Source organism: Calypte anna, chromosome 10 (assembly GCF_003957555.1).
Source record: "Calypte anna isolate BGI_N300 chromosome 10, bCalAnn1_v1.p, whole genome shotgun sequence".
Classification (NCBI taxonomy): domain Eukaryota; kingdom Metazoa; phylum Chordata; class Aves; order Apodiformes; family Trochilidae; genus Calypte; species Calypte anna.
Genome location: NC_044256.1, coordinates 11,336,507 through 11,458,402, shown reverse-complemented (window position 1 = coordinate 11,458,402; position 121,896 = coordinate 11,336,507). Strand labels below are relative to the sequence as shown.

Sequence of the window (121,896 nt, the reverse complement as noted above, 5' to 3'; positions counted from 1 at the left end):
TTCGATGCCTCTGAGATGTGCATTTTGCTGAAGTGTAAAATGTACCAGCAACAACTATGGAATGCACTGGGAACAGACAGTGAAAAACAAGTTTGCTGATTGCCACTGTATGTTCTTCCTAACTTCTCTACTTTTTAAAATAAGTAAATTCAAAGAGCATTTTGGAGATTCTTCTCCCAATTAAGTACTCAATTACTGTGACTCAATCCTACTGGGACACCCAGTGTACAAGCAGAAGCAGCTTGAAAGACTTCAAAACATGTTAAACACAAACTCAACTATCACATGGTTCTAGGGATGTCTCAGAGATCACATATCAAGTGGATTCAGGTTCAGCAATTATTTTTTTTTCCTGCCAACATTTCCAACCCAGCCTGTGTTTCAAAACTGAAGCTTGGCTTTTTCTTGCCTTTCATATTTTAGGCTAAGTACCTTCAGCTGCATAGTGCTTCTACAGCACTGTTTCCTGGGCTGAATGCAAGCTAGCTTGTTACCATCTATAAATCTGCATGGTAAATTTCTAAGTTACTGTGTGTCAGATACAATTCCACAGAGCCTCACCACTAACAGCTGTGCAACAGGTTTTTGCTGAGTTAGAGCAGTACAGTTGACAGACTTCAGACTTCAGTTCTCACTCTGCCCCTGAAAAAAAAAAAACCAAACCTAACAAAAACCCCAGACCAGCAACATAAACAACCCACCTCCCAAAACCCAAAACACAACAAGAAAAGAAAAAACATCCAACAAAACCAGGACATAGGTATTTACAAACAGAACTGTAAGAAAAATGTAACTTTGATCAGGCAGAATGGATAATAATGGCATCTACATATTTATGGGGGTGTATTATGAGTTATTTACCTGGTATTATGAGGTGTGAAATGTTTTGCCACGAGTGTTCACAGGTAAGAAGAAATAATAAATCAAAACAAAGGAATTCCTCAACTTTTTTTTTTCCAAGTAACATTTATTAATAACATTCTCAAAGTGATAAATTAAGAGTCATAAGGAATGGGGCTGTTGTCAGTAAAAATACAATGTAAAGGTAGTAAGGTTTTAATATTGTAGTTTGACTAAAAAGGCTTTTAACATAGTGTTTAGCCCAACCAAATTTAATATCAAAACATTCAAAATTGCTAAGTCTTGCAATCAGTTCTGTTGAATTTACAAAAACCTTATTTCAGTAGTCAGTACTAATCTATTATTTATATAAAATTTTAAACTCCATTCTTAATTTTTGTAAACAAAGCACATAAGCATTTGAAAGAAAATAGTTAGTTTACATCCCATTAAACTGCAGCACATGTACATGAAACCTTAGGCATGATCAGGCATGGGGCATAATTAGGCACAAAACAAGACAATTTCTACAGCCAGCTACTGAATGCACTCATGTTGCCAAAGGTCACCTTTGTTTATACTAACTCCTGTATATTATCCTGTATAGCTGAAAAACTAATAAATCCTCCATGCAGAAGATTTCAGTGAGGAAAAGGGGTCATACTACATAAATCTGTGAAGCTTTTGAGGGCTCTGAGTAGTGCATGACTTTGAGTTAAGACCTTTATCTCTTTCAGGAATTTTCAGAACCTCCTTCATAGCTATTTCGCTTTGGCAGATACTGGACTTGTCAAAGAGCATAACAGCTCATCAGAAGACAAGTTTTTACTCTGCTATTGGAACACTGAGGTATGCTGTAATTTCTTATTAAGTGCCAGTCAAATAAAAATTGAAGATAGTGCTGTATGTATGATATGTAGATCACTGTATTCTGAGGCTGCCAGTTCAAGCTTAGGTCAAGAAAGACAAGAGGGGTAACTACTCAGATGAAAACTCTAATTTCTGGTTTTCTTAAGGAACCTGCAAACAAGGTACTTATTTTACCAGTATCAACTGGCATCTGTGTGAATAGCAACTGATATTCAAGCTACAAGTTTGCTCCTGACTCTTGTGAACAAAGTTTTAAACTTGGTGTAAGTTACATAAAGAAGCAAAGTTGCAGTAAGCCTTCGTTAACTGTCAATAGAGATGTACAACTGTCTCAATTAGCATACTTCTAAAGTAAATCTAGCTACACTAGACTTAATCTGGTTAAGTTTTCCTGAGCCAACATGCCCCAAACTATGTCTCGAGTTGACCTTCAGACATTGAGGCACTTATGTGAGGCACTGCAGAAAAGCCTGCATTGCCATTGCCCAGCATGTGCTTATTTGGTTGTTTGTGCCAGAGTTCTTGAACTTGTACTGACTATAGGAATAACATCCATTAAAAGAATAGGAAAAATGTTTTAATGACTACCTGACATTAGCACTAAGTGAACTCAGTGGTTTCCTGTTGTTGCCTTCTCAATTTTCTTTGGTGTAAAATGCTAGCGTTACAGCTATACAAGTTTTCTATGTCTAATCCCTCTCAATTTGTAGTTTCCTGAAAAAAAGAAAAAGTGTCAAAGAAACTCAAACTCTACTGAATGCAAACTAATGATTTAAACTATTCCCCTTTTTCCAAGTCTGTAAAAGCTGAACCAAATTACAATTAAACACGTTAAAACACATGCACTGGCCTCAACTAGCACAGGCACTACTAGCACTATTCAAACCTGCTGTTTTGTCTATCAATTGCAAATAATATTCACAAGTAGTTTCCCCAAACAAAGAGAGTATGGTGTAGATGCAAAAGCTAAAGAAACCCCAGCCAACAAACAATAAACCCCCAAATCCCCAAACAAAACCAAAAAGCCACATCAACAACAACAAAAAGTCTTCCCCCATCCCTCTGAGCAGAGCAGAAATACAGACCCAAACTCAATGGGTAGGAGAAGAATCTGCCCAGAACTAATATTTTACCCCAACTCCCAAATAGCATTTCTTGGACAAACTCCCCTTTGCACCATCTTGTTTGCTTACCATTCCAGGAACTGCGCTAAGTTTCCAGGACTACTGTGTAAGTACCCCCTCCCTTTTGTTTTTGGAACTGGTTGGTGATGAACACTACCCAAAAACTTGCATCAAAGCTTAACAATGTTCACAATTAAGGCATTAACCAGTGATGATATGGGGGGTGTTGAGCAAGCAGCTCACAACTTCAAGCTAAATTTGCCTCGTCATCTATTTTATGGCTTACAATGTACAAAGACTAAAAATGCACTTTTTATTCAGTTACTTGTACAAATGGAACTATAATTTCATTGTTTAGTTACCTTACTATAAATCAGTCCTTTGAAGGGTACTGTATCATTTTCTTAAATGAAACTTGACTAGCTTTAAACAAAATTTTAAGAAAACATTTAATGCATCAAACTGATATGGGCAAGCAACTTTTAAAAAAATATACTGTATAGAAACGCATTTGGAAAATTGCATAGAAAATATCCTTTTATTTAAATCGACGTAAGGCACGGTTTTACTAGCTGTGGTTTGGCTGTAAAAATGCAAGTCTATATTTTGATTACTTTTATGTTAAACAATATTTTTCATAAAAATATAGGTCTGGGAGTAAAAAACCCTTTTACACAGAGTAGGAAATACTCCGTTGTAAAACTTCACCAAGTTTACTGTAATTAATTTGTAGAAAATTTTAATACAACTTTAAATCAGGATCCTACATGTTACTGTCCTCCATGCTGTTCACTGGCTGATGCTGTGCTTTCTTCATTTCCTGTATAATCCATGTGTTCCATCATCTAAATGGAGAAAGAAAAGATAAATGTCACTTTATAAAGAAATACTGCTTTTTGCCCAGTATTCAAAGTATGTGTTAGGTAAGAAATATAATTAAACATACATTAGAGTGTATTTTAGAAGCATAGAGATAAGTCCTCTTTAGGTCAGAAGAGCATTCAAGGCAAATAATCTGAGCTCTCTTAGTTAATGCTTTCCACTACAAAAGTGTTTTCCTCCAATCAAGGATCCAAGTTCTCTACAAGCAATTAAACTTTAGAGTCAAAAGCGCCTCAGTTATTAAATACAGAAAAGAACCAAGCCAAAACAAAACAATTGGGATTAAGCTATTTTTTTCAAAGACATGGTTTGCAGAACTGGAAATAGAACCTAGCATCCTACCTAACATTTACAGGTTAAGACTAATACTTACAGAAATAATAGCTTTCTTTTGTCCTGTCCGTAAAGGCTAGCTACATTACAGTAAGTAGAAACTAAATGTATTGGTAACATGTCTTTGTAAATTTTCCTTTTATTTTAAACAAGAAAATGGAATTGTAAAGTCATAGAATCACAGAATGTTTTGGGTTGGAAGGAACCTCGAAGACCTTCTAGTTCCAACCCTCCCTGCCTGGGCAGGAACACCTCCCATTAGACCACATTCCTCAAAGCTCCATCCAACCCCAGCCAGGGATGGGGCATCCACAACTTCTCCAAGCAATCTGTGCCAGCATCTCACCACCCTCAAATAAATTCTACCTAATAACCAATCTAAATCTACCCTCTTTCAGATTGAAACAGTTCCTCCTCATCCCAGTCACTACATGCCCTTATAAAAAGCCCCTCCCCAGCTTTCTTGTAGCCCTTTCAGTTACTGGAAGGGCTGAATACTTTCCAATTATTGTGACTGATGAGGTCACATGAATAACACAAGGAAATCTGGTACTTTTCCTGACTAAGAAGCTGTTCCCCTATCCACTGCTGTAGTGCTGGAGGGCAATAAAGGACTCCTATTTCCTCCCTGGGATACGACACTGAGTAAATTACAGAGGTAATGCTTTGTTAGCATGACAAACTGAGACTCAGAGTTTGAGAGCTTCAGAATGAAGCATAACTAACAAAAGGGTGAGGATTGGACAGCTTTGATAGCTGACAACCAGAGATGGAAGATATGGAAATAGTAAAACTAACACTGAACGTGTCAAAGAGCTCATATGCTCAGAGTAGCAAGATTACTAGGACAAGGGTACAATGCATAATGGTTTCAGCATCAAAAAGGACAAAACCCAACATACAATCTTATATAATGGCACATCTTGCCTAATAGTAAAAAAAGACTCCCTGTCTTTCTGTAAAAAGGCTGCTCACTGCGTGGGTTTTAAACTGGGCACATTTCCACACAGTGAAGACAATTTCTTTCTTGTCCAGCACCCACTGGAGAACCCTTGGCAAGAGAAAGCCAGACTCCAACACTGTTGTGTCATATGCTTGAGGAGAGCCAATGTCACTCAAACCAGAAAAGGTCTTTCACATCCCTCCCTTCCTGTGTCAGAATTCAGACAACAAGAATAAAGGTAGGCCCAAAAACCCGAGTTACAGCAACAGCACACACTCAGTGCAGCAATGGATACCAAGCTCCTGTACTAATGACAACCTTTCATTTAATAGAGTAAATCTAGAACTTTCACTCTGCACTGTGACCATAAAACCACATCAAAAATCACCCAAAACAAAACACTCCCTGCAATTACAGAAGTCAAACCATCATTCTGAGTGAGGATTGAAGTAGGCTTCCAGGACAAAACAACAAAAATAAAACCCTCACATCAAGCAATGCCATGTACATTCCTTCATCCTAGGGAAGATTAGCTAACAGCTGCCATACAGAGGGCACTTTTGGTAAGCATTTTTTTAAAAAAAAGTTTCCCTATTAAGCTGACAAGATGCTTCCTGAAGGAAACCCCAAAAAATCCACATACACAGAGCCAAACTAGAAACAGCAATACAAACTCCTACCTGTAAGAGAGTACATGGTACATATGCATGCATTTGCCTGCAAGACTCACTCTGATGATGTTGCATCCACATAGTTCTTAATAAATTACAGCAGTGATTAACTTGCAAGTATCTAAAAATGTTGTGACTCAAAATTGGCAAACTGTGTAACATGCCAGTGAAGAGTCTGTTGATTTATTATTTCAAGGAGACACAAAAAAGCTTGCTAAACACTTGAAATTGACAAACTGAAAAGCTGCAAGACTATTCTAAAGACTTCAGAGTTGCACTATCCCACTCGATTTTCTTCAGCTTACTAAAATGGTTTCATAGATTGTACTGATACAAAAAACCAAAAACAACAACAACAAAAAAACCCAATCAGTATTTTTAAATTAAATCAATAACTGGGAAATAAGTAGCAAGTTAGTTTATCATGCACGGTTTAGGCATACATGGGAGTTAAAGCAATCAAAAAAACCCTAGAAAAACCTTTGTTATATACTTCACACCAGCAATAGTGTCCATTTGGTGTTAGGAAAGTAGCTGCATTACTTCCTCAAGAAAACCCTGTGCTTCTGTGAATAGTTAAAATGTTTTTCTGTGCAGCAGCTCATTACAGCTCAGGACTACTCCATAAAAAGGCTACACAGAGCATAGCTAGAATTTAAGACTGCATCATTATACAGAAACAGAAATGTTCTCAGCTAAGAATTATAGGACCTCAGAGCTATCTTAGGGAGTAAAGTATTTCCCATATGCATGAAGCAGAAAATGATTTTTAAAAACCCTGTCAAGAACTTGAGTGCAGACAGCACGACAAAAGAATTTTAAGTTACAAAAATATAGTCTGACCATCCAACTTTAATTTGCATTCAGCTCTTCCCACTTCCTAACCTCTTCCTAAGTTTGTATCTAATTTATTTATTATTAAGGCTTTTTAGTGAGACTTAAATTGTTAAATTGTTAAATTGTTTCTATTGGAAGAAAGAAGCTAATGAGGAAAGCAGTTTCTAGTTCAGAATTTAAGACACAGTCAAAGTTCACTGTCTGAAATTGTCTTCAGTGTACAGGGCAGACAAGCTACACTTCATAAATGGATGTATAACTCTAGAAAGCTGAATGTAATTCAATATTACATTTAAAGGCTTAAATTCTGGAAGAAGTTGATTCTGGAAGAATTTGAAATTTCAAAGCTTGCATTGCTCTCTCCATGCTGTACTGGAGACAGAGTAAATACCATCAGTGTTAGCAGTCATGAGCTATAGCCTAGTAAGGTTAAACTTTCTTGCTGCAAATTAGCAGCTGTGCAGCAGCAAGACTACAAAAGCTGCTCTGAATCCTTGCTCCCTATCCCACTATGAGCCCTGCAGACAGTATGGGATAAAATATACTGTATTAAGATGATAGAGGAACTGCAGACATGACTACAAAGGCAAATTTTAACATTGAACATTATAACAGAGGAAAACAAAACTGTTGCTTAGCACTAATCAGGTTTTCACATGAATGCAATGGCACAGAAAAACTAGGTGAAGGATTTCTGCATAGGTAACAGCAAAGAAACTAACACTAATTCTAAATATTTTAAGACAGTCTTGGGGATCTGGAAATTTGTCAGGAGGCAAACAAAACCTGTCTTTAGGTTTAGGAATCATGAGTCTATTGATACTTAATATTGTTTTTCTGTATTCCTTTAAAGAAAGGAAAAACTCATACAGTTAGGCATAAATAACAGATTTATAACTTCACTTCTACCCTCTGAATTACTGAAAAAATATTGAATTACTCAGAAAAACTAAATAGTAGGCAGATGCAAAAAAGAATGAAATAAGGAAACAGAGGGGAAAAAAAGAAATAAGATGATTAATCAAGTTGCATTAAAAGAAGGCCATAATCACACCTTGCAGCAAAGGCGTCCTGGAGGAGTCCGATACCTAAATAAAATTCATTCCATTATTAAAACAACAGAGCAAAAATCTGAAAATCCCAAAGCTCAAAAAAGCAAAGTAATAGACTATAAACAAACAGCAGCATTCATGTAGTTACCTGACACACTGTAAATGCTCTTCTACCCTTATTCTTAGGACACTCTGCTTTAATACATCTGCAACATTTCTGTTCCCATGAGGACAAAGCAAACCTCAAGAGGAGTTTGATCACCCTTGTCTCTGGGAACTCTGCTCCAGTTCAAATTACCACTGTTGCAGCAAAAATCCCCAGTCTTCTGTTACCTTCCTATGTCCTCCCCAGACATGTGCACTGAAAGCTGGAGATTTCAACCCTGGGGTTGTGTGGGGTTTTCGTTTAAGTGTTTTGGTTTTTTCCAAAAAAAACGTTTTTCCTTTGTAAGCTCAGCAAGGACAGTTCAAAATAGAGCTTTATGTGAGGAGGACAACATAAAAGATCAACACTGTAGCATTCTGAGTGTGCCACCTCAGTAGCAACCTCTGGAAAAAAATTAATATAAAAAAAAAAGTTCTTCAGCAAATCACAGAAAAACAGGAGTTAGGTTACAAAGAAGTGTTCAATCACAGTCAAGTTTAAGTCATGGGTGGTGGAGTGGGGGTTGGAAATGAACATTTTCAGTTGTGCCAGAAATGAAGTCATCTGACCTCAAAACAAGCTGAAGTTCAGAGCAGTTTTAATCCTTCAAGAAACGAGTTGAAAGAACATGAAATAACTACTATGGCAACATAATTCGTCCAAGTATGAGTTTTGCTATGAGAAGTGCAAGAAATTTTTGTCGCTAAGAGAGTTTCCAGATTTACTTAGGCCAATCTTACTCAAAACTCAAGTGAGGAAAAATTTCAGAGCTTCCTTCAGAACTCCCAACAGATCCAGAGTTACTGGGGTTCAGACATGCAGCACTGTTCATTTTAGGAGAGCAAACACTCCCCAATTTATATACAAATACACAGCAAACCAAATTAATTCTGACCTACAAAGAAACATTTCTGTTCACCAGACACATGGAAGAAGAGTTGTCTTTCTAGACAAAAAGACTCTAGTGAAAGCTGAAGATCTCCTGAGTAATTTCATACCTAGCCAACCTCCAGATGAAATAGGTGTAGTGTTTAGCTGATAATATTATAGGAGCTGCATGCCTGCAGTTCTACATTTACAGGGATTACCACCACCTTGACTTCTATTCATCCATTTAAGCCTTGCAACCTAGAAGTAGAAAAATCAGCAGTTGCTCCTTTCCACCACTGACTTCACATCACCCACCTGCCCCTGCAGCAGACTCCATTCTCCGAGCCAAAAGCAACACAACACAGCTTAGCTGCTGCTGCTGAATTCAAACAATATTGGGCTTCAGGTCTCAGACAAAATTTACAGTAATGTCAAAACTGGTCTGTCTTGAGAGGAATGCCAGCTCACAAGGGCTCCTGGCACACCTGGCTACTACAGCAAGTCAAATCAGGGGGAACATGCACAGGCCAAGAGGCAGCGAGCAGGTGGGAGTCTGAAGCACTGCAATTCCTGAGCATTGTGAGAAATGACCAAAGAGGAAATGAAGAGCACCCAAGGCAGTGGGCACTCAGGGAGTGCTGAGATAGGAAAGTTACAAAGCCACTATTGCTAAATGCTCCCTATAACCCTGATGATGCAGGACACCAGTGATGCATGGAAACTTTATAGAATTCCAGTTGATCACCAACTTCTTTGAACTGCCTCTTAGTCCTTACAGGACCTATTGCAGATTGGAATCTGCATGCTTAAGTCAGTGACTTGTGTTATACCACACAAAGATGACAGATGATGAATGTTAAAACATGCAAAAAAAATTTCAGACAAAAAAAAGAAATTACTTTCCCCATGAGTACTGAACCAGCCATTGAATCTCCCTTTTCTTCTGCTTTGTCAGCTATGAGACTAAGGATTTTCTACAAACTTATTCTTTGAAAAGATTATTCTCCTTATTAATTCCAGAAGAGAACATGAAGACTAGCAAAAACTAAATTACAGGGGGTATGTAACCAAGTACTGAGAGATTCACATACTCAAAGACACTGAGAAGGCATCCAGCCTACCTGGTAACTGCTTCCTTTCCAAAACTTCTTCATCTCTTTGCGCCTCCAAGCAACAAGTGAGCTTGTAATGAGTGTACATGGCACCAGATAGAGAAGGGCAGGTTGTCCCATCTTCATCAGTGCCAAAACAACAAAAGTCAGCACCATACCAATGGCATACGCTATAAAAAAAACATATTTATACATAAACAATCAAGAACAGGTAACAATTTTAAAAGTTGCTCATTTAATAAGCCAGAATTACTTTTTTTTTTTTTAAAGTAGTATCTTCCTCGTTAATATAACTGCAGAAAAGGACAGTAGGCTGCTCTGCATTTGCAAGCTTCCCAAAGCAACTGACTGCCATAAAGAATACTCACCTTAAATATGGGCAGGCACATTGAAAAAAACCAAACATTATAAAGAGATTCTTGACAACATTGAACCTTGACCTGAAGAAAGCTCTCTAGTTCTGCCATTTAACAAAAGCTTGCATGAAGATTAGCACTGCTGAAATATCACATTATTTACCTATTGTACAGGAAATGTAGTATATAGAGGGTGAACGTGTTTGAACATCAAATCTTCGACAATAGGCAACCAGAAGCCCTTAAAGGGAAAAAAAAAAAAAAAAAAAAGCTATTATTGAAATATTTAGCTATGACTTTTTTTCCTCCAATCCTTCAAATCAAAACACCATGAAAAGAATTTATAGTAAGTCTGTCTGTTACTGTGTGTCATCTTCTTACCATTTATTTCTGGAAAGCCAACAACTAGTTTAAGAAATCCTACACTAAACCTTCAAAATCAAAACTATAATAGAAATATAAGGCAAGTGACCTTTGTATTAAAAGATTGGGTTTTAAAGCAAACTAATTACACTGTGTTATTTTCAATTTTCTAATACAGAAGAGTAACAACCTAGTTTTAATACTTTTCTGCAACAGAATTTTAATGTTGATTCCTAACAATCAACAACTTTGCCTTCATGCTGTTCATAAGATGGTGCTTTGTGCCTTAAATTTGCTCAAGATGCCAACTATGGCAAAATTCAGCTCTTCTGAGAAAGATGGAGAAATCTGATAATTCATTTTTCCATGAACTCACCTTTAATTAGGCAGTCTAGGATACAAAAATAATATGAAGTCACAGAATACTTCCTTTCTGTGCAATTTCAATGAGATTTAATTAATAATGGCAACTGGATTTTTCTGTGAGACTTGTACTTACACAATGCAGTGCAACAGAAAAACAAAACCCCCTCACTATTTAAGTTTTCTGTAACATATTAAGCTTTCTTGTATTGTGGCTGTTGTCACATCCTGCACTGACACATCAAGGCAAACTGTTGCCTTCAATATACTAATTACTTCATAGAATAAGTTCTAGTATTAATCAGTTAAAAATCAAACCCAAAATTTTTAATTATAAGTTAGAACTGAAAAAAAATATTTACTCACCTGGCACAATAATGTCTCCAAAACCCAACAATGAAAATGGCAAGTCACAGAGTGTTGATGCAGAGTATTCAAGTCTAGGCACTCTAATAACCACGGGTAACTGTAAAACAGTATTTCAGAAGCCCACATAAATCTGATCTAAAGCATCACAGTGTTTTGGATTATTTTTTTCTTGTTTGCTTAAATTGATAAACATTTTAAATATAATTAATCATCAATGCAGAACTTCAAAATAGGTAGAACCTGAAGTAAAAATGAGAAACCAACACAGAGAGTTGATAAAGCTTAAGGCAATAGGTAAACTGGAATTTCAGTTTTAAATATAATATGCGCACAGAAAAAAAAGTTAAAACATTTAACCACATAATGGGAATACCAAGTCTGGATTATTAACCTAACTATAGAGTATTGATCAATGATATCCAGGGCCCTGGAGAGAAATTTGGAAAGTCAGGTTTTCCCCAAAAGAATAGTCTTTTCAGAGGGAATAATTTAAAAATCCAGTATCTGAAATACAATCCTTACTTTCTCATGGGGAGCTGAGCGTTCAGTAGGGACTTCCACCAAGTTTCCATCATTCTAGGATCAAACCCAAGTCAACAGGTATTTAATAATTAAAAGAAAATAGCAGAAGCTGGCTATATTTTGTGAGAAAGTTATGCCAAAAAGCACACTATGAATTAGCTATGCAGTGTCAGTATTTTTATGTTGCAGATACCAAAACAGCTGTTCATACCTTTTCACTGTTTCCAAAAGGACCAGCTGCAACTTCAACCATAATACTTGCCCCATTCTGAAATTAAGGTTATTTTTAAAAATAAGTCAGTGGTTTGATATAGCAAAACATTCCTACTACATTTATAAAAAATGCTTGTACCTTATCTTATAATGCAGGACTGGATAGGTCCTGAATATCAACAGGAATGCACCAATATTGTCCAGTATTATACAGTATTGTTTTGTGTTAAAGCATAAATAACTGTTAAAAAACCCACAGACAACAAATCCTCTAAATGTAGCTGGAATTTTAGATAAAAAAATGTGTTGGCTTTTCCTTCCATGAGTTTCTGCTTCAAAATAAAAGGTTGCACACAGTTCATCCTACACTGCAAATGAGCAAGGCAGAAAGCACTAGAGCGAGTTCCAATGTACAGGTATTAGAAGTTAAAAAAGGAAGAAAACTGTGGGACACTGAATCTGTCATCATCATGCTGTCACACAACTGAGGACAGCCTATTTTTAGCCACACAATTGACAAAACCAATTAAATTATGGCACCTAAACAAGCATTATGCTCTACAGTCCACACAAGATAAAAATGTAGGCCACTGCTGTCTTAAATGTGGAAAAAGAAAAGGAAGTTTGCATTCCTGCAGCAAGAATACTGGAAACACTAATCTGCTCAACAAAAACATTGCCCCAGTTACCAGATAACATCTTTGGTTTTAATATAAAAATAAATTCACAGGCATACCTTTGTGATAAATGGTGTTATGAAGACAAAGAACACATCATATAAAAGGAGAAGGCCTAGAAGTATCACACAGGACTGGCAAAAAAAAAAAAAAATTAGCACAGGTTTTCTAGAACTGCATAGCTAGGTTCTGGTACCATTACTGTACCACCATGCTAAAAAAATTTAAACAAAACCAACAAACAAACAACAAAAAACCCAAAAACATAAACCAAACCACAAAAAACCAACAAACCCAACCAAACCAGAGAAACAACCCAAAAAACCCAAAACCAAACAATACAACAAAAAAGGAAGCACAACTCCCACCCCTCCACACAACCCTGGAATAACATTTAGAAACAGGATTAATTTCATTTAATAATTACTTAAAATGGCAAGGATTTTTTTTTTTAGTTCTGAAAACCTACTCCCTGAAACTAAACTTCCTGATTAATGGCATTAGAATACTTTCTTACATTAAGCAACTTGCAGTACCTTAAAGTTGGGCATTTTCAGTGTTTTAATAAAGTTTAGGCAGAAAGCAACTCCCAAAATATCTTGCAAAATCCAAGCCCACCTAAAAAGAACAACACATTTTTACATGTTATTCAAATTACTGCTGAAATCTAAACACAATAATGGTTTTCGATTTCACAGGAAACAGCAAGATCTCAAAATGGATCAGAAAGCAAGAAATTAGTTCTTAGGAATTATTACTAGGAAACCCACAAAAATACTAGTTTCAAGATTGTCAGTTTCCACCAGCCTCTGATCATAAACAGGTCACAATTGTTTGTCAGTGTACTACAGAGAAAAGGAGCTGAACAGAGGCCATAACAGGGCCATAACAGTTCACTTGACTGAAGGCCTACTTTAACATGTGGCTTGAGATGCTGCTTACGGTTACACTACAAGACTTGTTTATTTATGGTCCTGTGCTTCCACTGGGCCATAGGAAGCATCAGTCCTCTGCTCCCTGTGCTATTTTTGCAGGTTTTTCTCTTTTATTGCAATCCTTAGTGATCAAGCCAGTTCTTCATCCTCTTCATAATTTTTGTAACTTCAAACTACCAAAGTTCATTTATAAAGCTATGTCCTCTATTATTCCCATACTTACATGACTTATTTGAAATCAGCACTGGACTTTAGAAGGATGCTGTGCTCCAGGATCTGTTTTATGATGGGTAGTTCATTAATGGCAATTTTTCATAGTATTCTTTTAAGTCAGAAAGCACCACTTACCTATCTTCATTTCGAAACACTGCCCAGGTGACAGATGCTGCTATGCAGAACGCAGCAAGAAAAATAAGCCTGACTTCAATGCTTTTGTTGCAACATGCAATCCTGAAATAAAATAACAGAATTAAAAAAGAAAGACTGCAACAGCCAAAACACATGCCTGTGCTATCACAGGTCTTTAAGATAACAAGGTGTTCTCATTGTCAGAGCTTCACCTATGCACATTTTTTCCATCTGGATCCAGGTGGCATTTTGCTTGCAACTGCAGTACCAGTCCCCCTGGGTTGCATTAAAAACATACCCACAGATAGCAAAACCAAGATGGGCTGTGATGGCCAGTGATGACTGGATCATCTAGCACCAATATGCTCTACTAAGTGGCATGTAAACAGACTATTAGGCTTCTAAGCATTTCTCCTTTAGGGAGAAAAAATTGCTGCATTAAACAATAGTGGTTTTTTGAAGTTAAGATGCAGAGGAAGAAAAGAGGGACATTCTCATACTAATAGCTGCAGGATAATTAACTCAGGAGTAATAAGAGAAGGCTATCTGTACACTGATAACATACCACCTCAGCTAGAACTGTAACCAACTAACTTCTGCCACAAAGGACACACACTGTGTTGCCTTCACAAGAAGTTAAAACTTGGTCTGTCAAACTGTTCTCCTGTTTTCCCATTACCCTCAGTAGCAAACAAAAAAAAAGAAATCTGATGCTTATAATATTGAAAACTGTACAATACCTGCACTGCCCAAATGGTATATGTCCTATTAATGCTGCAAGACAGTTGTACAGACTCGTTGCAGATGCCAAGCAGAAGACTGATATTATCACATAAACTAGATAAAAGCAATTGAAGAGAGGAATCAGTGACAAAATAAAAATAATAGCAAACAGGAACTGAACACAACAACATACATTTACTAATTACAAAAAGAGATACAGAGACCACCACCACAGAGCTTACCTTTGCAACTGGCTTTGCTGGAAACACTCCTGCACCTGTACTTCAATCACTGAATTATCTCAACTCTAAGCACTGATACAAGGATTTACTTTCACACATTACATTAGTAACAGATCAAAGTGGTGGTTTTTGGTTGGTTGTTTTTAACTAAACAGAGATTTATCCCTGGGACAGCACATTGTGCTGTGGTAACAGTTCTTTACCTCCAAATAATTTCATATCCACGTCTGCTCCAAAGTGCACAGAACTACAGCTTCTTAGGGGAAAAATGAACGTATTTGCTTTTAACTATTCATATTTCTTCCTCCCTCTAATTTGTTACTCATTTTTCTTTCTCCTTTAAGAGGCCTCTTTCTTCACTTTTCTAAATCTCACCTGAAAAAACTCAGAGTAAACAGGGGACATTTAAACCTAAATCTTTTGATCACATTAAAAGGTTTATCAGTTATTAGTGGGACTAGTTTAGTATAGGTATAGCACTGCCAGTAGTCAAAAGAACAAAAGCTAAACAAAAATCAGAAGTCATGGTAGTGAAATTTCTTAGCCAGGTTAACTGGTAACAAATTCTAGGTAAGTGATTTTAGCAGCTTTCAGAATTATTTATATTGTTCATAATAAAAAGTCCAATTTAAAACAGTGTATGTTTTTTTGTTTCATGACTTGAGGGAAAGGGAAAAAAAAAGTATCAACCAGCATTTTGGAAACAGTATTTTAATGGAATTGCATAACTCAAGAACTTAGCCTGTTGCCAGTATACTTGAATTTATTATGGCAATGACAGAATACTCAGTTCTTAAACTAGGACCCTGCAACCAGAAACTCAGTGTCAGTGCAGCAATACTTGACAACAGCTTTCACTCACTGCCATCCTACCAAGAACAGTGACACAATGTACCTCACTAGCCACCTCTCCTTCACAATACTCAGAATGAACACTGTCAAGGCAGCTTCTGTAAGAGGGCAGAAGCAAGCTTTTTTCTTTGTTAAGCAGCAACTGCTTTTCAACCCTCAACACCTACATGGAGAGAGCAATTAAAAAATTACATTAATTTTAGTTTAGAAATCTAGCTTTTCAGACAAAACCTAATAAGATCATACCGAAAAAGAATTCCAATGAAATTATCCATTGTTTCTTACCTAACCATTTGTAGAAGAAATAAAGTAAGACCAGCATGACACAACAGATGACAACGAACAAGATAACTGTCATAGGGGTGAAAGTAACATTTTCTTCCTTCTTCTGTCTTGTTTCTCTCTCCCCAGGACTTGCTACTGCTTTCAAATTCTCACTGTTTTAAGAGAACACCACACATTTACTCTGATGACAGACTATGAAAATGTTTTACTATGACAAGAACTGTTGGTTATAAAACATTTCGGTCTTATCCTTCATACCATTATTTGACCTAAAAATACATACAAATGGTATGATTATTGTTTTGAATTTCTCTCAATTTCTAAAATGGAGATGCACACTTTTAACTTGGTGTAGATCACAAGGAAAAAATTAACTGCCATCCTTTCCAATTCTGTGGCAATTGCCAAGTTTAAGGAGGACCCCCAACCAAAACCCTAATCTGTATGATAAATCAAAATCATGGATATTATACACTGTTTTTAAACCTCAACTGTAGACATTAAGTGTCTGCAAAACCCCTTCATGTTAGCAGAACGAAGCTACTAAATATTGATTCTTTTACCCTTATTCCTCATAATTACAAAGTTAGAGAGGAGGTGTAATTGGGGATGTTCACTGAGAGCAAGATTTCTGCACATACATACTCCATATTTATACCTCACCATGCAAAATAAGGAGACTTAAATTGTTGTGTTTGTGCTTTGAGCAGATAGCCTACTGCTTTTTATTACAGATGCTGGTGCAACTTGCCCATCAGATAGCATGCTCCTGATGAATCCCAGGACCTACCTACAAAATGCTGAACTCAGCACTGAAAACAGCTACCTTCAAAAGAGAAAAACCCACAGGAGTAAGGCACTTTGTTGGATGAATCACCTTCTCAGAGGACATGCTTTGAATAAGCAGCTTTTAAAAAAAAAAAAAAAAAAAAAGTTTGCCCTGGATTTATGAAAGTGTACTTCAAGAAGTTTAACATAATTACATTTAGGTATTTTTCAGTATGGGAGACAGCATCACATTTTGTTATTTTAGCATTGAGTGCTGCCACACCCTACAGCACTGCAGGGTAAAAAAGAAGCACAATATGATCCAAGCTTTAAAAAAAGAAACACAGACATTGCTCTCCTTGTAGTTCTTTAATCTCTCTAAAATCACTAGATTTGCATAACTAGTGGGAAAGAGGAAGATGTTGTTATCACATACAATTCAATCCCTGTTTTCTGGGGAGCAAAGCACTCGAACACCAACGGGAATGGGAAGGCCATTCATCCAAGAAATACTGCAGAATAATATCATGGTCTATATCCAGTTTAGCTCCAAACCTTTACTGCCCCTCATTTCCCTCCATTTGCCACATTCTACACTTCCACTGCCTCCCTTCCCTGCACAGGGACTGCTGCTGCCTCCTTGTCCCTCTCTAGTCCTAGAGCTGCCTTTGCCCCTGCCTCTGTAGCTTGCCCAGGTAGCACACAAAGCTGAAGCAGATATCCTGGTTGGACTTTAAATATCTGGAGCTACCCAAACACAACCAAACCTAATTCCCCACAGTTCCTAGTGACAGGAGCATGGTTCAGAAGCTGCTGCACAGATTCTTAATGAAGCAGCTGTCAGATCACTGCCAGTGCAGATGCTGACTACAACTAGTATATACCACTTGGATCACCACACGTCTGAAGTGTCTTTAAAATACCTGATTTCTATCATGAGTATTGGAGTATTATTATGAAGCTAGTTATAGGACATTGGGTCATCTATCAAAATGTTAACTTGTCCCTCCTCCCAAAAGCTGCATAATCCTTCAGATCTTTTACAGCCTGCTACTTAAGGTTCCTCAAAGACCTACAGTGATTTTTCAAAGGTTGCTTTGCTCTAGCATCTCACGACAAAGCAGCTAATTACACCTAGTTCTTCTCTTTCTTTTAACTACCAACCTAAAATAGTTTCTCACTAATCATAGTGACAGTTTTCACAAAATCTGTAGTCCACAAAATTTAAGCAGTTTTGTTTGATAAACTTACAGTTCTGCTACTCCACTCCAGTAGCCTCCTAGTGCCACTGTAAACACAGCAATTAGGAAGATGACAACTATACTGCAGTCAAAATCCAGCAAAGGTGGTGAATACAGAGTCACATTAACTTCATTTCCAAGTGTCTGAAAAATAACACACAAGTTGGTTCATAAGGACAATTAAGAAATTACACTGCTAATTTTCCAACAAGATGCACATCATGATTTCCTACTCTTAACCTCCACTCCCATCACAGGGAGCTCCAGAATCAAGCTCTCAGTCACATCAGATAACTCTGCAAGAGAGCCATCCACTTACCAGCTTTGTAACACTCTGATAATGCTATCAAGACTCATAAAATACCTCACTCAAATGGTGAAACTTAACAGATTAAGTCGAAGAAAAAAGGAGAAAGAATGCTTATACAACGTAGCTACCCTCAGACTGGTGCTGTCTCTCATAAACAAAAGGAGAAAGTTGGAAGCCTTGAAAAGAGTGAAAACAGAAATACACCTGCAGTAGGAAGACTACAATAGCTGCCAGATGATCAGCAGCACACATCATTCAAAACAACAGCTGCCAGTGACATGACAGAAGACTTCTTGAAAACTACATCATAACTAGGAAAGGATCACTTGTAGTCCTGGCTGTGTTCCTCACTATTTTTATGAGGGCAAGTCCATTTTAAGACAGAACTGAATTCTTTAATTCAAAAGCAGTACAAGACATCACCTGGCACACTAACAAATTAGCAAAGTAGAATCACTTCTGTATAGCTGTATGACACTACCCTAGGCAGCACCAGGCAACAGAGTGGTGCAGAGAAGATTCAGAACAAATCAGGGATCTAACCTTGTCCTATCTCCCTTTCGTGTTAGCAGGGCGTATCTGAAAACCACTCAACTATGCAAACAACCCTTGTCTCACTTGAAAGAAAAGATTTCAAGACAGTGGACAACCCAAACCAAAATGCAGTAATCAATCTGGAGAGTGAGGACAGTCATCCCAAAGCTTCAGTCATGTCAATGCTTGGGCAAGAACCAATCTTTAATGGGGACAGTAAACAGCCTAAGTCCTATACATCTAGGCACAACTGCAGTTTGCATACTTACCTAGGACAACCTCCCATGGCAGCTCTGAAGATTAAGAGCAGAAATGGTGAAGTAAGCTTGCAAATTCAATCCAAGAGGCTAAAACTACACAGATTAGCACTAACCTCTGCTGTTCACAGAAAAACATGCAGTAAGCTGTGCAGTGCAACTCCTGCCTACCAAAACTATTTAACACTAAATAAAGGCAAAACAACAAAATGCAACAGAAAAAGACACACCAATAAAAAGACAGTGCTTTCTTTAATATCCTCTGCAATATTCTGTATCCTATTATTAGATGACATGGAAAAGTACCTCCAAATACCCCCCAAACAAACTGCTCTGTTTCTGAGGTGTAGGAGGTACCACAACTGCCATATATTAATGACACACTCTTGGCATTTCATCATGAACAGCAGAGACTCAAACCATACTGCCTACCTGCTCTGTAACAGATGCTGTCATGCTATATAAAAGACAAAGCTCATCATCTGGCAAAGCCAAGAAAACCCTCACATCTTCCCCAAGATCCAACCCGATGAGGTACTGCTTGCTTGAAAGATTTCATCCCTGCAGACACAGGCTCAACCGTTTTCACTTCTGTGCTGACAGAACACTCAGGGTGTAGCTCTGGACACATGTCAGGCATCTGCAACAGTATGCATGTCTACTGGAAGGCTACTTATCTTGTTTAGCAGGAGACTTCCAAGATTAGCCTCCCTCCATTTAGATATTACATTTGCCATTCTTAGAATTCTAATTAAGCATTCTCTCAAATTAACCCTGAATTAGGAAGACGAGCACTTTCACAACTCAATAACCATCCTCATCTGTGAGACTGAAAGCAGTATCTGGGTATATTCAGATCAGGTAGACATCCATATCTGACCTCAAAGTATTTTACTTATTTGTTAAAAAAAGCAGGTTTATACAAACCAGAACATGCTGAAGTTACATTACTTACCAGCTGCATATCTACTATGTCATTATATCTTATAAGAGCAATTGGAATAGTCACATCTTCAAAATCAGTCTTGTTATCTGAAATAGGAGACTAAAAGAGAAAGTGTTAGTGGTAAGCATGTTGAGCCTAGTTGCAAAACAGCTTAGATCCCCAAAAGCAGTTTATCTTTTAAATAAAAAAGACATATAGATGTGGCACTTAAGAATGCAATTTAGAACTGGGGTCAGTAGAGTTAGGTTAATGGTTGGACTTTATGATCTTATGATCTTTTCCAACCTGAATGATTCTGTGATTCTGTAAATTTTTTAGTGGTTTTTTTCATCCTACAAAAAGACAGACCTCATCTATGACTGGGTCCCGAAGGTTAGTGAAGACAGATCTACTTAAATAAAAACAAGTGATACTGCAAACACACCTGAATTCAGAAGGTTCCTGTGTTTTACTATTACAAGGGAAAAATAAAAATGTTGATTTTATTCTCTATGTTTTTAAAACAAGATTAATTTTTTGTGATAATCCTACTAATTCCTAATTTTCAAATATTTGTACATATACGTTGCAGCTATAATAGAGAACAAAAAACCCAAGAAAAGTATTTGTACCTATTTCTCAAATTGCCTCTTTATTTCCATTTTTCTGATTACATTTTCCTCACTTATTTTTGTCACACATGTTTAAAACAATATTGCCTAAGATTAGAGAGAGTTCAGAGTACACTGTAATCAGGGAATGATAAAGACAAGCATCTGCATTCAGAAACACGATTAGAGGTACTAGGAACAGACTAAAAATACAATTCAGCTGTAAATACTTTTAGATGATAAAGCACAGCATTGCTCAGAGCTAACAGGGTCTCAGGAACAGCAGTGGTGCCAGGGCAGCACTCTGTGACTCCTGCTGGAGTCCCACACCTTGCCAGGGTCCTCCACTTCTGGGGTTTCTCTCAGCTAGGCCTGAACAACACTGCACCAGAGCAAAAAGATAAGGCACTATTACACTGTACAAGAAAACCTCATGTTGGAACTTACCAGCCTGGATTTACTGGCAACCAAGAGCATTTTAGCACCCAAACTTTGTGCTATTTTTGCTTTCTCCAAGACAGTGCAGTTTCCTCTCATCACTGCAACTGCCTTGTCCTTCATTAAGCCAGAAGGAACTTCAGAATAATTGCAGAGTACTGTAGAAGTCAGATTTTCCAGAGTGCTGAAAGTCTGCAGAGAAAAGAGGAAGAAAATGAACATAATGGAATTGTAGTACTGGAGGCTGATCTAGAGGACTACATTACTGCACTCCCTAATTTGAGGCTTGCCAGAAAGAGGCACAACAGAAAGGAATCATTAATTCAGGAACATAAAATCAGAGTGGTTTCTGCACCCTGCAATACTGAAGGACATTTAGAGTAGCTTATAGTCAAAATATCTGTCTGTTTCTAAACACAGTTTCACAGAAGTTACTGCTGCCATTTAAATATAAGAAACCAGTTATATAGGAAAATCACTGCCTGCAGTTCTGGGGAAGACAGCATATCCTCTGTGATATTTTTATGCTTCACAAGCCAAATGAGCACCAATAGATAAAACATAACCACAGTTCTGAAGTATAACACTTGTTCAAAAACAGTTATAATATATAAGTTATTACCAAAAAGATTTTTAAAAATATATCTCCCCTTATTTCAAAGTTCAATTCCATATTGACAACTATTTTTAAATTATTGGTTTTCTTCAGTCAAGTCATCCCAGTAGCCAAAGTAGCACAGCAAAGATGTTTGGGGCAGACAAGTTATTTTGGCTGGTTTACATTGAGTTAACCTGCTAACTAACAAAGGACAGGAGGGAAGGGAGAGAAGAGTGTCCTGATCACTTCTAAACACTACCAAGTATTTTCTGTTTATATAAAGAGTGCCTGAAGAAAATGTTTCTTCCTCACACCCCAGTTTGGCTCAAGGAAACATGCTCAGGAAATAGAGCATGATGATACATTCCAGGTAATCTCTTGTTCCACCACGTTCACCTTCCAGACCGAGGAACCAATACAAGAAATCTCTTTCACAAGTTTACAACATTTTTGTAAACTAAAAAACAGAAGCCTTACTACCAAATCTAATCTTGGACATACTAATAACACTTGTGTAAAAAAATTAACCATATCAGATGAATCCGCTAATGCATTTAAAACTGGTTCTAAACATAGATTATCACCTTGATAAACTTTGGAAGCTGACTTTTTCAAGTTTAGAAAAACCATAGAGATTTGGGATAGGGGAAGGCACACCACACAACAGCACAGGATGGGGACATGACCCCAAAAGGTAAATATTTGGTGTAGCATCTATTTCACTCAAAATTTTGAAGAGCAGTTAAAGCTGATTCCAATTTCATTTCACATTCTAGTTTTCTTAAGAGAGTATGACTGTACACTACTTACAGCATTGTCCAGGCTCTTTGGAAGAGATAACCAACTAGAATTGTAAATTATGCAGTAATCCTTTGTTACTGGAGGTACACCACTTCCAGAAGCATGCAGGATCCCCTCATCTGCAGTTACCTGCAACAAACCAGGGTGTTCTGAATTAAACAAGTTCAGAATATCACTATAAGAATATTCTTCTAGAAAGCTGTTAGGAAGAGAAAGAGCCATTAGGAAAAACTGAATTTATTCAATTAAATTATTTCATATGACTCATTCCATGAGAAATGTGTAGCTTAAGAGCAGGACAAATCTAGTCTGTACAATGCTACTTCTCACTTATAATACAATGGATTTGTTGCCAGTGCAGTTCATGTCACTGTATAGAAGGCTATTTGAGATTCTGTACCCTATATTAATTTAAAAAAAAAAAAATTTACATAGAAAGCAATTAAAACTGTTCATGGAAAAGTGGACTGAAGTCCCTCCTTACAGATTCTAGAATTTCATCAACCAATAAAGGTATTATTTGGCAATTTCTAGAATGTTTTTATCAACTAACTGTAAATACAAAGATTTCAACTAGTGGAAAGAAGAATTTGTGTAGTTAAGGAAACACTGGTGTTTCTTAAGATTACTCTTAGTGTCTCCCCCATGTAATATGATTTTTTACTTACAAATTTATATGAATTTTAAAACTTCTGATAATTTTAGGGATATACTTCCCATAACTATTAATATACTAATAGAAGTTAGGTATCTAAGAGGATAAATGAACAGACTAAAGACTAGATGTAGTTACAGCTGCAAAGTAGCAAAAACACATGCACATCAATTGTATGTCAAAGAAGTGTCACCTTGAGACCAGGATATGATCACATGTCAACTGCTTTTTTTGAGAGAAACTGACAATCAAGTGAACTGATCAAAACTGGGAAATTATCAATTGATTAAAAAAATGTAAATCCTTTTGTAAATGCCATGTTTGTCTGAAAGAACACTAAGATACTAAGCCAGAAGCAGGCATAGGGAAAGCTCAAATATGTCAGATGTAGAACGCTAATCTTTAGCAGTGCTAGCATTCCAGTATTATACAGCCAGTGAGACCTAGAAAGAAAAGAAAAACATGTGACATTATTGTTTTAGCTGTCTATGTCTGCCTGGTTTGAATAGCAAAAAACCTTCTTCAGAAGAATCCATTATCCTGGCTATAGCGCGTGAACATCTGCTGGGAGAGCTGTGTCAAAGGGACCCAGCACATTAACTCTTTAACATAACAGCTCTTCAGCTGTTGGCTAAAATAAGTTGCTCCATGACACATGAGCACAGAAATTATCAAGTTTACCTCTTAAGTGCAGTCACCTAAATGTATTTTGCTTCTAAGTTGCCATTAGCTTAGACTTCCAAGAGGCACAAACCTCAAGATATTTCCATCCATTAAAAGCTCTTTCTGCTTCACGAAGTGGAATAAAATGTGTTTTCTGGGTTCCCAGAAATCAAGTGTTAATGCTACACAAGTGTAAATCTACCTAGAAGGAGCAATTACTTGCTTATTTTATAATCATGTTTTGTTTGGCAAGCTTCCCTTCCCTGGGGATGAATCAGGAAACGCGATTCTTGCTCCCGAGGTGACGGGAGGACCAGAACGTACCAGTCACCCTCATGTATTCATTGATGAGTTAAAGACAACATTTAAAAGTTAAAAATTATTAACCTGCCTCCACAGGCTCACTTGCTCCCAAAGAAAAAATGCTCCCAGGTGGAGCAGAGGCACAACAGCCGTCCTTAACTAAAGGGGCACCATCATCTCCTTTCACTTCAGGTTCAGACACTTCCCAATGGCCCCTTCAAACAAATGTCTTCCTACTTTTGCCAGGTGGTTCCTTCATATTTCTTTCCATTAACACCTTTACATTTTCATTGTATAATCCCTTATTTTTGATAGAGAGGACAACATCTTATACTCTCTCTTAATCCTTATTGCTTCTAAACCAGCCCTGTCACTGCACAGATATAAGCCTGGACTGACTGTTGAGCTTTGGAATACACTGGTAACTCCACCACACAGAATACTGTAGTTATATGAACCAGTGAACACAGAGACCAAACCAAGCCTGTATTTAAAACATTCATCACTGTTAGTGTCTACATGAAATGCTCAAGACTTAAATGCACAGAACAAGGCGAAGGGAGTATGTTCAGAGCAAGTAACAACATAAACCTCACAGAAACAGGGTAGGAAAGATCTAGGCACAAAAAAGACACAAGCATCATTTCACAATCCTGCCAGTGGACACAGTCTCCTCCTTCCCTCCCTTCAGGCACTGTGACACAGAGGAATCAGTGCAGGGGCTCAGAGATCAGCAGCAATCCTTCCCCAGACATCTACTGCCTTACCAAGCACTCCCCACACTGTAGCCTCGGAAGCTGCTCTGGAGGCTGCATGGCCCAGTCTAACACTCATGGCTGCTACAGCTGCATGTGTAGAGCAAAGGAGGAGGCAGGACACAGGGCCTGGAGTCCTACAGAAGGGCAGGAGAATCCCACAGCAAACTCCTGGGGTAAGGGGCAAAGCCACTCTTCAAAAAACCCTCACACAACCAGCAACAGCTAAACAGGCCTCACAAACAGCCAGGGAGCACTTTAGGGAGAGACAGAAGCTGCTTTACCTAAAGGCCTTCTCAGAGCACTAACAAACTGCTCTGCACTCACTGTTGAGCACATCCAGTGAGGATTTCCTTCACAGGAAAGTACTCTACATCTCACCTTGCCAAAACGAAGCAAAAATTGTATTAAAAACAAGCAGACAAAAGGAACCCAACAACAAAACAACTCAGTGGAGCAGGATTTAATGCAGATACGCCCTTCATATTGCTCAAGCAGATTATCCCCATTTCACTGCTCCGCTGGGGCGGCAGAAGGCAACCTGCCGGATTCCCACAGAGCAGACCCCTGGATGCCCGGAGAAGCTGCTAAGGTGGCAGGTCAGAGGAACGAGCCAAAAGCCAGGACACGGACACACACCACGAGCTTCGCCCCCTTCCCCAACAGCCAGACGTAAACACTTCTACACACAACGTTCACCGGCGTTCACCTGCGCAGCTACTCGGGAGATTTCTTATCCAAAGCTGCCAAAGCGTGACCGCAGCCGAGGAAGGGGCTTGGGGAAGCGAACCGGGGGCCCTTGCCCGGGGCAGGCCCGGGAGGCCCGAAACCGCCTCGGGGCACAGCTGAGAGCCAAACCGCTGCCCATGGGGTGTCCGGAGGCGAGGGCACACACCAGGCCAGACAGAGCAGAGCTACGCCAGAACCGTGCCCAGACCGGCCGGGGTCCTACAGAGAACGGCCAGCGGGAGCCCCGCGGCCGGCAGAGGAAGGGAAGCGACGGGCGGCCCGTCCGGCTCCACCGCCATCCTTGGCCCGGCCGTCACCCCGCACCCGCCCGGGCTGCCACAAGCGGCGCGGCCCAGGAGCCGGGCCCCCGACGCCTCCCGCGGCCAGGGCAGCGCAGCCCCTTACCGGCGGGAGCAGCAGGGCCCACAGGGCGGCCCACAGCAGCCCGGCGGCCCTCATCTTCCTCAGCCGCCGACACCTGCTCGGGGAAGGGCCTCGGCTGCTCTCGGGCTCCCCACGGCCGCCACGGAGCCTTTCACCGCCGCCGGCTCCAGCAGCGGCGCCACTTCCTCTTCCGTCCGCCGCGGCCGAGGGGGGCGGCAGCTGCTGCCGGCGGCGGGGACACCAGGAGACGGGAACACGGGGATACGGGGGCCCCGGGCGAGTGGTGGTCGCGGAGGGGTTTAAGGGCAGGACTGCCCAGGCGTGTCCGTGCCGACAGCCCGGGCTGCCCCGTCCCCCCCGCGTTCTGTCCTTCGCTGGGGTGTTCTGGGGGGTCAGCAGCTGCCAGGTGGTGGAGTCTCCCATTTAGCAGCTCCAAAATGTGCGGGTTTTAGGTATCTGAAACCCTTAACGGCCATTACAAATAAAAGGAAACGGAGGGGTTTTTTGCGATGCCGCAGATTTTTAAGAACCAGCGAAAACTTGTGGGCAGGCAACAGACTGGAAGAGCTCCGTGATTTACCAGCTAAGGAAGTTGTGCAACCCCTTTCACTCGAGGTTTCCAAGCACTGGTGACACCGTTCCCTCCTGCCCCTTGCCAAAGGGCCGGGGGCCACTGGGGCCTGCGGTGGCAGAGGAGAAGATGAGGAAGATAACTGGAGAGAGAAGGGGCTATGGCCACGATGGCAGAGGCGGGAGGAAAAAGGGGGAAGCAAGAGGATGAGGGTTGAGCTGCAGTCCCAGTCAGTGAATCTGAGCCTTCTGTGTGTAACCCACTTGCTCGAGTTGCTCACAAACTAAAGGGTTATTAGTTATTGGTTATTACTACAGAGGAAGAGGGTTCCTGCATGCAGTTTTCCCTCTGTGTGAATTTCAAAACTTTGCCATGTGGAACCTATACAAGGAACATTTCCCTCCCACTACATGGCAATTTTTCATTAAGATGCTGTTGCTGTCAAAATCTGAATAACGTTTACACACCTATAAATAAGTGGTGTTTTGATCAATACAGATACTTTGATGATAACAGGCAAGCTTCTCCCTGACACTTCTCCAGTTCATCTTTGTATCACCAACCAGCACAACAGGCTTATGCATCTTGTAGATTTACAAGGCTGCAAAAGTGTGTCTAAAAATTTAATGTGCTTAAACAGTGAGAGATAATAGAACACCATGACACAGCTACTAATTCATAGTCTGTGCAGAACTGGTATTTTAAAAAACAGCTGGTCCATTTGTTTCTATTTTGGTGCTGTTGTCAGAGTAACCATGGCACTTCACAGCAACTATTATCTCTTCTGAATGTAACAAGATCTGGATAACAGATTAATATACATCACTTCAATAAATCTATATCCATTCTGTGATCTGTAAAGTGCTCAGAGGACACACACGACAGTGTATTTCAGTTATGGAAGAAGTGTTTAATTTGAATTGCAAGTGAATAGCTGCTCACAGAATCAGATTCCATAGGATGTCCTGCCCTACCAAACACCTCCCTCTCCTTGCATTCCCCAGGAAAGCACAGCAGTTTTTATTCTGTCTGTAGCTGAAAGAAAAAGAAAAGGAAAAGGAAAAAAAAAAAAAAAAAGCTGAGAAATACTGGAAATAACAAGGAGTACAGTTTCCTTTAAATAAAATTAAATTGCTATATTAAATTAAATATTAAAAAATATTAAATTGCTATAAATATACACGTGGTTTGATCTCCCTTGTCTTCATGTATGTTTAAATATAGTGGGATAAGCATCTCAAGATAAACACATTCACTGCAGTCTATTGGGGCATTCAGGTTAGAAAGATGTACACTGAAGAGCCCTACTGTTAGCTCAAGACATGGGTAGCTCACATTGAGGACATAAGTAAAAGCTTATTAGTTATTCCTTATTGGCAATTTAATTTTCATTTAATTTTATGTCTAATTCTGTTTATTTCGCATAAAATACCATAAACAGAAAATAGTTGCCTGGCTAGGCAGGCAGATTTGGAAGGGTTGCTATCAGCATTAGGTATTTAAGAGAAAACACTGCGTAATTTTTAAAGGGCTAAGACTGCAAAAGGGACTAGAATCTTGCAATTGAATGGCTTACTGAACAGTTATGTCATACAAAAATCAGTAAAGAGAGGATTTTGGGTTCACTAATCAATACACAAACTTGATATGAAGGAATTTTTAATGTCTTCTTTTTGAAGAAACAAGATGGAACATTGTCCCAAATACTGAATGTAAATAAGAAATTTAAGAAATCTAGTGGTTGATAGAGTAGTAGGGTAGAAGGAAATGAAAAGGAAGTGGCTTAACCAAAATAATTTTTATTGTGCCCTCTATAAACTCTCTTTCAGTGCTTTATATTTTCACAGGTTTTTAGCTGAAGCCTGGAACCAGACCGCAGGATAATACAATGAAACCTCTGGACAGAAGTCTCATGGGCAACATCGTTACTGAGACCTCCGAGAGTTCTTCAGTCTCCGAGGATCTCCACACACGGCAAAGGACATGTACAACAGCCTGATGGGACCTCTGTCTCCAGGCAAGAAAATTATCCCAAACATAGAAAGACTGGTATTTAAGATTTTTTTATTAATACAAACACATGCTTAGCAACTTTTCCCCAGGTGCTAACAACCTTATCTGAATACCAGGAAATAGCAACCTATGCAAGCAAGAGATACCCTGGTTCACTGAATATTATGCAGCAGAGAGAAGAAACAGTTCAAAGGTGATGTTTAAAGTAGTTGAAAGAACTGATATGTCAGTATGCAGCAAGGCCACATTAACATGCATTAATGAAGGACTGTAAACCTTACTTCTGAATTGTATTTTCAAGCTGTTATCACACCTTCAAAGGAACTGAGGCAGGTTTTAATATTTCCTGGTGGCAGAGACTGCAAAGGTAAACTGGGTAACTGCTTTTAAAGGTACATTGCTTTCACCTGCTTCAGCACAGTGAGGTTGGACTTTCAAACTTGCAGGTATTAGATTAAATTTTAAAATGAAGATTTCTGTCTAAAATAAGTGCCACTGTTTTGCCTGATCTATGGCTCCTTAATATGAGACAGCTGTGAAGAGATTAATTACTGGCTATCAGTACAGTCTTTATTACCATTTAGCCTCAGCTAAAGTAAGTTATGTAAAATGTCCATGTCCCTCTTAAGCACCAGCAAGATCAGATGCATGTAAATATACTATTATTAGAATAATAATAATCCTGTAACTAAACACTTTTTCTAGTTGTATAACTTTAAAAGAACTGATTATTTCCTTCCACTTAACTTACTTGAGATGAAGGTCTAAAGATATGCATATATATTAAAAATATATATTAAAACAGTAAAAGACAACTTCTTTTTCACCTCTGAATTAGGATAGGCCCTTTGTAATAAAAAACTCTCTTTTATTCTCTTTCTATTTATATGCAAATATTGGGGGAAACCTAGAATTTGTTATAAAGAGAATATTTTTCCCTTTTACATTGTTTAAATAGCAAAAAAGAAAAAAAAAAGAAGACGTTTACTTTATAAAGTAATTTCAATCCAGCTGTAGAGGTCTCAACAGACACCTCAAAATTGTTGTTCTTGTCCATCTGTTACTACTTCCTTCTAAAAGGGATTTTAACTAGGTTAAGAGAACTTCCTCCCATTTGAACTACATTTTTAGGTATCATTTTAGGATTTTGGTCACTCTGATGGATGCTCAGACACAAGATTCAAGGAACAACTGACAATCACAGTGTGTTCAGCAGCTGTGCTGCAACACTTGATAAGCCAGTCAGGGGATGTGCAGGCTAAAGCACACCAGGCCATGGGTGCCCCTGCACACCACAGTCCCCCTGAAAAGGCAATTTTTTTATTATAACAGGAGTTTGCTCATCTGTAGCTGCCCAGGTGAAGGCAGCAGTCCTAGATAAGCACAAGCACCTCACCTTGGGAGGCTTTTTGGCACAAGAACACAATAAAGTCCCTGACACTGTTTTCTTTCACTTTTCCTTTCTCTGCATAGCATGGGGATAAAAGGTCTGAATGAAAACCTGGTGTAGCCATGGTAGCCTCCTGGCATCTCAGCCTGCAGAGAGCCCAGGAGAACACCACTCAAACCTCCTCAGGCACAAGAAAGTCATTACAGCCTCTCAGCTCCAACCTGTCCATACTCCCTCAACCCCTACAAGCTGAGTATGAGGTGGAACAAGCTCGTTTCCCTAAAGTTTTGCCAGCAGGGTGAACCAAAGGCAAAATACTCTTTTACTACTGCTATTTTGTATTAACTCTTAAGTTTTATCAGTTTTCTGTTCGACCAAGGTAGCACTGGGCGCAGCAGGCCTCAGCATTTAGAACATATGCAACCTCACATGCATCAGAAAAAAAAAACAAAAAAACCCCACTTTGCTTTCAAAACATCTACATGGTATCAGACTGCAACTGTTGAAACCTCAGCTAGCTTGCTGGGTGGCTTCACGCTTTCTGAGAAGAGCTTTAAAAGCCACTGCAGGAAGAGGATACAACTATTGCCAGTTACAATGGCAATCTGTGTCTCAAAGTCCCAGTTTAGTCATGCACTTAAGTGCCCAATTTCCTCCATATACCAATTATGCACACATTACAAGTATTTTCCAATCAATATCAACAAAGCTGTGCATGGCAGATGATAAACATGAACATGCACGTACTCTGCTCCCCACTCTTTCCTCAGAAACACCACGTTGCCTCTGCACAGCCTCATGACCTGACTTGTTGTGTATCTCATTATTCTGGAGTTCCCAGTCTCCCCCTTGGCCTCTCTGACCACCTTCCCAGGAGTATGAAGCAGTAACAAGGAGACTCTATGCTTTCATGCAGCAAAGTACAGAACTGTCTCCGAGCTGCATGTGGTGCTAAGTTTTAATTAATTAGCTGCACAGCTCAAGGCTCTGTTGAAGATACAACTCTCCAACAGGCAGGCCAGCTGATAGACAGGATCTGTTCTCTGCAGGACAAGGAAACTTCTTACATCTGCCCTGCAACCACATGAATATAGGCAGGAAAACCACTGGCATAAGTAACCTGGGCCTCGTGTGCCATTACATTGTAAGAAAAAAGGGTAGTTTGTCTGCAGAATCACAAGCACCAACCACTTAAAGCACCTCTTCAGGGGCACTGGTACTTCAGCTGCAGAGGTAAGCAGCTACAATTTTGAATTTCAAGCATTAGTTGCTACTTTGGGTCTAAACTGTGTTGAATCCAGCCCCTGTATTAAGACAGAAAGGTACACAGGAAGAGTGGTACTAGAACTGCAGGGAATTAGAAGCCCCCATTTTAAAAAATAAATATGAAAGTTTTATTCCAAGCAGGTTTGCTTTTTGTTTGTTTGTTTGTTTGGTTTGGTTTTAGGGAAAAAAACCATTCTAGTCTTTGTTTTCTGTCCTGAAGCCAATCTGTAATCTAAAGAACCAAATTTTTTTTAATTTCGAGACTCCACACCTTTGACCTTAACCCTTATTGTGTGATTCACTTGTCTTACAGATTTTAGAAGTGAAAGGAGGTTATCTTTTTGACACCACTGTTTTCTTCCTGTAGTTCATCTCGTCCAACTCCACAGCAGCTATGAAAGACAGACAAGATTATTCTCACCTTCAGCTGTTTGGCTTTTATGACAGTGGCACAGAACTGTTAGCAAAATAAGTCCAGACACAATCAAGAGCAGACCTGTGATCATCTTTCACTGACAGATTTGATTTTGTTTCCAGTGTTACAGTATTCAGTAACATATAATGAATTTCATAAACATACCTCCATGGAACTTAGCATTACTACAAGGTAGTGGTAGCATTACTACTGGGTATCTCACTTTCCTAATCTCACAGTGAGATGAAGGGTATTTATTAATCTCTTAAACATTTTCCATCTCTACAGAATGGAAGCTACAGAAGCACCTGACAGTCAAAGATCATACAAATGAACAGCACTACTTGCCTGGGCTGGGAGTTATCAGATTACAGGCTAATTGGGAACATGGCACGACAGCACGTAACTGTGACAAAGCTGCTCTGCAGGAGGTAAAAAGGCATAATAGGTTGTGAAAAAGCCAAATACCTCTTCTACATACTGTCTGCAGGTTTATGCAAGACTATGGGATAGTCAGTAAAGCCTAATGGGAACATCAGGGGTAAAACAGGATTTAAAACATCAGTTACGCATTTAAAACATCAGTTACACCACCCCAACTATTTTTTTTTAGGGTAGCAGAGGGGTACTGTGTTAAGTCTGCAGACTCCTACCTATAGAAGACTTGACCCTGCTTCTCTTGCAAATTATTTTACTTCCAACTACAAGAAAAAACCATACAGTGCCATCAGCCATACAGAGCTGTAATGTTTCATCACCACATTGTGCTGATACAAGGTTTCTACAGCCTACAACTCAGATGAAAAAGGTTGATCCTTTGGTCTTATTTGCTGTATTTTTTTCTAGTTAAGCTCAAAAACAACCAAGCAATCAACCAAAAACCCCCACAACGGAGTAATAGCTTGCACAGAGCAGAGAGAAAAGCATTGGTGTAAAATTGTGCTCTCTAGTGGAGAAATATGATTTTGTGCAACAAATTTAAATTGTGCTGATCCACCCACTTAACCAACAGGTTAAACAGAGAAAATAGCAGGATTTTCATCAATATGAAGAGTACAAGTGCTTAGTTCAACAGATTTATTATTATTATGAAGAAAGGTTTATACTGAGTTACATCACAGATTACAGCTAGATAAGGCTGCTAAATATACAAGAAAAACCCTAACTCCCAAGGCATACTTTTATTTATTTAGATTTTCAAAGTAATGGCACTCTTAATGCAATAGCAATGAATTTCCTTTTAATGATGTGACACCCTAGCATGGTCCTATAGAATCTGATAAAAATAGGTTAGTTTTACACCAGATAGTGCAACTTGATTAACATGATGAAAATTAGGATTTTTTAATAAATATGGGTCTGTTGATTTATTTTTAGAGAGAACTGACACAATCACCAACTCCTTTATTTCTAGTTATGAATACAGCACAATCTGCCCTCTTACAACATTAAAACACAAGTTCCCTTCTACCTGACAGCTTCCCTATCACAATTTTTTCTGGGCAGATATGAACAATGGTTGTATGAAATCGATTTAATAGCAGATTAATTTAGAATCTATTCTTTACAACAACTTGGCCACTTCATGCTTCCTCAGCAGTTTACAGGATTTAGCTTCTTTGAACTCTGCATCTTAACTAAGCTGTTGGAATAAATCTGCCCTTAGAACATAAATATATAAAAGACTTAAAAAAGCAAAATGTACAGCCAACTCATGCTAATTTTAAAATGTATTTAAATTTGGCATGCATAGTAATGCAAGAGTAAGGATCTATCAAGAAATGGATATTAGATTTCTCCTTTGTGGATGCAGAATGTTATGATCAGCTGTTAACTGTTACAGAAAGTAACATCCTCTCTTCCTCTTTGGCCCTTGAAGATGAAATAGGGGTTGGTTTTTTTCATTCTCTTTTTTAATTGCATACAGAAACACAGAGCTGCCTTCTGTAAGCCAGTTTAACAATTCAGCAGTCCCATCTGTCTGGATTTATGAAGTATCACAATCCATAAACAGAATCATACAAGCTGAAGTATTTGCCAGCTAGATGTTCTCTTAAAATGGAAAAAAATTCAAAACTCATTTTATGCCTAAGCAAGGAGAGAGTTCCACTGACTTCCAGCATAACTGGTGCTGATATGGCAGTGACTTATACCCCTGTATTTAGCTAATCCCATGACAGCAAGATTTCCCATTTCTGCACGGGTAGTCATTCAGAATTTTGAGCCAGGGAGCAGTTGTCAGTGATTAGGTAAAAGAAAAACCTAGCTCTACTTCAGCAGCTTTCTCACATCACTTAAGAGAAAAATGAGATGAAAGAACAAAATAATAAACTAGTTTGGGTATGGTTACATATTTATGGCTATTTAAATATTTACAAAGTGCTGGAACTCTGAGTTACTGCTATGGATGGGTAAATGGAGAGAGTGATCTAAATATGTTTAGTTTAAAATTCAAGAGCAGTCATACAGAATTAACACAGTTGTGAGCACCACTTGAAGTGAACTGTTACATCTTATTAGTTCATACTGTCAGTCACAGCAGTGCAGGTATGGAAGGGAGGCAGCCCAGACACACAGGGAAATGCCTGGTTTTCAAAGCCTCATTCAAGAGCAGGTATGCTTGTAAAATCTCTATTTTTAGCTGCAAAAGTGTTATCACAGCACAGCAAAAGTTTCACTGGATTTTGCAGACTCAATTGATTATTTTACATTTAGAGTTCACTTACTATTAAAAGAAATTAAAAAATACCGAAGTACATCTCAGTAGATCTATGCATTAGGTTGTAATCCATATAAAAAACAGACTCCAAAGTTACATTACAGACTACAAGGTCCTACTTAGCAATTCAGTTTAGCCCATATAGGAAGTGCAAACATGTGATATCTTCCAATGAAACCAACCTCTGCGTTTCTTCAGAGGAGAAAAAGACAGATACCAAAACTCCAGACAATTCATATTGACTTCCAGTAACCTCCTACATCCAAACTCTGCTTTGTGAGGTTTTTGGGACACAGCTAGGAAGTCACCCAGAGTGATAAATTACAGTTGCTACCATAACATTGACATGACAGACCATTTTAACAATAAATTACAAAAATTCCTTCAGAAGCTATTGTGTTAAGAACACCAAAGCTTGCACTGACCTATTTATACTTCAAGTGCTCTCCCTACTCCATAATAAAGAGGTTTTAGAGAATGTGAAAGCACAGTCCAGGGGGTCCTCATAAGACAGAGCAGATTTCAGCCTTCTCTGTTTCCTATATCTCAGCAGTTGCAGAAGTGCCACTTGTGTAGCCACCTTTAGACTTCATGTGGTCCTGAATTGATACAGTCTAGAAAAAAAGATTATTAGAACATGCATCTAATCAAGTCTGGTTTACAGAGCAATTATTAAAAGCATCAATTTAAAGAGGCAGGTGAGCCATATACTTACAGTGCTGTGGGGAGCTATAACAACTCAATCCAGGATTGTTAAATACTATTTTAAGTCAGTGCATGAAATGGGTCTTGCTATTAAACATCCTCTTACTCTTCTAGCCCTCACTCTGTCAGAGCTTTGAATTAGGGTGATGTGTTATGTGGACCTAGTATCAAGTGGACCCACAGAATCCTTATTCAGAAGGTTCTCATCACATGTAAAGATACTGGGGAAATGGGCCATTCTTGCTGGACATATCTTTCCACAAGATCTTACATTTACAAACCAAAGCACAGTTCTGTTCCTATGCTATTCTATTGATGAAAAAAAACAAAGTCAGATTTTATTCCCTCTTACAATTACCTAGTATTTTATTAGCTACTTGCTCTACAGATTATTGAGTGGAGATTTCTGCTTATCTAAGAAGTGCAAACTTACTGATGAAAAGTCACTGCTCATCTCTCTCGCCCCAACATGTGCAGTGTGTACAAAGTTCATAGGTTCCCCAATCATATTCCTGTCCAGTCTCCGACGCCTCTTCTGTAAGAAAGAAGATATCTTGGGTCTCTGTTTAGAAAATGAGCAGCTTTTAGACAGAAACAGGCAGATGAGTTTAAAAAAAGTCAGTAGTGACCCCTAAGGACTCACTAAGACCAAGCTGAAGTTTCAGACTGCAGTAAGAGAGGGTCAAAGTCATATTTATGATTGTTAATTGAATTTTAACAAAAACTTTCTTTTATGTTGGAAAGTCAGGGCCTGAGAACTGCCAGCAGTCACACGGCCAGAGGTTCTGGAGAAACACACACAGTTTAAACATAATTTAACAGGTCCATTTTTAGCTTCTGCATTACTTAGCTCAAACTAATCAAAACCACATGACAGTGAAAATGCTTTCTACACAACTGAAAGACAAGATTTCAGGACTAATAAAGGAGGGCAGCTGTGCATCTACCTACCGTCTGGGGCTGTTCACCATTGCACCAATTAAAACAAACCAGGAACTCAGTCATTATATTTTTTCAGTAGTTAATAAGGTCTTGTTAAAGGAAATTATTTCTCTGGGAGTTAATGCAGTAGAAAGCCCAAGATGCAGTTTCTGAAGTGAGTTTAGGAAGGAATTGCTTGTGCAGAATCACTGTAAAGAGTACAGAAAGCATCCGAGGAGGACACCTGAAAAGAGAGCATTTGAGTTTACACTAAAACACAGCAAAGTCTTGTAAAAGTTATTGAGCAACAGACATTTCAAAAAACTAAAACAAGGTTGTAAGATTCATAAACATACATGGACAGAAGAGCAGCATCAATTTCAAATCAGTATATTCATGTCAGAAATCAGGATTAACAACTCTGCACATTTATTCCCAGACCATGGCATAAGTTCTTGTTAACTTACAGAAGAGGGGGAGGAAAAAGGGGAGGAAAAAGGGGAGGAAAAAGGGGAGGAAAAAGGGGAGGAAAAAGGGGAGGAAAAAGGGGAGGAAAAAGGGGAGGAAAAAGGGGAGGAAAAAGGGGAGGAAAAAGGAAGGCTGGAATTAAATAAGGTTCTTTTTAACAGTCTGATGCAATTTTAAGCAGAGACAGCCAATGCTTATGAGTTAGTTAGAATTTGAAAATAAATTAAAAAAATTTTTTTTTTAAAAAAAGGCTTTGAAGCACAATAGATCGAATGCCTAACATATACAAAAATGTTCAAGAAAGTTTCCTTCTTACATCTGATACAATTACTTTTCTTAGACATAGAAAAGCTCACAGTAAGTATCCTACAACTCCAAAAAGCCCTTAAAAGAGAAAAAAAGAGCTTTGTATATCAACAGAAACTGATCACCAGAGCCCAGAACTTCCCAGAATGTATAAAACTACTAACACAGCTTTCCTGAATGGGAGACCCAACCAGGAAACTCACTGACTTTAAATACCCTGAAGCTATGACAAACCCCAACTTTTTAGTGGTTAATAACTTTTTTTTTTTTCAAGTACCTTCCTTCAAAACAAACCCAGGGCTAAAGAGTAGCTTTTCATATCAACTTCCATGTAAATCCTTACCCTAGTTCATTAAAGATGATTACATGTTAATGACTTCAGGCTTCCACAAACCCCCCTGAAGTCTTCACAACCAAACAGCATAACCTTCCCCCTTCAGACATTTCTCTTATGTAGTTACACAATTATGTATTTACAGAATCACAGAATGTTTTAGGTTGGAAGAGACCTCCAAGATCATCCAGCCCAATCTTTGACCAACACCATAAGCTAACTACTAAACCATGTCCTTAAGGACCAGGTCCAAATGCCTTTTTAATACCTCCAGGGATGGTGACCCCACCACTGCCCTGGCGAGGCCATTCCAATGCCTGACAACCCTTTCAGTGAAAAGATGTTTCCTAACATCCAGCCTAAACCTCCCCTAGCACAACTTCCATCCATTTAGCACATCTATTTCTTTCACCTTTGTGGTTTCTTGTAGTTCATAATTTCTTACACTTCAAGTAGATTTTTTTTTTTTAATTTCTGCCATTTATCTTTCAAAGCATCTGTTATTTTTGCCTCACCTTTAGGTGGCCTACATGATATGTTATTGCAGAACATTAAATTTATTATTTCACTTTACCCCAGGTGGCTTCAATGCAACTCAGTATCTGTCTCACTCATTTTTCACCTCACCTCACCTCACCTCACCTCACCCCCTTACAGCAATCTTTATCACCACCAATGCCTTGTTTGGGTGCAAAGAAGGGACAGTGACCCACACAACAGTAAGAACACACAGAAGCCGAAGCTTTTGCCTTACACTTGACATTAGTTGCATATTTTATGAGTCTATTTCATATTAAGGAGACTGTATCAAAGCCAAGATTTTCTTAAAAAAAACCCATAATGTGTCCCTGTACACCAGTAACCGGCTCTGAAAAAAGACTGAGGGAAGCATCAAATCAGACACAGACACATCCCTGTCCCAAAATAACAGTTGAACACCCACTCTCCTCCCACCCTGCCTTCCAGCACCCACCACCCACCCCCACGGGGCTCCGTGCATACCTGCGTGGTACCTGCTGCTCCCGGGGAGTCCTGAGGGGACGCTGCGTCCTCATCCAAGCGCTGGCACGCAGCCAGCTCCTGCCTCGGCAACTCCAGAGCATTTGCAGCCCATGTTCCTGGGTTAGAATCCCAGCCGCTCAGCAAGAACGCTTCACTGTGATCCCGGGCCCTGCCACAGCTCCTCAGCTCCGTGCAGCGCTGCAGAGCTCCGCTGGGCACTTGACGCTCGCCCACAGGTGTCAGAAACGCAGAACGGAAACCAGAAATAGCGCCCGGGTTTGGCGTCAGCTCCGTGCAGCCGTGCGGCTCTCCCGGCACTATCCATGCAGCCTGTGGCTCACTTCCACCCCTGCGGCAGTGCTGCAGGTGTCCTCCTGGCACACAGCAGCACGGGAGGTCTTCCTGTTGTGTTTCACGACAGAATTCTTCTTTTCCTCTGCATGAGTCAGAGTGTCATCCTCCAGGACAGGAATGTTTGTGCCGGGGCACAGGACACCACCACCTTCCTCCCGGAGACTCAAGGTTTCCACGCGAACTGAGGGAATTTCAAAAACATCTCAGTGTGTTCAGGCTCGCCCAGCACTAATAAAAGCCAACAAGAATCCCCAAACCGAGCAGAAAACAACATTTTGTCACTGTTGGCACAGAGACCAGAACTGGACAATATCCTGTTGTTCTTTCTCTCTATTTTTCACCATTGAAGCAGTATCATTGAGGAGAGAGAGACAAAGGGCCAGGGCACACACAGACACAGATGTTGAATGCAGTGGGCAGGATGCAGAGCCCTTCTGCAGTCATGGCCTTAAAGTGCCTGAGAGCTTTGGGAATATTTAGAGATACTTAGCCAGGCAGAAGATTCAATCTATTCTTTCATTGCTCTCTACTAAAAGGTATTAAAAATATTATTGTATTTTTATTTACAAAAAAATAAATTCTATATGGAGTGGAAAATGTTTGGCTGAATCAAAACAGAAGAATTCTCCCTTTCCACAGACTTGAGAGATTCCTGGTAATCTTGATAGATAATGTCCACCAAACATACTTCAAGACTAACGTGAAACAGTTTCAAACTGTTGAAATCTTGCTGTCAAGCAACTTTAACTGTTTGGGAAAAACATCCTGAGTAATATATGTACAGATTACAAATATAGTTTGAGATGTAGTTCTCAAACTACATAATAACACTATTTTGTAGCTGGATTATATGTTGGCCTTTTCCTATCCTGAAGCTCCACAGAAAGCTGAGAATAGGATTTTACCTGAGACCTCCATTAATCTAGGTCTGTTGGTATTGTTATTCTGAGGGATGTGGGTGTAGTCTGAGCAGATCTGAAGCGTCCCCCATTTAAAAGCTAATCAGACATACACAATTTAAAAATATTAAAAAAAAGACTCAGAGACCAAATTACGTGTTTTGTTCGGAAGCTAAAAATAACTGCATGAGAAATCTTACCAGAAGAAAATTAGTAAAAATTAGCAAAAAAGAGGAGAAGCTGAATGGTTGGCAACACACCAACCACTCGTACTGTAAACATGTTGACCAGAGTTGGTACCTTGTAAATTATGGAATTTAATGTTACTAAGAATAAACCCAGAGTAGAATGAAAGGAAAAATATAATAACTTTTTTAAAAAAGGCTCTGACTGTAAATTTTACGTCTTCATAGAAGGGGAAAAAACCTTGACAAGAAGAGTTGAAGTCCCTCAAGCATAGCAGAGTTTCCAGTCCTGCAGTTTCCTGAGGTTTTCTGCATCCAAGCAGCGGCAGCTGAGGGACAAACGCAACTGTGGAGGAAACTTGTGCTCCTGGAGCTACAGAAGCGGGAACTGCCCCTCTGCTGAGACCTGGGGATTACAAGAGACAAAGCCTCCGCACGGACTTTCCCAGGCAAATTTCTACTTGCCTATTAAAACACCCCAATCCCCAGGACATATCTTGACCTTGAGCGCAGAAGATGCTGGCGCAGCTGCTGGCTCATTCCCTGCACACTGCAGGGGTCACCCTGCCGCAGAGACCATTCCCGCCCCATCTCCCACACCGTCGAACTGACACAGGACGCAGGGCAGCCGAGGCCCGGCCCAGCCCGTTGCCTTTCCCTGCTCTATCCCGGCCCCTCAGGCAGCCTCAGCTCCTCACTGCCGAGGAGGGGACCGCTGAGGGGAGCGGGACGCAAAGAAGCCCCTGAGCCCTTTGGGATGGGGGTTTAAGGGCTCTGAGGCGAACGGCTGCCCCAGGGTAACACGGCTGAGAGCACAGCCCGATCCGCACGGCCCCAACCCCTCTGCCGCCGCAGCCGCGGTAACGGCCGCCAGACGAGGGCGCAAGGAGCAGTGCATCCTGAAGAGAAGGAGGCGGCAGCAGAACCGACACCTGCTCCACCCTCCTCAGGCTGCGGAGCTCGACCTGCCCCTTCACAGGGCGCGCCCCCTCACATACAGGGCGAAGGAGCCCAGCGGCACCGAGCCGGCCGCTAGAGCTCCCCTCCGGTACTAGTGCTGGCGGTGAGGCCGGGAGCCTGCGGACACCGCACGGGCCGATCGCGGCAGCCGCTACCAGACACCCCCCACTCCACCCCTCCCCATCCCTCCCCTCCCCTCCCGCCAGCAGCACCACCGCCTCACCCCTCTCCGGGGCGCGATGCTCCAGCCCTTGGCGCACTGCCCGCCCCCCGCAGCAGCCAATGAGAGCAGCAGAGCGGCCGCGCTGTAGCCCTATCGGGCGTGAGTGAGCGCGCACTGACCAATAGCCGCCAGGCGTCCGCGTCGCTCTCCCTCCATTGGCTGAGGCCCTGGTGGCAGCCGCCCAATGGGGGCGCAGGAGCGTCAGGGGAAGTCCCATGCAACGGGTCCGGGCCTCCCTTTGCCGAGCGCTCTGCTGCGGCGCGGATCAGCTCTGCTGCTGCTCCCTCCTCCTCCTCCGACCATGGCGTTGCCCAGCAGTTGACGTTGGGTTTCTCCCCTCTCTACCTTCTCCTCTTTCTCCAACCCCCTTCTTCCCTCCTTCCCCGGGTGTCCCGGTTTAGGCACGTAAGCGGCCGGTACCGGAGACACCGGGCCCCCCAAGTCCCCCACCCCCCGCCCCTCAGGAGCAGGCTGTAGGAGTCGGGCCGGGCGGCTACCGGACGCGCCATGAACATCATCATCGGCATCGGCGGGTGAGCGGACCCGGAGCGGGCCGGGGAGGGGTGGGGGTGGAGGGACGGATCGGGGCCCGGCGGAGGCGCGGCCCGGGCGCGGTTCTCCGGGCCCGTTTGTGCCGTTGCCGCAGTGGCGCCAGCGCGGAGGACGGGGGAGGGAGGGAGGGAGGGTGCGCGCACGTGGCCCGCCCGCGTCCCGACATGTCGCGCGGTGTCGCCGCAGAGTCACCAACGGAGGGAAGACCACCCTCACCCGCAGGCTGATGCAGGCCCTGCCCAACTGCAGCGTGGTGCACCAGGATGACTTCTTCAAGGTGAGGCGGGCGCCGGACAGCCCGGCCGCCCTCTGGAGGCCCCGGGGGAAAGCGAGGGGTGACCCCCGCACGCTTTCGCTTCTCTCGGGTCCCCGCGGCAGCTCCACGGCGTGGCTTGATTGGGGGGCTGGGGGATGAACCGGGGCTGTAATGCCTCCCGGTGACTTCCATTTTCTTAAAAGAGTGCTGCCCCTTTTCTAAGCGTCCTGGTGTTGGTGGGAAGATAGAGAAGCTGGGTACTTTATCTCGGCCTTGTTACCCTGCTTTTTATCTGCATGCGAGGAAACCTGGTGGAGGGTTAAGATTCTACTTCGTAGCTTCAGGGTTGAGATCTTGAACCTTGCTTTGAAATAGGTATGAAGCTTCCTAGTAGCTTTCCTGACCATTTTTCTTACCAATGTTTCAGCCCCAAGATGAAATAGAAGTTGAAGATGGGTTTAAACAGTATGATGGTAAGGCTTTGCTACAGTGTTATCAAAGTGTCACTCCAAATTTTTTCAGTATTTAAGTCCTTAATGTGCACTTTTTATACAGATTATTACTAGATGATACTTAACTACTGCTTGATGATATCTTTCTGTTTTGTCTCAGTGATAAGTGCATTAGATATGGAGGCTATGATGAATACCATAAACGCTTGGATAAAAAACCCAGTCAAGTTTGAACGTTCTCATGGGATCAACAACACGCTGGATGCCCAGATCTTACAAGAGAAGGAGGGAGAAGATGAAACAATCCACATTCTTATTGTTGAAGGCTTCCTACTTTACACCTACAGGTAATCAAATGTTCCTTCCTATATTTTAATCTTTATATAATTTTATGTGACAGGCACACCTCCAAAGGAATAAAAAGACCTGTTCTAAACTAAGAGTTAACAGCTAGCATTTGACTTCTGATGCTGAGCTTATGGGTTGCAAGTCTGAAGATAGCTCTAGGTGCATGGTAACTTTACCTTTCCATTCCTTGGTCCTGCTCAGTGTAGCTGTAACCAGACATGTCTCTCTTTCAGGCCACTGATTGATGTATTCCACCATCGGTACTTTCTTTCCATTCCATATGAAGAGTGTAAAAGGAGAAGGAGGTAGGTTTATCTTTCTGAAATCCCTTGCTACTCCAATACCATCTTTACTCTGTTCAAGGCTTTGTTTCTCTGAAGCTTTTAGATAAGATGAACACTTATGTAGCTGCTATGTACAAGACTGTAGCTTTCTTCACCAAACAAACCCAAAAAACTTCCTACCAAGCTGCTGTGTGAGGCTAGCACTCACTTGCTGCACACATTTTTCAGCAGGCTTTCTCCCTTTCTAGTTTTCAGATTACATGGTTTCTAAGTCTCACACTATCCTGGAGTTTCATGTTTGGCTGTTTTGTTCTACATGTACACTGTTCTTAATGCAAGTGAGATGTGTTAAACTTGAACTTACATTTCTGAGGAATAAGCAGAAAGCTATTTTATCCAAAGTTCTGCTAAAGCTTTAAGAAATTGGTGTTAATACCAGCCTGTCTTAGGAATCTCTTGCCTCTTAAGCACTTTGGACCCACGCATCAAATTCCATCTCTTTGGAATCTTTGTGCTTTCATCTTATGCTAAATAATGATGTCATATGCTCAGGTACTACATTGGAGGCAGCAGGCCCAGGCTAGTGTGTGGAGAAACTGAGTGTGAACTGTCATTTCCCTGAACTGTAATTAGATTAACTTTTAATAACTCTCTTATAGTTCAAGGAATTACACTGTACCAGATCCACCTGGGTTGTTTGATGGTCATGTTTGGCCGATGTATGTAAAACACAGGAAGATAATGGAGGATCTTGGAGTTGATGTGGGTAAGTCTTGAATGACAAAAGCACTTCTGAAAGATTGTTTATGGGAGTGCTTCTCAAACCTGGCATATATATACTGCTTGAGAGGTGAATGGAGTGCATGCTCTTTAAATTATGATCTGGCAGGCTTACAGAAACATTCAGTTACAGCTCTCTTATTTTACTTTCTTATTTTAAGTGCACTTGAATGGAACAAAATCAAAGGAGGAGCTGTTTAATGATGTGTATGGACAGATCCAGAACAAGATTGAAGAATTACTGAACATGAAGGTACACATTTCATACTTCTAGTTGCAACTCAAAGGCAACCCTTTTAAAAGCTGTGTTGAAAAATCATGAAAGTGTAACTCAAAGTTTGTTCATGTTTATGTCTTTCTGTTTAGAAATAAGATGCTGATGATTCTTGTGAAGAAGATTCCTGTGTGCTCCATGCTGTCTACCTAACTGCCACTAAAATTCCAGCTTCTGTGAAGACTCAACTCTTAAATTCAACTTTGCTCTATCTTCCCTTGAAAATGAGTTATATATGGTCATAATTAAAAAGCACTTCCCCCTTGTCTGTCATCTTTTCAGCCTACTACATGGCCTCAGATGATACTGGTTTTCTCCCAGGCTCAAGTCTGCTGGGAATTTTAACCCATGAGAGTAAAACATTAGTGGAACTGATGTGAAGTGGCAGAACTATCCTAGAAGAGCATCTGTGCACATACACACATGCATGTCTGTATACATACATGTATACACACAAACATATACACTGGTTTGAGTTCTTTTAATAACGTGCATGAATTTCTACAATCCATCTGACTAGGCAGCAAATATGTTTCTTAAATTAAGGTTGAGTTTACACTTCAAAAATGAGAAAACAGTAAGACCTTTTTGAGCCATTTTACTAGAATAGAATTATTTTCTTAAATCCAGTGCACATGATTGCCAGATAGAATTCACCTGAGTCAGGGAGACAAACCTACATCTACAAGAGCTTTAAAATAACTGATTGCTCTACATTTCAGTAGTGGGCTGTAGATTAAAGCAAATTTAAATTAGTTCTGTAGATACCCAGGAGTTAAAGACCTTGGTTTATATAGAAGAGCTGTGGAAGAGGATATGAAGGCTTAATCCCTAGTAGGGGGAAAGCTGATCTATTGCAAGGAAAGTCCTTTTTCTTCAAAAGGGTTTGACCAAGACTGAGAACCAGCAGTTACTTCAAGCCCAGATGCATTAGCTTCCTGACAGGAGCTGGTCCTCCCCAGTATCCCCTAGAAATGGAGAAAAGTTTTTTTCATCAAGTTACATGTATTAGCAAAGGAGGGTTGGAGGCAGGAGCATTTTTGCTTTACTCCCACCATACTTATTAACAAGTGTTAGAGGTTGGTTTTGAAGAATCATCTTTGTTTCAGTGAGATCCTCAGTAGGGCAGGAGATGCCCTTCTGTGCAACACATCCCAAATCTGCTTGAACAATCCCCTATTACTTGCAAAGCATCCAGAATCCTCCAAAAGTTGAGGATGAGCCATGCACTTTGCTTCTGGTCTAGCACGGAACTAAGCCAGAACAGGTACTTTGCTTTTTTCTGAATGACCACAGCAGCTCTGCCTCCTCAGAACTGAAATACTTACTTAAGTAGTGCATTCCAATAGAGAAAAGGCATCATATCAGCTTTCATATGGTACATGGTTACTCTCTCCTTGCTCTGGTCAATGGGAAAGGTCTCCAAAGGTTGAGCATTGTAGTCAAATTCTGCTAGAATCACCTTGTTGTAGCCTGTTACTAATGGGCAGGAAGTATATCCATCATACTGCAATGAAGAACACCCCTTCAGAAATCTGTGCAGTCTAAATGCTGAGCCATATGTTTAACATTCGTACTTAAAATAAGTTACTTGGGGAGGGGGAGGAGGGAAGGTGTTCTACGTTGATAGTGTTAATACCGGCAAGCATGGGAGGCTGCTAAGCCAGTTACAGTTTAATAACCCTAATACTAAGCCATTTCATTCCAAATGTTGACTTGACTTAGCAACATTGCTTAAATTAGACCTAACCTAGAACAAGAGGGCTTTGTGCTATTATTGTAACCAGCAAAATAGGTGACCAGTAGATCAGGATGTGAGCTGGTGCTGGTTTTAACAGGCAATATATAAACAGGATCTTGAATCTAGGTAAAAGAATTTCCAGAGGATTGCAGGACTATGGAGATGATATTCAGCTTAGTACCTCAAGGAATATTAATTCAGAAGCCATACATAAAATGAAAGCCAAGTCTCAAAGAGAAATTAGAACATAGTTACAGGTTCAATAACTTCTGTAGTACAAAACCTTCAATTTGCCTCCTTAAAAGATTATGCTTTGGGGAGATGAGTTAAACATTGTACAGGTGTGCCATGTATGCATGGGTTTTCCTGAAGCAGGAATTTCATTAGTGAGTTTAAAGAAGAACCCAGATTATTCACCCTTTACACTGCTTCCAACTCAGAAATCAGGGAATTAAATGATATTTTTAACAGCAGCATTAAGAATACAAATCATGCAACTAAAATACTCTTATGACACACATTATTTAGACATTTAGCACCCCAGTTGCTGATGCAAAGCCCTTCCTGCCTTCCTGTTCACACAATTTATGTGATTGCAAGGCTTCCTGCCTAACAATTGAGTAAACAGTCAATAAAACTTACACCTTGGACAAAAACTAATTACCTTTTTTGTTGGCAACTGGTTCTTCATTACCAAGGAAATAGTTTTATCAAGAACTCCAGACTGGGCGGCTACATAATTAAAAAAGAAATTTAAAAATGTATTAAGGCTTTGTTTCAGGTAGCAATTGTCATTACTAGAGCAAATACTTATAGGTAGTAGTAGGTCAGCTGCAAGTGACTTTACATTCAAATCAGTTTGGAAAGTTTACAGTACTAGATATGGAAAAAAAAAACAAAACAACCCAAGAAAAAACAACACTTTGGCCTCAGTTTCCTACATGGTAAAGCTTATTGGAACTTGGGCTGTATGTTTTCAGCCTTTGCCTGCTCTGCTATGATAAGTTAATACTTGCTCAGTCTTCCCAAACACTGAGAGTCTGGCACACAAAAGTTTTGTTTCATTTTCAGTGCTGTAAGGGAGGTATTCTAGACTCATTTGCTGGAATGGGTGACTACACCATTCTTCAAGTTACACTGATAGCACACTGTATAGACTTTTCTTTTTTCCTTCCACTTTCTTGTTTGTTTTAGTTGTGAGATGACATGTGTAGTGTTTTTACAGTGGCCCCTGTGGCTACAAATACAGAACCCACGATTCTTCCATGGTGGCTTATCTGTTGGCTGACACAAATGCATGAGCTGCTCAGATAGAGCACCAAGTTTTGCTACTGAATGACTGAATGCAATAGCACTGCACTTATTTTATGCTGTTCCATTAACACTGAAAGTAGAACTAGTTAATCCATGAGGCATTTGGAACAAGAGAACTGTGGGTTAATGGCATCAGCATGATCTGTAGCTAGGAGTTAGCCCAGAAAACTTAGGTCTTTCTGAAAGCTGGAAATAATTGTTACTCCTGAGGTCTTGACTTCAAACTAAACAAAAGGCTTACGGTCACTCCCACACGTTTCATTTCACACACAAACACACACATGCAACTTTACCTACAGCTGCAGCAGTTCTTGATGTTGGAAGGTTAGTGCAGTCTCCAATACCAAATACATTAGGATACTTTTTATGTTGCAGAGTTTCCTTATCTACGTCCACCCAGCCAACTTCATCTGAGACAGGACTGTTGATGAGTACATCAGGTGGCCCCATTGGGGGTGTAACATGAAGCATTTCATACTGGACAGAAAGAAAAGGTACTAAACAGCTAGTTTATCAGAGCAGCTCATACCTGTGTTGATATAAGGCAATAAATGCAGTGTGGAGAGGGGTTATGTTTTCTTGGTTTGTTTTTTAAAAAAAAACAAGAATATGGAATAGAAAGATGCTCTCAAATTGGAAGCACATCCTTGTATTAACATCAGTCTTATCAGCCACCTCCATTTATACTGGCATAACAGCACTTTGCTTTTCGCTAGACATTACCAAGCTATATTAACAAGGTGTACAGGACTCCAGGCACAGTTTATAGAGTATTTTGTTCTTCCCTCCACTCTAGTTTCAGGTTTTTTAATCTGCTGCTAAAACCAGAGGTGGTACTCTCAGGAGAAAACAGGAGCAGACACCGAAGCAGACACTGTGTTACTGGGGTGTGGCACTTATCTTACAGTATACAAGGAAAAGAAACAGGACCAAACTAAAGGTCTGAAAGCTCCTGACCTGATGAACTTTGGTCACTCCGGGCTTATCCAAGTTTTCAAACACTGCTTCCTGCTTCTCTGCTCGAACTTCTACAAGGTTGCACTTGTAGTTAACCGCAATATTCCTCTCCTTTATTATTTCAAGCAATGTATCAGCATACTTCTTAACACCAAAAATGGCACCAAGTGAAGTGTTGAACATTATGTTTGCTTTGGAACGTTTTCCTGTCTGCACAGAAAGATCAAATTAGGTTTTTCTATTAAGAAACTGACAAGCTAGCAGCCCAGACAGCAGAACTATGCTGCACCACTGAAGAGCTAACAAAACTATTAATGCAATTCAATTATCAATAACGTATTAACATTAGAACTCTCAAGATACGAACGGCTACTTCACACCATGTCAGAAGCTAGACAAGATAATCTTTGGCCTTCCTGAGTGAGGTACTGAATATACCCCAAACAAATTGCTAGTCAGAAAAGGTGGCTGCAATTCACTGAGGAACTGCTGTGTGCATGTTAAGCATTTGTACCAGCTTGGCATTATTCACCTTTCTGAAGCCTTCAGTTCTATGTAATAATCAGGTACTTGCCTGGTAGACAGCTCACGAAACAAACACATGTGAAGCCTGACACTTGAAGTTGTGTTTTGTTTCCAGTAAGCTTGACTTTATCAGCCTGGCTAAGACTTATGACACAGAGATGGTGCCCCACATAGAACAAGTGTCAGCACTTTTCAGACTAACAGAAAGATAAATGCCAACAGGTATCAAGTACTTAAAGTAACAATTGCTTAATTCCACCCCGTGTTATTTTAGTTCACCATGTGAAGTTATGAAGTAGGCTGAGAACAGTTGTATCTGTAGCTCACCAGAAGCAGGGTAAGCAGTTATTTCCTTATGGATTCTGAAATCTACAGGTTTCTCCAGTATAAAATATATGCTAAACATTTATGCATTATTCATTTAGCTTAATCTATTATACATTAGTAATAGAAAAATCAGTCACTTCAATAATTCTGAGTCATGCTCCTCTCATATGTTTTTTATTAGTTCTAAAGATAGTATGGACCCCTTTGAACAAGCCTTCCTTCCAGTTGTGAGAACTAACACTGGTAGTAAAAGTAAAATACTTACTTTCCTCCAATAGGCCTCTGATAAATACATGATCTTCTGAGGAGCCCCTGCACACTTCACTGGGGTATTTGGAAAAGTGAAGATAGCATTTCCTTCCTTGAAATCTTGTATAGCTTTCCATGTTTTCTCTACTGTATGAACTGAATAATTGGAACCTATTTTAGGGTGATGAAAACCCTCAGGCAAACCTTTGATCTAAGAAAATAAAATTAAGGTTTAAAGTACAGATGGAAAAAAAAATTTTCATCATCATCAAGTATTAAAAGTAGACTTGGGAAATAGCAAAAAGAAAAGCCCATACATATTTGCTAATTGGCATTTTTGAAAATAAACCTAGCAATCAGGTATTTCCACTAGAATTTAGTAGGTGATTTAGTAGATGTAACATTTACTGAAATTAACTCTGGTCTGCAACATCTGTAGCATCAGTGTTCAGTGCAGATCCAGACCAAATTTTTTTAGACTAATGCATGAAATTCAGTGCAAGAATCTACAAATTAGTGCAAGAATCTATAAATTCACTGCCACATCATTTTAAGTAAAAATAATGTAAAAAAAGAAAAAAAGAAAATTCATAAACTTAATAAAACTTTTCAGTAGTCAGTTGCAGATACCTGTCTTTCCTAGGATTGTTTTAAGTCAACTGTCCAATAATTATTTCCCTGCTACTCCTGAGCATCTGCTTGTGAGGAAAGGAGTTGTCCCCATTTCAAAAGTATGTATTGCAGAAATTCTGTGAGTAATCAGACCCATGTTAGATGCACTGCAATGTGTTTGGAACATTGCAGTCTATATCAGAAAGTATGCTGTTGGTAGAAACTATTCCTCTTTTTAAAATGATCACTTTTGTTTTAAAGCCGTACAAATATGTTACCATTAATTTTATTCACTCCAGAGTAATAGTGATTAACTGCATTACATTGCTTCTGCTACTGAACACTGATTTTAGTCTTCTCAGGTTGCCTTCTTCAGGCCTTCTTCATTCCACTATCGGCCAGAATTTACCTGGTGTGACTGCAGTTAAGTAAAACCAGCTTGTACTTTACATAAGCCTTGGGAGCTTTTCAAAGAGATTCACAAATATGTTATCAGGCAGTATAACATTTCAGGTCAAGTTAAAAGTCACTCAAACATCTTGCCTTGTTGTTTTCCTTTTACATATCACATGGTCATTGCTGTGCCCAACAAGGACATTAATACTTTCCTCTGTGTGCCACTGTATAAAGTGTGCAAGAAATCTAACAGATGGGAATGGCCCCAGAGCCTTTCTAGACACAAGTAACTCAGCTGGTCCCTTGTGAAGTGCATCCTTTAAGAAAGGTGGGTGGGTGAAATTAATTCTGCAGGAAGGATTTTACTGGCTGCTGTGTGGTCCTTGTTTCTGTCTATGTTAGAGAAGCTTCAGACTACAGTCAGCCTACCTTACTATTATTACAGATTGCCTTTAACTTCTACATTTAATTTGCAGTCCTATCTTCTGATATTGCCACTGAGATGCAACAAAGCCCTTTTAGAAGGCCTTCCCAAGGGTAATTTGGGTTATTATATAGAGATCTGTGAAAGGACTAAAGTCATTAGGCTGCCTTCTGGGTCTTTAATTCATGCTAGTGTTCAGTATCTTGCAGTGTACTGAAAAGCCATTTACTTTAACGACTCATAAGAGTATGTGATATCATTAAAACTAGTAAAAACATGATTACTGTAAGCCAAATACCTTTTCATAATGCAGACTAATCCCAAGGGCAATTATCAGGTACTTGTAAGATATCTGTTATGTAAGGGGAAAAAGAAAAAGTATTTTAGACAAAAAAAACATTACCTCAAAACAAGCTGATCTTACAGCAATAGAGTCATAAGGGAAGGAGATACAGGGAGCATCAGTAATGTAAATTTTAAACTCTAAGAATAATTTATAGTTAAAACACTAATTGCATTATGAGTTAAACACACAATCTTTCCTATGCACAAAACCAAAAGTTTGGAGCAAAATTCTCTAACCTTTGTATTCAGCTCACTATAGACATAGGAAAAACTTACAATAATGATATTTTACGTTGATGTTATTCTCAGCTAGTTATCCCCAACAAAGTTTATATGAAACAGATTTTAGGATCAAGTACTTATCATAAGACTAACTGGAGTTTCCTGGCCCAGATGCTGGAGGAAGGTCTTGCTCAACAGGGTGTTCCAAGCATATTGCAGGAGGTGGACAGCCAAATCATGGTATAGAATAAGAGCTTAAGAATACCTTGACATCATTCTCCAGCCAGATGCAGTTCTTATCTGGATCCAGTGCTGTAACTCGAGATTTGATCCACTCAACACCCTTAGGCATTATGCTTTCTGTTGGACGTGCAGAAGTTGCCAGCTGCTTTGCACCACCACCAACCAGGGTCCACAGGGGCTGATAGTAATGAGTCTGAAAGAAATGTTCAAGTGAACATTTAAGAACTGTTTAAGGGGACTGTAAGATGGAAGACACATCACTCTAAGTAGGAATCAATGTGTTCTTAATATTGTATTATTATTATTATCAACAAAAGAAGCCATATAATTATCCAAATTTTTTCCATGACAAAATTGGAGGGATGTAGGTGTCTATTGTGGAGCAACAAATTTCATGCAAAGCCTTCTAGAAGATGGCTGGTTGGCTTCCTCTCCACAGTGAAAATTGTGGAGCTGGAACAGCAAGAGAATGAGAGCAATCTGATCACATATGCAAAACACTTGTTCTTTTCAGTGTTTTACAGCCAAGGAAGACTCACCTTACTTGGCTCCACAACAGCCACATTTCCTGCTCCCACTTTCCTCTTCATCCGAGCACTCATGGAAATTCCGCCAGTGCCTCCACCCAACACGAGGACTTCATAATAATCCCTGGCAGCACACTTGGCTGCTGTATGGAAGCTGAAGGAGCTCATCTTCTGCATTCCCTGTTTCAGCAGCCCTACAGCAGGATGGGAACAGGAACAGAAGGACACTACTCCAATTGTTGACATCTTTCAGTACGTAGGAGGCTACATGATAAAGAAAGTCACCAGTAATTATTGCAGAAGGTGGAATTTATATTCATTTATATGCCTGGATAAGTCTCCAAGGTAAGAATTATAACAGTAAACTTTTGTTGCAGCTAACCACTAAGTTGCAAGTGCTTTGAAGTCAGTTTGGGAAAGAATGAATGGGAGAAAAAAAAAAGGTCAACCATTGCCTCTGCCAGGAAATTGAACTTTAATGCAAGCAAATGAATTCTAACAAAGTGTAAGCTCATTTTCTGGTTGTCATGGCAGGAAAGTGCATCCTATAGCACAGGTGATGCATATGTTGTAACTCCAGATGTCTATTACAATCCTAAAGAGGTGTCACAATAAAAAGAATGAGCATTTGCTAAGTGTTGTAGGTCAATGAATTACTGAACAAGGTAATTGTGTGAGCATGCTGAGTACCATGTGTATTTTAATGTTCAGGTTTACCATCATATGCACACAGACAACATCCCCCTTCTCACAGCTTCTCGGGGGTGCAAGCCACTAGGGTAAGCATGCCACAAGTTCTTTGAGCAAGGGCATGTGTAGAAGTAGTGAGCCCTAAGCCTGACAGGAAAACAAAGTTCAATGAAACAAGAGTTTGTATTTTCCCAGATATAGGATCTTGGAGTATACCCAAAATACTTAATTATCTACCCATAGTCACCTCTTAGCTTTTACATCAGCAAAGTAGCTGGACATGAAGGTCAGAAATCCATACTTATCCCTGTTACTGCTGCACTCTGTCACCTGAGAAATGAGAGCCCGAACCCAAGTATGATATATCTTGATAACTGCAGCACTGGAGATGTAATTGCATTATCCAGAAGACAGTCACAGCTAACCAACACTTACCTCCCTCTGTTAGAGAGAACAAGAGCTCTTCTTGTTCTAAATGCAGTTTGCACGTACTGAATATTTCTTAGCTTTTCAGTGACAAACCAGGTATTAACTCATTTTAATTTGCTTCCTTATTGCCACATTGCTAATAAATAATGAGTAAGCATTGTAACTTGAAAAGCAACTTATGACAAGACTTTCCTGTGCTCTATGTCTTCCCCTTTGTTTAACTTCTTGAGTCATCAGGCAAGAATTCCAGGTTTTTTGTTTTAAAAGGGTAGAATTCATTTGTGATACTGGTAGGAGTTTGAAAACTAAACAAGCAACCTCAAATATTTTAAACATTTAAATACTTTAAACATTTTTAAAAATCTTCCAAGGTCAGCTTCAAAAATTCTCCACTATGCCAGATGCAGTTAAGCATTAAATTCTTCACCTTCATGTCCTATCTCAATATCCTTTGTCTTTGTGTATTCCGAATTCTTTATGAAGTCTCATTATTAACCCCTACAATAGCATTAATTCAGGAAAGAGAGGGAAAAATCCAGAGCTGTCTGCTGTAAGAACAATTCTAAAAATCTGTTTTACAGGAAGTTTCCAAGATGCAGATGTAATCTTACCATGTCCCTCCCCATTTAGAATAAAAAACCCAACTCAGAATAAGTTAGATGATAAACAGCCTTCTGAAGCGAAACTATCTAGTGCAGGCAGTTATTTAAAGGTGTGGACAGACTGCTCAAGCAGGGGGAGGAAGTTATTCCAGCCCTAGAAATAGAAGTTACCTGACAGAGATGTGTCCTGCTTTCTCCAAGTCGGAGAAAGATGAATTGTGAAGAGTAAGTTTTGCAACTTTGTGACGCAGTTTCAGGAGGGACATCCTGTTTCCGGAGGCCCATGCACGCAGTGTTGTGCTCTGGGTTTCCTTATACACACAAAACAGGCACAGTGGCCTGCTGGTTGACAATCCACAGCATGTCCTGATCAGCAGACCAAGGCTTTGTTTTTATAATGCTAACTAAGGAATAATCGTCCTCTCTGAACAATGAGCAAATTACAAGAATTTAATTAAAAGCACCAAAATTCAGTCTCTTCTCACATCCACTAGCTGCTCTAACATGGAAGGCACTTTGAGACAACTGATTTTGCAGTATTGTTTGTGTAGAGGAGGTATCACAGAACAGGTACATCCTCAAATTCAAAGGATGTGCAGAATACTGAGTGTTGCAAGCATCCTCTTGTTAGGACTACAGATTCCTATCCAGTAAATAAGCCTTGAGAGACACAAGTAGAACCCAGATTAAATATTTAACTGAAGCATGACACATTTTTTCCTCTCTGGAGAATCTATCGTATGCTCTGCTCCCAAGACTGACTACTTTATCAAGCCATGATATGTACAATCTGTTGCAGGGAGTCAGAACAAATGAAATTATAAAAGTTTAACTAGCAAGAGTAAAGATCATTGCAACCATCCCCTAAGCAGCTGGCCACGGATTAGCAGTTTAAACAAGGTGTGCAGTTTAAACCCCGATGTTGCAAAGCCCGCACGCCCGACACGCCACGGGAGCAGCCACCCGGCTGGTCCCTGCTCACGGGGGTCTTCCTGACACACAGGTCGGACACCCCGAGGCATGAGATGAAGCCAGCACAGTGCTGTCAGGTGACAGCTTTCGGTACACCCAGATCCCAGAACCTTGCCCCAGGTGAGGTTCAGCACAAGGCAGCGCCCGCTGCTGCGGGGGACGCGTCAGCTGTGAACAGCGATGGCTGCGGGCGCCGCAAACTCTCCTCGGCCACCCCCGAGCCCAGGTGTCCAGTCCTGGGGGAAGCCCCAAAGCAGAGGCGCTTCCCCGGTACCTCGGTCCCCGAGGCCACTGCTGCCGGCGCAGAACCCGAGGCCCACAGGCTGCCCCGCCAGGCATGGCCGGGCCGAACCCTCACGCCCCGGGTCCGGTGGCTCCCGCCCTCCCGCCCGCCTCTGGCAGCCGCGGCCCCGTGCGACCTCACACCAGGCCGCCCCGCTCTGCACCTCTGCCCCGCCGGCCAGGGCCAACCCCAGACCCCCGCTCTCACGGACGGGCTGACACCCTCGGCCCTGCTCGCCAGGGCAGGTCCCCGCCCTCCCCGCTCCCTCAGCCCCCCCCCCGGCAGCGGTTCTCGGCCCTTGCCTGCCTGTTGCGCCGAGAGCCGAACGCTGAGGAAGGGCGCGGGGGGAAGGAGCGCGCCGCCGCCCCGGCCCCGATAAGCGCCGGGTTCTGTCAGCGGGAGCGGCGGGGCGGAGTTCGGCGGCGCCAGCTGCTGCCCGGCCGGCGGGCAAAAGCCGGGGCCCGAGTACGGTGTAGCCCGGTGGTTGCGAAGCCGCTCTGGAGCTGCGCCCCGCCGGGCAGCCCGTGCCGCTAACTTTGGTATCTGATCTCATCTGAAGGTGCAAAACCCCTTACGGGAGCTGCTAGCATTCAAAGGAGATCTGAGCATCACATAAGCTTTGCCTGCAGGTTTCTGTTAATTTTTTTTTTCCTTCATGTCCTGCCACCTTCAAAACAACCTCTCCCAGTTTGCCATCTCAAAAATCATATTTAAGTCTGTAATCACAGAATGGTTTAGGTTGGTAGGTACTCTAGAGATCATTCACTCCAAGCTTGCGATGGGCAGGGATGGATCTCAACTAAACCAGGTTGCTCAAAGCCTCATCCAGCCTGGCCCTGAACACCTCCAGAGAGGTGGCATCCACAACTTCTCTGGGCAATCTGTTACAGAGTCTCACCACCCACTTCCTTCTAAGATTGAGTCTAATCCTAATCTCCCACGTTAGAAAAAATATTCAGAAACAAAAGGAAATCAGACAATCAGAGTTGTAAACTAAAAGCAGAGCATAACTCATCTGGATACATGGAGAAAGAGGATTCTTTCAGCTGAAGAACAAGCAGAAAGCCAGTTTCTTCTTTCTACCCAGCTAACTGCAGCCCACTGCTGTGCAAAGCTTTAAAATGTTCTCCCCTAAAGCTTTATAGGCCCTTTGATTTATGGCATGGCGAGACAGCATGAAGTAAAAAAAGCTGTTCTTCCACTATGTTACGTTTCTCAAACCAAAAAAGGTCACACAAAGATGAATGCCAAGTAGCATATACAGACAAAATTACTTGTGCCAATTTACATGCATCAAGCGACAGATCCAAACCACATGTCAGGCCATTTCCTTCTCAGACTCAGCCTTCCCCTCTTGACACAGTTTCTGCACAAGTAAAACTGATCTGCTGCTTTTGGAAGTTCTTGGTTTAATTATATAGTTTTGGAAGGCTACAAAGAATAGGGAAAAAGTCTTGAGGAGTTAAATGGGAAGATACCACAAGGCTGTTCCACAGTCTGTGTGCACTTGAGAAGCAGAAGGGAAGGAGGCATTCTGCAGGGTGCCTGTTGGTGAAGTAGTCCATGCATCAGCCCCTGGAGCATCATGGCACACACATTGCAATCACATTCTGTGCTTCCACCAAGAACAGTTTTTCTCTCCCTGCTGCACAGCTGTAATCCTCTCCAGCACAAATGCACTGCCATTCCTCACCACCTGGCAGTGGCGAACTGGCTGATACTCTTATCTTGCCTGTGCCACTTGTCTGATGCTCTGTGTTACTTTGTGCTTCGATTTGTAGGAAAGCAGCTTCAGTTGCTTTTCTCAGCTCATGGCTGAAGGCCAACAATCAGAGTCAAGCCTGACAATTTTCCCCTGTTCTCACAGACATTCCCTGCCCAGTACAGAGGTTGTTGGAGTTGAGGCCACAGCACTTAACATCTGAATTATAACAACTTGTTTTGCCTGTGTCTAAAAACCCATCTACCAAGCCCTGTCAGGGAAACAAGTGGAAACAACCAATTTTTTCCCTGTCTGCTTGCACAGAAGTTGGCACATCTATTACTAGTTGTTGTTGGATTTTGTTTGGGTTTTTTATTTAACATATATTTTTAGCATTTCTTTAAAGTATTTTATACTCCCATGCATATTTCCCCACAGAATTCTTATAGAGATTGTCTATAATTGTAAGAAACTACTTAAATGAATACCTTAACTTAGAACACATAAACCAACCATGAAACTACTCATCTGTAGCACAGAGTCCTCCTGCAGCTGCTGAGTGCTCCCTAACCCTTCCCTAACAGCAAAGTCCAGGCAGGGTGAGAGGGTGGAAGCTGCTGCATGAGGGCTGGGCATACACTGCCTGATTGCAGAGCTCCTCAGGATCACCCACACCCCAGGGTGGCTGTGGGACTGCTGGGTCCCTTCCTGCTCACCAGGCCACTGGGCCTTCCTGGGAACCTCAGGGCATGCACCTCCTGGCCTGATAATTATACTGACATTTCCACAGGACATCACCTACATATCTAAGATCAGACTGATTATTCTTCCATGGGAAGTGCCTACCTGATAGTGAGCACAATCTCAAATGAATTCTAGTAAAACTGGATCATGTAGAAGAAAACCAGCAATTTCCTCACATCATCATGAATGTTTTTTTCTTGGGGGTAGTTCTTCTTCTGGTATACCTCTAAATCAATAGCATCTGCTTTTATAACAAAAAAGAAGCAGTAGTAAAAGCAAGATAAGTAGAAGCAGAAGAAAACCAGAATAAAACATACATTCTCATACATAGTTTACCAATATGACCTCTATGTAATTTTAGAAACTAGAAAATTAGCAATTTCAGCTGAGCACTGAAGGGCTGAAACATTTCAGTTAGTGGGGTAGGAGAGTTAATATTAACTGCTCTATTATTATCCTTGCAGGCTGTATTTACACAGGAGGAAACACCAAAATATGAAAATGCAAAGGCATCAATTTCTATGCTTAGAATTCAGCATTATCAGTAAAAATAGCCTTGATTTTTGAAACAAAACAAGCAAAAACCCCACGGATCTTCACAGAAAGAGACCATAACTTGAAACACTAAACTGGACTCTAGATGAGGGAACACTAATCAAGAAATAGCCCAGGAATTTAATCCAAATTTGAATACTGAGGCATCTAGTTCCATGTTAAACTTTAATAAGAACTGCTTAAATTCCCAGAAGTTAATTTGAAATTACATTACAAAATAAAATATTTAAGCAATATTTAGTTATGTACATTCTGCTCCAAAAGTGAACTGCAGAAATTCTTAGAAATATACACAAACCACAGCACATCTTAACAATCCACTGGCAATTTACAGACACAAATCAACTTAGAAGGAAAAGTACCAGTGGGAAGTTTTAATCTGTTACTGCTTCAATAACAGCATTTCAGTGTCTCTTCAGACTACTTTAAGTAATTTGTTTTCCTGGCCTCAAAACATCATCCCAGTTTACCTTGCATGCTGGATTATTAATCATCAGAGTATGTCTTTCACAGGAAAAGATGACAAATATTCACAGACAGGAAAGTAGAAGTGCTGAAAATTTTAATACAGAGGAGTCCAGGCAGGTGTACACGAGGTAAGTCACCTAAAATGGAAGAAACCCTCCCTGAGAGGAGACTGTGACCCTCTCACACCTTATATATTTTATGGAAAACTTTACATAGTTTACCTCTATCTTACTTCAAAACTCACCACTGAAATTATAACTTTTAAAAAGTAACACAGAAAAAGTAATTAGTTTGTTACACTGTAGAAACAAATAATTTAAAGCTCTTTCAGCAGTCCAGATAACACCTACATTCATTTGAAACTGGGTTTACACCAGGTGCTGCAAGAAAGCAATTACCTTGATATCAACCTCTATTCCATGTTTACCATCAGTATACACCAACAGTCACCAATTTGGGTGAGGACAGTGCAATAAAAATTCTCTTACATAAACCTAAAGTGCAAATAAATAATTTGTTAGGGAAAAAATTAGATATAGTTGTTTTTTCCTACAAGTAACTGAATTTCACATGAAGTAAAAATTGTTTAGTTTTGGTTGTATTTTATTTTGTCATGCAAATTTCTTTGTCTGAAACTACAACTTCTGATCCCACAGAGATTTGCTTAGACCAGAGTCTTCCTGTTGAATCATTACAAAAGCAACAGTTCCCTGGTTTGACTCAGATGTTTGTGGAAGCAAAATTTATTAATATTTGCATTGTGCACACAACAATTTAGAATATCTTTAGTGCTCTGCTTCTCCCTCCCAACCAATTCAGCTGGGAAATTATTCAGAAGTTACTTTAAAGATGTTCTTAAGTTATTTGAAGACAAAAAATTAGGACTGCTCCAACAATGTGAGCGTTCAGGCAAATACACTGAAAGTTTGGAAGTTTCTTCAGTTCATTAGAGACAGACCAAACGAAGGCTGCAGAGAAACTTGGTATTTATGTCCAAGGCAAAAAAAAAGAGAAAGATCCCTACTGCCTGAATCAAAGCAGCTTCAATGAAACAGGCAGTCACTGAAATTCAGGGATGAGAACTAAACTTTAACTAGTATACTGTATCTTGGCTGAAAAAAACGTATGTCAGTCATCAAGTATCAGTCAGAATTCTAAACACTAGAAGAAAATATGGAAAAAAAATATGATGCCTAAGTCTGCTATATACATATATATATAATTAACTTACATTGTTATATTATCAAACTGCATAGCATTACAAAAGAAGGCAACCTGAGTGGCTGGAATGAAAAAATCTGAATGTTATCAGTTCTATTATTATCATTCTAGAATTTATAATATCATAGAGTAGACTATTGCTAGTAACAGCAATAGCCCAGTTTAAGCAAAATTTGCCTTAATCCAGAGAATGCAGAAGTTATTAACTTGGAAAAATTGCTGCATGCTCTATTTCAAGTCCTCCTAGCAGGTTTTGCTGTTAACTGCTTCTCTCTTTCAAGCTCCTTCTCACGCTGCTGCTCACGTTCTAGTTCTTCCTTCTGTTTCTTCTGTTGCAGCTTAAGTGCTCTTTTCTAAACAGAAAGGACAAAAAAATAATTATAATTTTTGTAGCTGTATTTAAGTTGGAGCTACAAACAGAATCCCTCATATTCACTTAACATTCTCTTCTCCAACACACTCTGCTTATGACAATGTTGCATAAACTGGATGCTTTTTCTTCCTCCTTCCTACTTCCATCTTACTGGCCAGTCAGAAAGGGAAACTCTGTGACCTACCCGGGTTAAACACAAAATCACTGTCACTAAAGTAATCTTTTCTGTATCCCAGAGAAAGTAAGTAGTGTGCTTTAGTGCCTACAAGAGAAAATCCTCCTGCTGAACACACTGAAAAACTGATCTCGCTAGAATGTAACCAGAGACTGCTCATACAGCATGGAGTCAGTGAACTTATGCTACTTAAAACTACTGCATTAAATAGGAGAAATTCTGACATGTTTTACAATCTAGTTTTCATTAAAAAGGCATAGAAACAACAAAGGGAACTTGTCAGAATAGAGTGGATTAAGCGACAGAACAAAGCATGATTCTGATGTCACCCAAACATGGGGACAACACCAAGATTTGCTACCGAGTGGTTCAGATGCCCAAATTGTTTGAGCACAGATAGAAGTGCAAGTTTAATACACGTGGTTTGGCTCTATTGGTGACATCCATTTAAGAAAAGGACTGAAGAATGTACTTTAATCAGCATTTCAGCATCCATCCAAAATAAAGCTGGATGTTAAATTATGTATTCTTGACTTTTATGTTGGAAAGTAAAAGTATTTATCCCACTCACTTTTAACTTTGATGTCTTCTCATGGAGCATCATCATTTCATTTCTAATGTTCACTAACTTGTTGTGATAGTGCTTGGCTTCTGTAAACTTAAAAAATCAGCAGTTTAAGCAGCAACTGTCAAGTTGGAAGAGATGTTTTATAAAGCCACACAGCAAAACAGCAACCAAAACAGTGGTTACCAGAACAGTTTGATAATTAAACATGTACAAGTTTTATACAGAGATATTACATATGTTAATATAGAAAACTGCCATATTTCAAGAGGTTCACCCAGTAATTTATTGAATTAAGATTAGTTAAATGTAATAAAAATACTACCATTTTAAGCACCATGTATTAATGCTTCATACACCCTTCCTGCTAGCCTGGAGAGGTGAACAGAGCTCATGCTGGAGCCTCAGTTCTCTGAAAAACAGCAGACATTTGCTTTGGCTACTGGTTTTGAACAACTAGACTTACTGCCACTGGCTGACTAAGCCTGCCCTTAGTTCCAGTGTACTTCCTACTTCAGGAAAATAAGTTGGTTCTGCACCCTCTCCAGCAACAATTTGTCCCAATTATCTGAATGAGTTGGTTCTCCTTCTGTAGGCTGCTTAGAACAAGCAAAACCTACAAGTTGTTACTAATGTTTCTGCAGGAAAATCTATACCAGTAAAGAGTTAAGAAAGGACTAATAATACTTACCAAGGCATCGATATCAACAATTGAGTTACACTCTTTGAATTTTGCAATTTCTTGTTCTATTGTTTCTAGTAATACCACTTGGTTCTGTCTGAAAGAAAAAGGATGCACAAAACCACAGTAAAGCAGCAGATATGCTTTTCAACTGTCCTTTCAAATAAATATTACTTTTTTATCATAACAGTATCAATACCATAAATAGCACATGGAATACCAGATTCTACTTATGCACTGCTAGGTTATTTCAATAGAGACACAAGCAAATACTGCCCCTATACTCAGCCCTGGTGAGGCCACACCTTGAGTACTGTGTCCAGTTCTGGGCCCCCCAGTTCAGGAAGGATATCGAGGTCCTGGAGCGGGTCCAAAGGAGGGCAACCAGGCTGGTGAAGGGACTCGAGCACAGACCCTATGAGGAGAGGCTGAGAGAGCTGGGGCTGTTCAGCCTGGAGAAGAGGAGGCTCAGGGGAGACCTCATCGCTGTCTACAACTACCTGAAAGGAGGTTGTAACCGGGTGGACGTTGGTCTCTTTTGCCAGATGACTTTCAACAAGACAAGAGGGCATGGTCTTAAGTTGTGCCAGGGGAAATTTAGGTTAGATATTAGAAAGAATTTCTTTACAGAGAGAGTGATCCGGCATTGGAATGGGCTGCCCAGGGAAGTAGTGGATTCTCCGTCCCTGGAGATATTTAAAAAGAGACTGGATGTGGCACTCAGTGCCATGGTCTAGCAACCGCAACGGTGGTAAAAGGGTTGGACTCGATGATCTCTGAGGTCCCTTCCAACCCAGCCAATTCTATGATTCTATGATTCTATGAAATGGTTTTAGAAATACCCCAGCTGAATACACACAAATTCAGCTGGCATCATACAACATAAGATATCCAGGACGAATATCAGAAAATCCTGAACAGGCACTTTGCAGGCTGCAATGAGTAAACCCTCTGGGCTGAACAAAGGGAAAAATCAATTAGCTCTTGACTTTCCACTCAGTTGCCTCTTGTGTCATGCTGCAGGACTGAGTTGTTTCTGTATAGAACTTGTGTGGATCCTTGGTGCTTATTAAGGGTCTTCCATCTCACAAAAATCAGCTCAAGTTTTCCAGACACAGGCTGTCTTTGGCTGCTACATAACCACACCATGCATGGTAAAACCCAAACCTGCAAAACCCAAGATGGTTCCATGTGAAGCCCTTTCCAGTATCTTTGCATCCATGGCAAATCCAGTCTGCATTTCAAGTAAACTATTCTTACTTGTCAGTGAGATGCCAATGCACAAGCAGTTCTTATCTGTTTAGCTCCTTAATTAAATTTTCTAAGTATGTCTTTTGCAACACAGTTTAGGCTTTGCCCTGCATCTGAACTGCATCTCTGCAAACAAATATATCAAGTTTTCACAGATTTTCCACTACAAAAGTAAGTATTTAAGAAATATACATGTCTCCTGCTATATATTGCCTAGGGGATTTTAGTGCTTTGGCATTACTCACTCCTCAAAGTTCTGACTGGCCACACTGCAGCTTATATATACCCCAGTAGAATACAGATCACTGAACTATTCAGGATGCTAAAGTCAGAACACAAAAATGCTACAAAAAACTACATTCCAGTTAAGGGTAGCTAGAGCATTGTATTGAAAAAAGCTGCAAAGCAAAGCATATAAGAAGTTGTTTAAAATTTTGCATACGTAAGTTCCTGCAGTGATGATTTTGATCGCTGAAAATCAGGCAGATAATGAGAAATCAATCCTTCAGTGAGCTGCTCCACAGCTTTTTCATCTATTAAAGGCAGATCTTCTACTACTCCTTCATCTGGAGATGCATCACCAGGACCTACACCACAGAACAGTGAGATTGAATGTCACAGATCAGGTTTCACCTAGAGCAATTATGTATTCCTGTCTAAGAACTAAAAGCATTTCAATACTGAATTCAGGATTATTTGCACTTTATCAACTAATTGGTGCTTTTTTCATCACCGTCTTTATCCTTTCCTTATTCCCAGTTCCCTATCATAAGGGATATGATAGGGAACTGGTGAACAGTTTTACCTCAATGACAGTAGAATAGAAAGAGGAAAATAAAAGTATTCCAAAGACATCTTATAAAAAGCAAAATTCCAAGTAGTGCACTCTGCTGAGGAAAGAAAAGGGGCAATGGGAGCTGTTGTGGCTACACATCAAGAATACCTAAACATTAACACACACACACACTCTTTGCTTTCAACATCAGAGAATAAAGCCAGGCCTACTATATAAAACAAAGGTCTTGGCGTGCCACTCAAAACGAAGACCTCACCGAAACACCACACACTGAACTCCAGAGTTTGCCATTTAGTTACCAGTTACAGCGAATGCGGCCTGAGCAAGCTACACTGCTTTGTTGAACGCAGAAATCTTAGAAAATTAAAAACCTTCCAGGCCAGAGGGCACAGGAGGATCCCCGGCAGCAGCCGGCACCCCGCTCCCGAGGGATCCCCCCTCAGACCCGGGGCCGTGCTCCCCGGGGCAGGCGGTGGAGCCACAGCCCCACAGAGCATTCCCGGGGGATCCCCAGCCCTGACCGCAGCCCGGGCTGCCCCGACCGCCTCCCCGGGCCTCCCGGCACCCGCCTTCCCCTCAGCCCGGTCCGGCCCGGCCCGGCCGCCCCTCACGTACCCGAGGCCGGAGCCGCCTCCTTCTCACACCGCTCCGCTCCGCTCATCGCTGGCGCTCTCCGCAACGCAGGGCAGGAGACCGCCTGAGCTGAGACAGCGACTGTGCCGGGTGCACGGGGTCCGGCTGTGCGGGGAGGCTCGGCCGGTCCGGTCCGGTCCAGGCGGGAGAGGGGGGCTCAGCCGCCCTCACCGAGGATCCGGTGCCGCAACCCCGTCCCACAGCGGCGGAACCGCACCATAGAGTCTCCTGAGAGATCACCTGGCTAGAAGGGCCAGCTGTCGGGATGCGGAAGTGACGTCTCAGTGACGGGGTGCCCAGATGCTCGGGGCAGTGTCATGGCGGCGGTGGGCGCCGTTCCCCGACTCTCGTCAGGCTCGGGATGAGGCGGAGCTGCCCCGGGACGGTACCCGGACGGGACGGTACCCGGACGGGGGGAGGGCTGGTGCCGGCGGTGCGGTCCAAAGCCACGGGGGGAGTGGGGCACGGGGCCCAGGAGGGATTCCCCCTCCCGGGGAGGTGACGTTCGGTACCGTGCGCCCTGGGAGCTCCTCCGGGCCTCGGCTCCGGCTGCGCCGGGCTGAGCGGGCGGTCAGCTCTCGGCAAGGACCGGCTCCCCGGGTGTCGTGGTGCGGTGGGGATGGCAGGGATGGAGATAGAAGTGAGAGGGAGTTGTGCTGTCAGCAGGGGTCCAGGCAGTCACCACACCGGCAATAGCAGCAGGAGGATGGAGCGAGTGGTGTTTCCCAAGGAAGAAAACCAGTGGAATGCACCGCGGTGAGGTCTGTCTTAGGGACGTACTTTCTCCTGTATTTGGTACGTCTGTGGTTTAATTTCCAGTGCCCTGGCTTAAGTAGATTATTCATTATTGGCTTTTGTTCCTCAGGAAATAAACTTCTGAGAGCTACTTTTTGTGTCTGTAGCTGTCTCTGCGTCTCCCCCAACACTCAAGAGTAATAATATTCTTTCAGTATTAAAAAAAAAAAAATAAAAATAAAGGGACTTTTTAAAGAGTTTCAGTGGGAAAGACTTCTCAGCTTCCAGATGGAATATCCAGTAAGAACAAGTGAGATAATCACTTGAGATGTGGGAGTTTCAGATTTGTGCTCTTGCTTTGCCTGTTCCAGGCTCTCCCACGTCTTGCAGAAATAGACTAAGGGTTGGAATATAAAACTGGTATATAGTTTTCTAGACAAGTTAAAATTTAACTGTTGATCAACCCAAATGCTACAAAAAAGAGATAGATAGAAAACCTCTCGTTTTGTTTTGGGTTTTTGTCTACAAAATATTCTCTGCTTCAGAGTAACTATTTCCCAAGTGGATTACCAGGGTAATTATCCTGTGAAGGATTAGGTAAGGTTTTGTTCTAAGAAAAAAGATGTTGACTAGGAAATCAAGTGAACCATGTAATAAGGATTGCAAACATTTGGTTAAACTAACAAACCCACCGGTTACCTGCTGCTCTAAATTTTCAATTTCAAGTTGTGCAAAATCAATCCTGACATCACCATTGCTACATAAAATTAAGATACTGTACAACAGCAAACTCCATAACCCATGGAGCTATACAATGATAAAGTATTAATTACTCAGGAAGAAAATCATGCTGAGAGCATCTCTATATAATTATATAATCTACATAAGAAGTGGAATTGGATTTGTAGTCCCTGTGCAGCAACAGCAACCTGAAGGAGACTGTGAAGAACCTGGACTCTAGCTGCTGGCTCTTCCAACCATCCATGGGCACCAATGTTCATTAATTGTTTAATATCCTTGTAAGCTTGCTTTCTTTCTCCCCTGCTCTATAGCCCTCTCTCATATTCCTGCACTTATTTGTTACTTCTAATCCTACAGCAATTCAGCACTTCCTCTCTATCTCCAGGTGCTTGCCCAAAGTTTGTACACAACTTTCTAGCTTCCTTGCTGAGATGCTTTGCCCCCAGCAAGATCAGAGGCTCACAGGCTGGAAAGCTTAGATTTCAAACTGCTAGAAAGACAAATGGCTACTTCACATTAATAGGTAGCTTCTTAAAGACTCTGTCCTTATTATGTAAACAAGACCCCAGAGAGAGTACAGCCTTGGCTGTCATAATAAAGAAAGGGCATGTAACAAGTTGTTAAAAAAACTCTGCTCTGCAGAAGTTCATCTTGACACCATTGGAAAAATCTGGTTTTAGTTACTCAGTGAAGGCAAGCTGGCAAACCTTGGTGCACTGCTTTAGAGTTTTAAATCCCCCCAACTTACCACCCCTCAGTGCTAGAAGGTTTTGCCTCTGTAGGAGGGGGAGCAGAACAGAGCATGAGAATATCCCCCAAGCCCCCAACATGAAGTACAGCATTTTAAGACAGTTTTACAAACAGTTGTTCTGGAAGCTCTTACCTGGCCAGTCGTTCATGTCTGTGTCCTCACTCACTCGTGCTGGTACAAGTGGTGAAACTGGTGAAAGAGAGTGTGGGAGTCAGAATGAGCAGCTCAGGCTGGGAACCTGTTAATCCAGCCTTTCTTCCTATGGAAGTGCTCCCAACTGTGATCCTGTCTCTGCTGCCTTCTCAATTGGCATTTGGATGTCTGTGCAAGTTGTGATCACTGTTACACGTACAGCTTTTCCCAACCCTCTCCAATCGTTGTTTTTTTTTTTAAATTCTGGCCCATTTCAGAGCCTCAGTTCATCATCCTACTCCAGTTGCACTGGTAACCCTGCTGGGGAGATTATGAGGTGGGTGAAAGGACCATGGATGGCACCTCTATAGCCACCTGATGAAGAATAACTTGATTTTACATGCTCAAGGGAACAGCCACATTGTAAAGTGGCACAGGAACTCAGACAAAGAGGAACACTGTTTATTTTTGGATATCATAGCAGGAATAGTAAGCAATCTCCACCCATGGCCAATTTACCACGCACAACTCTCTTCCCACAGGACCTATTCCAAGAAGGGGCTTGCTCCATGTCCTGCAGTGCTGCTCTGATGTGTGCCAGAATCTGCTATCAGACCTTGACCAGAAAGGACTCTGCTCCAAAATGCAGCAGATCTGTACAATTCTCTGATCTTTATTTGGTAAATTCCATCAACCAGGTCAAAAAAACAGGGTATGTGCTTTCCCTCAGGCAGGCGGGTGTGTTTTTCCAGAAATTTGTGTCTGTAGGGAACTGACTGACGCAGTAACAAATTTGGCCGTGGGTACAAACTGGCCCTGAATATGCACAGGCCAGAAATGAGAGGGAAATGTCTACTTATCAGACTAGTGAGGAGGGGAAATAACCTCTCAGCAGAATTAATAAAGTAAAAAATACAACTAAAATTTTAAGTTACAGCACAATTATGAATGGAATGACACAACAGCAGGATGGCTGCCGTTTGTTTCTCCTTACATCCTTCCAGGAATGTTCAGAAAGGTGCCTGTGACTTGTACAGCCCGACACTGCCCGAAGAGGAGCAGTTGGAACTGGTGTCCACAGCCCTGCCTTTGGCAGGGAGAGAAAGAAATAAAAAAGCTGCACAATACAAATTCGTGACGTTTTAAGACCACGCAGCTCAGGCTTCCCGTGCAGGTGGCACCGCTGCATGTCCCTGGATACATCACATTGGGATTTCGTGACTTTGGCAGTTCAGTCTCTGCCTCGCACAACACATTCATCCACCGAACACAAACGCGCGTAGGGAGGGAAACATCCCGTCGGGATACCGCCAGGGAAGCGCGGGTGCCGACAGGCCGAGCGCTGCTTACCGCACCGCGCAACCCCCGCCGAGCTCCGCGCCACCTGTGCGGTCTGTGCGGCGAGACAGCGGGAGCGGGACCCGACCCTAAGGCCCGCCTGGGCGGCGCAGGCGCGGTGCTGGAAAGGGCCGCGGCGGTCCGCAGGCGCGCAGGGGATGCCGCCTGCCGGCCCGGCCGCCCTCCGCGGGGCAGGGCCCGGCGCGGGAGCGCGCAGGGAATTCGGTTGAGGCGCGGCCCCCGCCCGCGGCGATGCCCGGAGCGCGGCGCGGAGGGATGTGACGCGCATGGCGGTGGCGCTCCCCCTGCGCCGGCAGGGAGGCGGCCCCGCCTGCCCGGCCGCGCCGTGAGCGGGGCTGCGGCGGCTGAGCGCGGCGGGCAGACGGGGTCCGCCGGGTGCCCCGGGGTGACAGCGCCCGCGGCGCCTCTCAGGCAGCTCGGGGGCGGGGAGCCGCGAGTGCCGGCAGGCGGTGGTGTGCAGCGGTAGTGCCGGGGCGCTCCGCGGCAGAGCCCCGCGGTGCGTTCCCACCGGCCTGCGCACGGCCCGGCGGGACGAGGTAAGGGACATGCCCTGACGGGACGGCGAGCGGACGGGCGCCGCCTGCGAGGGCGACCTGCGCCAGTGGAGCCGGCCGCGGCGGATCGGCGGCACCCGGCGAGGCCCCCGGGCTCCGCCGCTATGGCTGGGCCCGGCCTCTGGACGAGCATCAAGTCCCTCCTGCGGAGGAGCGAGGACCCCTTGTTCCTGAACGACTCCAGTGCCTTCGACTTCTCGGACGAGGTGGGGGACGAGGACTTCCCCCGGTTCAACAAACTGCGCGTGGTGGTGTCGGACGACGCCTCGGAGGCGGCCCCGGAGACGCCGGTGAACGGGGGGCCTCTGGGCCTGCCCTCCGACGACGAGTCCCTGCTGGAGCGGGACATCGCCCTGCGCGGCACCCGGGGTGTCCGGGCAGGCCCCTGCGGCAGTTGCAGCAGCCGGCGGGAGAGCTCCAAGCAGCGGGGGGTGAAGAAGCGGCTGGCGCTCGCTGCCCTCCTCTACCTCCTCTTCATGACGGGGGAGCTCATAGGTGAGTCGGGGGCTTTCTCAGGCGTCTCTCCCGCCCGGGTGCCCCGCAGGCTGTCACGCAGCTTCGGCCTTGGATCGAAATGTTTATTACTAAGAGAACCCATCTGTCACTGAGAGACAGGTCAGAGGCATGGGCTGCAAATTCAGAGAGTGAGAAGGAGCAAAGTCCACCTGTATTTTGCATGTAAGAAAATAAAGAGGAATTTGCAGCTTCACTTCCCTGAATCTCATCAGTCCCCACCGAAAGGCATAAAATATGCATTCTTTTGTATGTCTAATGGCTTTTAATTTATCCTTGTAAATCTCGTGTAAGTTCGTAAGTAAGGGAGATACCTCAGTATTGTTAATGACTGCCATAGAATCTTGCCCTGCTTGCAACAAAAGGAGGGAAATACAGTTTTTGTGTGACATTTACCATATTAACAAAAAAAATTTTGGGGGTGTTTGCCCTTATTCACCAGATACAGCGACTGAGAAGAAAAATCTTGGGCTATCAGTAACAATCCAGAGAAGAAGCCCCTCTCTCGACAACTTCCAGGTTTCCTTCTGTGCTCTGGAGTAGCAGTGCTTCATCCAGACATAAAACTAGTGATCAAAGTTAATTAAAATAATGGGCATTTTAATATTTCCCATTACAACACAGAGGAAAACCAAGTCGCTTGATTAAATACTTTGTGGGTTTTGTTTGTACTACTATTTGGCAGAAGTATGGTGGTTTTTACCTGGAAATTTGTTCCTATGTAAGCATCTGATTTTTGTGTGTCAGAAGAATACATCTGGTGCTGAAGGTCAGCTTTTACAGCTTTTTCTTTAAGGCATGCTATCTTTTGCTCTTCAGGTTGAAGAAAACCTGTGCATTACACATATGTCTGTGCAAAACAACTGTGCTTTATTTAATAGTCTACAGCAGCATAGGCTTGAAATAAAAATAAATTTCAAGGTCCCTTGGATGCATAGATGAGCTATTAAATGTTATGCCTTTGTCATAATCTAGTAATTTTTAAAAAGGATAGTATTTATCTCAATCTCTGTTCACTTACCAATTTAATATCAGTGTGGCATTATCATCTGTCTTTTGAGTATGTCCATGCCATGCTGCACAAGCATCTGCTTGGTGCTACTCAGGTTCCTGAAGAATGCTTAATCTCTATCATCCACTTTCCCCCTGGTTTGAAGTAGTGGGGAGCATTGCACAGTGCCAGTACATTGATGTTCATGTTGAGACAGATCTTGTTAGCAAATAAGACAATTAACTCCTTTTGAATTGCTTCCATTTTAACATACAACTCTGAATCACAGCTATTCAGATAATTATTTGCCACAATTCGCCAGAAAAAAAAAATCCCGTCACAAAAACCTTGTGGAGGTGCCTCAAGTGTAGTAATATGGGACCTTCATCCTCCTCTCACCTGCACAGATTTGGTCACTAATGACTGAAGAGTTGACATTTGCTCTTGTGAAGTGAGCTCATGCTTTTGGATCACTTGTCCTGGGCCAGTGGTGGATTGGATCTTTAAGACCAAAACTTCCACAAGAGAGATAGGGAGCTAAATCATTGCTTGAGTATAAACACCATTTGTCCCATATATAGAGAAAAAAATATCCCTGGGAGAAATGGTCTGTTTTTCAGAGAGAGACTGGAATGGTGACTGTATCTGCACCAGTTCTGTTTGGGGCTTTATTTCAGGAACATGGGGTAATGAGAGTGGTTTTGTCCTTCAGCATCCCTGTGTGTGGTTAGTCATTAGTAACACTGCCACAATACATCAGCTTATCATGGATAAGGCACTTAACATCAAACCTGTCCCAGGCATCTGGTTGACTGTCTCCATTTGCCCATGGCTCAGTTTTTTTTTCTCTGTCTGAGATTTTGGTTCAGCGTGAACTCTGCTGAATTTGATAAGCACAGTAGTGTTGTATCTCAGACGTAGACATCCTTTAATACAAGAGTGATTTTCTTTGAGTTCTGATACATGCTGAATTTTTCATATAAAGTGCCCCTTGCTGAATAATATGTTGGAGCTGTTGGCAGCCTGATGGTGAAGTCAATAAGAATGTATTTGTTAGGGGCTTCAGATCTGATTCACAGTACTGTTGAGCTCTCCATACTAGTGCAGGGAGAGCTCTAGAAATACCAGGTGTTGAGAATAAGAATATTCTCTCATCATTGTCACATCATTTGTTGTTTCTTCATCACAGCCAGGACTTTTACAAGCTCAGCTCAGGGTGCTGGGTTTATCTGTACAAAGTGTTAGTGCTGTAGTGTGGGCTTATCCTCCCCAGGTGCATATGGGCTATACCAGCCCTGTCTCACTACTTGGGCACTGAGGCAGACAGCCCTTAGGGCCAGACCCACAAAATGTCCAGGCAATCAACTTTTTCAGAGAATGAATAGAGGACCTGTGTACCTCTCTACTTCTGCAGTGAGTAAGAAAAGATGGAGCCCTCAAGTCCTGGGTCAGTGCCCTTACTACCTGTTTAGTTTATTCCATCCCTGTGTTGTGTTCTGTCTGGTTGGCTTCAAATTTTGGAAATTCTAAAATTGATCTTCAGCTCAGGTATGTGGGAAACTTTGACCATACAGATCAAACTGATTTCTTTCTAAGATTTTTGACAGATTGGAGTTGCTGAGAAGGCGGCATGAAACCTATCAGACAATGAATATGTTCAGTAAAAATCTTTCTGCTGCCTGCTACTGATGTCAAGATGAAGGAAATCTTGTTTCAGCATCTTTTTTGTGTGAAATCTTGATTGGCATATTTTTTCCAAAGTATAGCCAAGCTCATTACCCCAGCCCACCACAGTATTTGTTTGATTTGATGAACAGTCATTGTAAAATAAATCAGATAACTCACACTTTGTGGGAATCATATTGCATCAATAAATGAAAAACATTTATTTCAAGTTCTAGTTAGCTTTTCTGACAGAGTTTTTATGTTCTCAGCTATGTTCAGAGATCTCTAATTGACCACACATGAACTGCTGTCCTTCATGGGTCACTGAAAACAGTGGTGAGCTGTATATTTGTAAAGGTTATAGATGTCTTTTTTTTTTTTTGCAAGTTGCCAATCATGTTCAGAAAACCCTTAGGCAGTACCTATAACCAAGCAATGAACCAGTAACCAAGCAATGAACCAATACATTTGGAAACAGAGAAGCTTTGATTTCAAAATTTCATGATCTCAGTTATGTTTTCTTAATGTGCATGCTGCATCACAATTAGCTTCAGTACCTGAATTCCTTCTATATAATTTTATTTTAAAAGTGAGAGGCAACCTGAAATAGAAATGACTCATCTTGGAGTGAAGAGATTCTCAGAATTTAATACATGTGCATTAACATACACAAAGTTATGCTAATAACATTGATCATAAATGTATATTACTGAATTGAATGTCCTTAGATAGAAAATATTATTTCTTCTGTGTTGACTATAAAAGAGGCAGAGTTAACATTTCTAAGTTTCTACATTTCTAAAATTACCTGAGAACACAAATTAATTCAGAAAGGATCAGCATAACTCATTTTACTCAAAAAAGCTGCTGAATTGTGAAGTCTTAGAAATTTGCTTTTTATGAGCTGTGACAGCCTTTCAGAACTTTCAGCCCCAGAAGAATTTGACTGAGAAACTTAGGAACACCTGAAGAAGGGGGGGTGGAGGAAAGGAACTGGTTCAAATGTGTATTTAGTAGTTACCCACGCAGGAGTAGGAGCTGTGCTGCTTGTGTTTGGCTGGGGAGGAAAGTGTAGCTCTGTCTGCAGGTGTGCACATGCTGACACCCACAGCCACACACACATATTCTATGGGCAGTCTTGAAAGCAATCAGCCAGTTACAGATTTCCCATTGCTCTTTCCTCATGGTCAGCCTTATCAGTAAGACAGTTTTAATTGTATATGAAGATACTTTTACTCAAAATGCTAGCTGGAGCTTCCAGCCTGCCAAATGGCACACCAGCTGCACCATTTATGAGCTGAACAACAATCTCAAGGTAAAAATAAACTTAATCATAGTGGAGCTGACACTGAAGATGTGATCTTTTCTGGAAAACGGGCTTACCTTCGTGCATATGGAAGACAGGGCAACCTGCCCTTGATTCCCATTTTGATAAGGGATGCCTAAAAGAGAGGTGCATTGTCTAAATCTCACCCATCCAATAGCAGGATTAGCAATTGAATTGCTTCAGAGATATTAACCTTTGATCTGATGTACTTTGTCTCAATGCAGCTCATAATTACAAGAAAAAAATTATGGTAATAAATAACAAAGAAAAATGCTGTTCAAGTGAAAGTCATTGTCTGCAATACATATTGGCAGAACTTGCACACCTCTGCCAGGTTAAAAGATAATGTAATCAGAATTAAAAGGAGGCAGGGTACATTTCCCTGCCATTTAATCACTTTGTTTCTGTTCCTGTTCTGTAATGTCAAAATATTTAACAGATGTAGTTTTATTTAATAAAAAGCTCAGTTGATTAAACACATATGTAATGATACATAGAGAAAAGATACAAAAAGATTTTGAATCTGATCTTTTAAGTGTTGTGATGCAAGTATTCTCTAAGAGAATAACAGGAGTGAATCTTCTCTATGTTACTCTTAGTAGAAAGCACACATCAGTGCACCTGTAACTGCAGTAATTTTAAATTATAGCACAGCAATTTGTTTGCAATGGCAAAAAAGCCCCATTTAGTGATTATAAGGGCTCTCTTGCACTTAATGCAATCTTCTGAAAATAAATAACTAAGCTGTGCCAAGATGATATTATATATAATCACTAATAGCAAACATCCTGACTTTTCCATCTTTGTTTTCAGGTGGATATGTTGCTAACAGTCTAGCAATTATGACGGATGCACTTCATATGTTAACTGACCTTAGTGGTATTATTTTGACCCTGCTTGCTCTCTGGCTGTCTGCAAAATCTCCCACAAAGAGGTTCACTTTTGGATTTCATCGCTTCGGTACGTAGGTATCAGCTTTTGCTATTAACAGTATTTTCAGCAACAACTGTAAAGATTACCTAATTCTACAAGAATAGGCAACTAGAAAGAAAGTAGCAACAAACTTAATAGTTTCTTTAAAAGTTTCTTTATATTTAACACCGTGACTCTAATGTTCTTTCATTGACCATTGCATCTCCACTACATAGGCTGTATTGCCACAAGGGAATAGATAATAATAATAATAATAATAATAGTAATAATAAAGTGAAAGCCAAAAGTGAAGTTTGATGTGAGAGTTTTACTCACTGGGAAGATGGTAAGTCTCACCATCTCTGTGGAACAAGGACTTAGCAGAATCAGAGTTAAATTCTGAAAGTTTGGTTCAGCTTCCGTCTTAAAGAGGAGGGTTGGGAAATTTGATACACGGTGATATTGTAAATACAATTTTCTACAAATGAATAATGGCTTAAAAAAGTTTAAAAAGGGTTCAGAGGAGGGGAGCTGTCCCCTGAAAGAACAAGAGTAAATATGCAGCTGTGTTTCACAGCCCCATCTGTAGTTGCTGGGCTGTAGCATTAGGTCAGGCCCCTGTGCACCTTTGTGCTTTGGATTTGGGGCTGTCGAGCAAAAGAGGGATGCATTCCTTGGTGACTCACTGTTACAGCTTGTGTGACACACTGAGGAGCTTGTTGGTGCAATTAACAATGTTAATTGTTGTTCACAACAGATTATTTCCAGTGCTCAGGATTTACGAAGTCCCATTGATTTATGACACTAGAAAAAGGTCGTATTCAATGAGAAAATTTAATCTTAATCCAGAATTAAAAAGTTCTGTAGAGTGTATTACCAGAGAGCTTTACCCTGCCAGAAGCAGCATAAATCAATATTCCTCTTGCGTTCCCCAAACCACACAAAGCAGAGGTCAAAATGACCCGTGGTTTGCAATACAGTAAGTTACTTAACCTCTGCCCATTTTAGGTGTATAAAGAGAATTATGTACTAAACTTTGGAAGGGTATTTTCAGGATTCATTACTTTGTGTTAGGAAATGTAATTATGATAAAGGGTGTTTTCATGTGGTTGCTAACTGGGTGTAGTAATTCTTAATGTATAGTTTCAGGTCTTGTAGACATTTTACCAAAAGCTTCAACCTTTCTCTTCCATAAAACAGATAATTTTTACTGTCACAGTTTGCTACCTTAGCTCTATACATTCTTTAGTGTCTATTTTTCAAGAAATTTGAAAGTGTTTTGCAGTCATTTACAATGCTAATCTTGGCTGCTAGTACAGCAGTAGAATTCAGCAGCTCCATCACTCCTAGTCATTTGTCATCAGTTAGTCACTAATGCATGAGTGCATAACTCTGTACTCTAGCAAAGATCTCTAGGGCTTTAGCAAGAAAGCATTAACAATGCCAGCATTTCCCATTACAAACTTTTCTTTCAAGAAGTTTTAATTTTGTGGCAGGAGCTCCCCTAATACTGAAACCTGACCTTGCAGGTATGGCTCTGGCATTTGCTCATACTCTCCAGAAAGATGTTTGCCAGCATTTATACATACTTTAACCCTATTTAAAAATAATTTGCATAGTTTATATGCCCTTGTAGCTTTTCTAAACTAAATAGTACATACATTATACATGCCATGGCCTAGTTTAAAACAGGAGTTCATCTTAAGAAACAAACAAAGCTGATTTAACCATTAAAATCCTACTCAGTTCTCTTAAATTTTCACTGACTTTTAAATGAATTAATTTGAAGGCTCCATAGCACTTTGCAAACACAAATCCCTGAGAATTGCTGCCATCTCACTTTCTATATTTTTTTAAATCTCAAGTTAATGCCAAGAAGTTACTGGCCAGATTGGTCCAGTGGTGGTCCATGGACCAGACCTGGTTCATAGAATTGGTCCAGGTTACCCACTGTCTTCTCCCTGGCAAAGACAGGGAGCAATTTCTCAGTTCTGCAACTACTACTTCTCTGTTTTGTGTCACCAAGTGGTCCAACACTAGAACAGGTTGTGGACTCTCCACAGTTGGAAATTCTCAAAACCCAACTGGGTGCAGCCCTGAGCAGTTCTGTAGTTGGCTCCGCTCTGATCAGACTCCCCAGGGGTGCCCAGGAGTTTCCTTTCTGCCTCAGCCATTCAACTCCTGCACTGCATGAGCAGCAGCAGGGCAGCTCTCTGCAGGAAGAGAAGGACTGAAGTCTGAGGGTGGGGATGAAGAGTTTTTGTGGCTGCAGTGAGGAAAAGGAAGGGGGTACAGGCCCTGCAAGAGACCTTCAAACCTTGACCTGGGCTCTGCAAGGACAGGCAAGGGAGCGACTCATAATGACAATACACAGTTTTTAAAATCAGATTTGTGAAATGTATTTGTCTGATTTTAGGCACCCAATCTGAATGCCATGGCCTGAGGGCCCAGTTTCACACATCAGTGAATATTGTCAATGGAACAAAGCTGCTTCTAGGTTATATGCTCTCTGTAACACATTTTTCTAAATAACCTGTATTTAAGAAGCTTGTCAGCAAATAACGAGCTCAACAATAGCTTTAATTTCAGAATGTTAATAAAAGAATGTTAAAAATAGGGCCCAGATTGAGCATCTGTCACCGAAAATATGTGGAACATTTGCTTAAGGCTGGGAATATATGCAAGAACTATCTTATTGCTGACCTTCTTTACATTAAGCTTTAATATAATCTAGACATACAGCAAGCATGGAAACAATCTAAGAAACACTGTTTCTGGTGCTATCACTTTTGTTTGTGGAACAACAAATTTTTCAGCCTTGTTCCCATAAACATTGCATTGTAAAGACAACAGACCTATTAGTTGTCTAGTCAAATTCCAGAAGGAAATTAGCTCTAGTTTGCATTTATTTGAATTCTCTTTGAAGACATAGTACACATGCTCCATCTCCAGTTTTATGCCATTTTCAGTGTTGAAAAGGAAGCTGACATTCAGTAATGGTTTAGAAAAGTGAAGACAAAATAATAGGAATTGCAGTAATATCTAAAAGGGATGATATTCTTTAAGCCAAAAATAGTTCTGTTTCACCACCAAGTGGAGGTACCTCCTTCTCAGGAAGACACTGAGCAGATTTATGCATAGATATGGAATCTGGAGTTTTTCCATTGCTGCAGAGACAATGTCAGTAATGACAGGATCAGTCAGTCCACTGAGACTGTGGATAGTTCATTTCATAAGCAGTGAAAGATCTCAGCACAAATCTACAATGCTGACATGACAATGACTCTGTGAAAGAAATTGCAAAGAAGACAGTGGTTTCCGCTGCCAAAAACATGGTTTTAGACTGTAAAACCACATTGTTATTTCTCTGGTAAATGCTCATGTGCTGTGGCTTCACAATTTTAAAAAAAGCATTCTGGAAAACCTTTTAAGCAATGTGTTATTTTTTTTTTTTAAGGCTGTTGCCCCAAATAATCTTCCTGCTTTGTAAAGCACTATCCCTTGCATGGATATTTCCAGGGTTTTCATGTTGCTCTGAAATCATCTGAGATTGTAGCAGTTGCCTTTCAGAGCCTTGTTAACTGCCTGGTAATGCTGGTTCTGATCCAGGCATTGACACTCTACTGAACAGCTGAGTGCGTTGGTGTGAGTTTCTTCTCCCTTAATGATGTTAAAATTCAGTGTATGGATCAAATGATTTTTCGTGATATTAAAATGCTTATATAGCTGCATGGTTTTTACTGTAATATTCAGTATAATAAAATTAGCAGTTCTTTGTTAGAAATGACACCTTCTGCAGTAACCCAAGTTATACTGACAGACTCAAAGCAGAGGGAGGAGCAGAATTTTGCCCTTACTGGGGAATAAATCAGGACAACGTATGGAACAAGGAGGAAGAAAAACCATTACAGTTCAAAGTAAATAAATTCCAGCTCCGGTCTTGAAGTTCTCACAGAAAAGCTTAGATCTCAGTGATCCATCTGGCAAGTGACAGTAATGAGCATTATGCATCATGATTACAGATTACTCAGGCATGGCTGTGGGATTTACATGCAATCCAATGGAGCTAGTATTAAGGTTTTCCCAGTGCTTTATGTAAAGCCCTGTATTAACTTGCTTATAACTGATACAGTCTTATCTTGGCCAATGTTCTTTTGTTTGTTTTTTTAGAGTTTCAGCTGCAACAGGACAATAATTTTCAGAATGTGAAGCTAAAGACAAAAAGTTTGTATATATGAAAAGGAATCGATTGAGCCATTTGGAAATACCTGTCTTCTTTATAGGACCTTAAAACTATAGTGTGGGCTCATCCTCCTCGGGTTTATGTAAGCTATTATCAGCCCAATTGCATGATTTGTGTAGTAAGGCTGACAGCACTAAGGTCCAGACCCATAAAATATTCAGTCCTATTTACCTCACATCAGAACAGCAGGAACCCTGTAGAAAGCTGTAACCACTTTCCACAGATGTAAATGGCAGCAGAAGGTGCAGGACAATGTAGGGGGTTTTGTTAGCTTTCTTATTTTCTCTATTTAGATTTATATGCCCTTTTGAAAGCCCATGCTGATCTTACCTAAAATGCCTACACCAGAATGGTAATCCTAGCACTCTTGCTTTTGTGAAATGCCAGTATTTGGTAAACATCAGATAATGTTAAAACAGCATATTCAGCATACAGATACTTATATTAAGCAGCCCTTCATAGCTGCAATCTGCAATAACTTGTAGGAATACGTATGTCAAGAAATTTATGAGTATTATGTCTGACAGATCTGACCTGTTTCTTAACCTTTTTGTAATTTTTTTCTTAATCTCAAAAGCAAAAGGTTATATAAAAGTAATTTCTAAATCCATCCTAATTGTGTGGACACTTGAAATCAAGCTTGCTCATGTTTGTAGGTATTGAGATCACCTGTCTTCCCCCCCCCCTGCACAGGGCCTTTGTTAGCGACTTGTCATGCAAAAACTGTTTGAACAATTCACAGTCATCATCCATAGAGATGTTTTCAAAGAAAACAGACTTTAAGGGATATGGAGCTGATTAGAACAAACTCCATTTGTTAATCCTATTTTACAACTTCTCTTTACCATACAACTTATTCCTTGTGTATTAGGGTTATAACACGCATAAAATAGTTGAAATATTAAGGCTCTATCCACATTCTGATTTGGAAGTAAACATAGGCATGAGAGTTACTTTTGTAATGTTGTTTCCTTTCTGTTTGCAGAAGTATTGTCAGCCATCATTAGTGTATTGCTGGTCTATATCCTTATGGCATTCCTCTTGTATGAAGCTGTTCAAAGAACTATCCATATGGACTATGAAATAAACGGCGATATCATGCTGATTACAGCAGCTGTTGGTGTTGCAGTTAACTTAATGTAAGATCTCCCTTTCTCTCTATTAACACTCCTAAATGTATTTCTGAATAAGCTGCCAATTCATTTGTGGCCTGTAATTTTCTCATGGGGTGTAATGTTACTGGACCTCTTCATTGTCATAAATCAGATGAGAAATGATAGTATTACTTTTTCAAGACTTTAGTTTAAAAAGAAATAAAAATAAAAAAAACCCAACCAAACAGAAAAACCCACCCTTCAAACCCTAAAGCCTGTTTCTTCTTTCCCTTCCAGAATGGGTTTTTTGCTGAATCAGTCTGGCCACCTTCACTCCCACTCCCATTCCCACTCTCATGTACCTCAGTCAAACACTCCCAACGCAGCCCACAGCAGCAGCCACGGACACAGCAGCCTTGCAGTCAGAGCAGCTTTCGTACACGCCCTTGGGGACCTGGTACAAAGCATTGGGGTGCTTGTAGCTGCATACATCATACGCTTCAAGGTAAGGAAGGGCAGAGTCTTTGAGACAGTGGAGTTGCTTTTTTCTTAATTTCACCTCCGGCGGTTAAATTAAAAAGGGACTTGTTTTTGTAAGTTTTTTTAAAAAGTACTTAGTGATATAAGCTTCACACATTCCTGCAAAGTAAGCAAATACTAGTTCTATTATGTATTTTGTAACTTTTAAAATAAAAAGAAATATTTGTGAAAGTTGGAGCTAGGAGTAACTGCAACTTCTGAGTCACCTTTTTATAAGTGAGCTTATTTTTGTATGTCCTTTAACACTTTGGAGCTTCCCTTGCAGCCAGAATACAAGATTGCTGATCCTGTATGTACATATGTATTCTCCATACTGGTGGTATTGACGACAGTGCGAATTCTGCGTGACACAGGAGTTATTATTCTGGAAGGTAAGACCCTTGCACAGTCTGCAGTACTTTATATGTCAAATACCAGTGAGCATTGGCACTTGTTTGACATCATGATCACCATCTAACAAAGTGGGCTGTGTCTGAAAACCTGTAATCCTGCTGCTGCTTTAATCTCTTGGCACTTGATGGCTTATTGAAGTTGCAGCAGTATTTAGGTGTCTGAGCTCTGCAGCAAAATGTACAGAACTTTCCTGTGTGTCTGCAGTGGCTATCAGATAAACTAAGTGAACATTAACCCAGACTCAGCTCCACACTTTCACTTATTGTGAAGTTAAAGTGAATCTGACTGCATGTAAAAGGAGGAAGCAAGCTTAGGCTTAAGGGTGACCAATAGGACATGTGGTTCACCTCTGTCATCTTTCCCTTTTCTGCCACTGCTGTTGTATCACTTTTCTGCTTCTACTCTAACCAGAGGGGAAATTTCCATACAAGGAAAGACTGGCATAAAAAGGAATAATTAAAAAAAAAAAATTAAAAAAAAAGCTGAACATAAGCTGAGGAATTTTACCTCGTGTGGTGACTTGTAATAATGCAAAGAATGCTGCTGGCATCTTTCCCTTTAACAAACATGCCAACAATTGCTGCTCAATCTAGTACTTTTACTGTATGAAAGTGGAAAAGTTAGGGATGGCAGAAAAAGTCCTAGGCTTTAGCTGCAAGTTCCTAGCTGTCCCATGGGAACTATTGCTGACTTTACTTTTATTATGTTACAAGGTTAAATTAAGAACCTCAGAATCTCCAGTGTCAAATCCTTTTGCTGTTATGTTGGAGGAGTTACTGTGGGCATTTGAAAATGATATCAGTTATCTGGAGAGAGAAGTTGCAGGAGGCAGGCCCTAGCATTTTTTGGTTTTTCAGATTCTGACCTTGGAGTCAATTACAGGGATTTAGAAACTGCAGTAAAGTTGTTGACACAAGTACATCACTCCAAAGATTCTAACCTAGCTATTGCCAGAGAGTGGATTCTGGACAAACTACATTTGACACAACACTGCAATTCCTGTACAATTTCTGTATGCATACTGTTCTTAATATTTGCAGTTTCTTCTCTGGTGGAAACTTGGAAGTTACTAATGACTTCCAACAGCACAATTTATAAACTCTTTTGACATCAAGATCTGTCATGACATTTTAAGAGTTTGCAGAAGTCAGGATTAATGTTATCTTACGTTTGGTATGACAGGAGTTCCGAGGCATTTAAATGTGGATCGCATTAAGGAAGACTTGATGAAAATTGAAGATGTTTATTCTATAGAAGATTTAAATGTTTGGTCTCTCACTGCAGGAAAAACAACTGCCATTGTCCACTTGCAACTGGGTAAGCTGCTGTATAGCATAATTCTAAATTATATCTAAGTGTAGAAAAAAAACCCTAACCAACTACTTTCCCTTTATATTGTTGAAGAGAAACATGAAACATATCATTCTGGGGAAAAAAAATAATCTACTAACTATGGTTTTGTACAGTGAGGTATAGAACCTGTTGTCCTAGAAGGACACAGTGTAAATGAAAATAGTTCAAAGAAAATAAATTCATACTGAAACATCCAATAGAGATTTTCCGGGTAGGTTAAAAGAACAGAAAAGAAAAGAACAAAAAGAAAAGAATTCTCTGTAATTTCCTTACAGGGTGAAGTTCTAGCATGGAACAATCTTATGTAAAGAATAAATAAGTTTTGCTAAAACATGTGCCATGTAACAGTACCATGAACATGAATTCTTAGTAAGAGAGGAGAAAGCTCAGGAGGTTTTTTTGGGGGGTGGGTGCTGGTGTCTAACTCACAGTTTTATCAAGATATGATCCTAATTAGAGGATACAGACCTAAAGGTGTAAAATAATGGGAGCACATAATGACCACAGACCAGTATTAAATTAAGAGTGCGAATGGAGATTGTTCTAGTTATTAACACTGTAAAAATTTGAGAACAGCTGGATTGTCCAGGTTTCTTGCAGAGTGAATTCTATTAATTCTATTCTTTATTTTCCAGTTCCTGGTAGTTCATCTAAATGGGAGGAAGTTCAGTCCAAGGCCCGACAACTGCTGCTGAACACATTTGGAATGTACAAGTGCTCTGTCCAGCTTCAGAGTTACAAACAAGAAATGACCAAAACCTGCGCAAGTTGTCAGAGTTCCAGTGCCTAATTTCGTATGTTTTGGGAACTGCTGCCTTATTCCTTATCTTGTTGTCAAAGACTGAGAGCAATAAATGCAAAATTAAAATAATCTACTAGAAACCATTAATATGTGGATTTGTACCATATAACATGCAGCAGGGAGAACTGGTGCTGCAAAAAGTGCAGTAGTTGCCCTACCATGAATTTTACTCTCTCACTCTTTCTGGTTTGTTCAATTTATTATGATTTTGAGACAAATCTGTTTTCAGATTATTGTTTACAAACTGCAACATGGCTCTGCAGATACCTCACAAATTACAGTCCAATATTGTCCTTTAATAATTGTGTACCACAACGTACCTGTGCTCCAAATGGAGCATCATGTATTCAGTATTTCAGTTAAAGTCTCTAATGCCAGGGTTCCATGAGATGTCATGACCCCTGAATTCAATACACAGTATTTTTGCAATAGTAATTTTCATACAGTATCTTAAACTATAACACAAACAGTGCTAGTTGAATTCCTTTGGAAACTGCCTCTTTGGAGATAATGCAAAATACAGAATTTAATGGACCCAGACCAGAAAGTTAGCTTTAATCTGGGCATTTGGAGATCCAGGCAGGAAGATCCTTGCCCAGACATCTGGTATATAATTAGAGACCCAACACTGGACCCAAAGTGTTTTAAGTGATCAGTTATCTTTAATGTATTTTAGAATAGGGTTTATACATTAGAAACTGGTTATTTATTTTACAAAGCTTTGACTTGTAAGATGAATTTCTTATTAATAATCTTGAATGCCTAAACCAACATTTGATTCACATAAAAAGGCCAGTTGATTAGCATGCATTCTAGTTATAATTAATAAATGTCATGTAATTGATCTTATTTCCATGATTGTTTTGTTTTATAAGGAAAATCAGATGATAGAAAATATGCTTGACAGATGTGACAACACAATCTACAGACATGCAAAATACACGCATCTTCTAACAATAAAGTGGGCAGCAGAAGTTTTAGATCTGTGCTGTTCCTCCAGTCATGCAATTTGTGACCTTTCCATCTTTGCTTTGAGCACAGTTGGGCAGCATCCTGACAGGAGTGCCACTCCAATAGCAGTCCCACTCTACTTAAAGCAAAGTTAAGCACACTCAGTAACCTAATGGTGCTGGACAGCAATATCATCATATTGTGTTTGACAGCAGTATCATAACAGCCTGCAGAGTTACAAAGGCCTTTTCTGATTTACAGAGAGATGAGGCAATTTATTCATCCTCAAAATACACAAAAGTGAAATGCTTAGCCTCATGGTGAATTCACTGTACTTTGAATGTACACAGGATAATAAAACCTGACCCTAAGGTATCATACACCTCCAAGCTCAGCTTTATGCCTGCTCCAAAGTAATTTGCATTGAAAAAGCTGAGGGCAACAAGAACCTGACTGCCAAAATTCAAAAGGCATAAGAACTTGGCTTCAAGTATTTTTTCCTTACTCTGTACTTTGATCTTTATGCAGAACTTCAACTGGCATCAGAAGTAATTCTGTATGTGGATCAGAAAGGAAATTTTTTGCCCAGTAGTGGATGCTGTGGTATTCAGCTGTGAATACTTAAACTGTTGTTGGTTTTGATACTCACTGGGGTTTCACATATTCATCAGGCTGATTTATGCCTGTTACTGGTTGTAACAATCTTGGCTTCTTTTCTCCCCTTTTTTGGGGTAGGAGTCACATCATCAATTTTTAGAGATGAAAATGACAGCACAGTATTAATTTGGACAAAGTGCACATAACACTGGATTATGTTTGTTTTGGCAGGAAATGGGAACACCTGAGTACAGCGTGGGAGCACATACAGCTCAGAGGCAAAGTAGCACTGTACTTGGGAAGTTAATGCTTCAATACAAACACTTATCATTAATTAAGCCATATCAGAGTTCATTAAAAAATGTCCATCCCATCCTTACAAACTTCCTGGAAAAAAATACCACAAACAAACAAGAGGTATTTTGCACATACTAATACTCAAATAGGTTTTAATTAAATTGGGGTTTACAGTTGCTGTAATTAGAAGTTTAAGTACAGTAGACAAGTATTGTATTTGGAGTTTTTTATTGTAATAATTTACTACACATTTGTTTAATTAAAAAAAAGCAGAAATGTGTTGCTTTATTGTGGGTTTTATTAAATCAATTATTAAACTTCATATTGTTGTCTTATAAAATATTTATTTCTATTGCTGTCTCTTGTCATCATCTTTGATTCCTAGAGCAGCTGTTTTTTTGGCTGTCTGAACACTCAAGCTTAACTCAGTTTAGAGATGCTGTGTATAGCATGAATTATGTCTACATCTTTTGTCAGAACAATTCCAGTCTTACTATTTCCCATGCAATAACTGCACTTTTGAAGATACAAGCTGACAAAGCATGGTGAAGGAGCAGCCATAAATCAACTGGGAAAGCATTATGGAAACCTTACATTCCTTGTTTTCGAGGCTTATGGACTAGAAGGAATTCAGAGAAAAAGCAACAGATAATGAAATGAGAATCAAGAATAAAAAAAACAAATGCATCTGTCTCAGGGAGACTGAGGTGTACACCCTTGTTTTAAGGTGTAAGTGAAGTGACATGGAAATTTATATCTGTGTGGCCTGCCTCTAATCCTTGTGTTAGTCTTTATAAATTATTCAGGGCACACACTGTCTGGCACTGCTGTGTTTAATATAAGAATCCAGTATTCTTCTGAATCTGCTATTAACATCAAAAGCAATATGCATATTATCACTTAGAGTACTCCTAGTGATGGGATAAAGGAGTCAAACAGAACTATAAAAATAACCAAATAGAAATAAATACACTTACTTAGAAGGATAGAGAAACACTCAGAAAATAACACTGATTTGTAAATAACCTACCAGGACCTTATGATCTAATACACCATAATGGTACTGAGGAAGTGCAAGTGCCTATAAAAGAAGGAAGTTATTTTTATAGACATTACAAGGTCATTTTCAATATTAGCTTAGAAGAAAGGAGCCTTAATATAAATAAGAATCAGGTTTAATGTCTTCTGAAGCATCTCCCCAGCACATCCAGTTGTTTCATTTTCACACTCCTACACTACTCTTTTCCTTCTACAAAATCTCTTGCTTGAAATGAAAATGCATTTACTTAACAGGATTCCTCTTCACCAAGAGACACCTGAGATTAAAGCAATTTTCCACAGTTGGAGTCCCTGATTTCCAGAGTTGTGCTACCATACCAGACTCTTGATGACTGGACAGCTAAAATCCAGTGAAAATTCTGTTACCTCCAGCAGTCTACACTGAGATTTTTCCTTTCTTAATTTGTGATTGTCAACCATCTGTTCCTGATGCATGGGTATAATTTTGATGGCAACTTACTCATATGAGTCAATAAAGCATTTCTATATTGAGCAGACTGCAAGCCTTCACATCCTGCTCTGCTATTCTGAAATGTTCCTATCCTAAGAAGAAAATTAACAGAAACCTACTTTATTTCTGAATGAGGTTTTTTTGTTTAATTTTTTGAGGTTTTCAGTTAATTTTGTTTTTTAAATTGTGTTGACATTTAGTCCTTTCAATACCAGCATCATTTCTTTCTACACCAGCAGAATTATCATTTAAAATCAGCTTCTGTTCTTCTCATTCCACATTTTATGGCTGAATGCTCTGGAAAGGACCATACATGCTCTTCTGTTCCATGAAATACCTGACACAATTTTGGAAGCTGCTAGAATAAGTACTGATCCTTCCCACTTACTGCTATGCAATTACCAGAGCAATCTGTGGAAGACAAACACCTCCTGTTTTTGCAGCTCTAAAATAATGAGATCCACATCAATATTTTTGCACTTTTATCTCTCAATTTTTTCTCCACTGTATTCAGCTTTTTATTCTCAGAATCACACAGTTTGAAAACTTCCAGTACTAAATGTACAAGAAAAAAAAATTAACTGCTTTTATTACACTTATGAAGCATTTATTCCCATCATGGCACCAGTTTATGCAGAGAAAATAAGCCATTTCATAAACACAAGCATAATTTTATCCATATGATGACTGCTTTATGAGTTCTTTGGTGTTATACCTGGTGAAAATATAAGTTTTTTTTCAGGCCTGTGACTAGCCAGTGCATAAAGGTACATGGAAACAGTTAATGTCATCTATCCAGAGTGTCTCACATTTAACTCATACTGATATATACAGCAATTTTGATTCAGCTGATGAATAAATAAAAGCAGCCAGATGGCAAGCAAACAAAAAATTGGCTCAACACATTACAGCACCCAAGCCTCTCAAATTTTCCTGTGTCTTTTTTCCCCAATACAAACATAGAGAAATTATGTAATAAATACTAAATAAATTGACAAGACATAGATGTATAAAAATACCTATTTTAATCTAGTAACTAAATTAAATATTAAATTAATAATTAAATTCAAATAGGATTTTTGATTAAAACACCATAAACAAACATTTTCATAGTTAAGAAGAAGCAATGCTTTTGAACCTGGCATACAATTACTCTTTTCCCAAGGCCACCGTAAGAACAAGTTTCACACAAAACTACAGTTTTTCTCCCCTTTGAACTGTCGAGGCCTTTCCCGAGTTTACCAGAAGATGGTGCACAAGTCCCAGGTTCTAATCAAGAGTTCTGTACCGAGTATAACTGTCGAAACTTCTGTATGTCAAATGAATATATTTTATGCCATTTAAAAAAAAAGTCTCATTGGTCAGTAGAAAAAAAGTAGTACTTTTTCCTAAGGATGAGACAAGGATTTGATGTTATCATGGATGTGATGAGGAAAAGCACAAACCTAGCCACTGATTTGCTGGTCAATTACTGGAAAGGATTTAAAATACTTCTTAAAGGTATATACAGGGAAATATAATGGAATACAACACCCAAGTGCCTCCCTCTAGTTCCAAGTATGTAATAATATATATATAACTGGAAATCAGTCATGGCTACAGGTATTGTAAATGCAATTAGAATAAAGCATATTCATTAATGGAAACAACCTAAGTTATCATGCAACCTCTTTTTTTCTATGAAAGTAAGTATTGCTCCTTTGGAGTGGTACATTCATGTTTCCAGGAGAACATATACCTCCATTTATTACATCCTGGCCTGTCTGCTTCTTTATAAGGGATCTAATAACACTTTCAACCAAAACTATACACTGAGGAAAGCAATTCTCTTTCAAAATGGGCAGATACAGAATTGTAATGTACAGTTGTGTTACACTATCACATTTGCTAGTATAATGTTGTCTTTTGATCTAGCTGAACAGGCTTCACAGAGAGAGAACACAGATGAAAGAGGCTGAAAGACTCAGAACCACAACTTCCTTCCAGTAAAGCCTTGTTTCGTTTCTTCAGACTATTAAGCAAGTTTGTATTTTCTAAGCTTCTGCAAAAGACACACCTTCAACTGGAAATGGAAATTGCCCAACCAGTTACACACACTGGTTCCTTTCTGTTTAGATATTAGCTTTAGTTATAACCTATGACAATGTTTTTCAGCCAGCTGAGCTGCTGGGACTTGCCACAGGGCAAAGATCAATTCATATCATAGAAAACTTAAAAGAAATAACGCTTCGCATATCAAAAGTTCAAGGGCCATGTGCAGTAAAGGAAGATGTGGTTTAGATACCCTAATCTGCAGATAGCTAAGCAAGGTACCTCATTATATTAAATCTATTAACTGCCTCTGTAAAGCAGCAATGAAAGCAGATTATTATTCTTCCATCCTCAGACTTAGTACATGTTATGTTTCTCTGGAGGAAGGATTGAGGGGAGAGGCAGTCCACAATTAAAGCTGTCAGAGCTAGAAAGAAGCAGAAGACAGAGCAGGAGTAATAATAATTAAAAAAAAATAATTATATCCTGCTAATCGGCCCACCAACTGCTCTAAGTAAGGATATTCATACTGCCTTTTAAAAACTTCATATGTTGCTGATGATACAAGGTGTGCTTGTGCACAAAAGAGGAAGAAGGGAAGAAAACTGATAAAGCCAAATCACGTGGGTACTTCAGATAGCAACTGGAAAACCTAATATGCCATTACATTATCCTGCAGCCAGCTATAGCTTACATTTCTGAACCAAATGATGGTGGTCGTAAATGATGCAGTACCAATTGTGTTGACAGACTGCAGCATTAGTTGCTCTGTTGTGCAGTTCAGCTAAGATGTTTGATGATTGTCCTTACAATCTTTTATCCCTTTAGCAAGGTTTGTGCTGCCCATCTAACCCACACCACACACATGAATAACTGAATGCTAAGGGGGGAAAAAACTTGAGTGTTGTGCCCATCTCCCTTCTTTGCTGAATTGCCTTATTTTCCTTTATCTGCTTAATGAAGAAAGAAGTCCAATAGGTTATTAAGTTTTCTTAGCTTGATTTTCATAAGTCTGATTACACATTTCTTCAGCAAATGCTCATCTCTAGCTACAGTAATACCTTCGTGCTATAGTTTTCCTATAATCATATAAGAATATACATTACATCTGTGGTACAGCTAAGCAGGCAACTGTGGGGATTGCTAAAAACAGGAAGGCCAAACATACAGGTTTGTTTGACTTCCACCTATGATTTCAGTGCACATTTGTTTACTTAGGCCTGCCCTCACCCTCTGGGTGTCACTTCACCAAGCAGCAATACACTCAACATATAGAACAAACAGAAACTTCCATGTATCACCCTGTTTTGCATACTAAAGCTTCCTCTTTGAACTAACACACATACAGGAACCTGGTTATTAAATGTTTTTATTCCTCTTAAGAGAGAGAATTTTAAAAAAAATGCATACTGGAGTGTATATACAATCACAGGATCTCAGAATGTTAGGGGTTGGAAGGGACCTTGAAAGATACTAATTCAATGCATCCTTGAAATCAGTATAAAATGTTTCCCATAGCATCAAACTGATTTTCTTTTATATCTACTCTGTATGGTATCGTAAGATTAAAATCATGGCTATGAGTTTGGCGATGAGGCCATGGACAGAACATGACTAGGACTGGACTGTGTATTTCTGTTTTTGAGGGTAAGTTGCACATTGCAGTCTTTAGGCCAAATTCTGTTTTCTGCCAGAGCATGTTTCAGTCAAAGTACTTCACAACAGGAAAAATAGACACAGGAAAGGCAACAAAATGCTCACATACAATTTAATAATGGTAATAACACTGGCAGCATAATGCTAGCAGTCATTAAAAAAACTACTCAGGCTTTACTGAATTATAAAAGAAGTCATGCAGCAGGAGGGAGAGATGCATCATTAAACAAAACATTCTTAACTTTAATAGAAAAACAGCTTTCTCTTTGTTTTGATGTAGTGAATCAGTGATTTATTAGAAGTAGATTACTCTGCTTTTCTTTGGCAAACAGATAAAACTTTCCCATTGCTAGCAGTGATAACTAATCTGAATTTTCTGCATTTACTTCCTTGTTCATGCAACATCAACATCAAGTCTGGTAAAGGATGGTGTTTATTAGTTACTGCTTACTTTTATTTCAATGAAAGACACACAAGAGGAAATAAAGAGTGATAAACTTTTGCTAAAGTTGAAAGCTTAAACACATTTATTTACACTTAAGTTTTTCAAACCTCTTAAGTTTCTGATCTCTCAACTGTTGCATCCTCGGCTATGCCCTTTTGCCCTCTGTACATCACACAATGCAATATTATGTAATTACAATGTAATATTGTGTTGAAATAAACTGTATCTGTTAGTGTATCATGTTGACCCTACATTAATTCTGCAATTAAAAATCCACATATTCTACAGTATTGAAAGAGGAAGACAAAGAGCAAACACTGTGCTGTTAACAAACCATATAACCAGAAAGATAAGGTGGGTGTTCTCGTTTAGACCTCATAAGATGCATCAGTCTTTTCTGAAGATGTAATATCGTTCTGTGCCAAAGGCTGGTGGAGCACTTGAGCCCCCAGTCTCTTGAAGAGTTTACAGAATATGCATCCTTACTGTTATTAGTAAGGCTCCTATTTTTTTCTCTTAAACATGCTTATGGTGCAGTAATTACAATACCATCAACATGCCCAAACCAAAGCAGAACAGCAGAGAGAGAGAAGCAAGACAAACATTACAAGCAGGGCCATTTGCAGCCTCATTATATTCCAACCTACCCATATTACATGTGTAACTTACAGAACACAAAGCAGGTGTACTAATAAATAGTTTTGACAGTAGAAATAAGTTAGCCCCATGAAAATTTAAAGTTTTTCTTACGTGTGTGTTTTGGTGGGTAAGACAGAGAGACAGATTTGGGAAGGAGAAAAGTTGTGTCAGCAAGGGAAAGAAGGAAGGAGTCTCAGAAGAAAATAGGGAGGATGTAAGAGACAGAATGTGAGTAATACCAGAATCTAGTGTAGTCCAGATTGACGTTTCAAGATACTGGTTTTCTACTGCTTGACAAGTGGTAAAACTGGAAGCAGATTTATCAGAATTTTAACAGACATGCACAAGCACTTTTTAAACCTTATAGAACAAGGTCACAAAGATGACTTGGCTTCATCTTAAAAATACTGCATCATGAAATATAAATTATTCACACAGATCACTTTTTAGGGAATGTTACATGAGGTCAAATCTTAGCCAAGAGCAGCAGAAATGCTCTCTCACCCAGGACTGATGTATCTCTGCCAGCCCAGCATCAAGGCACAGCTGTGGTCGGAGGGCAGCACCACAGGTGTCCTGACCCAGGTCCTGGCTGTCACTGGCTCAACCCAGGCGTTCATCAGGAGCCACAAGCCAAACACAGGAGCCAGAGCACCCAAGTGACACAACCCAGAGACTATGGACAGGCAGCCTGAGGAGCAGAGGTCTGCTGTGACCAAGGGAGCATCCAGCACCACACAAAGAGCGGGCCATGGCACCTGTGTGATGCACTGGGCCAAACCTTGGAAGTCTTAAATGATGAGGAAATCAAACCAAACCTTTTGTGTGTGCTCCTATTGCTAACAGATCAGGAGTTTTAAAAATTAAGGCAGCATCAGCCAGTATGTGGCATATATCCTGAAGCCCAGACAACTTATTTTTAGGGCTCTCCCCTGCTCACATAGCTCAAAGACAATTAAAGGCCTTCACGCCCGAGTTACAGTTTTCTTACAACTCCCTGGGTTGCCACCCAGATAAAGCCTTTGCCTTGCTCACTGCCAAGTACCAAGGCAGCACAGAGCCAGGAGCAGGGAGCTCAACTCCTCAAACCACACACACCTGGAAACCACTGAACACAGAACCCGGAGTGAGAGCCCTCCTTTCTTGTACCTGATTTTTTGGCCTGGTCTCCACTGCAGTCGGGGGCACAGCTGAGGGCTGAGAGGCTTGAGGCAGGCAGGGTCCTGGGTGGGAGAGCAGCCTCCAGCAGGTCCCTCAGCCTGGGAAAGGGAGGGGAGACCCGAGAATGGCCCCCAGCCCTATGGTGAGAGGCTGCAGAGGGAGAGGGGAGAGCAGAGCAGGGCCCCAGGCCCTCACAGCCAAGGTGGGAGCAGGGAATGGGCTCAGGAGGGGGTAATGGCTGCCCTGCAGTCTTTCCCTCACAATGGCTTTGCTTATCTAAGGGCTCACCCCACCCTTAGAGGAACCTGCAGAAAGACACTACATTGACAGCTCTGACCCATAAATGCCCTTAACAATGTTGTCTACAAGTAGAAGGTAATTAAAGCAGAATCTTTTGGTCATCAGGTCATGGTACAGCATGAACAGGGCTGGCCCAGCCCCCTGAAAAGGTGCTTGATCTTCGATGAGGGCGAGGCACCCCTGAACAGCTCTTTGGACTGGGTGTCTGCTCACTCTCTGGCCTCCCTTTGGAGGGTGAAAGTAGCAGTGATGGCTGTTTTATGATGGGAGAGCTTTCAGCAAACAATGTGCCGGCTCTCTATTCACATCAGCACCCAAAGGTCAATAGTTACTGAGTCCAACTGCAGTGCCCTGCATCCACTTTGTTGCTAATGCTTTTTTATTTCCATTTCAGTTACACTTTGAAATTATCTTGTTATCTCATGTGTTCCCTGCATGGTAGGGATGTGCCATATAGCAAAGACCTCAGGGAGCTTATTAAAACTGTGCTGAGTAGTGTGGCCATGTTTGTTTAATCTGAAAGCTTTTTTGGGAAATGTCCAACACCAAATATAGGCCAGAGCCCATGAATCATTCCCATTACTCTTGTTTATTTTGTACAGCCACTCCGAGGGACAACAACCCTCTGCACTGAATGAGACAGATGACAACACCAGGATGAACAATTTCCTTTAATGCTTCCATCAGACCCCTCTGTAAGTTACATTTTCTACAGAAACCACACACACCAATGAAGTAACTAGATAGTATAGTACCGTAACTATAGCATCTTGCAGTAGAGAAGTGCAAGGGGTAAGGTGTAACAGGCACAGAATTGCCAAGACTGGGGCCAACATATGCAAAGAAAACCAAATGAAAAACTCACCACAGATCTTGTAAGATTGTGGTTAAGGCCTTTAAATACTATCATAATAACAAAAATAGTAATAATAACATATACACTGCATAAAACAACCTTCTGTTCTTCCACAGAGCTATTTACAAATAAATGACTTAAAATGACCTGCAGTTAGAAAAGCATGACCATAAATTCTAATGATGCATTTCTAATGGCCACTAGAGCTGTTAAAAGTAATTTCTAATGGTTTCTAATCTGTATTTGAAAATCTAACAAGCCACTGAGTATTTTAATTTAACATTATAATGAAAGTTGGAAGTGATACAGTGGAAAACTGCTAGACAGGGTGAGTAAAGACAGTGATTGTTTAAAAGAAAACAATAACTGAATGGAGTAGGAGACAAAATGGAGAAAATAGAATAAAGAGAATGAAGAATATTGTTAATTTCAACAGCCTGGAAGTTGTCCATAGAATAAAGTCATGGGTTTCTAAATCACAGAATATGGAAGTGTTATTATTCTCATGAAAGTCAGCTCATAATGTTCAACCATTTAATCTTTCTCTGAACTCTGATATATGTAGAACAAGGAATGAATTTGTACATTGCTTTATAGACTTGTCCTGAGTATTTGGGGTGAGACAGTCATTGCTCTTAGTGTGCACTGAAAAAAATCGTTTGTGCGAGGAACAGCATTTTTTTAAGGACTATGAGAACACTCAAAACTGTCCCAAGAACTTTGACAATACTTGTATTTTTGAAGTGCAGAAAATGAACAAATTCAATTAATGCATGAACTCAAAGCATAGCACTTCCATTTGGTAGTCCAGTAAAGATACAGAAATTAGGAATACATCATAGAAAATATTTAAAAATATTTTTCTAATAAAATACTTAAAACTCACATTTTTCAGAGTACTGGATTTTTGTGTTGTTATGCTATCAAATCATCTTGTAATACAATTCCTTATATGAAAGCAAAGAGTGCATTCTGAAGTCTTGTAGTTCCTCTCAAACATAAATGCTGAGTCATCCTTACTTGATAAACAAATATGCTGCATCTGCACACAAATATAGGGTAAAGTTACATTTCAGCTATTTTTTTTTTGCCTCAGCATCAGTAAATCTGAAGAAAACACAAAGCTTCTGAAGCCAGGCTACCTTAAAATTCAGGAAACAGCTTCAGTAACTTAAGTTTTGTCTGCAGCAGGATAACCTAAAGCACTTCACTATTACTCACTTACAGGAACCTCCTCCAGTTAGCAGTCGTTTCACTTTTGCTTTCTTCCTTACAGAAATTAATGTGTACTCTGAACATCCATTTTAAAAGAAACTGTATAATATACTGAGGAACTGTCTGGAAAGTTATGTGTACAGTAAATACCCACAAATGACTGTTCTACCATTGGATGCATATATTGCTTCATTAAATTACTGGGTGTTAATTTACATTCTTTTCTTGACCAATGCATAACAAAACACAAAGATACTTAGACAGTACTGTTCCTTCATGGAGTCATTCCTCATTTTAATCTGTTTCTCTTTTTGTTAAACATTAAAAAAAATGTTTAAATATGTTTCTGAGCAGTACATTTGACCTTGCACATGAAGTACCTTGCATAGAGAGAAGAAATGGACATAATGTAATTAGTTTTGGATCATTTAAGTTTCCCAATTCTGGTAACTTTTTCTAAATTTGAACAGAGTAAACACAACAAATTCTGATTTTGATTTCCTTCTTAGTCACACTTCTTGTAGTCCCAAATACACCCTTAAATAAGTTATAGCATTAGCAGTGGAACATGAGTTTTGATTTCCACTGTTGTTGCATCTAACACACAAAATAAATGCAAATATACTTGATGACCACATATGTTGCCATATAAAGAGGTTCTCTGGCTATGAAGAATATTTGGTCTGGATATACTACAGAGAAACCAGGAATCCCAGTTGGGAAAGGCTTTTGGGTAAATCTCCATTTATGGAATTTACATGGAATGCTGTAAGAAAATCAAAATACATTTTATTTAAAAACCATAGAATTACAAAAATAATGTATTTTGAGAAATACAAAATTCTACAAAAGGTGAAAAGGCTTTTTCCCATCTATAATTACCATCTGAATATTCATAATTTGCTATCAAATGCCTATGAAAAATATTTGAGACAGATTTTTGGACTGTGTGGATGTTATATGCCAACTTCTAAGGCAACATGAAACTTCTCATCCAGAGTCCAAAAAATGTAGGGAGACCCTAAAAATGTAGCAGAAGCATTTCCGCACACTGATTTCAGTAGTCAAGTTTGTGCAGAAGTGATTCCACTAGATTCATAGGGTACCTTTTTGGAGGCAAGAGAAACTTGTCACTTCACAAGGCTTTTGACATTTTCCAGTTCTTCTATAGGTTTCCACTTCTGATTGACTGTTAATAGCTGGAAGAGATTAAAAGAAAAATATGGATGAAACTAGGAAAATGCCAGTAAGAATTTATTTCACTTCCACCCCTCCCCATATCATACATCAACTTATCACTGAAAAAGGATTTCTGGTAGCTTTACATATTCCTTCCACAAGAAAGCAAAATAGCAACTGATGACATACTTCATAATTTGATGAATAAAAGCACTTGTATATTAAATAAGGAATAATGACAAATATTTCTTTTTCTTATCCTAGGTGCTCTACTAAACTAAGATTCCTTCTTTCAGGTTGCAGTACTCAAAAACATTCTAATTAGAGTCAATTATGTAATTCAGGACAAAGGGTAAACAGCATTTCCTTTAAACTCCAAGTTTCCACTCTTATCAGTGTAATTGAATAAATGGATTGTAGGGATTGGGAGACAGGGACAACAACCCTGGCTCAAATCTAGAATGTAATGACTGAATCCCCATCATGAAGACATTCAGGAAAGATACTTTATATAAAGAAATTAATTAAGCAATTAGTTCCACTTCTAAATAGATGTTTGCCAGCTTTACATTTCTTTCTGCATTTATATTTTGCTAGTCCTAAAACATTTAAGTAAAGTTTTTCATTGTGTCAGAAATATATGCTATTTGTACTGATATATTATTTGTGCAAGTTACCTTCTGAGGCTTTGTAGGATCAACAGTTTCCCATGGTTCTGGATTGCCTCTCTTGTTAATGCTTTAAGAGAAGATAAAGCAAAACAGGTACTAAGTTTACAGGATGTGATCCTACACACATTTTTCCTATATGAGCAGTCTACTGTAAACAGAACTATTAATGTAAGCAAGTATTTCAGTTCTTGAAACACAAGTTCACAGGTTTGGGCAAATCAATGATGTCTTGTTTTATTTGCAGCTTCTAAGCACTAAACAAGCCACCAATGTTCAAGTAGTAATGTGTAAGGGAAGCAAGGTGAAAAATCAAACCAGAGAAAAGGGACTTCTTACACTGACAGATAAACTGCCCATTCCAATAAACTTAAACATAAATATTCCCAGAAGCTTAAAGAGTACAGGAATTACCTCCAATTGTTGGCCAAGCCATCAAAATACAAACTTATTGTAAGTCCATATTACCAAATGCTGTTCTTTAGATACAATCAAGAGCCTGGTTGCAACATATCTGCATGCCATCTATTGATTATTTTAAATTCTTCATAAGAACATTTAAAATTTACTATACACTGAAAGCAAGGAAAAAATATAATCTATTAAGTGAAGAGATAGGAAATAATTGGACTACACTTCAAATTAGTTTCTTTGGTATCACAGATATCTTAGTCATTACTGGTAGACTGGGATATCGACATGGAGATATATATATATATATAAGTGCAGAAACATGATGGTTTCTGTTAAACAGAGGTTAGGGTAAACTCCAAGCAGTAAGTATTTTGCTTACATCACATCAGATTTGGAGAATAGGGAATAAACACAAAAAGAGAACGCCCCAACTGCTGCAAAGGACACTATTCCAACCAGGGGAATGAGCTGAAAGACAAAACGGAGGAAAGCATTTAAAAACCAGTGTCCTGGCTGCAGAGCCACACACAGGGGGACTGACAGATACAGGGAATTAAAGGATAACTACCTGTTAAGCTGTATTATCTCTACATTACTATTCCCCACCACCTCATTTCAGCCTGAATTTCACAGGTGTCCCCTGCTGTCCCTCTGTGAGGTTATTTTAGCGGCAGCCCCCAGCCAGCACCTCCCACACACCGGGTTATCACATCACGTCCCTGCCAAACTTACTTCTCTTTTTGTTCTTAGCATATGGAAGAAGCTCGTGCTCATCCTGGCTGCGACTGCGGACCCTGAACAGACGGTTCGCACCCTGTTACCGCACCCCGGACCGGGACACCACAGCCGGGGGGTGCCGTGGGACCAAGAGCTTGGCTGCCGGTTCCGAGGTAGAGTGCACGACGCCTGTTACCTGGCAGAGCGAAGGACCAGCAGCACCTCCTGAGAACATCAGCGTCGGGACAGAGTGCTCTCCCCCTTATATAGTCCAAGCACGGCGGGCAGGGGCGGGCTGTGCCCCAGGACACGCCACCGGGTCGGACCGGACCGGGCCGGGCTGCGGGAACCCAGGCGGGGAGCGGGGGCGCCCCCCCCGTCCTGTCCCAGCAGCGCGGGGTGTGCGGCAGCGCCGCCCGGCGGCCTCTGGGGGTAACGCAGGGAGCGGGCAGGGAGGGACCCGGGGCTGCGCTCCTCCCGCTGCCTACCCGCACCCCCTTCCTTCGCTCTCCCCGACTGAGTAACTCAGAACCTTGCTTCTCCTTAAAAGCGCACTGTATTCAGGATAAAGCACAGGCGAGGCCTTGACCCACCCCTTCCCAGAGCTCAGCAAGGTTCACGCAGGGTCTGACACAGGAGCCTTATCTCACTGTCTCTTTGTCCCAACAGAGCTTAGCCCTGGAAACGGTTCCCATCACTCTCATGGGTTACACAGCTCCTCTCGCTTGCCAATACCCTTGTCTGAGAAAAACTCGCAGGGCCAGGCTGCAGGTGCACTGTGCCAGGACTCCTCCCACCAACTTATTTCTCCATCTATTGCCCACTTGAAAGAAGTGAGAGGAAGGAGAGGTTGCCTTGGATAGGACAGGAGGGACAGCAAGGACAGGAGATCACAGGGCACAATCAGCTCTGTTGGTCCTTCTGGAAAGCAAGTACTGAAATTCAGCAGCAACATGTTTCAAATGAAGGAGACAACAGCATTTTGCTGTCCCAACCACTTCCACGCTGGAAACTGTAAAGCAACACATACACTGGAAAGCAAATCAAAGTTACCCTGAAGGTTTTCATACTTGAACTCCAGCACTGCTGCTGAGAAACCTTTGGGCCTTCCAGAAATTCGATGGCACTGGCCTAGCTTGTTCCCAGGAATAAAGCAACAGAAGGGTCCTTTCCTATGAACTGGTGGTTAGGGCCACCAAGCCAGAGGACAGTAATTTACATCTGGCGCCTTCCTTAGGTTACAAGAGCTTCTGAAGTTTCCCTTTCCCTTCTGCATTCACTAACTGCCTGGGGACTTCCTTTTGTGAGCTGTAAACTACACTGCAGTGCAGTCCCTACAACAACACATTGGCAAAAAATGGCTGGGTGGGTAGAAGAGTTCTGCAGAAAGTCAAACTTGATAGTTTGAACTGATTACAGACTTACTTAATATCTGCTTACTCAATCCAAACACTTGTACTGATCTAAAATTATTCCAAAACCATCCAGACTTCCAAACTTAGAACAAGGTGGTAAGTACTAAAAACCTTTTAATTGCAACTATATTTTTGAATCTGCTTGTAAGAAAGCAAGCCTGTAGATATGCATATATGAAACACCTTATGTTATATATAATATGGGACTTACTGCCTCCTATTTAAAATTCTGCAAGTTTTCTATTTTTTAAACACCCACTGTCCTTTGGAGACTTCACACCACATTTTAAAATAAATACTTACTATATACCAGTGTTTGTACTGAAAACTAGGTAATTTACCATAACACTAATCCTTAGTGCTTTATCTAAGTATCTCAGTTGCTCATTTCATCAGATGGAAACTTAGCCAAAGCAAACGAGATTTAATTTATCCTTAACTGTTGAGATCAGATTTTTAACAATTGAAATTTTACTGCATTTCATACAGAAAACTACAGTAAGTACTGTATTAAAAAGCAGGAGAGACATAAGACATGGCAAAATCTTGGTAATATATTTAAAAATACCTATGCAAAATAGCTCCTTTCTGATTCAAGAGGCTAATTCTTGATTATAAAATTTTTCATAAAATTCCAAGTCTTTTAGGTTTAAGGATGGTTTTACAGTCATTAATGATTTTACAAAATGTTCATGTTTTACAGCAGTTGCTTCCAGTCCATTCTCTTGCAATGCCAACAAAGCAGCCTTTAAAAGAAAAAGAAACAACTTTAAGTGCTTATCATGTTCTAAGTTGCAAAGAACTTATTTTAAGTATTCTACAATATTTTACATTAAATCACATTTTAGGTAAAGCATCTGAACACTGCATTTTACTACCTATGATTACTTAACCACAGATAAGCATTGAATAAGATTACTCTTAACTTTTTCATTCACTTTTTTTTTTCATTCAACTGTGCAAGATCTTTACTACTGAAGACTTAAGTTACTTCTGTGAGTTGCTCTCTTTTTGTTGGAAGGTTTTGTTTAGTTCATTTCAGTTTAACCATGAATATTTCTTACCTCCTTGCACAGATTTTCAATATCAGCTCCTGAGAAGAGGTCTGTTAGAACTGCCACATCTTCTAAGGACACATCAGTATCTAATGGAATTTTTTCTGTGCAGATTTTCAAAATGGAAAGCCTACCCTGTAAGTTGGTGTGTATTAAATAAGAAAGCAAAGACAAAAACCAATCATCAACCCTCTCTCCAAAGCAGCATAAAATCTCAAGTCAGATTTAAGGAAAATCCAGAAGAGTTCAGAGAAACCTTACATGCTTTTTTGATCTTCACAGTTACTCATTACTTCATGAAAACACAACATTTCAGGCTAAAGAGGCCATATTTGGCCTGCTTGGCATAAGTTTTTTTCTTTCTTGGGGGGAAGCTCAGGAGAAGTAGCTACACTTCCCTTGGGAACAGGGCACAAGAATGATCTGAGGCAAGGAAAGTCAATATGTTGTGTTGACTTCCTAAGCTTCAGCTTGATTTCATGCATACATAGTTATTTCAGCTTTTGCCTGTTTTCTATATGCAACAGTCTAAATGCATACAGCACTTAAGACCTTACTGGTGTTTAAATTACAAAAAGAATTATTCCCATTTTAGCTTTTTCATTGTACCTTCTTCACTAAATTATTGCATATATTATAGGAATATGCTCCCTTTGTTCTTAAAGTACACTGGCAATTAATATCTATCCATTTAATGCCACGCATGGATTTGTAATACATCACCTTCAGATCTGGAGGTGGAATATAGATCACCTTGTCCAGCCTTCCAGGACGCAGTAAGGCATCATCCAACACGTCTGGTCTATTTGTTGCAGCAACTACCATGAAATCTTTGTTCAAAGTTTCCTGAAACTCCAACTGAGTAAGAGCAGATATAAACAAATTAGCAAAACATGGAACTGGACAGCATCTATCATTCCTCCTACACAGAAAAGAGGACACAAATACCTTTCTTTCCTTGTCACTTTGTTCTTGAAATTGACCCTCAAGCTGTAGTTTGCTTCCTCTTCTTTCTGTAACTTTCAGCCCAATTCCATCCAACTCATTGAGAAGAACAGAAAGAACCCTCTCTGAGACACCATGGCCACTTCTGCAGTGGGACCGAGAGCCCAAGATAGAATCAATCTCATCTAGGAATATTATTGCTGGGGTATTTGCTCTTGCTTGGCGAAAAACCTTTTTTTAAAATTAATGAAGTAAAATGTTAATACGTAGCATCCTACCAGGCAGGGTGAAAACATCTGTTTGCATATAGTCAGTATTTGAAAGATATATTCTTAAAAGACTCATGGGAGAGTCATTCTGGCTTACACTTACTAGAGGTAAATTCTGCTTCTTAATTCTGAAGTGAAATGAAAACAAAAGGGTAGAAATACTTTCAAAGTTTAAAAGTGGTTTCATTCCAGGGCTAGATTCTACATAAGTGTGAATCTGTAAGCCATTACTATTTAATGATCAGATGACAGCTTTAACTATAATCTTTTCAATAACAAAATTAAGGCCTAACTATTAAGCAAAATAAACTGCAGACCTTACAAAAACCCGAAAACTATACCTGAGACAAAATCTTCTCAGAATCTCCAACATACGGTGAGAAGAGGTCAGCACCACTCACAGAGAAAAAGGAACAGTGACAACTTGTGGCCACTGCCTTCACCAGCGTGGTTTTGGCACACCCTGATGGCCCATAGAGGAGAATACCCTTTGGATGAGACAGGCCCATCCTAGCAAATGCCTGAGGAAATTTCATGGGCCACTCAATACTCTGTCAATACATAAAAACACATGAAATTCTTAGTAATGAGATTAGAGTTCATAGGCAATCAATAAACTTGCTGATCACATTATTTTCTCCCCTTGATTAATCTGAAAACAGAGAATACCAATTTGGTCTTCTTTCATATACTGCCCTTCTTCTTAAAAGTCTCAGTCTCAAAACAGAACAGAAGACAATCCTTTAAAGATGATATGCAAGAGTATTCTCTAGCTACAAATTCAGGAATGGATAAATTATCTGGCTGTAAACTAGGTGTTTTTCTGAAAAACAGCTAACTTTCCCATGATACTACGCTTTGTGGTATCTTGTGACTGGAAGATGTTCTAACTCACAAACGCTAATAACTTATTGTAGCATAGAAATGTTAAAAATACAGTTTATAATCAGATACTTTGCAAGATAATTAATTTCTATAGCATGTAAGATATTTTGGAAGACATGGTTATTAGCAACCAGCTGTTTATCTAAACATCTTTTGTTACCTGTTTTAACTTTAATTTCACATCTTCAAGACCACCAATTTGCTCCCAAGTGACAGGTTTATACTCCATTAGTCCAATAGCACCTCGAAAAGAGGACGGTTGAATTTTTTTAAAAGCTTCTTGGAAATCTGTGGCATTAATCACCATTTCACTTGAATCCTGGAGAAACCCAGATAAAGCATAATAACAATGTATTTAAATACTAACTGAAAATGCTGTACTAGCACGCAAAACATCACAAAGGGTCAAGCACAACTTAAAGTGGCTATTTCCTGAGCTAACAAGCTTAAGCACTGCAGATGCAAAGATGTAACACTAAACAGAATATAATCTCTTTAATGGCAAGTTTTTATATGGGAAAAAAAAGTGAACAGAAATCAATGCTTTAGAGAATACTGGGTTTTTTCCCCTAAATTATAGTACTATGATCTGCTAAATCAAATGTTGGCTACCTTCAGGGTTAATACAGTTGTAGGGGGTTAATTCCTAGATTCTCTTGAACACAAAATTCTTCTAACATTGATTTTCACCCATTACTGGAGAAGGCAAGGTACTTTATATCAGTCTAGAAAATACCATTATTAAACTACAAATGTTTAACTAAGAGTTAGACACTCTTAAGTGTCACCAAGAGAACTAAGATGTATTTAACAAAGCAGCTTGCAGTTCTCAAGACAAATAGGCCACCTACTTATTCATTATTTTTATTTATCCATCTATTTCTTTCCAGGATACCAAGCTCAAAGTATTTTATTGGAGAAGAAAGTTTTAGAAATATGATTTTCTCTTGTTTCTACCCCTGTGTGACAAGAGTGTCCTACCATACTCTGCAGATGCCCTACTATGGTAACGTTGCAGTTCTGGCTCTAAACTTCTGCTCAGCCATTCCAGATGAAAAACCACATAAAACATGCACCTGGATTCTTGTAAAAGTTCCAGTAGCTACAATGAATATTAAGAAAGAGCAAATCTCTAAATCTGTGCCTATAGTATCTAAGAATGTAAATTTCTCCACACTGGACAGTTTTATGTCTTGTGTCTATTGAAATATTTTATCTGTCCATACAACCCAAATAACAACAGTTATTACCATTAGCAGTTATATATTCATGGGTCAATCTAAACTTTAATTTGCAGTTATTATTAAGAAGTTGAATTCTAAATAGCCGATAGCTTCAAGAGAGATCTTTGGTGGACATTACAGTTTGGTTCACCAAAAAAGACTAAAAACTGTTTTGCACAATACTAGAAAGATAAGGATAAAAATTTTAGGCAAAGCTTTGCTTTTATTTCAGGTAAGAACTGAAAGGACTAGCAAAATGGTGCATTTATGTTTACAACACACTTGGTGTTTCTCACTCTTTTCATTTGAGTTCTTCAACTTGCTGAGTTTTTGAAGTAAAGCTGAGTACTAGTGAGGAAAGGGTAGTACACATTATTAAGGACACTCTTCTTGACTAATTGGCAACCATACCAAAGAGCTGTGGAACACGGCCTGCATAGCAGCTTCTCTGCAGAGTGCTGTAAGATCAGCTCCAACATACCCAGTTGTCATCTCTGCCAGTTTAACCAAATCAACATCTGTAGAAATCGGCATACTGGATGTTAGCAATTGTAGGATAGATCTTCTTTGTGTAAGTGTTGGTGTCCCAATAATCACCTAAACCAAACATAACGAACAAAAATTTTAAGTAGGTACTTTGCTATGTTCTTCCTGTTTTATAGACCTAGGCAAACAAGTTTCACTCTGCTTTATACTTCCTACTGAAGATTGATACTTATACTGCAATTATTCTATAAGAAACTTACAGTTTAAATTATTCTTTATTTACAATTACTTGCCAAGCAGTGTTTGTATAAACAGTTTTTTGTAAGACATTATCACTGTGTGTCCACCGAGTCCTATTATAGGGTAATTTCAACTATGTCATAAGATTGATATCATTTCCTTGCATCACAAACCAAATTAGATTCATCCAAAAGAAAAAAAAAATCTATTAGATAGACATTTGAACATTATTAAAAACCTGGTAAAATATCACCGTAAAATATATCAGAATACCTGGTAAAATACCACCGTAAAAGATATCTGAATAATCTATAAATCCTGGAAAATAACCAAAATTACAGGTGGGAAAGTATTAAAGAACTTTACCAAACTGTATGACCCAGGAATACATTTAGTCAGCAAAATAAACAATACAAGAAAAAGCACTGTGTGTTGTACTACTGCATGTTTTCATCTTCTGACCATTAGATTAGCAGTTTTCTTGACTAGACACAGCTTCTGCTACTGAAATCTGAATAGTTTCTGACACAGTGGGTCACTAGTTCCCTGGCACAATAAATCTTTCATGAGACACACACAATATTCAATCTGGAATTTAAATGAGAAAACCCCAAGTTTGCAATATTAAGCACTTGTAAGCAAAGGAAAACCTTCAAGAACAGGTAAGTGTCTAATTAAGAGTCCTCTTTTCGAGCTATCAGTTTCCTGAGTAAAACGTGCTCCCTATCTTACCTAAGCTGCAACCATCTGAAGAAGGAAACAGGACACACCTCAGACCTGCAAAATCCCATAATTAACCATGAATAGTAGACATTTAAAAAAAAAAAAGACTTTATTAACTGCCTCCTGTTCTTCCTCACTAAGGAAATTTCAAAAAGAGCATAACAATAGCATTGTTTACTCACCTCTCTGTCAAATCTGCCAGGTCGTCTCAGTGCAGGGTCTAAGGCATCAGGCCTGTTTGTTGCTGCCATAATGACCATCTTACCCTCGCTTCCCACACCATCCAGCAGTGTTAACAACTGAGCAACAACACGATCTTCAGGAGCATTGCTTGAACCGCCTCGCTTGGGACATAGAGAGTCAACTTCATCAATGAAGAGAATGGTTGGGCCTTCAGATGACATTTCTCTGCCCTTTTCAAAGATTCTCCGCAAATTCTCTTCACTTTCTCCTGGTCTCGAGCCATAGAGAGCTGGGCCACTGATGCAAAACAGATAAGCACCCACTTCTTTTGCTACTGCTTTTACCAGAAGAGTTTTTCCTACACCTGGGGGGCCTATTAACAGCACCCCATTAGGGACAGAAAGCCCTAACTTCTTAAAAGTTTTTGGGAAGCGGAAAGGCAGGTCAATGATTTCTTTCAAAGACTTTTCTGCATCATCAAGCCCTGCAATGGAAATTTTCGCAGTGGCTTCTGATAAATGTCTGTACCATTCCGAAGTGACCACCTCCTTAATTTTTATGCTTGTTTGGGGCGTTACCAGTCCGGCTTCATCCGTCAAAGGGTCTACAGACAGTATTTCAATACACACCACGGGGTTTTCAAGATTCGCGGCCACAGTAACGACGTAATGGAGCGAAACATAAACATTTCTTAGCAGTTCTCTGATTGTCTCCTGCAACACTGCTCTGGGAGTCGACTTTTTCAGCGCAGAGCTCCTGAGGACTACTTTCACAGTCGCTCTTTTTAACTGGCGATACGCCAGGAGCTTCAGCTGCCCGACACCCAGCGTCAGCCCCCGCAGGTCCCTCGCAGTCACCCCCGCGGTCCTGCAGCTCAGATCCACCTGCAGGTACCCGTCCGCCAGATCGTGCCTGGGCCACGCCGTGCACAAGCAGCAGCCCGTGGGCAGGGAGATCCTCAGCGGGGCACCGATCCTGGCTCCCAGGAAAGAGAGGGCGGCAGGTCCTATCCTGCACCTCTGTGTGCCTTCATCACCCGGGTCCAGGGGAAGCAGCTTTAAGGCTGCCACCTCCATCGCGGACCTGCACGGCGTTCCCTCCGCCGCAGAGGGCAGGAACCCCCTTCCTCTGCGCAGCCCACTCCAACTCCTTATCACCTCACCTCGCCATCCCGCTCCCCCGGCACCAGGCCCGCCCTCCCGGCCGCACCGCACCGGACCACGCCGCTCAGCAGCCGACCCGCGGCCGCCACGCCTACCGCGCATGCGCCTCCACGGAGCAGGCGCACGATTGGGAGTCCGTGCTCTGCGGGGCGGGACCTTCCCTCTCGCGCTGCCGGGGGCGTTCCTGCTCCAGGAGTGCCCCTGAGGTGAACGCTTGGAATGGCCGTGTGACCCCCTGTGAGCCCTCCCTCGGCTTTTTATACTTTCGTCTCAGTGACGAATTGGATTGCCCCTCATTTATAATTGCCGCTCGCCTTGTTCTCCACAGATCTGGACTTAGTAGGGCTTGTCTCCCACCCTCAGTTACCCCCGCCCTACCCCCGCCCTACCCCCGCCCTACCCCCGCCCTACCCCCGCCCTACCCCCGCCCTACCCCCGCCCTACCCCCGCCCTACCCCCGCCCGACATTGGGATTGAGTCAACTGTAGGTGCTGGTGGAAAGACAAGTAGGACAGGTGACTTGAGAAGCTGCCAACACAAGTAATTAAGATGGAAATACTACAGCAATTGGTAAAACTGTAGTAGTATGGTGCTTTGAAATGTTCAGTCAGCATTTAAAGAAAAATGAATGGTGTAACTATTTAGTCCACCACCTTCTTTTGCTGTGCTACGAATTGTACAGTACTTTTATAAAAACCTTCCAAGAGATCTGTCATATTGTGGAATGCAAGATAAAACCTACCATATAAAATATACTATGTGCATATCTTTGTTCTTGGAAGTAGCTTCATTGTGGGTAAAGTTACACATGTAGTGAGTACAAACTTCATTTGAGACCATGTATATGTACAAGAATTGGGAGTTTGAATAGATGGCACCATTCAGATGTAGTTATGATCACAGAAAATGCAGAGTGTGGTTTACAGCACAACTACAACCTGTCCTGCATGTGCTTTGAAGGCCTCTGGAGAGAAAGTGTAAGGAAATCCCTTTGTGTCCTGCTTAATCACAGTCCTACTGAAGCAATGGCTTTACACAAAATATTATAGTAAAATATGAACATAACCAGGTAGTGTTAACAGAGTCAGTTCAGCTAATTTTAAATGCTGACTAAGAGCTCAGAAGAAAGGTGTAGGGCTGAGCAGTGTGAAAAGCAATAAGCGTTCTCTTTATGCCAAGTAATGTGTGAAAGGGCCTATGTTCTGTTTCCTTCCAATTCATGACCATGTTGTCTCCTTTCAGGGTTTATTTTCTGTTCCTTTTCTCCTGGATATCTGCTTAATGTTTCTTTTCATGGCATGTTTTTGTAATGCACATGTATGCAAAAGATGATATGGAATATGCAGACTTATTAGTTATTTAGTGTGGGACAGACTGATGTCTGTCCAGAGAAAGTACAGACAAAAGATTATAAGGAACTTTCATTCCAAGAAAGAGAATGTATTTTCAAGCCAATGTCTTATAAACACATTCTCTTGTTTTATTTCTTTCCTTCAAAGGTTCTCATAAACACAAGTGCCCTCAAGTACATACTCAATTAAACAAAAAACATACTCTGTTTAAAATGGCAGATTTGTGTTTTGGAGAATTCCAAACTGTAAGTGGTAGACTTTCTGCTTGGTTTTAAGAAGTTGTGTTTAGGAAAGGAAAGTATGGAAAAGTGCATATTTGAAATGAGTCTGTGGTTTATATTCATATATTGTTGTTCTTTGTAACAGATTTACTGTAACATCTGGAAAATCTGATTTCTCACAAAAAAGAAAACACCTGCAAATCTAATCTTGAATGACAATTCCAAATAATAGTAGTTAGACATTGATTTGAGTTTCTGTTGGCTTTAGTGAGGTCTTCTAGCTTATTTTTTAATGACTTATGCATGGAAGAGGTGCTTAGCAGTAATCTATTTTTCCAACTTAAAATTTACTTTGATATAGAAAAAAGCACATGTAGTTTCTAAGTGGTAAGAAAATAAAATTTCTCCCAAGTCAGTAAAGTGATAGCATCTAGTTCAGTATACCTTTTCTGGCAGTATTTCCACAGTACAACAGTGGAAAATAGCCATATTTTTTCATGTCAGAGAACTGGGAAATAATTTTTTAGTATTATTGAAGATTTTATGTATAGATCTAAAATCTCTTCAAATTGCCTTATTCAAACCTGGAGCTGAATTAGGCAACAAATAACCTGCTGAACATAGTTGCTGTCAATATGTGTAATTGTAGCAGGTGGAAAAGTTCTTCATCTCTGGAAGAATAAGTGGAGGAAAATAATATACTTGAATTACACCTCTTTGCCACTTTATGATGACAAAGTTGATGGCATTTCCAGCTTGTGTCATCACAGTGATTGAGGAAATACAGGCTATGGCTTAGGGGATAAACAAGACAAAGCCACCAGCCTTCTTGGCCAGTATCTGCCAGTAATAATTGCTGCAATATGAACAGAATACTTTTTGTTTCACAAAATCATGAAACAAGAATGAAGTACTAATTCATGAAACACAGTAGTCTTACCTAACATTAATAGATTTGACAGTGTGGATGCACAATTCTAATATTTTTTGTTTTATTCTAATGATTGATTAATTTTTTAGAAAGGGTAAAATGTAGATATAACAATATATACATATAACACTCTTGGTGTTCAACATAGAAGCTGTGATATTGTTGCTTGATACACACATCTCAGTCTGTGAATTTTAACTTAAAATTCTTCCATTTTTAACTGTATAAATTCATGTAATACTGAATATTTTACATTAAGACACTGATACTTCAGGTTTTTTTAGTATAATGAAGTGAAGCTCAAAAAAACCACTTAAATGATGTTTTGGAAGTTCATAAGAGTGGCTTTTTTTGGAGCAAACCATAGGATCAAGACTATTTATGTATTTTAGTAGAAAACATTGCTGAGTGACTTTGCTGTTCTTTGGAATGCATACCTTTCAGTAGCCCTGCTACTGAGTTATTTACAAGCACTAAAATTAACAGTGACCAAATGGCAAAAAGGTTTTCCATACAGAATCTAGTTTAAACTGTCAAGAAGATAAAAAGTGTTTTAAACAGTTTTCTTACTGTTCACTAGATGGCAGCTGATCTTCAAGAATGACTGTATTTCTTCTTTCAGATCTGATAATCTGAAGGGAGTAGTCATCAGTTCTTGGAGAAATCAAATATTGTCCAGCATTGTCTTCACTCTGTTTCTAATATGAAACTGAAAAACCAGCACAGTGAGTGTTCAGATAATTTTCTGCTTCATTACTGTTTCAGCTTTTTCATGTTGGGTTTGTTGTGGTTTATTTCTGGGGAAGAATGTCCCTTTATTCTTTACTTTCATATTTAGTGGGCCAGATTAACTTCTTTTTAAGCAAAACGTACAATACTTTAATAATATTCTAAAAAGAAAGGATAACATTTCTGGTTTGCTTTTGGATGTACCTATTGTTTTTTTTTGTGGAATAATATATTGTTCAAAATTCCCAATTACTGTAACTCAAAAAATAACAATTACTTTCTTCTGTTACAATAATTCCCTGCACACAAAGTGAAGACTATATTAAGTCGATTATATTTTTGCTAAGCTGGGTGATTCAGAACTTCCATAGTTTAAAAAAATATCAAACTAGCAGTGTCTTCATCTCAATCTTTTCTAAAAATAAATGGATTTGAAAATGTGCTGTGATAGTCTGTTAATCATGGGAAGATAGCTCAAAGTGCGTAGACGGCGTGTATATATTTTAGGGCAGGATTTTAGTGTTTGTGGATGTTCTGTGTCCCAGTATAAATACAGCATTGTACTTTTGGTAGATATGGCACATTTCAAACACCAGGCTCTGCTATAACAAACTTCATAGATAAATTGTAAAGATGTGCTTAGGAAAGGAGTGGAAAGAGCTTTCACATGTCTGCATGTCTTTATGGGAGGGCCACCCTCAATGTGTTTACTCAATTTTCTAGTGAACACCCAGTTTTGTATCTTTATAGGGAAAAAGTTCCTACAGTAGTTAGTAGGAATTTTGGGTCTGCAAGGCACGCAAGCTTAGGCCCTGCACTTCTCAGAGTGTGGAAAATCTCTGCTTGCTGCCTCTGGTGAAGTTACTCCACCTTGGAGAACCTTCATGCTGTATCTCTGCTGGAAGTTATGCCATCACTGCAGATGCACCAGAGAAGAATGGGTGCTTGCACCTGAAATCTTCCCCTAGAAACTTGGTTGTCTTAGCTGAAGTTGCCAAGGAAATTTTCTGCTTAGACATTACATTTTCTTTGGGAGTGACTTGAGGCCCAAATACACATTGCATTCTCTTGGCACTTCTTTGGGGTAATAGAGTTTCCAAAAAGGGGAAAAATGGACAAAGCAGATAATTTAAGAAGACACATTTATCAATTTGTCAATATTTGTCTTTAGCACCTCTTGATTACTGCTTATAGATGACTGGTTTTCTGTGGAATCTGGTGAGATCCTTGTGTGGTACTCAATACAGGAATGAGAGCAGACTTTGGAAAATCTCAAGAGAACCATACCAAACTGGGGGACTTACCAGTAAAAGGGCAAATGAAATTCAGTGTATTTAAATGTGAACTGATGTGCAAAGGGAAGAGAGATTGAAGGGAAAGGTTGCTTTTGTAGCATCAGGACAGATGATTCCATGAAAATGTCAGCTCAGTGCTTGATGTGCAACAGGCAAATCAAATAATAGCATTAACTGAAAAGGAGGGGAGAACAGAACAAACCATATCAGCCTCACTCTGTAGGTTTGCCATTCACCTGTACATCAGATACTGTGTGTACTTCTGATTTTGCCCCAAAAATCTGTATTAGGACTGGGAAAGGTTTAGGGAATTCTATAAAAACAGTTGGTTTCAGGCACACAAAATGTCAGGTGCATGTTTTGTGTTCACATTTTCCCCTTTAGAAAATCTCGCAAAGCAGTTATAGATACTAGTGTATAGTTTATATAGAATACACTTGCAGATTCCTAGGATTTTTACCAGTGCTTTCTAGGAATTTTCACAAATGCTTTCACAGAATTCCTCCTGTGGTTTCCAGGAATTTCCCCTTTTTGCTTTTTAAGAGTATTCAAGAATTCTCCTTAGGCTTGATAGAAATTTTCCTGGTACTTTCTGGAAGTTTTCCTTCCTTGCTTTGTAGGTATTTCTGTCAGTGCTTTCTAGGAATGTTCTATTTTATTTTCTGCTTTCTAAGGATTTCCTGAATGTGTCCTAGGAATTTTCCTAGTGATCCAGCATGTTCCCCATGCTTTCTAGGTATTTTCCAGGTGCATACAGGAATCCCCACTATGCTTTTTAGGAAGTCTCTTGAAGAAAGAGTTTTCCTCTGCTTCAAATAGTTGTGGTTTTTTTCCTTTTTCAGGTTTTATGGTAGGTCTTACTGCTTTTTGCAGACAACTGTATCACTTCACACATGTACAGGGTATTCCTGTCAGACTCATTCAGACTGATCTTTAGAGCAGACCTCTATATCTTATTTGACTTTAAACTTGAAAACTTAAGCTAATGTAACTTACTATTTTTCTTGAAAGATCAGTAAAAGACATTGATCTGCAGACAAGTTATTTGTAAAATAGTGATAGCTCTAAACACTGATTTAGAAGGTAATTAAAGTAATTAAAAATGAGTTGTATATGAAACACCTGTATTACTCTAGCTAGCATCACCTATACTCATGTTGTAATTTTTTCAGGTACTTGCTTTGCTTAATTCACAAGTCAGTATGCCTCAGGCTTCTGGGAATCAGTTTTTTATGTTTGGGTTCAATGCTATAAGGAAAATGATATTTTATCCTTATTTGAAGTATTTATATGAAATTTGAAATGAATTTTCTCTAAAGACAGCAGAATTGGATAAATGCATTAGTAATGTATCCACCTGTGCTAGCGATAGAAACCATGTGCTTTTAGGAAGGTAAGTTCAGTGGTTAATTATGTCAGGAAGTATTTGGTGGGTTTGTTTTTGTTTCCTTTCTTTTTCTTTGTAAAACTTATTGGGCCTCAGAACACCCTGAGAGGCCTTAATTACCCAGCCCAGTCTCACCTGAGGCCTCCACCAACACCTCTGCCCATGAGCTCTACTTAAGGCCAGGCCTGGACCTTCCTTCCTTAATGGCTGGAGCTGTGCTGTAGGTGTGTTTGTCTTCAGAGTTAGCTGTGCTATGGCTTTGGACCTTTTTGTCTGGGAATGATTTCCTGGCTTGCCTGTGGACTGGTCTTGTGGCTGCAGGTTTTCCTAGTGGCCTGGACTCCTGGTTAGTGTTTTTGGGCATATATTGCTTGAGTACACTGTGTTTAGGCTTGCAGTGCTCTGCTTGCTCAGCCTTCTTATCCAGTTTGGCTATTGGTTTGCTATCCCTTACAGAGCTGCTTGGCCTTGCTGTTTTCTGGCAAGACCTTTTTTACAGCATTGCTGATGTATCAATAGTATGTAATGAAGTACACCCTAGAATTATTATTTATCCATATGAACTTTATTGTTTGGGAACTTCCTTGCCTTTGTAAGATTTTATTTGCTTGTTACCAGAGTTCTCCACAAACAGCTGCAGTATGGGTGTTTACAGCAATTATGGTTCCTGAGTACATGTCATATACTGTCATTTCTTGTAGTCCTGTTTGTATGCTTCTATTCAAGCTTTTAAGAAACACTTGTGTTTGTGCATGTGGGAAAAGCCAGGTCATAATTGGCTTTTCTGCTGTCTTTAGGTGGCTAAGTAATGTAAGTTATGGTAATGCATAATGGTATAAGCTGGCATCTTCTGGGATTTTTTTGTTTGTTAACTCTGAATTCCTTGTTGTAAAACTGTCTAAGGTTTTACTTACTAGGTCTTAAACCATTTCAGATAAAGAATTGTGTGTGGTACTTCTAGACTAGGGCCCTGGAAACAGTATGCTAGAGCCTTCTGGGTGCTCTGTGCTATTAAACATGCGATGTTTAGTAATAATAGTGTATTACAACATTAGATGCTCACTAGTCTCATGCTTGCTGATCATTACTGATCTTAGGACAGCTGTTTTCTCTCAACTCATTCATGTAATATATTTTTTTAAATTTCATGTTCTTTAAATCTGTCTTGTATTTTTATTAGCTGCTGATAGCATTAGAAATAAGGAAACAAATGCACTCTAAATGCTATTTCTGATTAAAAGCTATTATTACTATTTTTGAAGATGTGCTGAAACTCCTCTGATTTCCCTAATGTACAGTGTCCTTATAAAGAAAGTTAATATTGCCATAGCAATCCTTTAGTGTTTTATTTATGTTTTGATACAAATGTTTAGGAAAAGTACAAGAAACAAAGCATTAATATAATCATCCTTCCCTTGGAAGGGAGTGTTATTGTATAGACTTAAGTGGTGTAATCAGAAGTTGCATCTAGATTGTAATTTTGATAAAGCGCTGGATATAACTGTTCTACACAAATTAGCCAATTCCCTTCTTGACCTGCTTTATTATACTTGTGGCTTCTGCAAGTTTTATGCTTGTGTGTGTAACAGTGCTTATTATTTAATTTGCCTCCATGTGAGGTTTACAAAATAGTTTCTACTACTCCTACTCCACTACAGAGTTATCTGTTGTGAAATAATTAATTTCTAATAAATTTTAGCAAGGGAAAAACATTATATGCAGTTTAATAATAGTATTCAAATTATATGTCCAAACACTGCAAATCAGTATAACTTAATAGTTCCTAACGTCTGATGTACTTTCAAGGCTACATTTCATTGTCTGAAATTCTAAAACAGAAGAGTGGTACTGTATTTCATTACTGAGTAAATTTACTATAGGCTTTGCTGTTCCCTTATGCAGACTGTCAGAGTCTGCTTCTGTGAAAACTGGTGTGATCCTGTAATGCCTTGTAGAAAAGAAATGCCTGGGTAATTTTTTTCCCAATCAATCATTTCTGTATAGGCTAAACAAATGCTGTATCCCCAGTTTCAGTTACTGGGTGGCAAGCAGTCTTATGGGTGATACATATTTGCTTTAAAAATGGATAAGCTGTTTTTCATAGAACAATGTGCTGGCTAAAAATGCTAATATGCTTTGTGTTTGGTGTAAGGATCATTGTATCACAGCAATATACTGACAGAAAAATACTTATTGTCATTGCCTGGAACTTCAGTTATAAATTATTTCCTTCATTCTTATTTGATGGTTTGTACAGGAACACTCAAGTGTGTTAGAATGGTTCTAAATTGAATAAGATAGAACTTTCTTCATTTGCTTTCAGGTGTTTTTCTTGTAAAAGGGAGGACAAGGTTTCTAAGAGAGGCAATACAGTGATTTAGTTTTAGAAATATTTTTTATTAAGTATGTTTGCTCCCAAGCATAGTTGATTACAGGTAATTAGTTCACAGCTTGCAGTACCCTACTATCAAGAGAGCTGAAAATGAAAATTTATTAAGATGGTGTTTCTGTGTACTTAACATGGAAATGAGGCCACAGTTGTTCACTGCAGGAATAGAATGAAGCATGGTGTTTAGAAAGAAATACAAAACAAAGTCTCAAGCAGGCTGATTGTGGGAGGTATATGAGCATCTTCAACTTCCTGGGACAGCTGAGGTCTTGGCATTACCTAAGAATGTTATTAGGTTGGAAAATATGACTTCAACTTGGTACCAGTAATTTGATACAGATACACCACATGCAGTGGTAAATAGTGAATTCTGTTAGTTCAACTATTGTGTTATGAATTGAGTACAATGTATTTGTTTTTTCTGCTATGCCAATTGTCTCTTAGACATCAAATACACTGAAGTGTTAATAGAACTCATCTGTTTCCTTAAGAGGAAAAAATGACAAAGTAGAAAAGGGAGCAAGACAGCAGAGAAAGGTTGAGAATACTGGAATGAGCTCAATGAGGATAGTATAAGGTAGGAAAGACAGTATGAAGGGAAAAGCAGGAGTTCTGAATTAAAACATCCACTTTTCTGTCCTTATGGCAATGCATGTATTATTTATGGGAGTATGAATGTTTCTACAGGTGTTATCTGATTGTTTTATGTCAGAATAACTGTATGCTTTATCCACACTTATGCACCTCTTTTCTGCTTTGGCCGAAGAGAAATTTTTGGAAGTCTTTGGAGAGACAGTCAATCCAGCTGCTGGTAGGAGCAATTGTCTTTTCAATAGTATAATAGCTTTACCCTCTGTCTTTGGGAAGAGTCCTATGCCTTCAGCATTCCTCTTTCCTAAAACAAAGATCTTGGAACACAGTCATGCCCAAATATCAACATTTTTTCCCTTGTCATCATCCCTTAAATTTAAATTAATTATTCTAGGCCTATATGAATTTTCACTTTTTTTTTTTTCTTTCCAAGCTGTATTTTCACTTATTGCTGTTTGAAAAATTTTAATGCTTCTGAAACAAGTTATTTCTACTTCCCTCCCCAACTGTTGATTATTGAACTTACTGAAATGAATCTGTTGTGACCTACAGAGGAAGTAGAAATTATTTCAACACTGAAGTGTTCTGTATATCAGAAAATATAATGCAAAATAGTTCAGACAATACAGCACTCTTGAAACATACTTTCAAATGCTGACTGCTAAGTAGTGTCATCCAAATGTTATAATGAACAGTAATGAAAGGAGACTATGGCAATAATTCTTAGTGGCTCACTTTCTTAACCTCTGTTGGACTTGACTATGAGAGTTTGGAGACTGACCTCATCCTTTAAAAAAAAAATTCAGAGGATTCACACATAAATAACGAATGTCATATTTTCAGATTTCTGGGTCTGATTTGAGATTAATTAGATTGGGCCTGAATGCCAAGTGATTAAATTATTGCTTGTGCTGTTAAGCCTTTGTTTCTATTTGTGCTCTTAGCACCTGTACCCAGCTGTCTAAATGGATGGGATTTATGCTGCAGTTTTCCTTGAGTAGTATGTAGTGTATTTTTTTTCCTGTAAAATGAGATACCAAGAAGCAATAATTTAAATTATTTCTATTTGTTCTTCTTGCTGAAGTTGGTGTAATCTCTGCTGGCTATGTTTTCTTAGTGTTTCACATGCTCATTTACAAAACATACTTGCTGTAAAAGCCTTAAAGCATGATATCAACAGATGCTGAAATAATCAATCTGACAATGCTATTAGTGGGAGCTACATGAAGTGGTTTATTAGTGTGATGATTCCCAGGTTTTGCCAAGATGCACAGATCCATTACTGTCCAAATACCTGAAATGGTTTCAAGTGTAAGATCCCAAACTAAGTTAATAACCCAAACCTCAGGATATTCTCTCTGTAGTTTTAATTTGATCCAAAACAGGAGAAAACTTGAAAAATTCAGTGTCAGATTGTGAGATGTCCAAAGCTAGGATGTGAATACTCTCATGAAGTCATAACATCATTGTCTTCTCTAATAGAATTCCTGCTATTGAAAAATAAACCAACATTCTCAATTGTTAAAAAATATGTGTGTGTTTTCTTGTTTCAAAAATAATTTGCATGGTCCCCAGTCTCTGGCTGGGATATCATTTACAAACCAAGTTAAACTGAAAATTGAAAATTATGGTTTACAACTCTCCTACTGTGTTTAATTTGCCACTCTTGGAACATGATGAAGTATGTTCAATTATGTCTTTGGTGATATTTCAGAAAATGAAATGTGATGTTACGTGTTGTTTGATCAGGGCACTCAGGAAAATGATGAACCAGGTAAGATAAGTAATGTCTATGTACTGCAGTTCTAAAAATTGATTTAAATTCAGTCTGTTAATGAAAATTTGTCATGTTTGGTTCTTGGGCTGTGTACTACGTTTGTCTTAAATGGCCTGGTTCGATGAAAATATCTGTTGCTTGTTCTAATTTTTCTCCTTTCTAGTTTTTGGCCATGTGAGAAGAATTTTCCAAATACTGTTACATGTACCACAGGTTAATGAGTATATATAGGCTTGGTTTCTTAGAAGCAGCCTATTATCAGGCTTTGGAAGAGGACTGAACTGTATTTAGGATCTCTTTCTTAATATAAAGGAGTGTTCTTTGATTTTTCCTAATGGCAATTTATTATTTATCTTGATTTACAAATTCATCCTGTCTAGAATGAGATCTTGGTGTTATGATGCAGATGTCCTAATTAGACTTTGATCTTGAGTAAACGAGCTTTTTCATCAAAGTAACTAAGCAACATTCTACTGACAATGTCTGTTCCGAGGTCTTCCCTTGTGCTTCAAAAGGTGCTTTAGGGAGTTAGCTAACTAAACCCGAAGATTTGATTCAGATACCTAGCTTGTTATTTTGAATTTTCAATCCAGCTAGGTAATCAAGCTTGGAAAAGAGCTGGAACTAAAAAAGGGGGAGGCTAGAAGTGTTTGCAATAGGAGGACCTTTTTTCTTCAAAGGTTTAGGTCTCTCTTTTACAATGAATAATCCCATTTAAGTGGAAGGTCAGAGGGGTAAGAACACTTTTCCAAATTCAGGTTGCAGAGATGTATAATCAGTTGTTGGCATTGAAAATATGTACTATTTGTGCTTTGGTTAGCACCCAAAGAAAGCAGAACAGAGAAGAGAAGTGGGACTGATTTTTGTTTCTAACTTAAAGGTAATGATGTGATCTTAGAGAGAGTTTATTACATCACTGACATTGCTTCTGCAACTTGAAAAGCACCAAGAATGTCAGTAGCCTGAAGGAAATGTATCTCCAGAATCTCTCCCAAAGGAGGTTCCTGTCAAGTATAGTTTCAATTGTAATTGAAAATAATGATTAAAGTTTGTAAAAGATTAAAGTGCATAATTAAAAAGTAGTAAAGCCACTTGTCAAATAGAATCTTGCTAATTATAAACAGCTGTTTGTGCTCAACTATGGTTTCTGAAGCAACATCAGTGATATAATTAACCTATTAAGGTTGGTGGATCAGATTATGACTTCAAATGTCCTTGTTGTATTTGGTTAGAGTATGAATATATTCCTCTCTAGAATGTAATAGGTTAAAAGTTATAATGCTTTATTTCATAAAGGTGTAGCAGTAAAATCGATGCATTAAAAACTGGTTATCTTTGCTGTCCATCTCTGCTTGCTTGAATAAGTCAGGTTTTTAGCTAAGACATTCTTTGCAGTCTCTGCCTTTCCAAAAAAGAAACTACACAAAATCTAAATCTCAAGGGATACTTCAACTTTCTCCCTGTAGTTATTCTATAAAATCAGATCTTCTAAGATAATGTACAAATCAAACAGAAGAGTCCAGAGTGGCAGTCTGGCAAAGCAAGTTGGTATGATTGCACATGACTGAGTACACTGTTAGTAAAGTAATTTTTCATGAAAATGTCCATAAAGAATGCTTAAAGCATGGTACTTCATGTAAATCGTGACTAGGGAATTAGGCTTGTGAGACCCAAGTTAATGGTTCACTCACACTGATCAAAAAGACTGAAATAGATGATTGAATAGTTCTGAAGATTTTCTTTTAGTCTGAATGTTCTAAGTAGGTCTGATTCTTGAACAAGTAGTTTCATAAAACTGGAGTCTCTGTTCTTATTTTTCCAGTCTTTTAAGGATCTCCTTACAAACATAAGACATGTAGTGTATGTGTGTTCCCACTAAATGCTTTTGTTTTTCACTTCTTTGGCTTTATTTTGTTAGCCTCTTTCAAAGCTGTTAGAGGTTGTTCTATTCGTGCTATGGTTTTCATTTTCACTTGAGCAAACTAGGGATCAGAATCTGCCATGCCCCTTTCAACTTTTAACTTCACTGAACTCTAAAACTGGATAAGCCATAGTCTCTTCCTATAAGTTTAATTAAAATATGAGGCTAAGTAATGGCCTGCATGAAGGTCCAAGTCAGCCATTGGCTGTATTGTATTCTATTTGCACCATTGCTTATGGACAACTTTCCTTTCTGCAGAAGCAGCTGCTTAGCAGGGGGATCAGTTCTCTGCTAGAAAATTAATTTGAGAAACCTGACTGAATTTAGTGGGAGTTGGACAGAATCCTGGCAGCCAAGGAAGGAAAAATGCCTACTTTACACTTAAGTTGTTAAAAATGTGTTGGCATTAAGGTTTTAGAGTCCCACTGTGGAGAAATTAATATATGCATTTGTTCCTCGAGTTGATGTCTGCTGTTCAAATTGTATTTTACTTTAAGAATGCACTTTTAACTATTTGCCCTGTTAAAGGCTCTTTTCTAGACTTTGAGATTTGAAAAGGACTACCTAGAACACCTTCAGCTTGAGAAAGTCACCAGTAGCATAATTTTACTTCTGTTTTTCTATAAATATGTTGTCCTCCATTTAGTTGCTTATTTTTAAAATCTGAACTATTGCCTTTGTATTTAAAAAAATTAGAAGAAAATAATTTTGATATTGGGGAGATTTAAGTGATTAAGAGCAAGTATATGTAAATATTTTAAAGAGGAGTTGAGGGCCTGCTCCATTAATCTTGTCCTACCAATTCTTGAATAGAAGAGCAAGGGAGTCAGTTGTTAGCTGGAACAAACCTACTGCAATGTCCCTGGCCAGGGCATATGTCTGGTTTTACTGCATCACAGATTGCATCCAGAGTGAATGGGTACATATTTCCCCAGCTTCATATTCCTCTGCATCTCTTAAGGACTGATTGATAAATGAGTCTGCTAAATAAAACTAAGCATATTTCAGAGTAATTTAGATGTTTTTTACTACTTCTTTGTATTCTCCATTGTATTATCTGAGGCTAATTTAAAACAGATTTTTATTATCGTTATTTTCTATGAAAATGATCTTACAATGGAGACTAGAAAGTAGTATTAAAGAATGCCAACTATAGTTCACTTCTGGAAATGCCCCCAAGATGGGGATACTCTGAAGATAAATCAAATATACATTCTAAAAGGAAATGAGAAGAAGCTTTGTTCTCAGGAATCTCACACTTAAGAATTTGTTACTATTGTAGTAGTTAAGCTACAGTTAATCTTCTAAGAAGTTATGCTGCATTTAAATGATCCTCAAAGTGCCTTTTTGCATGGGCAAATGAACTGGTATGATTTGTACTGCACTTTATAGTTCTTTCAGCCTATGTGCCCTCTCTGTACCTGCCTTTCGGTGACATCTGCTGGGAAAAGGAGGAAGCTTTAGTAATTACAACAGTTTGGAATGAATGAGGGTTAATCTCAGAGCTTTTTTTTATTATGCTTTTTCTGAGCATAATACAGTAGTAGTAGTAAGATAGTAAATACTTTTAATGAAATTGCACTGTAACATTAGTAAAATACTTTGAACGTGCATACTTTGACTCAGGAATATCAAAGAGCTTTGCAGATGCTTTTCCTTTCAGCTGGTGTGAGAAGCATAGTATATTTATTTTATGAATGATAACTAAAGTATAAGTTTGGATTATCCAATAGCTCATTTAAATGTATTTTCTGTTTTTGTTAAAATTAGATTTTTTTTTTTTCACAACTACAGTGTAGCTGAAAATGCTTATGCAAAGATTTTGTATTTGGGTTAAAAGCTTTTCTCCAAGATATAAGTATCAACAGTTTGGAGTATATTTCTGCAGTCATCACCCAGAGTTCTTCTGATATGCTATGAGTAATTTTATTTTAGAGTTATTTTGTCTTAAACCACAAATATCCAAAATATGTAGCTCACAATTTTCTGACTATAAAAGTATGGTCAAAAAAGGAAACCTGAAGTAATGTCCTGTTGACAATCTCAAAGCCAGAAACCTTGTTGAGTGCCTGTTGAAGGGTATCTGGCATTAAAGAGAAATGGTGAGAGGGTTCAGTCTGGACTTGATTACTGAACTGACAAAATTTAAATTGCATTTTGAAGTAGTTTATTCTAAGGCTATTTTGCAATTCCTCTAGGTTTTGTATCTCAAAGATGACCATTTACAGACCTTTTGAGTGTTGTACTCTTTAGCATTTAGTGCATGCAGAGTAGGTTCTCTTATAATAATAACAGATGCCAGGACTTTGCTGATTTGTCTCATTTCAAACTAAAAGGTCCAAGTTGTTCAGCTGCCTTTAGGTATTCCTGTTCTGCAAAAAACCCTTTAAATTTCTTGCTCTTGTATTACCGAGATCTGGATGCCTGGTAACTCCTGGTCTGTTTTGACTGGCATTTATATAGTAAGGCATTTGATTTGGTATAAGGCTTTTTTGCATAGATGGGAGTTTGCTGTGTTTTTCTATAGGACTGCAGGGAAGAAGTGGTTTGGGGAAAGGAGGAGTCATGTGAGCCTGCTTGGTACACAGGATGAAGTGTAGGGGGCAGATCTCCAGCTGAAGATCTGCTTGTAGGAATCTTGATGAGATACAGACAGCTTTGCTGATACTTCTGGGTTCTCTTTTATCCAAATTCTTAGCTCATGAGACATCAACACTTAATTTTAGTTTTCACATTAACTGTTATGTTTTTTAATCCAAATCCCTGACAGCTGTAGACTCTCTGGTCATGCTATAGGAGGAATCAGAACACATTTATCATGGATGGAATATCACTGGTACTGTCTCCAACTGCTTTTCCTGTTTCTTTTGGAATGGAGGGCATATTTTAATGGTTTGTAGGAGGTTGATGAGCCCCAGATATCTTTGGGGAATCAACAGTAAAACAGAAAATATAACCTTTCTTGGAAACTTAGGAGCAAAGTTTTGTCTTATGAGAGTGATGCTTTCTCTTGTAAATTAGAACTTCTCAAGATCTATTAGAGTAGGTTTGTTTTTAAAGCAATTGGAGAAATTTTATTTGTAACCTAAATGAAAATAGATCCATATAAAATGCATGAAGCCTTTTTATTTTCTTACCAGGAAAGGAATAAAAGATCATTATGTATCCCTCCCATTTTCTGGCTGTTTAGATGCTGGAACATTGGAATTTTATAAGCATTCATGGAGTTGTACTTTGCTTCTTGCTACTTTTAGCAGAGTCTTGGTTGGAATAACTAAGTGTTATTTGGGCTATACAGAGATAAAAAGATTTAAGAATTGGTCTTCTGTACATATTTAAGATATATGCAGCTATTTAAAAGCCAGAGAACTATTGGAATACACAAGGTGTTATAGAATTCTAGTTTATTTGAACATATTCTCTAAGTCCTATGGACAAGGAAGTACTTATCATCAGTTGTGATTCCATTCCATTTAGAAATGGAGCAAGATGACAATTAGGGATGTTTTGGATATAGTGTCTGCCCCAGGGTTATAACTAGAAATCAGTCAAAATAATCTGTGGTACCAAAGATTATTAATAAGATTTGCCAAACAAAGGAAAAATATTTGTTTTAATATGAAGAAGAGTCTTTACTAATCAGAGATCCCAGTAGAAGGCTTGCTTACAACTTCTCTCTGAATGTGTAGCATGTATATGTATTTCTTAATGATTTAAAGGATCGTGGTTTATAACAACGTTCACTGAAAATCAACTTGCTTAAAAGGAATTTTCAGGGGCAGGAGGTGTAAAGAAGCTTTCTAAAAGTCAAACCAGACAAGAGAAATGAAACTTCAGATGCTGTAATGAGGGATATCTGTACACAGCACAATGGTGATAGGCTATTCAGCCTGTGCAGTCATTCCACTAATTTAACTTTCTTGCTTCTAAATATGGATCAGCACAGTAGCAGTTAATTAAGATATCTGTACTTGGCACTGTATTGTGCTGTCCATCACCAAAAGTAATGGATTCTTTGTGTTGAGCTATGAAAATCTTATTCAAGAGCCTATTATTTTCCCATGTGGAAACTCAAAATATTTCCTAATTCATGTTTATGAATACAGATTTGCTTAAGCTACTGTGTCTGGCTATTCTTGGTCAATGTGGAGGCTTTAGTGATGCAGTGCTTTCTGGACAGACCCTTCTTTGGAATTTTATTTTATAAAGGGAAAGTAAGATCTTGAGAAATGGGTTTCATAATAAACTTCTGACTTCTTAATGTTGAAGCCAATTTCCATATTAACAGAAATTGAATGTACTAATGCCTTCTTGTGCCTGTCTTGCAATTTCATCTCCATCCCTGCTAAACTTACTGAAAATATTATGTCCCATCT

General features: G+C 39.8%; 8 protein-coding genes across 19 annotated transcripts; 2 read left to right on the top strand and 6 right to left on the bottom strand.

Moving 5' to 3' along the window:
• Nucleotides 1–960: 960 nt before the first annotated feature.
• SPPL2A (signal peptide peptidase like 2A) lies at nucleotides 961–26,419 on the bottom strand. 4 transcript variants are annotated; one of them, XM_030456843.1, is made up of 17 exons: nucleotides 25,921–26,419; nucleotides 22,420–22,539; nucleotides 21,021–21,203; nucleotides 19,993–20,082; nucleotides 17,947–18,080; nucleotides 15,928–16,079; nucleotides 14,566–14,662; nucleotides 13,826–13,927; nucleotides 13,079–13,160; nucleotides 12,602–12,676; nucleotides 11,864–11,920; nucleotides 11,653–11,706; nucleotides 11,128–11,227; nucleotides 10,199–10,276; nucleotides 9,689–9,849; nucleotides 7,555–7,588; nucleotides 3,354–3,679 (listed from the first exon to the last, which is right to left on the bottom strand). In XM_030456843.1, exons 1-17 carry the CDS (start codon nucleotides 26,320–26,322, stop codon nucleotides 3,648–3,650), a joined length of 1,953 nt encoding a protein of 650 aa, XP_030312703.1. In that variant the 5' UTR covers nucleotides 26,323–26,419; the 3' UTR covers nucleotides 3,354–3,647. The 4 variants fall into 4 exon arrangements, with proteins under 4 accessions (XP_030312704.1, XP_030312702.1, XP_030312703.1 ...); XM_030456842.1 differs by lacking the exon at nucleotides 7,555–7,588 and having other exon boundaries at nucleotides 2,752–3,679; nucleotides 25,921–26,418; XM_030456845.1 differs by lacking the exon at nucleotides 11,653–11,706.
• Nucleotides 26,420–32,163: 5,744 nt separating this feature from the next.
• On the bottom strand, nucleotides 32,164–40,645 carry LOC103526872 (CDC42 small effector protein 2-B). 2 transcript variants are annotated; one of them, XM_030457167.1, is made up of 6 exons: nucleotides 40,631–40,645; nucleotides 38,010–38,544; nucleotides 36,256–36,361; nucleotides 35,930–36,143; nucleotides 35,412–35,513; nucleotides 32,164–34,887 (listed from the first exon to the last, which is right to left on the bottom strand). In XM_030457167.1, the coding sequence occupies exons 4-6, from the start codon at nucleotides 35,981–35,983 to the stop codon at nucleotides 34,813–34,815; spliced, it is 231 nt and encodes a 76-aa protein (XP_030313027.1). In that variant the 5' UTR covers nucleotides 35,984–36,143; nucleotides 36,256–36,361; nucleotides 38,010–38,544; nucleotides 40,631–40,645; the 3' UTR covers nucleotides 32,164–34,812. The 2 variants fall into 2 exon arrangements, 1 of the variants encoding a protein (XP_030313027.1); XR_003987975.1 differs by lacking the exons at nucleotides 36,256–36,361; nucleotides 40,631–40,645 and having other exon boundaries at nucleotides 38,010–38,502.
• Nucleotides 40,646–40,838: 193 nt separating this feature from the next.
• Nucleotides 40,839–43,851, top strand: LOC103526930 (nicotinamide riboside kinase 2). The gene is made up of 8 exons (XM_030456718.1): nucleotides 40,839–41,163; nucleotides 41,369–41,459; nucleotides 41,866–41,911; nucleotides 42,051–42,237; nucleotides 42,472–42,543; nucleotides 43,182–43,288; nucleotides 43,464–43,555; nucleotides 43,669–43,851. The coding sequence occupies exons 1-8, from the start codon at nucleotides 41,138–41,140 to the stop codon at nucleotides 43,672–43,674; spliced, it is 627 nt and encodes a 208-aa protein (XP_030312578.1). The 5' UTR covers nucleotides 40,839–41,137; the 3' UTR covers nucleotides 43,675–43,851.
• Nucleotides 43,852–43,865: 14 nt separating this feature from the next.
• On the bottom strand, nucleotides 43,866–54,891 carry SQOR (sulfide quinone oxidoreductase). Of its 4 annotated transcripts, none has more exons than XM_030456713.1 (10): nucleotides 54,737–54,891; nucleotides 51,471–51,722; nucleotides 50,954–51,124; nucleotides 50,420–50,473; nucleotides 48,706–48,900; nucleotides 47,589–47,798; nucleotides 46,925–47,108; nucleotides 45,982–46,049; nucleotides 44,905–45,083; nucleotides 43,869–44,544 (listed from the first exon to the last, which is right to left on the bottom strand). In XM_030456713.1, exons 2-10 carry the CDS (start codon nucleotides 51,702–51,704, stop codon nucleotides 44,487–44,489), a joined length of 1,353 nt encoding a protein of 450 aa, XP_030312573.1. In that variant the 5' UTR covers nucleotides 51,705–51,722; nucleotides 54,737–54,891; the 3' UTR covers nucleotides 43,869–44,486. The 4 variants fall into 4 exon arrangements, with proteins under 4 accessions (XP_030312577.1, XP_030312573.1, XP_030312574.1 ...); XM_030456714.1 differs by having other exon boundaries at nucleotides 51,471–51,652; XM_030456715.1 differs by lacking the exon at nucleotides 54,737–54,891 and adding an exon at nucleotides 53,351–53,579 and having other exon boundaries at nucleotides 43,870–44,544; nucleotides 51,471–51,652.
• Nucleotides 54,892–57,465: 2,574 nt separating this feature from the next.
• BLOC1S6 (biogenesis of lysosomal organelles complex 1 subunit 6) lies at nucleotides 57,466–67,419 on the bottom strand. Of its 3 annotated transcripts, XM_030457362.1 has the most exons (8): nucleotides 67,309–67,419; nucleotides 65,959–66,015; nucleotides 63,582–64,426; nucleotides 62,613–62,757; nucleotides 60,929–61,016; nucleotides 60,244–60,330; nucleotides 59,332–59,477; nucleotides 57,468–58,397 (listed from the first exon to the last, which is right to left on the bottom strand). In XM_030457362.1, exons 3-7 carry the CDS (start codon nucleotides 63,625–63,627, stop codon nucleotides 59,358–59,360), a joined length of 486 nt encoding a protein of 161 aa, XP_030313222.1. In that variant the 5' UTR covers nucleotides 63,628–64,426; nucleotides 65,959–66,015; nucleotides 67,309–67,419; the 3' UTR covers nucleotides 57,468–58,397; nucleotides 59,332–59,357. The 3 variants fall into 3 exon arrangements, with proteins under 3 accessions (XP_030313220.1, XP_030313221.1, XP_030313222.1); XM_030457360.1 differs by having other exon boundaries at nucleotides 57,466–59,477; XM_030457361.1 differs by lacking the exon at nucleotides 67,309–67,419 and having other exon boundaries at nucleotides 57,466–59,477; nucleotides 65,959–66,295.
• A 266-nt stretch (nucleotides 67,420–67,685) lies between these two features.
• On the top strand, nucleotides 67,686–83,868 carry SLC30A4 (solute carrier family 30 member 4). Its single transcript, XM_030457135.1, has 7 exons — nucleotides 67,686–68,366; nucleotides 73,181–73,327; nucleotides 78,508–78,661; nucleotides 78,914–79,121; nucleotides 79,422–79,527; nucleotides 80,732–80,866; nucleotides 81,538–83,868. The coding sequence occupies exons 1-7, from the start codon at nucleotides 67,976–67,978 to the stop codon at nucleotides 81,690–81,692; spliced, it is 1,296 nt and encodes a 431-aa protein (XP_030312995.1). The 5' UTR covers nucleotides 67,686–67,975; the 3' UTR covers nucleotides 81,693–83,868.
• Nucleotides 83,869–93,043: 9,175 nt separating this feature from the next.
• C10H15orf48 (chromosome 10 C15orf48 homolog) lies at nucleotides 93,044–96,699 on the bottom strand. 3 transcript variants are annotated; one of them, XM_030457412.1, is made up of 5 exons: nucleotides 96,356–96,526; nucleotides 96,003–96,091; nucleotides 95,219–95,279; nucleotides 94,469–94,561; nucleotides 93,044–93,189 (listed from the first exon to the last, which is right to left on the bottom strand). In XM_030457412.1, the coding sequence occupies exons 1-4, from the start codon at nucleotides 96,395–96,397 to the stop codon at nucleotides 94,493–94,495; spliced, it is 261 nt and encodes an 86-aa protein (XP_030313272.1). In that variant the 5' UTR covers nucleotides 96,398–96,526; the 3' UTR covers nucleotides 93,044–93,189; nucleotides 94,469–94,492. The 3 variants fall into 3 exon arrangements, with proteins under 3 accessions (XP_030313272.1, XP_030313273.1, XP_008490299.1); XM_030457413.1 differs by lacking the exons at nucleotides 93,044–93,189; nucleotides 96,356–96,526 and adding an exon at nucleotides 96,537–96,699 and having other exon boundaries at nucleotides 94,192–94,561; XM_008492077.2 differs by lacking the exon at nucleotides 93,044–93,189 and having other exon boundaries at nucleotides 94,202–94,561.
• A 1,460-nt stretch (nucleotides 96,700–98,159) lies between these two features.
• SPATA5L1 (spermatogenesis associated 5 like 1) lies at nucleotides 98,160–105,009 on the bottom strand. The gene is made up of 8 exons (XM_008492078.2): nucleotides 103,764–105,009; nucleotides 102,544–102,729; nucleotides 101,070–101,228; nucleotides 100,366–100,575; nucleotides 99,759–99,986; nucleotides 99,534–99,668; nucleotides 98,820–98,945; nucleotides 98,160–98,501 (listed from the first exon to the last, which is right to left on the bottom strand). Exons 1-8 carry the CDS (start codon nucleotides 104,838–104,840, stop codon nucleotides 98,349–98,351), a joined length of 2,274 nt encoding a protein of 757 aa, XP_008490300.2. The 5' UTR covers nucleotides 104,841–105,009; the 3' UTR covers nucleotides 98,160–98,348.
• Nucleotides 105,010–121,896: the final 16,887 nt, after the last annotated feature.

Coding starts and splice junctions, on each gene's coding strand:
- SPPL2A (XM_030456842.1), bottom strand. CDS start 26,322: ATGGGAGACTCCACCACCTGGCAGCTGCTGACCCCCCAGAACACCCCA. Junction 20,083..21,020: donor TTGCCAGTAAATCCAGGCTG/GTAAGTTCCAAC, acceptor TTTCTCTTTTAG/TCTCCTATTTCAGATAACAA. Junction 18,081..19,992: donor ACATAGTAGATATGCAGCTG/GTAAGTAATGTA, acceptor GTTATTTTTCAG/ACACTTGGAAATGAAGTTAA.
- LOC103526872 (XM_030457167.1), bottom strand. CDS start 35,983: ATGACTGAGTTCCTGGTTTGTTTTAATTGGTGCAATGGTGAACAGCCC. Junction 35,514..35,929: donor ATGGTGAACAGCCCCAGACG/GTAGGTAGATGC, acceptor TCTTTCTTACAG/AAGAGGCGTCGGAGACTGGA. Junction 34,888..35,411: donor TGAGCAGTGACTTTTCATCA/GTAAGTTTGCAC, acceptor CTTTTTTTCTAG/ACTGTATCAATTCAGGACCA.
- LOC103526930 (XM_030456718.1), top strand. CDS start 41,138: ATGAACATCATCATCGGCATCGGCGG. Junction 41,164..41,368: donor ATCATCATCGGCATCGGCGG/GTGAGCGGACCC, acceptor GTGTCGCCGCAG/AGTCACCAACGGAGGGAAGA. Junction 42,238..42,471: donor TTCCTACTTTACACCTACAG/GTAATCAAATGT, acceptor TCTCTCTTTCAG/GCCACTGATTGATGTATTCC.
- SQOR (XM_030456713.1), bottom strand. CDS start 51,704: ATGTCAACAATTGGAGTAGTGTCCTTCTGTTCCTGTTCCCATCCTGCT. Junction 47,799..48,705: donor CAGAGGCCTATTGGAGGAAA/GTAAGTATTTTA, acceptor CTTTCTGTGCAG/ACAGGAAAACGTTCCAAAGC. Junction 47,109..47,588: donor GAGTGACCAAAGTTCATCAG/GTCAGGAGCTTT, acceptor CTTTCTGTCCAG/TATGAAATGCTTCATGTTAC.
- BLOC1S6 (XM_030457360.1), bottom strand. CDS start 63,627: ATGAGCGGAGCGGAGCGGTGTGAGAAGGAGGCGGCTCCGGCCTCGG. Junction 62,758..63,581: donor GGAGGCGGCTCCGGCCTCGG/GTACGTGAGGGG, acceptor TCTGTGGTGTAG/GTCCTGGTGATGCATCTCCA. Junction 60,331..60,928: donor TTGTTGATATCGATGCCTTG/GTAAGTATTATT, acceptor TGATTTTTTAAG/TTTACAGAAGCCAAGCACTA.
- SLC30A4 (XM_030457135.1), top strand. CDS start 67,976: ATGGCTGGGCCCGGCCTCTGGACGAGCATCAAGTCCCTCCTGCGGAGG. Junction 79,122..79,421: donor CATACATCATACGCTTCAAG/GTAAGGAAGGGC, acceptor CTTCCCTTGCAG/CCAGAATACAAGATTGCTGA. Junction 80,867..81,537: donor CATTGTCCACTTGCAACTGG/GTAAGCTGCTGT, acceptor TTTATTTTCCAG/TTCCTGGTAGTTCATCTAAA.
- C10H15orf48 (XM_030457412.1), bottom strand. CDS start 96,397: ATGAGCACGAGCTTCTTCCATATGCTAAGAACAAAAAGAGAA. Junction 95,280..96,002: donor TTCTCCAAATCTGATGTGAT/GTAAGCAAAATA, acceptor CTTCTCTTAAAG/CATTAACAAGAGAGGCAATC. Junction 94,562..95,218: donor ATCCTACAAAGCCTCAGAAG/GTAACTTGCACA, acceptor AATCTCTTCCAG/CTATTAACAGTCAATCAGAA.
- SPATA5L1 (XM_008492078.2), bottom strand. CDS start 104,840: ATGGAGGTGGCAGCCTTAAAGCTGCTTCCCCTGGACCCGGGTGATGAA. Junction 102,730..103,763: donor CTGGCAGATTTGACAGAGAG/GTGAGTAAACAA, acceptor TGTTTGGTTTAG/GTGATTATTGGGACACCAAC. Junction 98,946..99,533: donor TTCCACCTCCAGATCTGAAG/GTGATGTATTAC, acceptor ACCAACTTACAG/GGTAGGCTTTCCATTTTGAA.